Here is a 143,479-nt window from a genome sequence, read left to right as displayed (position 1 = left end):
GCCTCTCACGATGAAATGAGACTGCTTGATCTCTTTGCCACACAGAGTAAGAAGAACAACAATACTTTAATCAATCTTGATGTTTGCTTAGATTTCTACCATGTTTGGATAGTAGTTGCTTACATAGAATGGTTATTCAACTAGAATCTTGAAAGCTAAAACTTGAAAGTAAGGACATACTCTTTATTGCTTTTCAGCAAAAGGAAAACCAGAGCCTCACAAAACCTTGCATAGTCTAGCTAAAGTGGGCTACTTATACCCGTTGACGGTTAAGTCTTGCTGAGTATTAGAATGCTTAGCCTTGCTGTTGAAACCCTTTTTCAGGTATGAGTTTTGAGGATCAGATCGCTAGCTTGACCTATCCTTGCTCGTTGCCTCCTGGCTGGTCCGTAGAGTGGGATACGTCTGCGACCAGCAATGACTATGACGAGTGATACCATGCTTGGGCTAGCCTGGTGTCCGTTTGCGACGTGTTGTAGCCGTCGTGTTTTAACTTCCGCTGTTTTAAACTCTGAACTTATAGTTGTGGCTTGTATAACTGCTTTACTACGTTTGGTCTTGTATTAATGTTTTAGAACCAGCTTGTAATGACTTTTATGCCTGTGATGTAAAAATTGTGGTTGTAATATCTCTGGGCTCGCCTTCGTGCGAGGTATGCTTGTTCGATCCGAGAACTGGTGGTTGTATCGGGACGTTACCCGACAGACCAAGAATTGTTCCGTTTGAAGTGCGTTTGAGCTGATGTTGCCTTTATGATGATGGCCTGCGCACTTGAGCTAGGATAATTTAGGCGGTTCTGCCACAGCAACAGTATGCTTGAAAGATTTATTTTTACCAATAGGTGGTTCTACCTTTCGAACTGATTTGGTTCTCCCCTACTATTTCGAGTTCAGACTGATTGTGCCTTCTCCAGTTCTCTCTTCAGTGATTTACTAAAAGTTAGTTACATCACTTATTTATTTCCATTCTTGCATTGTAGTCCCTACAAACTGAATGTTTAGAACTCGATTTGCTTACCTGCTTCACTGAAATGCATATTAAAAAACTGGTTACTACATTTTCTCTTGAAGATTTCCATTTTTTTCACCTTCTCATTTTATTTACGTGCTTCTAAATATGATCAGGTAGCCCCCTGCCTCTCTCGAAGAAGGTTCTGTTTCTGACATTATCCAGAGTTTTATTTACAACAAATTTATTTATGGATGATTCCTGTTTTTGTAGGCTGCAAAGTAAACTGAATGATCATTCATACCAATGTAGCATCGCTAAGTAAAATATGCTCATCAGACTGTCTCCAACAGCGGATACCTAAATGCGAGACGCATTTGTTTGTTTGGGTCACACACAGGAAAAAAAAAGTCACCACCCAAACCTTCCGTTTCCAACAGCGGACCCAAAAGGAGAGCTCCGATCCCCGCCGAGTAGATGTCCGCGGGCCCACCTCGCCATCGTCGTCTACGGGCCCACCTCGCCGTCGTCGTCCACGGGCCCACCTCGCCGTCGTCGTCTGTGGGCGGCCTGGCAGTGCCGGCCGCGCCCCGCCGCGGCGGCTGCTCCTCGCCGCGGGAGCACCTCGCTGTTGTCGTCCGCGGGCCCGTCTGGCAGCGCCGGCCATGGAGGAGCTCGGCCCCGGCCCGGTCATGGAGGAGCTCGACCGCCTCTCAGCCGTCGCCTCGGGCCTCGTCGAGGCAGCGGAAGGGGAGCGGCTGTGCCGCTCGGAGCCAGCGGCGGAGGCCTGCGCGGGTCCTCGGCGGCGGGGCACCGTAGGAGGACGAGCCGGCGGCGGGGCACCATAGGAGGACGAGCCGGCAGCGCGGAGCCGCGCACCATCGCCCCACCGCGGGCCTGGACGTGTCCTCCTCCACCGCCGCCTCCGCCTAGTGCTGCACGTGTTCGATGGCGAGAGCCGGCTGGAGGCCGCGAGATTCAAGCGGCGGCGGTGGGCCAAGCTGCGGGCATGAACGCCGCCGCACTGTCCCTGCAGGCTGCGGACCGCCGTTGTCGTCGTCTGCCGTGCCCTGCCTCGCCGCCACTCCGGCCTACGCTAGCAGCTCCCCGCCTCGCTGTCGTCGGCCGAGCCCCGCCGCGGTCCCACCTGGCCACGGCAGTGGCTCCCCGCCGTGGGCCCGCCTCCCGCGCGGCTTCAATTTGGGTCGAGGAGAGAGAGAGAGACGCATAATTGCCTCTCCTCTCACCCGCGACGCAAAATGGGTAGTTCATTTAGGTGCTCTGTTGGAGAGCGATTTTGATACCCAAATTACTATTCAGGACCCAAATTTGGGTTTGGGTCACGTTGTTGGAGATAGCCTCAGTTGTCATACTTGGGTCGTGCAAAGCTCTAGCTTCTACATCTCTTTGTGCACCTTCAGCATCTGTATCCATACAGCCGTGACATGGTAGGTTTTCGTTAACTTTTATGCTGTTTGTTGTGGTTTTTTATAATCCTCAAAATATATGTGTTTAGAAGCTTGAACCTTGGTATGATAATTCAGCATTTGGAGAAAATTGGTTAGGGAGGTACCGATCTAAGGTTATATGCAGGTCATGATTTGTTTGATGTAGTATTATGGGTTCCTCCAATTCCCTATGCACCATGGAGAGGAAGAGCTGAGGGCGACTGGACGCTCCCCCAGCAACACATGACCCTGGAGAGAAGGAGCCGGACACAGGCCATGCATTTGGTGTTCGCTCCTTTTGGTCCATACGCAACAATCAGTCAATTGCCACGTTCTCCAACGTACCTCTCTTTCTTCTCTATACACATATGTAACCATCAACACATTAATCATTTTTTTCCATATTTTCAAATGGGCGCGGCGTAGCGCGCGGTTTACCTAGTGCACTACACACACCAACTCTACACACGCGCACCACACTCACTCCACGCGAAGATGAACAAACCTACAACTATACTCAGACCGAAGATCCCATCCTTGGAGAAATCACTGGAACCATCTATGGCTCCATAAACGACGGGCATGTTGTATTCCCATTGTTTTATATTTTTTTAATTTCTTAAGCTACATACAATAGATCAATGTTGCATCTAGATGAAATTTATTTCACCTCTCTCTTCATTAATTTTTTACCACATCATCAAAAACACTAACATGACACTCCATTTAATAAGAGAACACTCTCATTAAAGTTAGACATAACAATTGTTGAACTATATATACAGTTTTTTGAGGAAATAACTATCGATACACAGGTATACTCTTTTCACAATGTATGATCCTCCTATCTCTCTCTGCCCCCCAAAGCTAACTAGCTAAGGGTTAGATCTTACCCTAGGTCCATTTCCTACGCAAATAATAAACCAACTAAAATCAGAGTTTTAGAGAAAAAAAACAATTAAAAAACTTCTGAGGCATGAATAATGCTTCATCTGGTTCTTTGAAAAATGAACATCTGCCGTGTCGTTTCAAAAATTAGCATGACGTAGAGAAATCGCTGTGTTCGCTTGGCTGTGACTGATGGCTGGTACTGATTTGTTATAAGAGAACAGTACGGCTGACTGGCTAGTAGCTAGTGGCTGGTGCTGATTTAGTATGAGAGAACAATACTGCTGGCTGGTTGACTGACAAGGCAAGCGAACACAACATTAAAATCAGCGACAACGATGTGACAACAAACCTGAAGTAGCAGCTTCTGTCCGGGCTGGTTTATAAGACGGGTGCACTTATACCCAGAAAACTCATCATAAATACCGGGCGGGACCCCGATTAATACTGGCTCCCTGCCTTTAGTACCGGTCATGTATTTAATACCGTTTGGTAACACCTGCCGGTACTAAACTGTCTGCCACGTAGTAGTGCCCGGTGTAGCAGTTTAGTACCGGTTGCTATTACCAACTGGTACTAAGTTTTTTTTGTCTTTTGTTTGAATAGATATATATATTCTTTCCCTTTTTAATTTCAATAAATTTGTATTCGTATTTGAGTTCGTAGTATTCGTATCTAGCATCCGTATCTAGCATAGCAACAGCTATTACATTTATTATATTTATATACACTTCAAATATTATAATTACTTATAATAGTGATGCACTTGGGATTAAAAAATATTTACAACTAGCCATATATTGGACTGTGACATCCGGCCTAATTTGGATATGGTCCGATAGTGGCCCATGAATGTTGTGTGCATATGTTTAGTACTACATTGCCATTGGAGCAAAGGATGGAGCCAACTACAGTTGGAAATCTGTCAGCTACCCTTGGAAACTGTCCAAACCGACAGAAACATATGGCCCTGCTTGTGCTGCCCACATCAACAAATTTTCCATTTAACTAAATTTTCTGTGCCTCCCACTTTCAGTTTTCTCAAGTAGAGTGATGTACTAGATTTGTGCAAGCAGAGTAACAACGTTTTAACTTGAGAATAGCTTCCATGGCGTTTAAACTTTGGTGCACCGTGCTATAGCATGTGCCATGTGAGAATCCTTGAACCTCTCTAATACTTGCTATACCAGTCTTTACTGAATTCTATCTTCAGACAGCAGTGATGTGGAAATCTGGAATAGATTGGAGGAGAGTAAGAAGTGGTTCAGTCAAGAATCTGGCGTAGAGGTAGAGCTCCATGGTTGTGGGTAAAGAGGTATATAAAGAAAGGTTGTGTAAGAGAAAGAGGGCAGTGACCTGCCAGGGATTACTACCGCACACATGGACAATACGGAGGACAGAGGAGTAGACAGTAGCTAGTGAAGATTGAAGAAGGGCCCTCCCAGCACATGGGAACAGAGCAGAACATAAACATCATTGTACAGCGCTCTCCACCACCATAGTATGCTAGACAATGATGACGCACGGTAATTACATTCATCTTTTTTTTTTTGAGCATCAGGTGATTACATTCATCTGCGAAGCAGATGTACATGGTGTGCCCTGTCACTGACTGCGAAGGGGTTCAGAGCATCAGACCACTTAGCCGCGTCGTGGCCAGTAGGGTGCCAATTGGTAACTATTATTAGGTGACCCTCCAACCCTCTCTAGTTCAAAATTTTATACTAAATTTACAAAACAATATCTCAATTTGAAAAATTAGTACAAAATTTTGTTAGACCCGGGGCAGCGGGACTGTTTATAGGCATAGAGTATTCTAGAGTAAGGGATAAGATCATGGATGTACCATACCTCTTTTGTAACTACTCGAATAGGCATAGAACTATCTGCAGTACAAAAGAAACTACCCGATTGTGTTGTAGTAGGACTCCAACTGTACTTAGATAGGACTTTCTATTTAACCCTGTCCCCCCGGATATATAAGGGCGGGCAGGGTCCCCCTCCAAACAATCATCAACACCTAAGACAATACAAACCACCACACCGGACGTAAGGTATTACGCAACTCGCGGCCCGAACCTATCTAAATCTTTGTGTTCCTTGCATCATCGAGTTCCAAAGCCGTCGATCCCTACCTACAAACCTTACTACTAAGGGTATCCCTGAGCAGGCTTGGCGGTAAACACCGACAGCTGCGCGCGCCAGGTAGGAGATTCGACGAGTTCATCAGCAAATTCGATGGCCGGATCAAGCGACACCAACAAGGTGCCGGAAGGCACAACCCTCGTTTTCGGTTCCTGGGCTTGCATGGCTGACAGGTCGGGCGGCTTCTCCAGCCACCTTGTCACGCCCAATTTGCCCAAACCAAAAACCAGCTCCCAAACCGCTGACATCCGCGCATCCGCGGATCTCGACGGAAAAAGAGTTCCATCCGAACTCAACTCGGATAACTCAGAAATCGTGCCAACTCCAACCCGAACTGTCGGTTCGGTCAAGTTCGACACAAACTCTGATTCCGAAAAACCTCACTTTTTCAAAAACCCCTGGAAAATACTTGACTTATCTCAAGACGATCAAACGCCCTAAGGTCAAAAATTCTGATTTACTCGATGAAGTAAACCGAGTCTCACGATCAATTGAGGGCTGCATCAACCTCGCAGAAACTGCTCTTGGCACACCTAAATCACAGAACCCAGAAGTGTTGAACCCACCGCAGAAAAGGTCGGGCGATATACTCTCAGGGATCGATCGAGTGGATTCCAAGCTCATCGACTGTATCAAGTTAACTGAAAGCACCTTGCAAAACAAGGAGCAGCAAACGGGAGGAGGAATCTGCGGGGGATCTGGTGAGACAAACCCCCGGCTTGTTCGGATGGGACCGTCTATCTCCAGGATACATCAGAGCCCTTCACCGAAACCTGCCCACAATCGGACTCCGGAACCAGTCGAGTCCTTATTCGATCAGAATTTTGATCGCTTCATGAACGGCCTCAAAGACTTTGAGCCATTCAATGATCTCGAGGATCGGTCAGACAACATCGACTTATTCATGGACGCTATGTCCAACCCACCCGAGCATGCTAACGCTCTCTGGGAACTGGCCAAACTCAAAAAGGAAAAAGCCAAAGCTCTAAAACAATCCAGTAACTCAATTTTTGATAAACCCTGGATTAAGGAGCCTGAAGGGCTGACCCTACCCAATCATGGCTACACTGGATGAACGAGAATGCCCTCCATGTAGAGATGGGCATCCCACTTCTCGCTCACCCAAAGCACACATACTCTAAAATCGGTAGACTAACCGATTCCGAATCCGAGTACTCTTCCAACTCGGAGGACGAGCTGCATAACCTAATCCAGTACAGCAAGCAAGTCGAGTCCATCTCGGCTAAAAACTCCAAGTCCGATCAGGACTCTCTCTCTCTCTCTAACCTGGTCATATATGTGACGCCCCAAGGACGGACAGTGCGTCTAAGGAAGACACAAGATCCCAACACTTCTGGCTCGCAGCCAACAGATCTGCCTTACCAACAGAGCACCCCTCTAGACCCATCCTCAAGCAAACAAGACCAGGAAGTTCAAGATCTTTGCTGTGAAATCCTCATGGTTCGCATCTCCGAAGTTCTGAAACATGAGGGCGATCCCACGGAACGTCTCAACCTTGACGACTACAACTCCGACGATTTCGACGAGTACCTTTCCGACAATATGGAAACTACTCCTCCTACAATCACAGAAGCCCAGGCTACTACCAAGGAAGAGCTGCCTCTTCCTCCTCCAGCGGTGACCGTCCCTGTCCAACTGGAAGAGCACCATACAGCAGAAGATCTCTACGAGCGTCGTCGCCTGCTTAACCAAAAGAGGGCATTCAGGCACCAGCGCCTCGCTAACAGCCTACAGGAACAACAGGGCGACAACTATGACTACTCCAACTGCGACCTCCATAGAGTGATCAACGTTGGGCGTGACGCATGCAATGTCATCATCTCAAGGAGAAAGGAATGCGAGGAAGTCGAGGCTTACAGCCTTTCTTCCAACTACCGCATCCCACCAAAGGATTCCACACCCTTCAAGAAGCACAAGCTGGCAACCTTCAGTACACCGTACCAAGGAGAATTGTCCTAGAGGGGAAACAGGATCAATAAAGTACTGCTACGCAAGTGCTTCATCCACCCAAAGAGCTCTCACATGATCTTTCATTGTGACTCACTCCGCAAGGCCCTTGGAGCACCACTCCTCAAGGAGACCCTGCCACAAATCTAGTCGACCCTTACATCGACTAGTTTTATCTTCGAATAAAGTTTTATTCAGTCTTGTAAACCATTGCTCACGTCTAATGGGTAAGGGGTCGGTCTTGAGAGTCGGAGTCTGTCACTTTACAACTATTGTAATTTCGACAAGTCCAAATAAAAGTTGATTTCTTCCATGAATCGACTACTTCGCCTCCGCTCACTTGACCAAAACTCCATCTCGAAAGTCATGCTCAGCTTTAGAGCAGCTATCAAGTAGTTTTTATGGTTTACATTCGAGTACCCTTCTGACATTTACGTCTTGGGCAACCCGACAGGGTTTGTACCTAACAGTTCTGTCTTAAGGATTACTCCAGTCCTTGTTAAAGGACACCCTACTCGCTGGCTCGGGTAGGTTTTGGATATCCCTTCGACATTTACGTCTTGGGCAACCCGACGGGGTTCGTACCTAACAGTTCTGTCTTAAGGATTACTCCAGTCCTTGGTTAAAGGACACCCTACTCGCCTCGCTCGAGTAGGTTTTGGATATCCCTTCGATATTTACGCCTTGGGCAACCCGACGGGGTTCGTACCTAACAGTTCTGTCTTACGGATTACTCCAGTCCTTGGTTAAAAGGACACCTTACTCGCCTCACTCGAGTAAGTTTTGGATATCTTTCTGACATTTACGTCTTGGATAACCCGACAGGGTTCATACCTAACAGTTCTATCCTAAGGATTACTCCAGTCCTTGGTTAAAGGACACCCTACTCGCCGGCTCGAGTAGGTTTTGGATACTCCTTCGGCATTTTCGCCCTGGGCAACTCGACGGGGTTAGTACCTAACAGACTTGCCTTGGGGTTACTCCAGTCCTTAGGTAGGACACTTTACTCGCTCTGCTCGAGTAAGTTTTGGATATTTTTAGAATATTCACGTCTTGGTTAACTCAAAGGAGTTCAATCCTAACAGTCATATTCTAGAAATCAATCCAATCCATGTATAGGACATACTACTCGATATGATCAAGTAGTTTGGGGTATTTCCACAACAGTCGTACACTATCTGGGTGACCAAGCAAGGTCTATCCTAACTGGTTAACTACGAAAATCCCTCAAAGAGTACAAATAAGTTCTCGATACTCTAAAATATGGCGACACAAGTTTTCCGCTTGCTCAATCTACTATGGGAATCTCCGTTATAGAATCTTTTTGCCTCGAGTACTTGACGGGTGTTACTCGCTTGCTTGAGACACAAAAGGAAGCCCTGTTTTCCCTTAGCATCCTGAGTAGCTGTCGAGAGCTGCCTGTCATCCTATCTATCGAAGAATACCTTACAGCTCCTAAAATACTTGATAAGAGTCCCCCCCCGATTGGACGATAAAGTCCATGCAAGCTTTCTGCTAACAAAACATTTCCTTGAAAAAGGAAATCTGCTTTAAAGCTACAGCTTCTCATTAGTGCTTTTCCCACTTGGTTAATTCTGAGGGATTCAATCCTAACTGGTTGGCACTATAGTTCTGGTTCAGAACCATACAAACTCGATTCTATTCAAGACTACTTTTCCTTCTAAGACATTCATAGATACAACTCCTCGTATCTACTATTATAACTGAGTAGCCGCGATGCTGCCTACACACAGGATCGTCGAGTACAACTACTCAACACAGCAAGAGATTCCACAATCCTAACCATGAGTACTTAACGTTACACGAATATTTAATATTTGTTCAAACAATACTCTTGCCTCGCATAATAGCTCAGTTACAATAAAGATCAAGGAGAATCAGTCTTGGACAGGGACTCCACGATCTGATTAGCCACCACTGAAGTTTCTTCTACATACTGACAGAATTGATCATCCGTGCAGTCAGCCTTGGCTCCCTTCCCAAGCGCGTCCAGACAAGTGGTTGGCCAATAAGATTTCACCAGCCCAAGTACGTGACCTACGCACTGGCGGGTGATTGTAGAGACATACTTCTCGAAGGCCTCGGGTACTTTACGAAGCCTCCCCGCCAACGTGAGCGGTTCGTCTCCGTCCCGATCTGGGATTTCCATCGCCTCGGCTACCTCTTGAGCAGCATCCCTGACTTCCCGCAGCGCGACAAGTTCTCGCTGCATCGAATCTCGGGACTCGAATAGCTCCTTCAGCTGCCTCATGGCCCCTTCCAGATCCTGATCCGAGTCCGCCTTGATCTTCTTGAGCTTTTCAATCTCATCTGCGTTTTGGTACATAAGAATCTTTAGATTCAGTACCAAGCTTTCTTAAATCTTTAAAGATTCTGCACAAGATGTGTACTCGATTGAAAGAAAGACTTATAAACACCAAGCAGATCAACTAGTCGACTGCAATATATATGCTAAAGACTACTCTTTTTTGGATTGGGAGAGCTTCTTAAACTTCCCCTCGAGAGCTACCTTCTCAGACGAGAGCGTCTTAACCCTCTCTTTCAGGGCATTCAGCTCTGTCTTATCCTGGGACTGGCCACCCTCCCGTCCCAGTGCCTCCTGCAAAATAAAAAGATCGGTATACTACTCGATCTATGATAAAGTACTCGAATTATTCGACTACTTACCTCTAGCAGCTTGACAGCACGCTCTACCTTCTCACGCGGCAAGTCACTTCCCGATATAACCTGGGAAGTACTCGCCCGCACTTCAGCCACTGTCCTCTTGGGCACATCTTCAATCCTCCTTTCAATATTTCCTGTATTTTGGGAATCTAAAGGAAGAACACGCTACTTAATCACATTAAGAGCAATAAAAAGATACCTTTTCTCCAAGGTGCTACAAGCTTACCTGCTGGGATCTCCTCGGGCTGATTATCGTCGCCTCCCTCAGGAAGCTTCTTGCCTTCTTCCTCCTCTGGAAGCTTGCTGCTTCCGCCATCCTCTAGGATTTCCCCATTGCCCTTCTCGGAAATTGGCAATGGAGAATCCCGCAGCATGGAGTCGACCATGGCCTCTGCATCTAGAGCACTCATCTCGGGAGTGTTTGGGGGCCTCTCTACCTCCGATCGGGAGGCTGAGTTGCCCTCAGTCTCCACGTTTCCCTCCAGGACAGCATCGCTGCAAAGTCAAAGTAGTTAAAAACTACTAAGCAGATCCTATAGCTACAAGTTTTGAGAAACTTACGTAGGAGCTCTTCTCAGAGCAAGACCCTTGATGCCAAACTTTCACTACAAGAGTCAGCTTACTCGTTTCTCCGGCAATATTTATATCGTAACTACTCGCCGATGGAATAGCCCCGGTCCCACTTGATGGGTCCACTATGGTGGAAGGGACAGTCTGCCCCACCATAGCATCATCCCCAGATGCTGATATCCATGGCATTTTAGCCACCAGACTTGAGAAAGAAAAACACAAATCAGCAAACCAAAGACAGAAGTACTCGATTGTCAAACAACTAACTACTTACCTATCGCTAGTAGTTTGGGAGGAGCTGCGACGCTTCCTTGCCACGGATCGAGTACCCCTAGATTGCCCAGTTTGGGTATCAGTGCTTGGAGTAGGGCTGAGTTCCCTATCACTCCTCTCCCCAGCTTCCTCCTCATCTGCACAACCAAGACTATACATAAGTACTGTTTGTATGAAACTTTATATAAACATACTTAGATTTGGTTAACAGATGAAAAAGTTTGGAAGAACAAAAGAGGCGAATAAATCCCTGGCAGTGAAGGACTACTTTTAAAGTGCTCCACGTCCTCCTACAGAAAGCAAATCCTATCAGATTTATACTATGGTAAAGTACTCGACTACTGTATATCGACTACTCTTATCAAGTACCTGCTTCGGAGGACTCGCAGCAGAAAATGTATCAGGAACAACCGGGATTTTCTTTACATCCCTCAGCAGTCGTTGTACTCGACTAAATACTACATCATCTGAGATCTCTTCCTGTGAGTACCTTGACGAATCAGCTGTTCCTTAATACTGGAATCCAAGCGATTCCCGAGTCTGTAATGGCTGAATACTCCTCTTCATCCAGTCAAATACAACTGCTTCCCCAGTCAACATATTTTGCCTTAAAACGGCAATTCGATCGAGAAGTTCGGGGATCTGACTCTCATCAACTGGTTTTTTGTTCCATTCAGGCCATTGAATCGGAGGGCCTGGAGCAATTGGTGGGAAGTTTCCTAACTGGTTCTCGACATAGAACCACTTGGGCTTCCACGCGATTACTTTACTGCTAAGTTTATAAGAAATATACTCTCTATTCTTTCTTTGCCTAAGCTAGAGATCCGCACCTCCTTCTACATCTAAAACAAAGGAGTCGGGCTGCGGCTTCAAATAGAAAAGAAAGCAGAAGAGTTTGAAATGGGGATCGATGCCCAGAAACACTTCGCACAAGTGCACGAAGATAGAAATATGAACAAAAGAATTGGGGGTTAGATGATGCAGCTGGATCCTGTAGTAGCGCAGGAGCCCAGAAAAGAAAGAAGTGCAAGGAAACCCCAATCCTCGTTTCAAGTATGAGGTGAAAGCAACGATTTCCACCATATTTTCATACGGATGATCTCTCCCCAAGGCAGGACGCAATTGGATAACAGATTTGGGAACCAAAAGACCGTACGACACCAGAGCTTCAAGGTCAGATTGGGAACACTTACTTGTGTTCCAGCCTTCATCACGGGTTGGCTCTGCAGCCGCATCCTTCCCCTTGGTCGCCTTCTTGGGAGCCATCCGGAAATCAACGGATCGCTTCACGTGCATAAACTGGCGGAAACCCTAGGGCAAGAGTGGGGAGCAAAGGAGAGCAAGAATTTTAGATCTGAAGCTTGAGGGCGAAGACAAATCTAAAGCAGTAAAAATAAGTGGCGGCCGGTGGGGTAAAATCTAAGTTACCATTTCATTTTATAATGGTGGTGGCAACATGGTAAAAACACCCAACAGGCCAAGAGTACGTTGAAAATTGCGGGGGAAAAACGGGATTTTCTGAGACATTCCTTTTTTTTGAAGATTACATTCTGGAAAAAGAAAACACTCACATCCCTTGTCAACTACTTGACTTTCCTTTCCTTAAGTAGGATTACATTCTAGAACAAGAAAAAGTACTCGACACAGTACAACTACTCGATATTACAACTCGAGTACTTCTTCCTACTTAATTTTACAAATGACTCGGGTCTGCACGCACACTTCTTGGCTTTCTGAGAGGCTTGCTGCAGCTAGATCGGCCCGAGGCCGTGACAAAGTACAAACTTGTTATTCCTATTAAGGGAATAATGATACTCGTATCCTGGAAGAAAAGTTTCAAGAGTATGGAGGCAGATTACAGTAATCACCTCGCAAGTCCTCTTGTAGCATCTTCTAGAGAAACTTCTCCTTCTCCCAGAACACGTTGTGACAAGATTAAGTCTCCTTATCAGAGATGTCAGTTCTTGGGCACCCAGAAACAGGCAACCCCAAGGATGTGACACAAAAAGACTCAACCCAGCGACACCAAATCTGCCTCATTGGAAGATGCAAGGATATGATGTCCAAAATGGATCCGATGAGAGCATCGGGGATGCAGGATGAGGTAGCAGGGACTTCTCTTGTCACTCGCAAGTTCTCTTCTAGCATATTTTGCTGGAATGGGCTACACAAACTTCAGGAGGGCGAGAGCAAGAACACTAAGGATAAGCCATGGCTGCTACACTTTGGTGTTTCTGGCAACAGTCTCCCCCCCCCCCCACATTTTATAGGTACAAGGGGGCTTACTGAAGGAGGACCCGTGACTCGTTAGTGTATGTATTTATGGCAGCATTCATGGAGTGATTCACGGGTGCAGTTAAAGACGCAATAATGCAGATTCTCCAAACAGTAATGTCTCATGTTAGCACTGAATAAAGAGTTGTATATCCCGGGTTTTATTCCTAAAGTTATTTTGGGTGCAATCAGTGTGGTGCATCCAATTGCATTATTTTTCTAGGATTTTACCCGAAAAAGAGGTCTTTTTGGATTCCGGATCTGATGAATCCTGCAAATAATCTGAAGGATAAAATCTGATGCCACGTCTTAAATCCTTAATTCCAAATCTACGCTCGGGGGCTACTCGCAGCAAAAGGGATTTTGATTTAAGGCTTGGGGGCTGCGGGATATGTGCATCAGAGATTTATTTTCAATTTTTTTTGAAAAATAATGATGGAAAAAGACTGAAGTGGCCCTCAGCCTGATTCTGCAATTCAACCTAAGGCTCAGGGACTACTTCATATGGAGCGCGAGTACTTCGCGCACCATATATGATCAAGATTTCGGGACTTGAGCACCTCACAGCCTCGAAGCAAACGGAAGCACTTGGAGAACTACTCGACGTAACTGAAGAAAAGCCCAGAAGCAACCTGAAGGATGTTCTGACTACTTGAAGTACTCGAAGATGCTCGGCCAAGTACTCGACGACTGCAGAACTCGGCTACGAAGAGCTCGGGGGCTTGTCAGACCCGGGGCAGCGGGACTGCTTATAGGCATAGAGTATTCTAGAGTAAGGGATAGATCATGGATGTACTTACCTCTTTTGTAACTACTCGAATAGGCGTAGAACTAGCTGCAGTATAAATGAAACTAACCGATTGTGTTGTAATAGGACTCCAACTGTACTCAGATAGGACTTTCCATGTAACCATATCCCCCCAAATATATAAGGGCGGGCAGGGACCCCCTCCAAACAATCATCAGCACCTAAGACAATACAAACCACCACGCAGGACGTAGGGTATTACACAACTCGCGGCCCGAACCTGTCTAAATCTTTGTGTTCCTTGCACCATCAAATTCCAGAGCCGTCGATCCCTATCTATAAACCGTACTGCTAAGAGTATCCCAGAACAGGCTTGGCAATAAACACCGACAAATTTTGAACTAAAAAGGGTTCGAGGTGCACCTAATGGTCACCCATTTGCACCCCTAGTGCCCAGCATATTACTCTACCATTTCAGATGGAGAAGCCTTCGGCCTCCGATGCTAGGAATGCAATGTACGAAAGTACGAGCCGTGCCATCCTTATAGCACTCACTGGGACCGTACGAGATCACCAGAGATAAATGGATCTTCAACAACAGTTGATCCAATATTAGAGGACAATTGCAAGACATGCTTCAAAGCAGAATTTTCCCTAGTTATTCTTAGAGCTAAACCAAGTCTGATCTTGACCATGGAGGAGTGGCTTAATTCTCTGTAATCCCTTTGCTAGCTTCTCTTTCCAGTTTCAGTGTTTTATTAGTTCTCTGCTTGGTTTTCTTGCTGTCTTTCTAACACTCTTTTTCTCTCTTATTTTTTTAGTGAATGCTTTTATCCAGTAGGGGCGTGCCGCTCCTGCTCCCCCTAAAACAATGGGACCGTACGGGCAAAGGAACTGCAAGCTTCACGATCGCATCCTCCAGCCACGGCAGTGATTTGTACCATTACCAGCTTTGCGAGTGATTGCAATCTGGAATTCCCGGTGCCTCCTACTTCTATGTTTGAAGTTTGATCTCATCGTTAGGTAAATCTACAACAAATGGCTATCTGGACCACATGTAAACTGTATGTTCGATCTCTCAGTATATCATGGTGTGGGAAGAACCTTGATAAGTTTCTCACGACAGTGGCTATAGTAGGAAGCGGAGTGCAGGAAATCTTCTTCCGTGGCTGAGCTTGAGTGAGCGCATCAGCATGTGCGCAGGGCCATGGGTAGATAAAGAAAGATAATTCGAGTACCAGAGGTTACAATGTGTACTGTACGAGAAGCCACTTATTATTTTGATTATGTTGTATCATAAAATGTGTACATCAACTGGAGCAAAGCCATTTATTTTCTATGAATGTACTAACGCTAACTCCTAAGTCTCTAAAGGCAGTATGTAAAAAGTTGTCAACAAATCCAACGTAAACAAGCAACCGCGGCCTATAGATAAAGGGAACATATCCGGTGGAAACCACAACTTCGTGAAAATCCGTGCAAACCATGTCAAAAAAGTCATCTAAATTCACCAAAAAATCACACATGTAGATGATATGATGATACACAATTTTGTAAAATATCTTGTCCAAACTCGACTTTGTTTGTGAGATATAAAAATAACAAATTTCAAGCCAGAAAGTTGTCCAGATGATTTGTCAGAAATTTGTTTTTTTATATCTCAGAGACGAGTCGAATTTGGACAAGATATTTTACAAAATTGTGTATCATCATATCATCTACATGTGTGATTTTTTTGATGAATTTAGACGACTTTTTTACCATAGTTTGCACGGATTTTCATGAAGTTATGGTTTCCACCAGATATGTTCCCATAGATAAATGCTATACATAGTATGTGATAGATGTTAGGAACAGCTTCGATTTCAGTTTTATGTTCTCAGTTACGGCTCCGATCCCAACTAAACTAGCCCTAGCTGATCCAAAATTTCATGAGCAAGCAACTCCAGCAGACGATAGATCTCAAGGATGGTACAAGGTTTGGAAAGTGAAGCCTCCCAAAAGTTCAAAGGCTCGGTAGTGATCCATAATTCCACATATGCTGCATAAGAAACACACTTATTACGAAGTTTGTGGACACAAAGAAGAAATGGATTGTCATTTCTTTCTTGCTCTACTTGACTGAAGAAGGGCCAGAAATTTTTGGCATGCGTTTTGACATAGGAGTTAGGACGTGACATTTCCATAGTTGGTTCTAGCAACAAATAGATTTTGTATTTTTTTTAACTGCCTCCACTACTACAAAAACGATTTGTAGCACCGCCTCGAATTTTTTAGGTGCGGACAAAAATTTGACCCGTTGCTACAAATATCATTTTAGGAGCGGTTGAGGGGGTGACCCGCCCCTAAAAATATCAATTGTAGGGGCGGATGAGGCCACCATCCGCCCCAAAAAATGTATCCGCTTCTAAAAAATTGAATACCAGTGGCGGGCGAAACGAAAAGTACGGCACAGACCTCTATTTACTACTGGGTGCGGGCATCTTCTCTCTCCCTTATCTCTATAGCCTTCTCCTCTCTCCACACCGCACCCCTTCTCCACTCCCCTCCCTTCCCCAGTCTGCAGCACGGGTTCCCGATGGCGCGAGGCGGCACCGGCAAACGGCGCGGTGTTGAGCCAGTGCGGTGCCGGACCGGCCCCGCCTCCTCTCTCCCTCACCACGGTGCTAGGCCGAGTGCAGGCGGCGCCTGCTGGTCATGGCCATGCATGGGCGGCGCTCATTCCCAGCCCAGATACGGCCGGTGGCCATCTTCCCCAACACTCACACGACCAGATCCAGTGGCTGCGGCGGTTGCAGCGCGTGGCCATGGCCGCGGCGGCAAGCGGCAGCGGCAGCGGCCGCCCCGGCGTGGGCACGGGCGGCGTGCTGCAGCGGCCACTGTGGCGGTAGGCCCGGGCGGCGCGCAGCAGCGGCCACGGCGTCGCGGGATCGGGCGGCGCGCAGTAGCGGCCATGGCGGCGCAGCAGCGGCCGGGCGGCAGAAGGTAGCACGCCTATAGCAGACCCGCTGAAATTAAACCGGCTTAAGTGCGCTAACTATCATCCTAATAAATATCCCAGTTGCCACGCACTTAAAATGGTGTAATCTGACAGTCCGTTCGGTAGTTCTCGATTCACTACTGTACTCCAGGACCACAAATTGCACAGGAAGGCTCGCACGAAGACGAGCACAGATGATACAAGCGTACAGAAAATCTCAAATTAATTTACAACACTGGTTTTACATATAGGGTTCGAATACAAACGACAGAGTTCAAACGTAGCGGACACTTTAAAATAGAGTTCAGTTTGAAATACAATAACTACAAGCGACGATACAATGCGAGCTCCACATCTTGCCCACTGATGTGTTGCCCACCTGCCCGAGCTTCAAGGAGAAGACGGGACCCACTCAACAGTCCAACCAGCAGGAAGAGGATGACCAGTTCAAGACGCACAGATCTCCTCAAAGTCAGCGGGAACACAACCTGCTCATAAGAGTTACAACCAAACCCTGAGCATACTAATACTCGCAAGACCTACCCGGCTAGTGGTATATACTTAGCCGACTCCTAACATGTAAAGATTTTGGCCGGTGGTTTGTTTGGCTTGAAAGCTTCTAATGGTTGATCCTTACTTTCAAGATTTTAGTCAGGTTTATCGTATCATTTACCACTAGGTTTGCATGACTACCTCGAGCAAAACATGGTGTACATATTAATTCTTCAAGAACAACATAGCTAATAATTAACCTTCTGTTTCCATTCCAATACTTTACTACGATGTGACACAGTGACCAAGGCTCTCATATCCGCGAGTTACGGAGAATCGATCCGATTTAACCTTGCAAGGTGGACCAAACACACACGATGCATGCCCCATCGGGCCACACGTGTCAACTGTTCTCATCATTACCCAGGCATCTGAACCACGCCTGCCAAAACCCGGGTGAAGAGCCCCACACAGTGAACTCCCAGAGAACCCGAGGACGACTACGACACCCGCCAACATCCCACGCCCAGAGTAGCAGCACGTGATTCAAAGTGTTGTTGTAAATCAGGTCTACAGCTTACCGTTTTCGACTACCTCCTACTTCCGGCATGTGGTTAGTACTATTCAATCCTTCATCAACAATGCCAACAATGGTACGGTCCTTAATCGACAAAGACGGAGGCTCACTTTACATCCATTTCATATCCATAACCAACTTCATCTCCACCTGGTCTCCATTTTCTTCCTCTTTGATTCATTCCCAAGCACTTTTTCCAAATCACAAGACCTATATCTCGCGAGTGACAGGAAATCATTCGACTTCTAACGCATTCTTACTTGGAAAAGCATTTCTAACGGTGCCTATATACTAGTAGAGACTCATATGTACCTAGGGATCATGCAGCTATGGTTCCAATCAATTCCTAGAAACTTAATGCACAAATACTTAAGTAAGAACATTGCAAAATGTTAAAAGTAGGGTTATGCTCCGGGGCTTGCCTTGCAGGTCAGCGGGGTTAGCTACTTCTTCCGGAGCTTGCTCGCCTGCTTCCTCCTGCTGCTCTCCTGCGTGCGGCTCCTAGACCGGCTCGGCAACTAGCTCGTAGACTACGTCGTTTGCAGCATCTACATGAATGAAAGGATGCCATGCACTAGTTAGGACAATGATGCGATGAAGAAATGCATAAGTGCTCATGATGCGATGCAATGCAAAAAGGAACAAACAAGATGAAGAGTCCCCTCATGAGAGAAGACTTAAATGTGATATGATATCAGTCCCAGGAGGCTGATAACACATTTGTTACATCAGATGGTACATCACCGTACAACTCTACACGGTAATGAGCAGTGAAGTGCCACTATCGCGAGGATAACAACTAAAACCCACACAATGACATTAATTATGAAGAGGTCATCAGAGTCTTGCGCCATACGGAGCTTCCTGCGGGTGACCCTATCCACAGGCAAGGTTGGATGCAGGACAGAACCCCTACTCAACGTCTTCGGGAACGAAGTCTGGATCTTCCTCTATAAAAATTAGGAAAGGGGTGAGTACAAACGTACTCAGCAAGTCAAACCACACCCACGGAGGGGGTACAAACAGAATATAATACACAGGGTAAATCAAGGATAAGGTTAGGGTTTAGTTTGCAGAAAGCTAATTTTTATGCAGGTGTTCATTTGAAAGAAAAGGATTTTCAAAGCGACTTTCTCACACCGAGTAACACGTAGAGTTGATCCACACAGGATCCAAGTTTTAAATTTGCTACCGGACTCCTCATCTGCCGTAGCACATGGCACAACTGCCGGATACTTTTCCAAAACAACTCACGCCAACCCATCCATTCCCAGAAGAAACACTAGTTGTGTGACCAAACCATAACTCACCCAGTACCGCGGGCACGGCTATTCGAATAGATTTTTTTAACTCTGCAGAGGTGTGCAACTTTACCCACAAGCGGGGTACCACAGCACGATCACCTTAGTGTCGGTGCAGATCCTAACAAAGCCATTACTCACCTTAGCTAGACCTGACTAGCCACCACGGGATCCACCAAGGGGTCGTCGACCTATCACCGAGGTTTAACCGGGGCATAAGTCACACAGAGCTTATCCCTTCTCCTTAGTCACCCGTTTCTCTCAGCTCTCCTGATGGCTATCAGACTAACTAGTGGGGTTTATGCTAAGCCGTTGCCCATACAACGGTCGAGTGGTTTGCACGATAGTGGAGTTAGTCAAGATCACACACCAACTCAGTCCTTAATTGTGACAGGATGGATATCTCCCTTCCTTGCTCAACCACACAGGCACGAGCACACCATTTGGCAATTCACACAGAAGTGCCATCCGTCCCGCGTAAACTCATCTTTCGAAATTGTACATTTTTTCCTTCCCACACACACACATTTTCTCTTTATAAAATAAGTTTAATCTTGTTTAAGGTCATAAGCGTTCTAGCAGCGATTAACCTCCAAACAGATCACATTCAGACATTAATCTAGGTGGTCAAGAAATGGTTATAACAAATCAAGGGGTGGCTATCCAACCATATTTTTAGCAGACAAAATATATGCAGTTTTATAAAACAGGCCAATAGGTTGTGCTTATAAAAACTGGGACAAAACATGCATCAAAGGGCCGGATTGAACTTGCCGTTCCCAAAGCCTTCCGGGAAGTCCTGATCGAGGTACTGTCCTTCGGGTTCGGGGTCACGGAACTGGTCCTCATTCACTTGCTCGTAGTACTGTTCATCAACGGGTTCTCCCTCATTCACACCGTGATCTACGACGCACACAAACAAGCACACAATGAATAAAAAGAAATACAGATTTTATCGTTGAGCTCGAATCGGAAACAATTAAGATATGAGGATAGGAGTAATATTTTTGGGTAGTTTTCTAATGGCATGACCAAAAATTATATTAGGAAAGATGGGGTAAAGTTTCAGGTCGATCGGAGGATTTTTGGTGCATGAAATGATAGGTCGAAGAGGGGTTTAGGGGTTAAACCGGGATTAGGGGCCTATTTGTAATTATTTTTGAGAGGCAAGGGCTTGATTGGTATTTTAGAAAATATCCGGGCTATTCTAAAAATGGTCAGGGGTTTATTTAGGATTTGTTTATATAGTGGAGGGCTACTTTCCCTAAATAAATAAAAGTGGGAGGGCCTTTATACAAAAGTGACATAAGGGGGGTCTTTAGGAAATAGAGGGAAGGGCAGTGGGTTATGGGCAAGATTGCCCTTCTTCCACCTCCCCCCCCCCCCCCGCTGAGAAACAGGGGAGGGCCGGCGGCCTAGGAGCTCAACGGCACTAGGGAAGAGGGGGAAAAGGGAGAGGGAGGCACTGGGGATCGATTCCTGGCCGTAGCTCGGGCGGAGGTGGAGCGAAACAGCCTAGCCACGATGACCGGCGGGAGGCGGCGGCCCTGGGCCGGCGTCCTGGAGGCGCGGCGGCAGTCAAATAAGGGGTGGGGGAAAGCGAGAGGGGACCAAGGGGGTTCTATCCCCTACCTTGGCTCGGGCTGGGGTGCAACGAGGAGGGGGCTCCGCGGTGGCCGGCGTCCTGGAGGCGGGCGGCAATGGTGGTGGCAGCGGCGCTAGGGAGCTGGAGGGGCTAGCGGTGGCAGTGAGGTTCGTGGTGGTGGAGAGCTCGGCAGAGGGGGTTATTTATAGGCCGAGAGAGGCGATGGAGCGGTGGTGGCCGGTGGGGGGTCGGCGAGCTTGGCGGGGTGCCTTTAATGGCGTTCGGCGTCGCGGCGCGCGGCAGCGCGATTCGCGGCGGCGACGCAATGGCTTGGGCAGGGAGGGCGCACAAGGGAGGATGAGCACGTGGAGGGGTCGGCTGCTCGTCTCGGCATCGGGATGCGCGGCTCGAGCGGCGAGGCAGGGCGTTGTGCTCCGTAGTGCGGTGGTGCGAACGGCGAGACGGGCACAGGAAAGCGGTGCTGATCGACGGGCGGCGCGGCGAGCGGCGCGGCCACTTGGAACGCGTGCTGCGCTCGGGCTCGTGCACATGCGGCGCATGGATGCGACGGGATGAGTCGGCGGCGAGCGGCGCGGACTAGTGAAGCGCGTGCGCACGCGTGGGCAGGGTTGCGCGTCGAGGTGGCGAGGGGGGCTCGGCGTGCGCAACGGCGATGGGCCAGGCGAGCAGGGGCGCGCGCACGCGAATGTGGACGGGGGCGGGGAGTGGCTGGTGGAGGGCGCGCTCGGCACGTCGCGCATGCGGGAGAGCGCAGCAAAGGAGAGGGAGGAGAGAAAGGGAAGGAGAAAAAGAAAGAAAGAACAGGGACTGCGGCGAGATTCGCGGCGGCGACTGCGGCCGGACGCGCACGCGCGCCGGTCGGGCGTGACGCACGGGACGATGAAGAACAGGGAGATGGGACAGCGGTTGGATTCAGATGTCGGGTCTGGAAGATCGGGCATGTAACGATTTTGAATGGACTGAGCTCATCGATGAAAAGAGATTTTGAGAAAATTATTTTCAATACGTGAATTATCTTGGTAATTTTTTTCGGGACGTTACACAAGACTGACAGGCATCGACTGAGTAACCACCACAACTTAGATTACAACGGATAGATGTCAGTGCTGATGGGTGGTTTCAAGACTTCAAATTATTTTAGCCTGAAGTGTTTCCTTTAAAAGAAAGCTACTAGACTTGCTTAGGAGGATTGAACATAAACCTAGAGCAAAACAAGAAAGCTATAGACTTTAAATTAACTAACAAGCAAACTTGAGTAAGGTACCTAAAAACCAGCAACAAAATCTGGTCCTACAAGTTTAGCAGGAAAAACACAGGAACTTGCTTTTTGTGAGATTACACATGTATAAAAGAATTAACTAGCAACAAGAATAAAGGAAGAAGACCATAGGTAGGAACTAAACAAAAGAAAAAGAATAACTTGCCGACATGATATAACAACAAAATTTTACCAGATCAACATGATAAAGATAAAGTACGCCACATAAATTTTCCAGCATTTATTGATGACAGAAAGTATTTATTTTAGCCCTAGCAAGATAAACTAAACACAAATAGATCTACACAAAAGTGTACAGAAACAGGTCATGAAACATTTACTGTGGGTTACCCATGAAAAGATGAGGCTATTGCATGAATTTCATAATTTTTAGATCAACAGAACTGCATATATTAAATAAACAAGCTCAAGCACAAATTAAATTCTAGCAGGAGTAAAACTGACATTTAACATGCACGAGTATTTTTCCTCTGGAGGTCTGAATCTAAGTAAACTAACAAAATTTATTTTTGCATTTTTCTATGAATTTTACAAAGTTTCAGCCAATTTAGCAATTTTGGGAAACCCTAAACCCTAAACCAGGGGCTGACAGCCGGACCCCACCCGCCAGTGGGAGGCCACGGGCCAGCCCCCAGGCTCGCCAACACCATGGGCGGCGCGGCGGATAGGCAAGGCCGCGGCGGCGCGTACCCCGGCGGGGCCGGCACGCTGGAGCGGCCCGTGACGGAGTAGCGGCGGTCATGGCGGCCGCGACGGCGTTTCGCCGGCGGCGGCGCAAGAAGGGATGGGGAAAGGAGCTGAGAAGGAAGAGTAAGGCGCGGGGAAGCTCACCAGCGCGTGAATCGAACGGAGGATGGCCGGAGGTGTGGGCTAGGCGTGGGGGGGCGGAGCTCCGGCGAGGCTCCAATGGTGGCCGGCGGTCGGGAGGCCGATTCGCCGGGGAGCGGCTCAATCGAGCTCGTGGAGGGGCGGCGTGGGTGCGGGGTGAGGTGGCGGAGGTTGGGGCGCGAGGAATCAGGGCGGGGCGACAGGGTTTGGCCGGAGGGGCGCCGGCAGCGGGCTCTGCTCGGCCTGCTCAGCACGAGCCCGAGCAAGAAGAAGAGGAGGGAAAAAATGAGGTCGGGTGCTAGGACTGGATAAGGCGAGGTTGCGCGGAGGGGAGGCGCACCACGATGATCGACGCGTGGAGTCTGTGTCGCCGGCTACAGTCGCCGGCATGGGTGGCAGGTACGGCGAGGTAGAGGGGCAGGTAGCACAGTGAGGAGTTTCAAATGAATTTGATCCCAGTTTGATCAGCTATAACTCCAAATTCCATACATGAACTTGAAATTCGGTCAAAAGAAAAGTTGTAGAGGAAAATGAGATCTACAACTTTGATGTTGGGCAAAATCGATCGGAGCGCTAGATATGGCAGAAAATCAAGAACAAGAACTCAACTTAATATGAAATGCAGTAACCAAGCATGATTAAGGTTAATGATGATGCCTAGCAATAATTAGAGATTAAGCACATGATTAGCATGAGGATTAACACTGGGGTGTTACAATGCTCACGATGGGCTTGAGAAGCGCCCGCCGGCGAGGACCTCGGCCAGCGCGAGCTCCGTGGAGACCTTCTGGAATGACGCCGGCGAGAGCACCCAGCGGTGGCGGCCTGGATGCCCGGCGGCTGCTGTCCCGACATTTTTTTTATTTTTTTAATCGATTACTAGGGGTAGGTGATGGGGTGACCCGCCCCTCGAAATCGATTTCTAGGGGCGGACGATGGGGTGACCTGCCTCTAGAAATCGATTTCTAGGGACGGGTGATGGGGTCACCCGCTTCTGGAAATACATTTTCAGGGGCGGATAACGTACCGGCTCCTTCAAATTGCTATTTTTAGTAGCAAAAAGCAGGGGCGAGTGCGGGCGTCTGCCCCTAAAAATGCCATTTCACCCTCTCCAACAAATCTTTTATACAGTAGTGCTCTACAACAGGTTCTCGAGTAGGAGCCTGCACAAATGCATATACACATTTGATTCAGAAGCCCTCAGCCCTCGGGCATCCTACCAAGAAAAACATGTTTATTGAAGTAGCTTATTGCAATGACCATTAGCTAACTCCAAAACAAAAATATTTTAAAACCAAGGACACATTTTTTTCTTGTCTGGCTGTGCATGTTTGTACGCTGTGCTCGTTTAACTTGTCAGCCAACCAGCGAGCAGTATTGTTCTCTCATACTAAATCAGCACTAGCCACCAGCTACTAACCAGTCAGCAGTACTGTTCTCTTATAACAAATCAGCACCAGCCATCAGCCACAGCTAAGCGAACACAGTGCTCGTCGTAGGCCACGATTTCAGCATGGCCACGATTTCTTTTGCTCAATTGCACACTGGCCTGCCCCAGTGCAAAGTAGTAGACAATCATCGTTGATATGAACTTCTTTTATTATTTTTTCCAATAGTCTCACTCCTTGCACCACAGAGAGAAGCAGCAAGGCAGCACTATACTATACACTAACTACTTTACTTTTTTTAGATAATGGAAACGAGTTCCGGCCTCTACAAAGTGTACACAACCCAATGATTATGGTTCATAAGGCGCTAAGGCGACTTGTGGCGACCTACCACCCTCACACACAGGCGTATTAGGCGCGCGGTGAGGCGACGCCATAGACATATTATGAACATGGCATGACAACAAAACTTAGTTGCATATACATACCTTTTTTGGACTGATGTACCACCCATTCTCCCATTTCCAATTGCTCTTGCCACCCCTTCTCTTCTCCCATACAGCAAGCTACACAAAAAATGACCAATCAGCAAAATCAACAGCAAAATAAATAAGTGAAAAGGCTGCTGAATTCAACAAGACAGCAACATGAATGCATGAACATGACACTAAAATTATATAAACAGCAGCATAATTAGTTCAACACATCAGTCCACAAGCTTAGAGCTTTGTGGGCAGCAGCATACACCATACAGATCACAAAATAAGACAATAAGTAGTAGTACACAACAACAAAAGCATACACCATACAGATCACAGGCACGAGGAGGGAGGAGGGAGGAGCCTGCGGGCTAGCGACGAAGAGGGAGGAGCCTGCGGGCCGGCGGCCGGCGCAGCCTGAGGGCCGGCGGGCGGGGTCGCGCTCGCGCTGAGGACGGCGCAGAGGATTCGCGCTCGCGACACGGAAGGCGCGGAGGAGTCGCTCGCGACACCAGGTACGCTCGTTCCCCTTTCTTCTCTCGTTCTCTCTCTCCTCAAATGGCCAAATCGATGAACGGGCGGTCGATTTCTCTACTTGGCCATTGATTTCCCACCCCCCCCCCCAATCGATTTCCCGCCCGCCTCCTTTGTTTCCTTCCCGCCCCGATCTATTTCCCACGCGCGCTCATCTATGGCGGCCGCCACATCATAACAGGACGCCTACAGGACGCCTACCGACGCCTTGGGCCTAAGGCGGACGCCATACATGCCCAGGCAAGGCGTAGGGGACACCTTGTGCCCTGCGGGCGCCCGGACGCCTAGGCGACGCCTTACGAACCATGCCAATGATTATTACAAAACATAGCCGTCTATTGGCTAGCTGGGGAATGAACAAAGAGAAAATCATCTAAACCAATTCTAAGGTTATGCTTCCACCCATTATTGACAATCTCCAAGGCGACGACCTCCAATGCAAGACTCGCCCTTCGGAACATCACCTTTATCATATCTTTATGCTGCAATTGCGCCCATAAGCGCAACCAGTAGATCCCCTAAAAACAGCATGCATAAATGATGAATACTTGATTTTGTTAAAAGTAATATCATTACGGCATCTCCAAATAGCCCAACACAATGCAGCTGTCTCCACCAAAACAACACGCCTCTCGTTGTTAGCAAAATTTGAGAACCAATTTCCTAGCATATGGGTCTTCGTCTCGACATGCAGAGAGCCTTCGCCTTGAACTCAACAAACTGATCTTGGTCTTCCGTAACTTCCAGGTCTTCGTCTTTTGGCTACATAACTTCCACGGTCGGGTGATTATGCCATACTGCCACCATGAGCCTCGTGATTCCTGCCCCATTTCCTTCCGGTTCAAATTGTATGGAAACAGTGCACAAGTGAGGAGCCAAAGAAAGAATTGGACAAGCTTTGGAGTCTTGCCGCAGCCCATCTAGATCAATGTAGTTTTGTAAACCCCTGATGTCTCTCAAACCTGAACCAACCTGTGTCATACATGTCCTATGACTTCTTCTTTCCATCTGAGCAAACACACATGGCACGCACTGCATAGAAGGGTAAGTATGGTTTGGGAAGGCAGAATGATACATATAGATAGGCACAAGGAATCGTCAACTAATTGCTTGCTGAGGTGTATGAAGGCTAATCTGATGTGCTGAACATAATTACTCAATAGCGATGGATCAGCACCACCGCCTTAGGTGGGTGCTTTTACTGAAGTCACTGCTCAAGGTACGTCTGGACATGTGTACCAGACGCCAAAATATTGCCGCCCTTCTCTCTTAGCAGAATGACACTCGAGTCTCATACTCACAAAGCACAAGTTTCAAGTTTTTATCGCGGCCAGGCCGGCACGGAGGGGTGAGAGTGTGAGACACAATGTCCGAAGAGAACATGATAATATGAATATTTCATTACTTTCAAATAGTCTTTTTTTTTCTTTGCTTGGTGCAATGCAGGGCAGTGCTAAGCCTCAGCAAATCTTTGCGCTTGCATGATCTGTACTATCCCTAATGCTATTATTCTGGGTTTTGTTATGGTACTCCGAAATGACTATGAACCATTAATCTGGATAACTTTTATCACATATTACCTTCTAGGAGGTAATGGGAGAAAATATTACTATATATAATTTTAGAAAATATAAAATATATTAAGGAAAATATCTTCAATTGGATACGTTAGTTGTAACATGAATACATAATGGATGATGTATTCATGTTAATTAGATCTAAGGTGATAATTAGATCATATGGATAATTAGATCTAACGTGATGGACACTGGATGGAGCCTTACCTGAGTGTGATATTTTTCTTCTTCGTTTTTAGGAATGGCACATACGTGATTGGAGCCTTTGCATACTTAAATTTGTATTTCTCGACATGTAGTCAGTCGTTGATTCTTGTTTTGCAGAGGTACCATTAGTCGGTAAATATATTTATGTTTAAAGATTAACGGTTCGTCGGCGGCTGAAATTGCAGCATCGAACCATCAGTCGATAAATAGGCTAGTCTCAACTATAATACAATGATGATACAAGATAACAATAAAGAAATAAATTTATATTTTACAAAAAGTTAAACTAGTATTGATTTAGTATATTTTATTAAATAAGTAAATTATTATTTTTACGAAATAATTAAATTATTATTTTTATGAAATAATTTACCTCTTTATTTTCTGAAATGTATCTTTTCTTATTTATTGGAATTATTTTGCATGTGATTATGTGAACTATATGGGCTATAAAAATAATCTTTAAATTACAAAGAATCATACAAGTTTAGTTAACTAGCAAAATTAGTTAACTAACAAGCAACCAGAACCAGGCTTAGTAAAAGCCAACCATGTTATGATCCTACTGTAAGAACATGAAAATCAATTTGAAATAAGCATCTCGCTGGAAACATACACATGCAGAAAGAGATTTCTTTAGCAAGAACACAAAAGGAAAACCTATAACTAGCATCTAAACAAGAACAAACACTTAACTTGCAACCATAATTTAGCAACACAAATTAACTGGCATGATAAGAGATTGGTAAAGGGTGTAACAAAAATTTACCAACCTTTATTGATAACATAAAGTATTTATTTTGACTTTAACAAGACAAGCTGAACAATTAGAAATCTACAAACATGCATACAACTTATGGGCCTAGGAATTTACAATGAAGTAGACATGCAAATATAGGGCTACTACACAAATTTCATAATTTTTGGACTTCCAGAACTGCAAAGATTAAATAAACAAGATTAAACAAGCATTACTCATGATTAAATCATTACATCACAAAACAATTAACCAAAAAGCAGGTTTCATATTTTTCATTAGCACTACATGAGAAAACAAAACTAACCCAACTGGTTTTATATTTTTAGCATGCTCCTAACTCCAGTTATGCAATTAACAAGCTACAAACACATTTATCTTGCATAATTAAAACTGTACTGAAAAAGTTGTCAAACAACAAATTTTCTGGTTCTATCATATAGAGCATAAAAAGATGAAGCTAACAAAATTGTATTTTCACTTTTAGCATTTTTATAAAAATTTATATTGATTTTACAAGTTCGCTGTTTCTTTAAAACAAAAAGGAAATAAAGATTTGTGGATAGGCCCCTAGAAATATTAAAAGGCTTGCATCCAGGCCCTTGGCCCGAGTTAGGGGGAGGGCGGCGCTGGCCGGCCGGATTCCGGCGGCTCCAGTTGCCGGTGGCGAGGGAAAGTGGGGGAGGAGATAGAGGAGTTGGAGCTCTACCCATTGGTGGGCTTGGACGGGGTTGGGGGCGGCCGGACGGGGTCGACGGTGAGGTACAGGGGCTGACGGCGATGGGAACGGTGATGGCGGCCGTGGGTGGTGGGGAGAAGGTCGACAAGCTTCACGGAGCCATGGGGAAGGTCGCTTCGGGGTTGGTTTGGCTTGGGGGAGGCCTGAGGAGGGGTCTCCACTGCGAGCTAGGGGCGGCGGCAATGGAGCTGCAGGCTGCGGCGCTCTGGGCGCAGAGAAGCTCGGCTCACCTCTGGGAGGAGTGGAGAGGGAGAAAGGGAGGGAGAGAGAGCGCCTGAGCTCGAGGGAAGGGGGCCTGGGGTTTGAGGGGCGTGGGCGCGATGCAGGGGTGGTGCTTGGCCGGGGGATGGGATGGCGCGGTGGAGGTGCGGGAAGGGGGCGAGGAGGTCCGGCGAGGAAGATGAAGGCGTGGGGAGGCTCACCGTGGGCTCAAATCGGCGGGGAAGTGGCTAAAGGTGGGGGATCGACGTGCGGATTGAAGCTTGGAGCGGCCAACAATGGTGGCCGGCCGGAGCAGAGGCATATTCGGCCAGGGTAGCCTTCGGTCGAGCTTGGGGATGCTCAGAGTAGGTTGAGGGCAAGGCGAGGAGGCCTTGGGTGCGCGGAATCAGGGCGTGACGGCGAGGGGCGATCGGAATCGACGATGGACGGCGGTCGGCTCGGCTCCGGCCCGAGCTTGAAGAAGGGAGGGAAGGAAATGAGGAATGCTAAGGGTGTGTTTAGTTGGTGAAAAAGTTTGGGTTTTGGTACTGTAGCACATTTCGTTGTTATTTGACAAATAATGTCTAATTATAGACTAATTAGGCTTAAAAGATTCAGCTCGTAGTAATCAGTTAGACTTTATAATTAGTTATTTTTTCAACTGTATTTAATGCTCCATGCATGCGTCCAAAGATTCGATGTGACGGTTACTGTAGGAAGTTTTTTTTGAACTAAACGCCCCCTAAACGAGATGCTGGGGAGTGGATAAGGATGAGCGCGGCGTGGAGTGCGAGGATTGCCGTGCTGCCGACGACGCGTGGAAGGGAGGGGGGGCGCCGGACTGTGCTCAGCGGCATGGGTGTCAGCATAGCGAACAGGGGAGCATTGAGCACAGGCGCCTTCAAATGAAACTTAGCTTGATTTTTGACCGCGCCTAACTCAAAATTTCACATCAAACCTTGAATTTCGGCCAAAACAAAAGTTGGAGAGGAAGAAAAGGTCTACAAATTTGTTTTTGGGCAAAAGTTGATCTGAGCTACGGCGGCTGGAGAGATAAAGTGGGTCAAGGAAAGGTCAAGGCTTAATTTAGACTTAGCTCAAGAGAGGGATCCAAATAGGGAATTAGCTAGACCTTGGACTGCAATTCTGAACTAAACTAAGTTTTCAAATCATAGGTCAAACATGTAATTAGCAGAAATTGCGCAACATAATTAAACTTGAATGCATGTGATGACATGCAACTCAATATATAATTGTGCATGCACAATTAATGCTAATAAACCTTTTTATACTAATGATCATGCTTAAGCACAAGATTAGCGACTAAATAAAAGATTAACACCAGGGGTGTTACACTTATTAATCTAAACTAGATGATTTCTGAAATGTACTGAACTTTGAACAAAATCATATATGTGGAAATTAAAACCAGTGGTAACAATGAGAAACACAATCTGTAATTCTGTACTAGTACTAATGTACTCCTCTTCCAAAGAAGCCGCCCTTAATAGCCGTAGTCATATTTGTGTAGGTAGAAGACGTCTCGATGTGTCCGTGTGTCCGGCCCGAATGTCAAACATGTCTCCTCTCATAAGCATGACCTGTCCAAATAAAGCTGAATGTTCCACCCGGTCACCCTTGAGTAGCGAGTAGGCCATGTGTACACGACGTGTATATAGCGTGTACAGGACTACACGGTTTATAAGGTAGAAATAAAATCTATATATTTATGCAAGTGAAATTTGAAAAAACTATTATTTTATCAACCAAACATTACAAATTACCAAGCATAACTGTTAAAATGGCCAAATATGTAAGCATGTGCTCATGTTATCAATTGATCATTCTTATGTTACTTGACAAATGACAAATCACAATTTACAAATAACAAATATCATACCGTTTAAGAAATAAGGTATAGTTGATACTTCTCTATAGCTAAACATTGTAAACTTTCTACTCGTTGTGTAAAATCGTGTAGTTTCCGTTTTGTGTACACCATGTCGGCCATGTAGCCCTGTTTTTTTATCGTGTACACGGTTGGACCGTGTAATCACCATTTAGACCCTAAACTGCACGGTAGCTTCTTGTCGAGTAGCGTGAAACACTGAGATCAGTACATCCACCGCAGTTAGTTCATGCTCCCTTGACCCCCACGATGAGATCCACTTTGTTCTTGATCCGACAGGCTTCAGTGACAGGCACGACCATTCACGAAATTTTGCAGTTTAAGAAAGTCCATTGCCATGCTAGTGTCCACTGGGTCCATAATGCAATTCCGATGCCTCACAGGCCTAAATTAAGCTATGGATCGGATGTGCTTGTTCTCTAACCCAAGTTGATGAAAACGGGATTGCATCGAAGCCAAAAGGACGCCATAGGGGTAAGAGGAGGTTGGGCGTGTATATATAAGCCACAACCTCTACATTGAGGCTTTACGCCTTTACCATTCTCTAACAGATGAGTGGGTGAAAGTTATTAATCTGAAGTGCCAGAGATGGGCACAGAGCTGGAGAGACCTAGCTAACTAGTCTGACTTGCCCTTTTAATTTGATGTCCTGTCTTCGTCGGAGTCCAAACCGTGCTATGGGTATATTCTTCATTTTCAGGTCCTCAGGGTTATTATTACGAGTTAACTCATGTACACATCTATCCATCCTACACAGGCTGCTACTGTACCTAGTGTTTAGTTTTGTACTACACTACTAGTGTATGTTTGCATATTATTTTTTCATCACTCTATATATGGGCTCACTCTAGGCCCAGTTCTTGCATACATAGCACCAACACATATCATTTTTCGGAAATGTGCCCCAAATGCTTATATATCGATCATGCTCGTCTTATTTTTCAAAAAAATGAAATAACTCAATCCTTGCATTGTACCTCACGAACCACGTGTCCTGGAAAACAAACCTTGACTAAAGAACAACCCCACCAAGCTACAATGGGGTTAATGTGATTCGGTTGGCCTCTTAGCTAAGCTACAAGATAGTGCCAATCGCAGGCCTCTGCGACCGCAACTAACCAGGCACACACAACTAAGGTCTTAGTGTCTTACAATATTTTCAGCACAAGACTCACTACTAAAACACCGAGCCAGTTATGAGACTCTTTGCAGGCTGGATTAGTGATACGCTGCTAGCAGATTCACAAGATCTTAAGATGCATGGAGCCCCTGCTGCACTAAATGGTCAAAATGTAATCCTGGTGCCTTTCAAACCTAGATGAAGCTATGACAATATGGCATGCATACTTGAGATTGCTGCTCCCTAACAAAACTAAAAGGCATTCCATAGGAATTTAAGTATAACTGTGTGGAAGGGCAAGTGGATGTTGAAAGTGATCGAGTGCTCTAGCCTAAGAGGGGGAGGGGGTGAATTAGGCACTAATAAAAATTTAGACCTATGGCTCCAACTAGTTTGCACAAAACTTAAACTAAAACATGCTATCTAGATGTGCAACTAGGTTGTTCTAGTGTGAAACCCCTATCCCAAAAGAGTTTAGCAACCTATAGCATTTCCTATCAAGAAACTATTCTATGAAAATAAAGGCACACAAATTGCTAGTAGAAATGCGGAAGCTTGAAGAGCGGGGTAGGAGATAGCAAACTCTTGACGCGGGTGTTTATCCCGTGGTTCGGTTAGCCACAAAGGCACACCTACATCCACGTTGTTGTAGCACTCACTAAGAGTATTGCTACTCGGCCACCAAGTCTCTTCCGTGAACACAATCACGGTAACCTTGGCCCCGGGTTCCACTAAGGAGCTTCTCCACAAAGGATGGGTGTCTCCACGTCCCCCGCACAAAGATGTCGTCGCCGCTCCACACCAAGTCGTAGGGTCGATGATGTTGCCGGCGAGCTTCACGCTCCAAGGTGCCGGCACACCAAGCTCTTGTTTTGGTTCACTAATGAACCACAGCACAAAGGCTTGAAGCCTTGCAATCTCACTCACTAAGAACTAATCCTTTACACAACACTCTCAAAGTGTGCTAAGGGCTAAGGATATGATCTTGATGCTTTTGTATGGCTTGGAGATGTTCTTGGGTGTGTGTGGGATGTCCAGCAACCCCAGCAATCTTCAACTGGCCGGGGTGAGGCGTATATATAGGCCACCAAGTCTTGTAGCCGTTGCTCCAACGGTCAGCTGAAAAACTGCGTATCACCGGAAGAACCGATGCCTCTGGCAGGGGTAGCGTCGGTTCATCCGGTCACTCTAAGCCACGAAGTAGCCGTTGAACTTCTGACTGCAGCTACAGTGACCACCGGTTGAACCGATGCTTTGTTCCGATGCATCACCGGTTCATCCGGTGCTTAAGGATCTTTTCCTGACAGTTGACGTCATTACACCGACGGTATGCACCGATGCTTCACCGGTTCAACCGGTGCTGAAGACTTGGCTCTTGCGCGACTTGCATCGTCTCTGGAACATAGGACGCCCAATACACCGATGCCTCCTTTTTGACCCGTCGGTTCAACCGGTGCCTATAGGCTGACTTGGCTTTGATTCCTTTCTGCACCAAACTTCATAGCGTCGGTTCTTCCGACAAGCGTCGGATGCACCGATGCTTAGGCATCGGTTCTTCCGGTGCTCCTGATCCGAAGAGCTTTCAGGGCGCTGCCCTGAGACCCGCGAGGGGCGGCTCCCCCTTCGGGCCTTGCTACGCCTATCTTCTATTTCTCTTTATCATCACTTGAACCTAAAAGCCTGAGAATGGTCATCTTAACAATCATATTAGTCCAAGTGTTGTGTTGTCATTCGATCACCAAAATCACTCGAAATAGCATAAATGGTGCCATGTTCGTTTCAGATGTCAGTATATATAGAGGCACATGAGAATGAACACCGGACGAGGCTCTACTACAGACGGATATATGGATACCCTATGACACAAGTATGTATAGAGCTTGAACGTGACGATCCCGGATGAGAAGGCATCTTATAGTTAGTTACTTGAACAAGTTCATTAACCTATGCTCCCGCATGGGCTAATAATTTTGACAGTTATAGTGTTAGAATTTTTAGAATTTATCTTTTTTTATTTCTAGCTCATCTCGTGAGGATAATTAACATCAAGTCTCAAAAAGAATTATTCAATTTGTAATAGTAAGATTTTATCACTCCATATAGGATGAAAATGATCAAACTTGAAAGCATCTATCCCTTTATTTGGTTGGTCGTCAGGGGAACGAGCTAACCTACGGTGCTTCGGGCTTGATTGGTTTGTTACCCAAATTTTGGCATGCCAAAGTTTTGGCAAGCCAAAATATAGGCAAAAAAAACTTGCCAACATTTTGGTAAGCTAAATGTGAGATATTGGCAGCTCTTGGTATTAAACCAAGTGCTGGCCAAAAAAATTGACAACTTTTGCCTAGCCAAAATGTTGGGATGCCAAGAATTTGGCATCCAACCAATCAGGCTCTTCCTTCCTCAGACAGGTCTGCCTGCTAGGGGAGGAGGAGAAATTTGAAGGTTGGACCCCTTGAAGTGCAATTATTTCTTTTAGCTATCGTGTTTCATCGTTGTTGGACCTCATAAGTGCTTACAAAGGCATATGGTCTGCCAAATCAGGGCAGCTGCACTCTGTGCTCCTAGCTTGGAACAAGAGACGGTGGACCATCTTCTCCTGGTTGTCTTCACCAGAGGATGCTGCTTCAAATTTTCAAAAGCTTGAGGGAACTGATCTTCAAACTCTCATGCGGTCAGGCCAGAGACAGGACGAACTATTGGGTTGGTGGCTTAGGTGTCAGAAATTCAAAGGCAAGGAGAAAAGGCTACGACACATTGGTAATGCTCATTGCTCAAGGGGACGGGTGAAAGGTTTGGTCGGAAAATCAGAATGGAACAGAATTATGCTTTTTATTTTTTTTCTACTTTTGTTTTTCATCAGTCATGTAGTTTCTGCTGGATGGACCTGATGAACACCAATTGGGCTCCGAGTCAAAAGCTACAGATAAAGCCTACACATCCAAAGTGGCCACATGGAAGCGAAAACGTCGTCGTCTTTGGGTGAGGCACATGAAAACTTGAGGCTATCTTTGTAACAGAGTAGGTGAAACTTAATCCAAAGTGCCGAAGACTAATAAATAACGTTGAGGATTCTTCCATTCAACAAGACACTTGCGCCATAAAGTGTCGCTCACTCATTGATCAAATGCCTCGATGATCAAATTTTGCTCCCGATGCCTCCCAAATCTAGATGAACCTATGGCATATATAAGCGCGCTACGATTATTTTCTCCAACTCAAAGGAACACATGGACTGCATTGAGGTGCGAGGGTGAGGATCTATAGATGGCTGCGTATATATATTAGGCACATTATGGTCGAGAACGGGCTCTTGAGGCCTACCAATAATTGCTGAAGGCGTAGTGAAAATTAGACTCAAAGAGGAGTGGGTGGAAATTGAATGAAGACGAGAAAGGAAAAACCGATGACTTATAAATGGTCTAGTCACACTGATTCATATGAATTTCGTGGCAAATTAACATGTGAGTATATATGAGTTAACACGGGTTGCATAAATATACGCATATCCATCTTAGAAGAAGTTAAATAGTCTCTTTCTTTTCATGTACCTTCGATCATTCTTAATAGTAAATATTACTTACAGCTCATTATGTCTCATTAAGAAAAAAACATTAATTACTCATGTCTGGTGAAGCACTAAACTGCACTATTTTTAAAAAATAAAACTAATTTTTTACACTTATCAAATAAATGTAAAAATTTGAATAAATTCTTAGAATTACAATGAAAACATAAATTCTAAACCCTAACTATTTTTTACACAATTCAGTTCGAGGTGAACACGTCGTTCTATGCTATACGGGAAGCGCAACCAAGGTTCGCAGCTTTGTTTCAGGCTCACTTTCTCTAAAACCATCGAGAAGTAAAAAAATATTTGTTTCCAAAAATATCTATAGCGTTAACCTCGACCCTGCGGTAATGACACTACCATTCGGGACTGGCATCGATATCCGCGACAGTGTGGTACAAGGATGTGATGATGAAGGAGTACGGTCTTGGTTCAAATGGTGCCATCTTCACCTTGCTCAAAGGTGAGGATTTCTTCATTGGGACCAAGGCCATACTCCTTCATCATGTCCTTATACCGCACCGCGTGGTGGATATCGATGCTAGCCCCGAATAGCAGTGTCATCACCGCATGTTCAAGGTTAACGACATATACATGTTCCAACACAAAGAATTTTTAAACTTCTTGATGGATTAAATGTGAGCATGAATAAATACACCATTAGAGTGTCAAAATAATCCATTAATATTTATTCAATTATGAATTACAAATCTTAGTTTCACTTTTCAATAATTATTCAATTTGACATTTCACATACATATAAACATTCAAATTGCCAATTATCTATGGTATGCGTGTATAAAACCAAACTAACCATGCATGTCACTTCAAAATTTTTTTTGAAAAAATGACTATAAATTATCCACATTCAACCTATCCAATAAACCTTCTCTCAAATTCAAGACATCGGTTCTGTACATCTCAAATCAATTCTTAAATCAAAGAAATCATGCTCATTCTCACTATTTCTAAAAATCATAAATTTCTCTAACTATGGGCCATGAAATAAAGCATTAACACCATCCAAAGAATAGAGGATGAAGTTGCAAACCTTTGGCATACTTGGATGAGTGAAATTCCCACAAAACTTGAAAAAATGGCAGCACCTCCTCTCTAAAACACCATAAGGAGAAGAAAACCTGAGATAGGTCAAATGCTTGGCTCGGGTTCGGAGAGGAAGAAGGTGCTTATCTATAAGAGACCCATTAGTACCGGTTATAGAGCTCTCCATTTAGTACTGGCTGGAACCACCAGCCGATACTAAATATCCTCCGAGCCATTTAGTACGAGCCATTTAGTACCGGCTGTAGGCTCCAGCGGTACTAAGTTGGCATTAGTCGTTGCCAGCCGGCGTCGGTGGCGCAGTTTAGTGCCGGTTGGAGCCTCCAGCCGGTACTAAACATCTCTGAGGGGCACTGTGCGCACCACCCGATACTAAATTGAGGCCGGACTAAAGTGCGACCGGTACTAACGTGCATGAACGAATGTGCCGTTTTCTAGCCGTGACCACTTCTCTATTTCAAATGTGTAGAAGGAGCATTTAGCAGTTGTCATTCTCGTGTATCTACAGACGTGGCCCAAATGCCAAAGTGTGCCAAACCGCCCAAACGTATAGTTCTCTAGCATGCAGAAGAAGCATTGTGTTTCATATCATAGCAACACACCGATATGGTTGTTCCATTCAGTATTGACCGGCAACCCAACAACCCAACTGAACATTGAACAACGGCCAAGAGAGACCATACGTAGCAGAGCTAGGCAAGGTCGACGATTTACCTTTTGGATTAGAGTACTCTAATGATCATTTGCTACCCCCAAAGCCTCCAAACAAAAGATGAGTCGTAACTCGTAAGCACCAAAGTAGAAACTTTACCCGCTCACCAACTTCCACAACACATGTCGGTGTTACTGATAAGGCTTGAGAAGGTCATCTCTTCAACAGGACCACGCGTGACATATGTGCCTGCTTGCCTCCACAATAGTGGCCGCAAAATCATTCACAGACTTCCAACCACATGTCACCAAGTCCTGCGGCCAAAACATTCCTTTATCGCTTGGAAGCAGTCGGCCAGTCACCTATCATGTCAATGCCTTCCTCACGTACAGTTCGTTTCTGCTATCAAGAGATCCCATAATGTAAAGAATGCATTTCCTATGCCTCCCAGACCTAAGGTAAGCTATGGATATCTCCACACGCATTATGCTTGTCATTCTCTACTCGCCCATATATATGAGCCGCCCATAAATTTCTTTAATGTCATTTTATAACACTACTACAAAAACGATACATAGGAACGCTCCTAATTTTTTTAGGGGCGGATCAGAGTTTAAGTCGTTGCTAGAAATAGACCGAAGTTACTGTAGCAACCCACCGCTCCTAAAAATACATTTTTTAGGATAGATAACGGCGTCACCCGCTCCTATAAATATACCATTTCTAGAGGCGGGTATCATTTCTAGGGGCGGGTCGACCCATCACCCGCCCCTACAAATTTTGAATGCGGTGAGCGGACATTAAAGAAGCGGTGGAGTGGGAGTCTCGGCATTAAAGGACTATGCAGTGTCTCACCTGTGCACTCTCTCTCTTTCTCACCAACCCACTATCTCTCTCTCTCACCTTCTCACTCCTCTCTCTTCTTCAGAGGCGGCGCTAGGACGAGCGCGCAGCCCCAACCGTCACTACTAGAAAACAAGTCTTAGGTCCACCCCAAAAGTACTAGTATAGAGACGAACCGATACCTATGATAGTATAGGTACCGGTTCATCTCCATACCGGTACTTTTGGGGTGGATGGAATCTTTGAACGGGCCTTAGGCACCGGTTGGTATTATCAACCGGTACCTAAAGCTCTCCATAGGTGCCGGGTGGTAATTTTTATATTAGTACCAGGTGGTACCACCAACCGTTACCTATAGACGAGCCTTAAGTACCGGTTGGTGTTACCAACCGGTACCTTAGGAGCCTTAGGTACCGGTTGGTAACACCAATCGGTATCTTAGACTCATCCATGGATTACTTTAAAAGGAATATATCTTCTTCTCAATCAGAACAAATGTGTAGCTGAGATGGTAAAGGAGCAACGCACTAGGCTAGAGGTCACGAGTTCGAATCCCAACCAAAGAGAATATTTTGCGTGAATTTTGGAGGCTTAGGTACTGGTTATTTTACCTGGTACCAAAGGCTCGAGCTATTGGTACCACTTTCGGGGTACCAGATCAAAAAACCGGTACCAAAGGGCACATGTAACCGGTGCCCTTAGACATTTTTCTAGTAGTGCACCTGGCCAGCAAAGCCGGCCGCCTGGGGGGCGGCGCTGCGGCGGTCGGCAGCGGCGTGGGCGGCGGCACGGCCTCACGGTGGCGGCGGGTGGCCTCCGGCCCAAATCCGGGCGGCGGCACGGCCTCATGGCTGCGGCGGGCGGCCTCCGGCCCAGATCCGGGCGGCGGTTGGCCTCACGGCGGCGCATGCGGCGCGCGGCGGCCCGGCTCACGGTGGGCGTGGGTGTGGGCAGCGCAGCTTCGGCGGCGTGGGCGGCGGGGCGCCCGAAGCGGCATCGGCAGCCTTTTTTATTTTTTATTCGGTTTGTAGGGGCGGGTGATGCGGTGACCCGCCCCTAGAAATCGATTTCTAGGGACGGGTCACCCCATCAGCCGCCCCTAGATATCGATTTCTAGGGACGGGTATAACATCCGCCCCTGCAAATAGCTATTTCTAGCTGCAGAAAGCAGCAACGGGTGCGGTACCCGTTCTTAAAAATAGTTTTTTACCCGCCCCTAAAGTCTCTTTTTGCAGTAGTGTAAACTCTATTTGGTTGCGGGTAAGCAATGATTAAATTGATAGGTTCACTACTAGAAAACGGGCCTTAGGCACCGGCTGAGAAAGGCCAAAGGCACCGGTTTCCCAACCGGTGCCCCGCAACCGCGACCATTGGCCTCTACTTAAGACACCGGGTTTTTCAACCGGTGCCTTAGGCCTCCATTGGTACTGGTTGGAAATACCAGCCGGTACCAAAGAGGCTGCCATGCTGACGTAAGGTGGCAGCACCTTTGGTACAATACCAACCGGTACCAATGACCTTTTCTCTTTTTTCCCAAATCCAGTTTTTTTGTTCTATTTATTACTGTTTATTCTTTTATAATTGCTAAACGCACTCAAGCTCTACAGTACTCTACGTTCATTGGTTGTTCGTGTTCGTTTTCAGAGAATATTTGAAACTAACTAAAAGTGAAATGCGAGCATATAATTAAGCTAATTACATGAACTAATATATTTACAAATTTACAAACATCAAGGCATAATGTTTAAAAATATTTACAAATGTACAAGTCATGTTAGCCGTCCAACTACTAGTCCCCTCAGGATGTCGATGAAAGTCCTCTATCCATGTGACCGTCGTGGTAGAACTCGCCTCTAGGATCCAAGATCTCGTTCAAAATGAATCCGGCGAGCTGCTCGCACACGGCGTTGATCCGATCAGTAGAGTAACATTCATCCCCCATTTGAGACATCTATCATTTAGGAAAAAAACATTAACATTCTGTGCGTTAGTACAATTATGAAAATATACTAGTGAACGGTTTGGACGTACTCTCGTTTCTTCATCAGTAGCCTTCCCGCATGGAGTCATGATGTGCAAGTAGTCGCATACGTAGTACCCGCACCGGTATTCACTTATCAAATAGATAACTGCTTCTAAAAACCAATTGCTAAGTTATGGAGAAAAATAACTAACCCTTTTTGAAGAAAAAAAATCGCCTCCCCTCCCCTCACTCAGCTGCCATGAACAGTGAGTTCACGACAGCTTAGAAGGGGGAGGGATTGGGGTATTTATAGGCGTGGCTCAAAGGCACCGGTTGGTGCTCAACAACCGGTGCCAAACAAAAGGTATAGGCACCGGTTGATGTTACTAACCGGTGCCTTTGTTGTGGCCACGTGGCGGCACCGGTTGATGTTACTAACCGGTGCCTTTGTTGTGGGCACGTGGCGGCACCGGGCCATGGCAAAATCCGGTGCCATTGTCCACCCTTTAGGCACCGGTTGGTTCCATCAACCGGTACCTATTCCTCCATGTGCTTTTGGTACCGGTTGGTGGCACTAACCGGTTCCTATATTGAAGTTTTGGTACCGGGTGATGTTTTAACCTGGTACCAAACACCTTACCTTTGATCGCCGCTAGCCAAAGGTACCAGCTGCTTTTGCAGCCGGTACTGATGCGTGGCATCAGTACCGGTTGCAACAGCAGCTGGTACCTTTGGCCTGTTTTCTAGTAGTGGTTGTCTTGTTCAGGGGTGGTCGGCCGGTTTAGGGCTTGTTCGGTTAGACATGGATTCATTCCGGACTGAAAATGATAGAAACAATAAGAAATATAACAAAAAACTAGGATTCATTCTAGGTCAAACACTAATTGCAATAAAATAGACTTATGATAGCTACATTAAAAAGACCAAAAATCAATCCATGAGTCTAGAGGAATGGAATTAATCCCAGTCTCTTATTGTACCTATTATGAGTCTATTTTGTTGCAATTAGTTTTTTACCCGGAATGAATCCCGATCTCTTGTTATATTTCTTATCGTTTCTATCATTTACAGTCCGGAATGAATCCATGTCTAACCAAACAAGGCCTTAGATGGAAGCATGCATCATCTCCATCGCCTGAATCGATCAATTCGGAGGCATCAAATAGGAAACCAACCCCATTTATGTAGATTTGTAGAGTAACATCTTCAAGAGACTCTTTATATCTTTAGGAATAGAGATTTTATTTAAAAATTACTCTTTAACAGTCTCTTCAATTGGATATCTAAATATCGACCTATATTCTATTCTGGATTTCTCGCTAGCCAAAAATGGAGAGCGAGAATTGCTCTCTAGACTACGGACAACATGTAGAAAAGCCGTTGGGGAGTATAAAGGTATATATAGAAAATGAATTTTACTCAAACAACTCTCTAAATGATGATTTAAAGAGTAGATTTTAGAAAAGCTCTTTGAGATGCTAATAGCAATATCATCCTCCTGGAAGGAACATCAGCTAGCCCGGATCCGAGCCAAAAGCCTCGTGCATACCAAGCGAGAAAGAAGCAACAACCAAATGGCAGGCATGATAGGCAACTAGCAGCCCGCTTAATGAGGCTTTTGGTTTTTGGCTATATTTCATATCATATTATTTATTTATGGATTGTTTAAACATGATGATATTTATTTTAAAAAGAGCACCCAACAGACATCGTACTAAAAGGTAGTTGGAGCATTCTGTATATATCCTGCCTACAATGATTTATTGTTGGGTGTTGGCCAATCAGAATCAGATGTGTTGGATAATATTATTATAATAAGTCCATATAGTATCAGGTTGCATTATCCAAATGAGCTGTACATGTTTAGAGTCGGATTAATATATATAGTCCACACTATATCTATCGATCCTCAGGGCATCATGACTAAGATGAGCTGCGTCCTAACGACGAGACAATAATATACTTCCATGGTGACAAAAACAAAACCGGTGTTTTTTTTTTGTGCATTGCGGTGTAGAGGTTGGCTCAAGTACAACTTCCTCCTCCGATCATAAATAGCAAGTCAAACTTTTTCTAACATTAACCATATATAAATATCTAAATTTTGTATAGATTAAAAATAGTTTCATAAACTAACTGTTCTCTTTCAACATGATATACTTTTAGTTTATAGATAACTAGTCAATTTAAATATTTGATTCAAGACAAATATAGAAGATGGAATTAATATTTGCATCTTAGCCTAACTAAGACATTACTAAATATGGCTGGCGGGTTTCTTTTGTTGTTGGGAACTGTTGGTTCAGGACTCTTAGTTATTTTTCTTGTTGGTGTTCGTTCAAAAAAAATTCTTTTTGGTGACTTTCCAATTTTAACTAAAAATCCATCATCCACTTGCATTGAGAAAAATTGTGAAGAAAAGCAATAACCCTTGGCCGTTTAATAAAACCGCTTGAGAGAATGTTAAAATTTTTGCACTCTAGAGATCAGCTTTAATTTTGGACAGTTACTTAAACAATTGTCAATAATAATGACAACGTGCGATACCATATGGGACCTGATGCTGCAGGTAACCTATAATATAATTAAGCCGACGGGCTGTCTGGTTCAGGGTGTTGCGTCCCGGCGTACGACTGAGCAGGACTGGTGGGTGATGGATGCACCGTCACCACCAACACCTGACTGCGGCCGTGGGCATCGACTACGAAGCCAACCCCGTCATGCATCATGCGTGAAGGAGGAGCTCCAGTTGGACTCCGAGTTAAAAGGTACTTCTTCCTCCGTTATCTTTTAATAGATATATTTTAAAAACTCAAATGTTTATAAATGATAGCTATTTTTACTATTGCATGAGCTATGACAATAACCAATTCCAACTCCTACTAGGATGGTGTCCATAGAATTAATAAGGGTGTCATGTAAGCAATTTGGTAATATGACAATAGAATTAATGGAGAAAAAAATAGATATGGTTTCTCATGCAAGACGTCATATCTATACAAAAACCAAGAAAGGGAGAAGAGTGATAGGATGAGGCAAGGAGATAGAAGAGAGAGGATTGGATGAGGTTTATTTTCTTTATTTACCATAGAAACTATGCATTGCGGAGGTAGTGTATATAGGTAGTTTTTTACTCTCTTTTTTCCTTTAGACACCACTTATAGACAGTACGGGTTGGGGATGGCCATAGCAAAGTAACAAGAAGTTCCCAAATAAAACATTGGAGGACCAACAAAAATATTTACGTTATATTTATTATATGATAATTAAGGTTATTTTCCTTGATCATTGTGTCAAGGTGAAATATACTATCAAAACAGAATGAAGTAGAACGGATAAAACCTAAGGTCAGTTTGGGGGATTAGTTAACCGAGCCGGAAATGAGTTATGGTACCCAAACTTCTCTCTCATCCCACAAATGAAACTCTCATTCCTCTATCCTTACAATGACTCTACCATATATCATCAAATTTGCTGATGTGCGGCATAAAAATTTAAAGCTCATGGTACTCTTATAAAACTCCCTTTTAAATTAGCCTAACGACATGTACACCAAGAGAAAGAAGCGACAGCCAAATGCCCGCGCATGATTAGGCAATCAGCAGCCGGCGCTGATGGAGGTGGTTGGGGGCGCGTCGTTTGGCTGTGTTCATGTCACATTATCATGGCTTATGACAAAATAAATAATAGCTAGTACTAAGAGGCCGGGTGTGATTATTGTTGGAGCATCGTATCCTGTTCTCATGCATGTGTGATTTGGTAGGCAAAGTAGAGGTGTTGTGTCTGTTGGTTACCAAGTCCAAATACCATCCAAATGAGCTGTAGCTGTTGATGTTGGAAGTTCGTATTAGCAGTATGCTCATCGTGAAACTACAAAAAATAAGAAAAAAAAAGAAGCAGCGTGTTACAAATGACGAGCTGCGTCCGGACGAGCCAACGATAGATGGGACAGCATTTCCAGCCGTGACGGGAGGCACAGCAAGCCCTAGTTGCAAAATTCCAAATTCCAAATTCCAAAACTATCGAATCGAAAGAGAATCTTACATGCATAGAGTATTAAATTTAAATAAAATAAAAAATAAATTACATAATTTACTTGTAAATTACGAGACGAATCTAATGAGTCTAACTAGACTATGATTAATTAGTTTTAATAAATTCGTCTCGTAGTTTACAGACGTGTTTTGTAATTATTTTTATAATTAGTCTATGTTTAATATCTCAAATATAAAAAAATTCCATTTCAAAAAATTTATGGAGCAACTAAACAAGGGCAAGTAAGAAAGCGGTGGTCGAAGCGCAGGCGGTGCAGCGATTATTTGTTCGGTACGGCCGGTGCGCATTTTTGGGGCCCACAGGATCGGGACGCGCAGCTGCTCCAGTTAGGCCGTGTTTCGTGTTTAGTTGTTTAGGTGTAAAAATTTTGCAAAAAAATATTACTAATTTAAAGTATTAAATGAAGTTTATTTACAAAATTTTATATATATATGGGTTGTAAATCGCGAGACGAATTTAATTATAAATTAATTCATGATTATCGGATGGTTACTGTAGCATCACTGTTGCAAATCATGAATTACGTAGATACATTAGATTCGTGTCACGATTTACAGCCCATTCATACAAAAAAATTTGTAAATAAATTTCATTTCGTACTCCATGTATGTGTCAAAATATTTGATGTGATGTTTTTTTCGGATTTAACTGGTACAGATCTGTTGGCCTTATTGACTTTTATGGCGGCGGATCCGGTTGCACGCGCCCCGAGGGTCGAGGGCACATGCATGTGGCAGCCACTACGACTACAAGTGTAGTGTTGTGTTGTGTGCTCCTACTATGCCGCCGCGTGAACGACCGGAAGTTAAGCGCTGTGCTCACTTGTCAGTCGATCAGGGCGAATTGATTGCACGGGGATGATCCCGGATTTTACTGAGGCGGAGCACATGCATGTGGCAGCACGGGGATGCTATGCTATACTTCTAGTCTTTACGACAGTTGTTGCCGGCCAGTGGGCAGTTTCGACGAGAGAGAGTTTGTAGTAGTAGACTAGTAGTAGGGAGCATGGAGTACTTCGGAACGTGAGGGACCTAGAGCAGCCGCAGCGTGGCCTCAATACAATGCTTGGATTTTCTCTTTTCCTCTTGAACAAAAAAAGCACGATGCCCAGTCAGCCGAAAATGATTTTCTACTGCTGCCACGGTTGCTGCCTGCTGGGCACTGCTAGTGCGCTGCCAACAGGAAGAAAAGGCATGCATGTGAAAGAATGGAACTTGGCAATTGGCAGCCATTCTGGGCATGGAATCCAGTTGCACACTCTGCGGCTGCCCGGTCGCGGTCGGTGCAAAGCGGCCCCGGCCCAGAGGAAAAGCAGGGGCTGAAACTCCAGTGAGGACCGAGACTAGATTAGGCAAAGGTTGCTTGCTTCCATGTGGGCACCATCCAAGGCACGATTCACGCCTCCCCCTTTCTCACGAGGAAAAGGAATGGGGCAACAGCCCGGCCCCCACCGCCGCACTAGCACTCGAGGAGTGCCCGGCCCATCCACCAGTCGCCACCTGTGCTGCGGGGCCCGCTGGCGCGAGCAACGTTCCCTCCACTACTCTCCTGCAGCACGCTGCGCCACGTCACCACCACGCCCGGGCGAGAGAGACGAGACGGGACGTACGCGTCCGTGGATGGATTAATCAACCAATCAATGAACCAATAGCGGTTTGGTCAGTTCCACATGACCAGCACGCCTGCCGTAACCACCACCCGTCATCACCACGTTTAAGCGCGCCCGCCGATGCAATTAAGGCCTTGTTTAGTTCGTTTTACATGTAAACGTAAAAAAAATTTTGTGTGAGAATCTTGCCAATTTAAAGTATTAAATGAAGTTTATTTACAAATTTTTTTGCACAGATGAGTTGTAAATCGCGAGACGAATCTAACGATGCTAATTAATCCATGATTAATTAATAATTAGAGGATGGTTACTGTAGCACCACTATTGCAGTCATGAATTAAGTAGACTCGTTAGATTCGTCTCGCGATTTACAGCCCAGCCATGCAAAAAATTTTGTAAATAGACTTTATTTAGTATTTCAAATTAGCAAAATTTCTTCGCAAAATTTTGTATTTAAAATTTTTTTACGTTTACGGGGTGGGACCTGGCCTAAAGACCCGTTCCGTCGGTCGGTCTCCGTCGCCGGCTACCGGGGCGGACAGGCTACCCGACACGCAGGAGTAATACGGCGAGAGCGGCAGGGCGCGAGCGCAACGCCCCCGCCCGCCATCATTGCCCGGCGCCGCGGCTGCCCCCTTCCACACGCGTGCGCCGCGGCACAAATAATCACGCGCACCATTCACTCGCGCAGCCGCCGCGGCCGTCAGCTCTACTAGCTCGCAAGTCGCAACGGCAGCAACCAGGCACAGCAGCGCCGCCGCCCCGGAGGTGGGAGCTGAGAGGGACGCGGATCCGGCGCCGGCCATAGACCGGCAAGGAAGGAGGGAGGGGATGGAGCAGTACGAGGTGGTGGAGCAGATCGGCCGGGGCGCCTACGGCTCCGCCTACCTCGTCCTCCACAGGGCCGAGCGCAAGAGGTGATTTCCGTTTCTCTTTCTGCTCTGATTGATTTCCCGGCTCCCGGCTCTGCACTTGTCCAACCGATTCCTGGTTCCTCTCTCTCTCTCTCTCTCTCTCTCTCTCTCTCTCTCTCTCTCTCTCTCTCTCTCTCTCTCTCTCTGTGTTGTTGCCGCCGCCGCCGGTTGCCGCAGGTACGTGATGAAGAAGATTCGCCTCTCCAAGCAGAACGACAAGTTCCAGCGGACCGCCTATCAGGAGGTAAGATGGAAACCCTTCTCCGGTTGAGTTGAATAGGTCCCCATTCCGCTCGACCGCCAAGCAGAATCTGCACGCAGAGTCTGCACCGGAGGCGGCGCCGGCCATGCCCTCGCCTGCATATGCACCAAGGCAAGCAGCCAGCGGCTGCTCCTGGCTCCGGCTGTCCTGCAGTAACATGTAGAAAAAAAAGAACAATTATTGATCCATGATAAGGATCGGAACAAAAAAAAGTCGCTGTTTTTTCTCGAATTCGCGCCCGATTAAGTTCGTTCTTGGTTCGATGAAGCATGTGACGCGGGTACCTGCTCTGCTCTCGCTTCCTGCCGCAGATGTCCCTGATGGCAAGCCTCAGCAACCCGTACATCGTCGAGTACAAGGACGGATGGGTGGACGAGGTACACCTTCCGTGCTGAATTCAATTCCTTCCGCGGTTTCGCCCAATCCTGAAACTCGTCTCCATGCTCCACCGCGCCTGTGTCGCCACGATAGCGAACTCAACTGGGTTTGTTCGGTGGTTGCAGGGGACCTCCGTCTGCATCGTCACAAGCTACTGCGAAGGAGGGGACATGTAAGCGACCCCCCTAGCATTCTTTTTTTTCTTCTTCTTTTGGTAACTCCTCCGTTGCTGATAGGAATTACCATCCTTCTTGTCCTAACTTAGTACCGACATTGGGATTGCAGGGCAGAGAGGATCAAGAAGGCAAGAGGCGTCCTCTTCTCTGAAGAGGTAATAAAAGCTGTTACTGTAATTACATAACTAGATAAACTATTGGTGGAATTTACAGCTTCACCCAAAAGCAATGGAGATTGGTTCACGCCTTCACGGACTCAGGGTCCTAAACTTATTACCCCTGCCTTCTCTTGTGATGCTAGAGGGTCTGCCGGTGGTTCACACAATTGCTCCTCGCCCTTGACTACCTGCACTGTAACCGGGTGCTCCACCGCGATCTCAAGGTAGTAAAAAAAACAAATAAATTTACCATCGCTTGCAAGTTTTTAGATCTCAATTTGTTAGGTATGGAGAATCATCATATCGCCTAACATCTCACCTCCTCATGTCCTGCTGCCCTGCAGTGTTCCAACATTTTGTTGACAAGGGATAACAACATCAGACTCGGTAAGATGGGGGTAGTACGTATAACTTCTGAATTACTGAGCCTGTCTTTATCAGATGACAGTATAATTTTCCCTCTCTTTGACAGCTGACTTTGGGTTGGCCAAACTGCTCATGGAGGACCTTGCCTCATCGGTACTACTCACCCTCTTTCAAGCATTTTTTATGTGAATCAGTAAATGTAATGGCAAAACACATTTAAGGGTAGGAATTAGGACATTATACACAATTCTTCCACTAGTCATATACAGTTCGCACGCTGAAGGACAGCATATATCACTCCATGATTTTTGTCACTAGTATGTCATGTATGGTATTTGATATTCCAATCAAATTATTTAAAACAGATCTGGCAAATGGGTGGGATTGTTTCAGCATATTCCCACTAAAATATCCCAAGGACCAAGAACATGCTGAGTAATATTTTGATGAAAAGAGCTCTTGGCTTCACAGATTAAATTTTCAATGTATTCAATTTTTCAGGTCGTAGGAACCCCAAACTACATGTGTCCAGAAATACTAGCAGACATACCTTATGGATACAAATCTGACATATGGTCACTTGGTGAGCTCCCCATACTTCTCTTAAAAGTTAGCTTCTGGTCTTGTATTATGATGTATGCATGTCAGAAATAAACAGCTGTGGAAACCTTGCTTATCTTTTACAATTAGGTTGCTGTATGTTTGAGATTTTGGCACACCACCCTGCATTCAAAGCTACAGTAAGTGATGATACAATACTGCTAAAGGATAACTACTCCAATATTTGTACAGTCTGGGAAACTTATGAACCATTTCCCTTTGTATTTTGTGAAGGACATGGCAGCATTGGTTAACAAAATAAACAGATCTTCAATATCTCCAATGCCCCCAATATACTCATCAGCACTGTAAGTACCTAGTCTATGAGTGCCCGATTATAGATTATAAAAAAAAATCTACTGAACTTGAGCTTTTCTTTCTCAGGAAGCAGATAGTGAAGAGCATGCTAAGGAAAAATCCAGAACATAGGCCTACTGTAAGTCTAAAAAGTCAGTTAACTGTTTCAATCAAATGCACCGACACAAGACTAACATTCCCTGATAATCTTACAGGCTGGAGAACTATTGAGGCATCCACACCTGCAACCATATCTTGCCGAATCATGCAGCTGTTCACCGATCTATCTTCCAGTGAAGCCCACCAAAAGTAACCTGAGAGACAAGCAGTCAAGGAAGCCAAGCAATGGCAGAAAGCGAACTGTCAAAGCCAATGGATCCTATGGAACATTACAAATTGCAACAGAGCACACTGTGGAAGGAAGAGACAGCTCCACAAACTTTTCTGATGCATCAACCATTGGTACCCAAGAAGCCTTGATTTTGCAAATGCCGGGGGATCTAGGTGCCAGAAACAAAGAACCGGAGAGCAGCGATGTTTTATCACTTCAGCGTGCAGAAGAGAACTTGATGGCAACAACTGATCGACAGATTGATTCGCCCATGCATCTTAAAGCTATAAGAACCAGCAACATAAAAGATGAGGCCCCCGTCACTGCTTCAAATCAAAAACCTGATGAGGCGCCAATACCAAATGAGGAATTGACAATTGGAGTTGTGCAAGAAGAAAGGAAGGATGTGAAGCCACGCTCTTATCAAGTACCAAAGCCAGGCTCAGGTGACACAACTATGACAGAGGAATCATCACCAATCAGCACGCTAAAACTCGCGCATACAGAAAGCACGCCTGCTGAGTGGGATCATCTGAACATAGTTCAGCAGAGAGCCGATGCTCTGGAATCACTCCTAGAGCTTTGTGCAAAGCTCCTGGAGCAGGAGAGGCTTGAGGAGCTTGCAGGTGTTCTCCGACCATTCGGGGAAGGAGCCGTGTCATCTCGAGAGACAGCAATATGGCTCACGAAGAGTCTCATGTCGCCACCGAAGTTTGGAGAGTCCCCAACAAAACTTCTGTAACAGAGATAAATTTGAGGGTTTCATTTTCAAAACCGCGTGCTATTTCGAGAGTGTACATAGCTTCTCAAGAATCCATGATTTGTGATTAATGAGGCTTGAGTTTTTATGTAAAATCTTGATGTATATGGTTTGCATGGCACTGGGCATTTTATGCGCGTGCATACTATTTATCGGCTATTTATTATACAAAATAGCATGTGCTGCTTGTCTGCTTCAACAAACCTTAAGTATAAACTTTCATTACTCATACGAATTCCAAATCATTACTCAAATGTAGTTTTCATATAGCCTGCTAACAGGAATTACTAAATGTCTGAATGGAAACACAGAATCAGTTCTGAATTTGGCTGCAGCAAGGAACAGAGGCGGTTCTGAATTCTTATCGTTTCATTCTCATCTTGCAACGCTGAACGGCAACCAAACGGCCGGGTACACTTCCTCGTGATGTCACGTAGTAAACCCATACCCGCGGAGTTCCTGGCTGTCGGCAGACCAGTGGCTAGCAACGGTCCTCTGCAGATAGAGTGCGATCTTGCCTGTGTCATGCTTCTTGTCCATGGATCAACTCCCTTTCGTGGACGGGCTTGCCAGCCTTTTCTTCAGCAGCCCCGTGAAAGGAGCCCTTGCCGTCCTTGGAAGCAACAGCCAGCAGGCTCTGTACTTGTTTACCTTTGCAGGAGGGGGATCCGGGGAAACGCCTCGCTCACCTCTTCCGTTGAATCGTTGCACTGCGCCATGCTTCCAAGCTAGGCCAAGCTATCCTTTCCTTTCCTCTAAGGATTCTTCGTCCCAGCACGGCTCCAGCGCACGAGGTAGCTTCCAGCCCCGCTGCTGTACGACGGTCAGGAATGGATTGCTGAACTCTCACTCTGGAGAGGACATTCGGGAGTGAAATCGGCCGATGGGACGCTAGTTGTTGAAATGTTGAGCAAACGCGAGGGTGGTATCTATCAGCTCCACTCCGGAGGAGGAGAGGAGAGGAGACGATGCTCACGGCGCAGTCTGGACGGCGGCGGCAGACGAGCCGCTCCACCCAGCCGGCGAAGGCGCCTAGGTTGGGCAGGCTGGCGGTACTGTTGCTCCAGTTTGGGCCTTTGGTGATGTTTGCTCTGATGGAAGCCCGTGAAGTCCGGTGCCAGTCACTCATTCTGCTGATGTCACAATTTACACGACCATTGGCATCTAGGCTAAATCCTCATATGATTTTCTTTTTTTTTTCCCTCAGGCGTAGACCGAATCATCAGCGGAGGCAACTAGAAGAGAAGAGAGAGACCTGGTCGGCTACCCTACAGCGTTGAAATATCAACTCAAAGTAAGATTCAGATATCGACATTGCTTCTCTTAAAGGCTTAAAGCGACAAGCACGACAGAGAAGACAGTAGGTTTCAACCCAAAAAGCAGAGACTAGAGAGGTACTCAACCAAAGCCTCCTCTACTACCAGCCACACAAGCAAGCACTCGGTCCGTCAGCCAAAAAATATGACCCTACGCGATACCATCTCTAGTTCTCTACACATTGCTAGCGGATCCACCGTTCTATAGAATTTTTTTTAGAACGGAATCGGCAGGAGAGCTGTCTGTTGTATTAATAAGGAGAGAGTAAAGTCTAGAGGCTACAAAACTGGGAGAAAACTTTACAAAGAGAGCCCCTGCTCCAACTGTGTGTAAACAATTAGCAACAGTATCAATGGGGGGCCGGCGTGCATGTTGGCGGTGGCAGCAGCAAATCCAGGACAGCATCTATGTCGCCGGATATAGTAGCGGCGGGGACGAGCGGACGACGTGCGTGGCGACGCCGCGTCGCGGGCCGGGCTGGGCCGGGCCGGGCCGGGGGGAGCACGGGCGACGCCGACTCGATACGTGTACATGAACCGGTGCGCTTGGTGCCTCACTGCCTTGCGTATGCATGCTCTTATTAGTTATCTGGAGGGAGGAAAGTAAGGGATCCATGATCCATAAGGTGGTGGTGTGCGTAGCTTGATTAGCCACGAAGCAACATATAAAGCCGGATTGGGCTTTGCATTCTCCCATGCTGCATCTCGATCAATCTCATCAGTCATCTCCTCCTCCTCCTCCTCCTCCTCCTGGATAATAAGAGAATAATTCAGTCTCGTGCATGGATGAGGATAAGGCCTTGATTGATCATCATCATGGAGTGAGCACACAAAAGCAAATAAAAACTAATTAGTGGGTAGGCCCCGCCGAAATTGTAATTTGTTTTTTTATTTAGCTAGCATGGGGAATTGTATGTGACCATATAAAATTGTGAGCACACAAGCAAGCAAAAGCATCTTGATATTTTAATTAGTATATATGGTAAAATATTGTTTTGATGCAAGAGTATGCATGCCAAACCTTGCGTCGAAATTGCAGTTTTCCGTGGTGTTTTGTGGTGGCTCGTGTCGATGTTCCAATCCTACCGGACATAGTTCGTACGTGGAGGATCAGGTCGATGTCCCAATCTGACTAGGCGGAGTTTTCGTTGTGGCTCATGTCGATGTCCCAATCCGACCAATCAAAGTTGAGATAGTTCTGATTGATGTTCCAATCCAACTGGCCAAAGTTGAGAGAGTTCTAGTTGATGTCCCAATTCAACCGGCTGTTGTTCAGTTATAGGTGTTGTAACTGTAGTTGTTCGGTTTTCAGGCCCGATTTACCTATAAGAAGGATCTTTCAAAAAAATATTGCAGTTTTCTTCTAATTCGTTTCGGTCTGCTCTGTACTTATACCTATCTAGTTTGATTTATTGCTAGAGACCCTAGTGTGTGACTGAGAGCAAGGTAAATTTTAAAGGGAGATGCATGGATTATTGCGGTTTATTTGTGGGGATGGTGCACTAGACAGGATGCACATATTTTGACACAAAATTCTCTTTGAGCTGCAATATTATGCTCTGCATGTACGTCGGAGTACACGCACACGCTTTCAGCCGGGGCACCACCCCAAAGCTAGCTACCTCCTGAAAGCTTTCCCATCCTCCGGTCTGCATCAGTCTCTCGATAGGGAAGAAATTGTTCCATGGCCCCCACACCCCACAAAGCGAATAAGCATCGATGATCATGCGCGAACACACGAGATCAAAAACACAAAAGAGAAGAGGAAGAAAAACTAAAGCAGGACATGACCACAACTCCTCTCTCCCAACTGATGCATCAGGCGGATCAGCAAATCAGCCCAGGCCAAACTGCACCTGTGTGTTGCATGTATCCACAGCCACAAACGATCAAAAAAAAAAATCGATCAACCGGTTTTGGAATCAAGCTAAGGATAGATATCACGAACCCCGGTTGATAGTAACCTGCAACACATCCATGATTTACCAATTACCGTCCACTCAGAAGAACTGTCCAGTTCCACTTTAGTTTATATTTCTTGCATGGAATGTGGAGGAGAGGATCATTAGAATATGTTGTGTTATTGTGGTGTGGCTTTAGGTAGTGGGTCGCATAATTAGGCGTGTATGGGCCATCAAACCCCCTGCTAATGTAAGTTAGTGCATGGACACTTCATGCGTGCCCCACTGAGGAACTACACACACATTCTAGTAGGTTTCCATTTCTGACCAGAGATTTCTGGTTGGGGTTTAGTCTATTGCCAATTGCTCCATCATGTGTTCCATCTAAAGCATCCCCTTCCCCAGCTTGAAGGAATAATATTGTTTGGAAAGAAAAGAAAACCTAGCTTATTGCATCCCAGGGCAACATAAAAGAGTCAATGGGCACCCAAAGGTACTGAATGTTTGTCTTGTGTGTGGACTAGTGGTTGAGCATCAATGTTCCCCGGGCGCTGAAAAGTCGTCTCCTTTTTCCGTCCATGCTGCCAAAGGGTTTTCACCTTTTTGTGCATATTTAGTTTATTTTTTATTTATGTAATAAACTGAGGAATGGTAGGTAGCCAGCTATTTCTAGTAAATAGTGTTCTCCTTTATAGCCTTTAGGTCGGGCCACGCAAATGTGCTTGATATATATTTCCATAAAAAATCATTACTTCTCCCCAAGATTCGGAAAATTCAAAGCAGTAACTCAAACTCATGTTTTAGTTCCTTTGAAAAGTCCTAGGAAATATCACTAACCCTAAACTTATAAAACTAAGAATCCAGATGTGTCATCCCGATCCCTACATCCTGACAAGTTCGAGGAATGATCGTGTATTTACTCTACCTTTTTTGTTCTATCTACTTTAGAATAGCATTTCCGTTTAATATTCTACTTTTTCCACCTAGATAGTCTAAAGACACATAAACTACTAAATTGAAATTGCAGCGTAAACCACATATATATCTAATGTACTTCCCCAGTTCTAAACAATATAATAGATACAATTTTAGCCCCCAACAAACTGAACAAAGTGATAGTTCTTCTTGGTTTCTCAAACACAGAAGTCCAATTAACGTAACACAGTTATTGCACATGAAGATCTCAAAATGCATGACATCCATTTAGGAGAAAATATAAATGCAAAAAGTTCCTAAATCTTACTGAATAGCTGGGCGAGTAGACTCTATAAGTACGTCCAGCCATCACATTACATGTGCCATCACTTTAGAACCCCTGAACAAAACCAGGATAAATCATGCATGGATACTGCTAGGGACGGGGGTTCATAGGAGCAACAGCTCCTGCAGGAACATCATTTTTTTAATCCTAAAATGACAGTGTAAAGCACAAATTAGGCAAGATTTTTTTTACCTTGATAGTGGTTCACTAGTTTATGATAAACCTTGAGCAGATTGAGCTCAGAGAGAACCAAAGAGAAAAAGGGAATTAGAGACTTATCTGAAGAAGCAGAGAACAACCAAAACAGGGGGCGGAAAGCAGCTGGATATGCATGGCTAATCTTTTTTATGGGATAATCTTCTTTTATAGCGGTTGATTAATCTTTTATTCATTTACATAATGGGTCTTCGCTTGGCATGATTATCGCTTTCAACTTTCACGCGCGCGCACCTAACACGACTTGCAAAACAAGTAACAGCAGCCATCAGGCGACGACTTAATTAGATTTAGACGCGATCGACATGGACGTGATCGCTCGGAATAAGATGTTATTCTGATTCTGATCATGAGATCTTGATCGTGTAATGGATGGATGCAAACATTCTGCTGAACTTTAAGAAAACAGCATAATGAACCTATTAATTAATTTTTTTTCACAATGCAATAGTAGTGACAAAAACCGCTGTAAACATAACAAGCTGGCTCGACTCGACTTTTTGTTAGGTTAGGCTCGCAAGTGCCACAACCTACAGCGACGACATGTACATTACTGAAGGTCGTTCTAGTCTAGGATTAGGAACAGCACACAAAACACACAGGGGGTTGAATTATTCAGGCATATAAAGGCAGGCCCGTCACTACCAGAAAACAGAAATTTCGTGAGAGTGAGAAACCGTCACGAAAACTATGAATCCCGCCACGAAAATGTTTCGTGATGGGCGCCCGTCACGAAATAACCCTCACGAATCTAACGCCATGAAAATAGAGTTTTCGTGGGAGTGAACCGTCACGTATCATTTTCGTGGGGGTGAACCATCGCCATGAAAATGGGGTGTCGTCAGGTTTAGAAACACGACACGAAAATAATTCGTGGCGGTCCAAAACACACAGGAATATATATTTTCATGAGAGTGTATAGCCGCCACGAAATCTAATTTCGTGGGAGCACGAACCCGTCATGAAAATGAATGAACCACCACGAAATATATAACTTTCGTGAGAGCCCAGCACTGCCACGACAATGTGGTCACACTGTCATGAAACATCTTATTTTCATGACATTGAGAAACCGTCACGAAAATACTTTGATACCGTCATGAAAATTTGAATAATCACATCCTCCAAATCTGAATATAGCTCATATATTCAACAAACAGATGCAGGCTCATATATAATCATGATCAAGAGATAATTGAACAAAGATGAGTGGACATACATAAGAATGAGTCCCACTCATTTAACTAGCCTCATAAGGCAATAATGTCATACATATACATCAAGTTCTAGCTATCATTAGCGCCTAGCTATCATACAAAAGGGCACTGCATCAGTGCAAAGGCTCCCATAGTTTAGCCATCAATACCACAACAGCAAAAGGTTTGGTATGAACCAAAGTACTAGCCAAAGGCACATGTTACCAAAAGAAACCATGCCTAGCCAAAAGAGCCCAAAAGTTAGGAGTCAAGCGCTAGTTTCATTGTTGTCCATTCGATCAACTGCCATCAACCTCTTCGCTGCCACCATCATCTTCATCTGTGTCATCCAAGTCATCATCATCATCACGGCCATCTTCACGATCCATAATGTAGTCCTCATCTTCATCGCTATTCATTTCATTGCCGTTGCTTTGCATATCTTCCGTATTAGTCCTGGCATGTGATGATGCTGTAACCTGAAACACATACACATGTTGTTAAGCTTTTTCCATTGGAAAAAGCTGATCTAGCAACAATCATCTGATGTGTTTACCTGTTGATGACGGGCATCAATATTTGCTAGACGGGTTACCAAATCAGCAGGTATCTCCTTGCCAAAATCTGCATAAAACCTCTGCAATTGATAAAGTAGGTAGCTGATCAATATACATGCATAATATCAATACATTGTTATAAGCACAAGGGCAAATGTTACCATGATCATGTCACGGTTGACACTATTTTCCTCGGTGAGTATCTCATTTTTCTCCGTCAATTCAACATTGTTTTGCTTTAGATCCCGATTAATCTCCCTCAACTCCTTATTCATCTCCTTCAGCTCATCATTTTCATCCACCACAATTCGATAAGAAGCAGTATTGACTGGACGTAGATTATTGGATTTTGCAACTACTCTAACCTCTTCCTTATCCACTGCACCATCAGCTATTGGTACACGACCATGGGGCAAACCACCTTCCATGTGATACAAAGTGTGTGCATCTAAATCCTTTGAATTCTCAGCAAGCATTGCTCTTGCATTGTACTCATCCTAAAATGAAATACCAGTGTGCTAAGCATGACTAGAAAAAGTTCATATCAAAATGTTAAGCATGGCATACATACCAAGCGCTTTTGTGCTTTTTGGCTGGGGATTGGAGCACTTTTTCCAGTGCTATCCACATTTTTGAATCCAGATTTCATCACTGCATATGTGTTTAAAGTGCCAGCCTTCTCTGGACCAAATTTATGCTCCTACAAGACCATCATACTAATGTTACATGATGTTTGAAACTTAAGGTAATTAACTCTATGTAAAATCATGGCATTATTATTCATATCATGTCTCATTTAGTAACAGAAGCAAAACACAATCGAAAGCTCAAAAATATCATACCAGCAATTGTTGTGTTTCTGCCCATGGCCTTGAACCACCTCTATTCTGAGCAACGTCAGCAGATTTTAGGCGTGCTGCTCTCCTCTTTTCCTTGTACTTCTCACTGATCCAGTACTTGCATAAGGCTGCCCAACCTTCCCTGGTGCCCCAATCAGGTCTGCACTTTAAGTATTGTTCTTCTGTAAGTTCTATATCGCGTGCTTGATTATCATCACAGCCCTCATGCTTCTTTACAACATCCAAACGGGCTTGATAGATCAGATCAGATACTCTTTTCACAAGATATGTCTCCAAATTACGGATGGCTCTTCTTACATCAGCTCGAGTGGTTGTGAACAAACTCTACAAACATAAATATAAGAAAGGCAAAGTTAGGAGCTTCCTATCAAATAGAAGTGATAATGTACATACTGCTAGTTCAATTACCCAGAATTCCTGCTTTACTCGCCTGGCATATGTCAAACCAAGTTCATCCTTTTTGTAGAAGTAATCATGCCATGACAATGCCGCCCGTGTTTCAACAACCCTGCCTTCATCATCACAGATTTTGATCTCACCAGGATAAAGCCGTTTGATAATTACTCCAACTTGTGAGCCATACTTGTAGCCTTTAGGATTGTAATTGACATAGGTGAATTGTCTATAACAAAGGATATGACATATCAGTTCACAAATTTACAAAAAAGAATACAAATGGATGCCATGTAGAAGTAAGACACTACTACTATGCAGATATTGAATTGCATACTCACCGGTTTCCCACTGGCCTCAACATAACCTTCCCCTCATGTGGAGGCACTCTCATTTGTGTCCTATTCCTCTTCCCTCTCCCTCTTCCTTTTTTGGGAGGCTCCTCTCCATGGAGAATGTTGCCACCAACAGCAGCATTGGAGTCATCACCACCATCAATGCTCATCTGGGAGTCGGCAGCAGCATCATTGGTCTCTTGGGAGCTACCACCAGGGGCTGCACGTGTCCTCCCCGCAAGCCTTTTGTGTCGAAGACCATGCATATTCTGCATTATCAAAAAATAGTTAGCTCACTATACATTTCAGAAAATATCACATTTTTCAAAGAACTTTCAACTATATAGTAACAGAGAATTCTACTCCACATATAAGCTCACATATTTCCAATAAATGAGATGAAAACACATAAATTCCAGCTACAATTGTTCTGAGAATTCCATAAATAGAACACAATCTAATAATCATAAAAAATACAAATCTAATAATCATCTGGATCGTTGGGTGCATATTGAGGCAGATCATCTTGGTACTCTTCATCCCCCTCTAGATTATCCATTGCTTCATCTACAATTCCAGCATTCAGTTTGGACAGAAATTCCAAATCATCTGGATCTGTTATCTCATCAGAGCCATTCAAATTTATATTGTCAAGCTCAATCCCTAAGTCAATGACAAAAGATCCCGACAACCCATCCTCTTGATAGAATGACATTTCTACTGGCCCAACAGGAGTATCTGAATCATCGTTGATGTCACTTGGAGGGATATAGTTCTGGGGAGAGACATGATATGCAACCCACCAATCTCGTAGATCTGATTTGTCCATGCATGCATAAGGCAAATAATAAACCTGCTTAACTTGACTTGCCATGACAAATGGTTCAAACACAGAAAGTCTAGAAGAATGCTTAATCTCCACCAGCCCTAAATTTTCAGTACGCCTAGTTCCATTTGGTGTTGGATCAAACTAGCAACAATCAAACAAAACCATTTCCAGCTGCAAGCTTCCTTCCCATTTTATTTTTATGATATCCTTGATAACACCATAATACTCCAGCTCATTGTTGTCGTCATCTATGCAAGACACACAGACACCAGTATTTATTGTGGTTAACTTGGACCTGGTTCTCTCATACTCCTCTGAACAATATCTATACCCATTCACATCATAAGCACCATAACTAGTCACCATTTTACGAAAACCAAAAGAAATTTGACGTAAGGCATTATCAATGCTAGAAACCTTCAAGCACTGCAAGTTCACAATAAAACCCTATGTCAGTTTACAAGTATTCGGATTGTTTCACTAATTATATTTGACAATAGGAGTACTTAGTAGCATTACTTCTTCTTTGAACCAATCAAAGAAGTTAGGTCCATATTGTCCATGACTATTCTTCCACCCATTCAACCTTAAATCCCGGAGTTGGTCAGGCCTTGCTACAGTTCGGCTCTTCCAATGTTCCTTGTCAAATTTTCTAAGGGGATAAGATGAGTTAGCAAGTGCCAGCAAACTGGAAGGAAAATAGATTAGGGTCTCTAGATTGAATATGTGCATACTTGAAAAAAAAATCATCCATCTCTGGCATGTTTGTCAAAACATATAAAAAAGCCGCCTCATACTTATCCGCTGAGAGCTCATAAACACCACGAGGGCTCATGCAACGCCCAGAATATGGAAAGATTTCTAGGTTGCAAGAACTTTTGAAGGTAGAGGCAGCATCATCATATCGAGGAACCTTGTTCCTAACTGATCTAGCTTCAGGTCTAAAAAAGAGAGAGAGGTTATTCGTAGCCTCCTCTACTAATTCAGCCTCAACAATGCAGCCCTCAACACGAGCCTTATTACGTACTTTTCTTCTAAGCTTTTGGATTTCCCTAGATATGAACAGAATAAAGATTTCAGAAAATAATATAGTTATTTCAGGAAACTAAATACAGATTTCAGAAAACAGAATTATTGTTGCAGAAAACTAATTATATTATTTCAGTTTTTACCTCTCAAATGGATAGTTCCAACGGGATTGGACAGGACCTCCTAGTCGAGCCTCACGAGGAAGGTGAATGATTAGATGTTGCATAGGATTGAAGAAACCAGGAGGGAATATCTTCTCCAATTTGCAAACAAGAACAACAACTTGCTGCTCTAATGAATATATGGTGTCCTTGCTTAACTCTTTAGCGCACAATTGCCGATAGAAAAAGCTTAGCTCTGCCAAACATAGCCATACATTTTCTGGAAGGAAGCCACGAAATGCAACAGGGAGCAAGCGTTCCATGAAGATGTGGTAATCATGACTCTTTAGACCAAAGATCTTCTTTTGTAATAAGTTAACCCCTCTCCTAATATTGGCTGCATAGCCATCAGGAAATTTAAGTGTTTGAAACCATTTTAGAATTTTTGGCTTGTCATTTTTGTTTATGCAATATGGGGCCCGCGGCTTGTCTGATTTGCCATTGGCCTTCAGCTTTAAATGTAGTGATGGACGATGGCAAATTTCAGCCAAATCTTTCCTTGCTTTGGCATTGTCCTTAGTCTTATCAGTTACATCAAAGCATGTGTTCCATACAGCTTCAGCTAATTTTTTTTATTGTGCATCATATCAATGTTGTGTGGTAGCAGCAGTTTACAATAGTATGGAAGTTGCCAAAGCCAAGACATATGGGTCCAATTGTGCAATATTCCATAATTTTCTGTGTCACCTACAAATCTGATCATTTGGGCAAATATTTCCTCTCCTGTTAAATGTCTTGGAGCCTCCTCCAGAACCACTGTGTTCTTACGAAATGCATTAGCTTGAAATCTGAATTCATGGTCGCTAGGTAAGAACCGCCTATAGCAATCAAACCAGCAAGCCTTGCGACCATAATGAAGTGTAAATGCTAAACTATCACACAAACAAACTGGACATGCAAACCTACCATGTGTGCTCCATCCAAAAAAGTTACCATAAGCAGGAAAGTCGTGGACTGACCACATATAGGCTGCTCTCATATTAAAGTTTTTCTTCAGTGATGCATCAAAAGTTTCTACCCCTCCCCACAAACACATTAATTCATCAACTAATTGCTGCATTAAAATGCCCAATTTCTTTCCAGGATGTTCAGGACCTGGGACCACAAGGGCAAGGAATATATATTCTGATTTCATAAGTGTGCCTGGCGGGCGATTCAAAGGAGTGACAAACACTGGCCAACATGAGTAAGGAGCTGCAGCCAAACTGAATGGTGTAAAACCATCGGTTGCAAAAGCAAGCCGCACGTTTCTACGGTCATTACCAAAGTCTAGAAAGTCTCTATCAAATTGTTGCCACGCTTCTCCATCACAAGGGTGTACCATCTTACCAGTAGTGCATGGCTTGTGAGACTGCATTAGCTTAGCTGTGTTCTTATGTGTGTATAACCTTTGTAGTCTATTGGTGATAGGAAGATACCGCAACACTTTACGTGGCACTCGGTTGCTACCAACCTCATAACGAGAGGTACCACAAACATCACACTTCTCTTTACTTTCATTATCCTTGTAGTAAAGCATGCAATTGTTATAACAAACATCAATTTTGATATATGGCATACAAAGTCCCTCAAATAATTTTTTGGACTGGTAAAAGTCTTTGGGCAACTTAGATTCCGGCGGCAAAAGCTCATGGATTAATTCCAAGTTCGCTTCAAAGTGTGCAATTGACATGTTGTACTGAGATTTTAGAGCTAATAGACGTGCTATGGCAGAAAGAGATGAGTGTGTTGTTTTCTCATGAACTGACTATTCTGCACTCTCAACCATCCTATAAAAAGCTCGAGCATACGCTGCTGGCTCCTCATCAATTGGCGGTGGATGCTCACCAGCTAGGTCAACTAACATTTCATCCATGCAGTCAGTTTCACCAAATCCCTCACCATATCCACCTTCAATTGAACTATCAATAAGTCCCTCACCATGTGATGTCCATATTTTATAATCTTCCTTAAACCCAAATCTGCACAAGTGCATCTCTACTGTAAACCTTTTATTCCTAACACAATTCCGACACCTAGCACAAGGACACTTAATGGTTTCATCTTCAACTATATTAGGCACAGAGAAGGCATGATCCAAAAATCTGTTGGTATTTTCAATCCAGTCATTTGAGGGAGCTTGCATACGAGACCAACCAGTGTACATCCACTCACGATCTTCCATTGTTTGGTTCTGATTTAAAAAGATAGAATATTTAGAATCTCAACAATCTAACCCCAAAGATCAACTTAGTAGTGCTATAGTGGTTGGCTACAAACTAATCGAATACACATTCAATTTTCACAACGCATATTCACTAGTAGAGCTCGACATGTACTGATTTCTGAAGAAAAAGCAACAAAAATTACCTCAGTTCGATTGGAGAAAGCAGATCTGCTACGGTGTGGCGGGATTCTCCGAGGGTCGCTGCAAAAGGAGTCACGTTATCAACTCCGGCGTTGACGTGCACCAGCAGTAGGGGGCGGCACCAGCACGAGATTCAGCGGGAGCAAGAGCAGATCCGGTGGCAGAACGCGGCTTTGGTCGCGCCGGCAGGAAGGGGGGGCGCCGGTCTCTTACCGCACACGAGCACTAGCGGGAGGGAGGGGGAGGGGCGCGAGCGTGGGGCAGCGGCGGTCTCGCGCTCGTGCGAGGGTGGGTCACGGGTAGGGGGCGAGCGGTCGGGGGGAGGCAGCAGGTTTCTGGACTTGGCTGTGGCGGCGGCTTCAGGGGAGAGGTTTGATTGCCATGGGTAAAGTTAGGGTTTGTACCGTGGATGACAGTGGGCCCTTGCCGCTGGGTGAGCGCGTGTATGTGAAAAAAAGAGCGCGAAAATCTCACGCATGAAAATGGTTTTGGCGCTCAAACTTTTTTGTGAGGGGAATAGCTTTATTTTCATGAGGGTTTACACAATAACATCACGAAATCAGTTATTTTTTCGTGGCGGTGCTTGGAACACCTTCATGAAAATAAAAAATTTCATGACGGTTTCTTAGTGCCTCCCACGAAAATACATTAGCGTTATCAAATTTCAACATTCTGCAGCAACCGGAACCATCAGATCGGGAATGGATGGTCAAAATTAGTTGGGCCATTTAGGACTGAAATGGGCTTTGTTTTGTCAATGTTTTTATTTTTCTCTTCTTTTATTTATTGCACCATTATGAAGTAACACATAAAAATAATAATATTATACATACCAATATATTTTTTACCTATAATAAACAATCTGTACGTTGTTATGTAGCAGTTTCAGTAATTATTTAGTGGATCTGCTATTTTCTTTCATTTAAGTGACTTTGTGTCCTTATCCAAAAGTAATCTCAAGTTTAACTACGTGAACTTCCAATAAGATTTGAAAAATTCTATAAAAATTATATTTAGACTAATATATTCCATTACATCTCATGTCTTAGAGATAGATCAAAAATACATTTATCTTCTATGAATAGTTCAAACTTCTATATCCAAATCACCACATAATAATTAAAATAATATCTAAATTTGGTCATAAAATTCTACAAATTAACGTGACAATATATTTTCCACCCATAATGTTGCCATAAAGGTTTCATAAGATTTTACAAAAATTGGAGTATGCATTGTTCATATATAGGACACATTTCTTTTAAGGTTTCATACACTTGAACTTAAATGATATAGTTTTCACATCTTGGAACATTTTAAAACTCATATGCTCCTCAAATTTTGGCACGAACTTATGTTTATCTTAGTATTAGAAAATATGAAGTTACATTAGCAATTACTATGCCATAAAATGTTTTTTCTATTTTTTAATTAGTTAGAAGAAAAAAGAAGCTACATAAAAAATTTGGGGAATAACAATTCTATACAAACAAAATCTATTGAATGAAAGAGCTTGATTTTAGAAAAAATTTAAAAAAAGAATCATCAAATTTGGATTCTCTATGATAGAGAAATACTATATACAAGTTTTAATTCTAGATTAAAAAGAGAAAGACCAACCATTTATGTGTTCCTCATCTCAATCAGTTAACTTTTTCCGTGAGGGGGGTAGCTTATTTTCGTGAGTGTCTACAAGATAACATCACGAAAATAGTACACTCTTGTGACGGTATATGGCACACCTTCACGAAATTAGTACATTTCGTGAAGGTGTATGGAACGCCTCCACGAAAATATTTTTTCATGGCGGGTTTTGGCGCACCTTCACGAAAATACCTCACCGTCATGATATTTCCATTTTCTGGTAGTGCGTGTTGGCCCGGTCCGCGTCTGATGATGAACCCGGGTGAAAGAAACAAGCACCAGCGCACCACCACCCAGTCCACACTACCGGAAACAACACGTATGCCGAGTGCTAGACACATTTCCGAGTGCATAATATCGAGCACTCGACAGAGTTTACATTTGCCGAGTGCTTCACAAAAATCTCTCGGCAAAAACCTGACACTCGGCAAAATTAATGTTTGCCGAGTGCCGTTCATCTGACACTCGGCAAAATCAATCTTTGCCGAGTGCCTCAAAAAATACACTCGGCAAACATCCTCATGTGCCCCGCACGCGCCCGTTACCGTGGGGTGGCGTTCAGGCCATTATTGTTTGTTGAGTGCCTGACAGTAAACACTCGGCAAACAATGTCACGTGCACCGCACACGACTGTTACCACGACCGTTACTCCGTTACCCCGACTGGTACGAGTTACCACGTCCGTTACAATTACTAGTTGCCGAGTGCGAGGTGTAGGACACTCAGCAAAATATATTTTGCCGAGTGCCGTCCATGGGACACTCGGCAACGTTCCGTCAATGCCAAGTGCATTATGCTGGCACTCGGCATCCAGCCACCTTTGCCGAGTGTCTTTTTTGGCTCTCGGCAAAATTAGAGAAAAACATTTTCATTTGCCCTCCAAACTTTTTTCTCTGTTATTATAGTATGTGATGGACATCATATATAATTTTGGTAAATTATAATTGAAGTTTACCATATTTACATTATTTATTTCATTAAAAGAGTATTTTGTGGATAATTCAAATTTGAACTACAAAATGTAGTGCAATTCATGGATAATTAATGGAAAAGGTATATTCATGTTATTGAGTCCAATTTGATGTGTTATCCAAGAATTCCAAGGAAAATTCGACCATCTTATTCAGGAGATATGGCAATGTATTTGTGGCCGAATAGATTTTAAATTCTATAAAACTCAAACGTAGTCCAAAAATTTTGAAATTTATCTTGCAATCATGATATCATATGTGGAGGCTGTGAAAAAAAATTGAGGACATTTCACAAAAGTTATCACATATGTTAGTTATAAGATGAAGTATCTCGTAAAAGGTTCAAGAGAGCTGTAAATGGTACAGTTAAGATTTTGAGTCCAAGTGACAATCAAATTGATTTTTGACTTCAAACTTTTTGTGTAGGCAATGGTCATGATGGAATGATGTATGTTTAATTTTCATTATTTTTTGTGGCTATTTGATAATATTAGATTTTTTCGCTGCATCTGTGTATGTAATATCAATATGAACTTATACTGCATGAAATAATGGAATTTTTTCGCTAAAGCATGTTACATTTTTTATATATGCAATAGACATCATAAATTAATTACTGTTAAATTTTGGGTATTTAAATTGTTTCGTAATTTTTAATTTATTTTGTCAAATGTAGAGAATCAGTCCATATAAATGGAAATATAGCTAATAGTGATTGAAATAATATATTATTTTTCGTTAAAGCATGAAATAAGAATTGTTTCATGAAATATAAATTTTGAAATGAAATGTCGAATTTCATTCAAAGGAATATGTGAAAACAAAACTTGTATTCAAAGGAGTTGAATTAAAACAAATAATGACTCGGCGAAGTTTGGGTCTTTGCCGAGTGCCACGCGTCTGGCACTCGGCAAAGTTTTCGACCCCGTCCCGTTCGGCCGTCCCATTCATCCCGTTCGCCCGTTCCGTTCGCCAGTTTGCCTGATCGTCCGTCCCGTTTCAACTTTTTTTGCCGAATGCGGCTTGGCACACGGCAAAGGTTTGCCGAGTGCCCGAGAAAAAGGCACTCGGCAAAGCCGGCTTCGCCGGTAGAAGAAAGACCGTGTGCGCTTCGCCGAGTGCTACACTCGGCAAAGAAGTTGCCGAGTGTTTTTCGGCCTTTGCCGAGTGTCGGCAAAGTACGCGAGTCCGGTAGTGCCAGCAAGAATCCCCCATCCCACTACCGAGTAGTTCGTGAATCGTGACAGCTTAGCTTAACCTTTCCTTTAGCCAGGCTAGTGCTCCCCTCTCCCCACCACCACTATCATCATCATCATCTCCCTGCTGCCGCTCCTGCCCTCCTGGCTAATCACGCACGCTTAATCCCTCCGTCCCATGCCTCTCCGTCCTCTTCTCTTCCATATATACACATCCCAAGGATGCTGGTTGCTTCCATGCACTAATAATAACCTACCTGATCGAGCAATCTCGTGTGTAGCCAGCTGCATCGATCGTTCCCTTATATATACTATCTGTGAGGCTCTGCCCTGGTCGATGATGGCGTGGCCGAGGGAAGGAAGAAGAAGCAGCCCGCACAAGGAAGCAAGCATGGGAGGTGCCATGGACATGGCGCGAGCCGCGTGACCCAACAAACCTAGCTAGGGAGGGAGGGAGATCAGAAGCATCCGTGCACGCAAGGATGTGCTGAGAGGGCAGAGAGAGAAAAACTGCTTAAGGAGGATCGGAGCTAGCTAGGGAGCAGAAAGATCGATCGAGGAGGTCTCGAGAAGGTTCTTGATCGGCTTCTTGCTTGCTGCTCCCGATCGCCGGAGGACATCATCATGTGGAGCCTGGTGCGGCAGGGCCTGCGGTGGGGGCGCCGGCGGCGGACGGCGCTGGTGGTCGACGAGAGCGCGCTCGGCGGCGACGACGGTGCCGCCACCGCCGCCGCCCCGGCCGCGGGCGGCGCGGCGGTGGCGCCGCCGACGCTGGGCGGCGCGCTGGCGAGGGCGCTGCTGACGATGGCGTGCGCCATCCGCTTCGACGGCGAGGACGGCGGCGCCACGGACGAGGCGTGGGCGGCCAGCGGGTGGCGCCCGCGCGCCGACGAGGTCAGCCACCTCATGGTGCGCGAGAGCATGTGCTACGCCATCTACGCGTAGCCGTGTATTTGCGTGGTACTAGCGTACGTACGTAGGATTCTACGTCCGTATATACATACGTACAGCGTATCCACGCATGTAACATTGGTAGTGGTAGGTGTTAAGCATATGTACTTAGGTTGAGTTGGTGCCTAGAGGTGTAGAGAGTACTGTATCTCGTATTCTTGTATGTATATATGTACGCGCGCGGTGGTCACTACTAGTAGTCTACTAGTAGCATATAAAGTTAAAGGTTCCATGGTAACTACTGCTTAGGGTTGTGATACTGATGCGCCTATGCGAATTTGTCCCCAGGATAGAAATCACCAAAAATTGGATGTCAATTTGCCACCCATTGGCCTTCTACCCTTCTCCTTGTCACACCCTTTTTTTCGCGAACGTGCCTGAGCACGTATTTCATTAAGAAGAAAGCAATACGACCATTACAAATTTTAATAAACAGAGGCTATTAAGACGGACACAAAATACCACCAAGAAAGTGGTGGACGACCAAGCAATAACAACAGAGGAGGAGACAGACCCGAACTCCAGAAACCTAGCCAAAACCACATAACTAAACCTGCTAAAGGAAACTACACCACCCAAGATGTGAAGGTCGACGACGCAAACAAGGTGGCAAAGCATCCACTTGACTAACCGACAACGGCGGCAAAGCATCCGCCAGAAATGAATTTCAACCAACGACGACGGCCGCAAAGCATCCGCCAGAGCAGTACAGCGGCAAAGTATCCGCTTACGGAGAGAGGCGGCAAAGCATCCGCCAACCGACGACCAGCACAAACTTGGCGATGTAGAGGAAACTAAGCGAAGGCAGGCGCAGACGTGGATCCTCTCCGAAAAGAGCATGCAACCACCACCGACAAGAGCTTCCAAGACAACGCCTCCAGGGAGGGAGCGACGCAGAAAAGCGCCGCCGTCGTCCGACCAACATGGTCTAGGTTTTCACCTGGAAAGCTCGCCGAAGAGGAGAGTATAGGGTTAAAGAGTGACGCCTTCAACAAGGTAAGCAACGCCCTCGGACGTCGCCGTCACTAGCCTGTAAGCGGACCAAGGCTTTCGCCTTCACCCCAAACCCAACCCAGAGTCGATGGCAGCAGGAGGCCACTGCCCCTGGCCGTCGCCCACCGGCCGGCCACCAGCCCTGACGAGAGCACCCGCACAGGGCGAACAATGGCGCAGCCAGGGGCACGGCCAGGAGCACCCACAGGCAATGGCACGGCCAGGGGCCCCCGACCACCCGAGGCAGCAGCGAGAGGCGGCCCGGCTAGGGAGCCCCCAGCCTCCCAAGGCGGCGGCGGCGACGAGGCCAAGGGTCCCCGGCCACCCGAGGAGGCGGCGGCGTGGCCAAGACCCCAAAGGCGGCGGCACGCAGCGAGTCCACCCGAACCGATGGCGGCCCCCGAGCCGGCGGCGGCGGAGCGCCTGGGACCGGCCAAGGGAGGCCCGGATCCGGCGGGGAGGGGGCGGATCCAGCCCCAGTGGTGGCGGCAGCGCCCCCCCCCCCCCCCCCCCCGAGTCGGCGAAGGAGGCACGCCCGGATCCGGCCCCTGTGATCGGCGATGGCGAGGAACGGCGAGGTTGAAGTGCGGGAGGAGGAAGGAGGCGGGGAAGAGAGAAGAAGAGGTGGGCGTGACGCGGGCGGAGCCGACTTTGGCTCGGCCATGCGCCGCCGCCGCCGCCCAGACAGCTGCCGGCGGCGCCGCCGGAGGCGGCCGGGACGGACCGGCGGGTGGTGGCGCGGGGTGCCCCCCCCCCCCGAGTCGCCACAGAGAGCGACGCGGGGGGAGGGGGGCTCCTTGTCACACGCTTGTTCCCTTTTCGTGGTGTTGGCCTTTGGAGTCTTTGAAGGTAGAAGCAGTTTCTCAATATGGTCCAAAAATGTTGTGCTGCTTTGACAGATCTTTTGATGCGTGAAGATGACAGACATGATCCATGATAACCTACCGGATGTCGCAATTCAGAAAACTTCCCTTGTTTCATTTGTAATTTCAGCTAAACAAAATACTAGTTTTAAAGTTTCGCACCAAAAGGTAGGTTATCGGCCAAAATGTTATTGCCTTTGCAAAAATAACGCTCGATTACTTCTGGCCCCTATAACAGGCCTGTACAATTTATCTGGTAACTACAGTTATGAGCAAAGATAAATTGTCAAAAGTATGTGAAATGTTGTGATAAGGAAGCAAAGAATTGAATTTTGAAAACGAAAAGAAATGTTCTAGCTTTTTGAAATACACTGTACTTGGGAGCCATGTCAACATGTGCCAGCAGATGGTAGAAGGTTCATGAGCCTTGACTTTGGCAGCAGGGTTGTTTTAAAAAAAAAAAAAGACTTTGGCAGCAGGGTTGCTCATCGTGCATTCCCCGTTCAGCAGATCGGACCTGACGGTGACCGTGCAGAGAGGAAAATGAACGGCTGTGCCAGAAGATCTGTTGGAGATCACTTGAGGCTTAGAGAGAGAACCCCTAGTATGAACAGATCTGTTGGTGGCTTCTGTCAGTTCTGTGGCGAGAGCATCATCATCGGATCATGCTGAAATGTTGTGACGGAACCGCCAAATTAAAACTCTAATTAAGTGTAATGGCCGTCATTTGAACACATCGGGCTCATTAGCTTAACGGCTTAATTTGATGATCCTTTCTCAACCCACGTCCCGATCGAAACATCACCGATAGTCCCACGCGAAGGTGGGCGCAGATGGTACAAACACGACACGTATTTGAAAATACAACAACTATACATAATACTTTACTTTAAGTTTTACAAACCATGTGTGAATAAATATATAATTTACAACTTTGCATTACTGAAATTCGGGTTCATCTAGAGGAAAGAGGGACTACAACTAACAAAAGTGTGCCCTAGGGAGATCCCTAGCTAAACGTCTGGCTCCACAACCTCCCATCCCTCTGCATCCCGGCGGATGAACTTGGCGCAGCAGGGACAGAAGTCTACATCTGCGTGCCCTGAAATAATTGTGGCAACAAACCCTGAGTATACTAATACTCAGCAAGGCTTACCCGACCAGTGGGTATAACTTAGTCCACATATCTAGACATGCAAGGCTTTTGGCTGGTGGTTATTTTGCAGAAAACAGCAACTAAAGTTATTCCTCACTTTCCTTATTTTAGCCCAGGTTCTATATAGATTAACATAGTCTAATATTTGCATAACCAAACTAGAGCATACATAGTGGAACAATAAGTAGTAATTCATATGTTCATCAATATGGGTATAACTATAATTCCATCTCAACACTACGCTGCGACGCAGTGACCAAGGTGCTCATATCCGAGAGCGACTGACGGCGAATCGATCCGATTTAACCTTGCAAGGTGGACCTAACCAACACGGCACGTATTTGCCCCGTCAGACTATACATGACAACCATTCCCCTCCCCGCCTCGAACTACAGGAACCAGCCCAACGACATATGGTCAACGTGAGACCACCAAAAGTAAACATATGCATCCCAATTCTCCGCGACTACTCGACTCGCCCCAGGAGTTGGGTGCGGGTTCATGTACTTTCAAAGCAAGGCAGTACTCGGCTTACCGGTTTCGACTACCTCCTATTCCCAGTATGCGGTTAGTACAGTTCAAACATGATCAGCAGGGCCAACAACGGCTCGGTCCTTAACCGACATAGGCGGAACTACACCTCTCCCGCCCGGTCTCAGATTCTATTCTTTCTTTCATTTCAAGACTTCCACCCAAAAATTAGTAACTCATATCTGAAATATAAAACTATCCTATATCTCGCGAGTAACCAAGAATTACTCGTCTTCTACCGAACCCTATCTAGCATAGCATTGCTAACGTCCTATACTTGCTAGTACAACTCAAGGACAACTAGGGTTCATGCAACTAGGGTTTCAAACAACTCCTACACGTAATGCATAAGTAATAAATACACATATATATATAGATGTCATAATTTAAATTAATAGGATGTGCACCGGGGCTTGCCTTGCGCCTGTTGCTCAACACTAGGTCAACCGGGCCTTGGGCCGGGTGCTCACACCTCTCCTCCTGGGCTTGCGTCGTCTGCTCTTGTGGTGCCGCGATCACCTCAAAGACGGCGCCCTCAGCTGCGGATGCTACACGTATGCATATGAAATAAATGAGTGCAGCTCTATGATGTAACTAATTTATTTTAACTAGGAAAACCCTGCGGACTGTCCGCGCCCAAGTGGCGGACCGTCCGCCGCACTATTCGACCGACCCTCCAAAGACAACAACGTCTCTGGAACAATTTCTAATTCTACCTGCGGACTGTCCGGCCCCCCTTGGCGGACCGTCCGCAGTTCACGTGGCCAATCCACCAGAGACGGCAATGTCTCTGGACAAAGTCCTAGACACTACTGCGGACTGTCCGCGCCCAAGTGGCGGACCGTCCGCAGTTCAATTCTGCGAACACCACCAGAGACATCGTCTCTGGAACAAATTCAAGCTTCAACGGCGGACCATCTGCTCCCCCATAGCGGACTGTCCGCAGGCAAAATCTGCTAAACTACCCGAGACAACATCATCTCTGGACGAAACCTAATCTGACCGGCGGACCGTCCGTGATGCATGACTTCTGACCCTCGCCCTAGGCGGCAGCAATTGCGGCGGCGACGGCGGCGGCCGTTCACCGGCGCCGGCGACACACCACGGAAAGGGAAAAAGACCGGAAAGCACGAGGAACTCACCACGAACCCATTCTCGCAGTCGGTTCGAGTGGAGGACGACCGGAGAGGCGGATCGATGATGGAGCAAGCTTCAAGCACCCCCAATGGCAACCGGCGGTGGCGGGGGCTGATTCCGACCGCGAGGAGCCGGTCTAGAGGTTTGGGAAGGTGGAGGGGGTGCCAAGAAAAGTTCCCGCGCGGGGAATCGAGGCTTGGTGGTCGGAGGAGGGAGATCGAGGGAAGGGGGCGACGTCGAGGCGAGCGGCCGAGCTCCGTTCATTTCGGGACGGAGTGAGTAGAGGGAGGAGGAAGATATGATAGGCGGGTCCCATAATGAGGTAAATATATGGGCGTCACATCGAGCGGACCGTCCGCCGGCCCAGCGCGGACCGTACGCGAGGCGGTTGTTACAAATGTCAATAGGCATGAGTCATGCCGCAGGACATTGAGGTTCTGAAGAACAAACATGCCGCTCAGAAATCTTTACTGATGCGACAATGCTTGTGGGTCTATCTCCATGAAGCGCATTCCTGATTCGCCAACATCGGCCGGCCCAGCAGATCTTCAATGCAAGTGCCATTTCTCCATATCTTGATGAATCTAGATTCGAGCTAATGATAATGCTTGCTTGATTACCTAGTGCTGCTTTTAGAACCTAAGCTGCAGGCAGAAAGTTCAGAGAAGAATGTTGATGGTGGTGGGGATCAGACCGGTGGCCAGCTCAACACGGACAGTGTCTTCTTCCTCTGCTACATGCGTATCACTAGCTGCTGCCTGATTTGGCTGTGCCTGTGCAGGTAGGGCAGGGGCATGCACCATCCAATATTCATGTGTGGTTGGTCGACAATAGCCTGTGAGTTGGTGGTAAGCCTTTCGATCACAGGACGCAGGCGGCTTTCAGATAAGGACTAATGGACCTCGCCTTCATGCCATGTCTCCTCCTTTCAGGCTTCAGATAAGGATAAATGGAGGAAGTCATTACGACTAGTCAACGCCAGAGCTACCTCCATTTGTCGGCATCATCATTGCACAAGTAGTCAGCACCGGAGGTACCTCCATTTGTCGGCGTCATCATTGCACAAGTCAGCACGGCGAGTGCAATTGGTTTGTTGTTTCTGGGGTTGAGATGGATGAGCTGGTGGGGACGAACGAAGGTGGCCAGCAATGGCGATTAGTACCCATATCCCAGGACACCATGGGAGCAGCTTGCCACCGCTTGAAAGCCATTTGGTGCAAAGGTCAACACTTAATAGGAGGATCACTACAGGAAAGCTTGGGCTTTTATTTGTTATGGATGGTGCATGCATTTTGTCGCTTCTGATGGAGGAGGATGGCCCTGTTTTGCCTCTCAAGTTCAGAAAAATTGACTTCTGTTTGTCTCACGCAATGGACTGCGTGACCATTGTTCAGTTCAGGTTCAGGTAGTATACTTGCTATACACAGTTTGTAGTATTTCATTCTTCAGATAGTTTATAGGGCAAATGATACTGACAACAGATCGAACTGAGTGTGTTTGCAGACGGAGGAGCTACAGTTTGATGCAATGACTGGGCTGTAGCCTCTTGGAGGTCAAGGCCGGGATGTTTTTTTTTCCATCATCTTAAAAAAAAACTGACACCTTCTAGTTCAGTGAACTTCACCTGATTTCATGGATCACCATTGCTACTTCATCTTTGCCTCATCTTCAGTAAAGTGTCCTCATTTCCTTCATTCCTTGCAATCTATACCATGGTCTCTGGTTACACGCCGCAAGGCAAGACTATGGTAGATACTTCACCATGTACTAGTACTACACACTGGCAGTGGCATTTTGATCATCCATCTGCAGAGTAAGGTGACAAGTTATTTCAGAAGAATGCTAGCAGAACATTCTGATGAACTCTGTCAAACATGCTGAAAAAGGCTAAGCAACAAACACCAGCAATCTACCGCGACAAAACTGCATCACTAGCTCTCTCTTTTTTTCAGCAAATACTTGCATCACTAACTTACGCGCACGCAACGTCACCAAAGAATTGGAAACCATATCCCGAATCCCGGGCGAGATTCAGTACGCGCACAGCACCAGCAGAGCTAGTGCGCCACGAGAACGAAGGGCGCGGAAAAAGGAAGGAAAAGAGAGAGAGGCACTCGCACCACGGCGCCGCCGCCCCGCTGATGCTGCTGCTGCTGCATGCCCGATCTGAGCGTCTCCAGGACACGTTTTTCACCTGTCAGGGCCTCGACCAGCCCTTGCGATGCGATCAGGAAGAAAAGAAACAAAGATAATAAATAAATAAACGGGCGTGAGACGGATCGCACTTTCAGAATTCTGCAACGGCGATGGCGGATTACCGTTGGTGTAGTCCCGGCAGTCGTGCTCCCCGACGACCAGGCCAGTCGGCCACCGCTCGCTGAACCTGTCGGCGGCGCCCACGGCGTCCCCCTCGCAGCAGTGCCCGACGAGCCAGCACCGCCGGTCCGGGACCCTCCGCAGCGTTCTTCTCCGGACCACGCCTGAACATCAACATCCATGGCAGGCAAATAACATCACCGTTCTTGGATTTGCGAGCTTTTCGTCTCCCTGCACGAATCGACCGAGAAGGCCGGAGCTTTCACCGGGTATCTCGCTCCGCGACAGCACCGCTAGCGCGGCGCCGACATCCTCCGGGTCCCGCGGCTGGAAAATCGAAGACTAGTGTAACTTCTCGTTATTTTTACGGAATATTATATATTCTAAAAATATGATTTTTTTAAAAAAATTGTGTGATTGTGTCATTAGTTAGAATAATATAAAGTTGTCTTCTAATTCTCTCTAAATTCCTAGAAAATAAAAGCTTTCTAATATAAGGATCATATTGTTAGAGTGATATATTTGGATTTCATCTGAGTTATCGAATCTACCTTGTTTAAAATTATTTGTTGGAATTTATACAAATTGTTTTTAAGCTTGTTTGAAAATGTGTGGATTTCAAGTTTGAATTGAGCCATTCAAACTTTGAAATCAAATGCTAATATCTAACTCTAAACCCCTAACCCCTAACCCCTAACAGGCCTAAACCTATCTAACCAAGCCCACCTAACCCTGGCCGGCCCAACCCACCTAAACCTACCCCGGCGTGCTAACCTGACCCGCTAACACCCAGCCCAACCATCCAACACAGCCCAGCTTCAAACCCACCTAAAGCCTGACATCGGCCCGACCACCCAGCCTGCAAAGCCGCCTGCCGGCCCGATCCGCTCACCCGCCCGCACGGCCCGCGCACGAGCTCCACGGCCCAACCTGCGCACGCGAGCGCCCATGCACGCGGATGCGTCGAGTAGCCCGCTCCGCACCGCCGGCCTGCTTCGCCAGCCCGGCCTGCTGCCAGCGCCTCTCCCCTTCACCCCTCTCTCACTCGCTGGCAAGCCGGCCCCGCGCATCAGCCTCACACTTTCCCTCCCCTGTTCTTCTTCCCCAACCACTCCCGCACTCACCCGACGCCGCTGAAAAGGCCTCCTGCCTCGTCCCGTTTTGCTTGCGCGCCAAGCCCCGCCGCGGCACCCCTTGATGCTGCCACGTACCCCCGCGCCGCGGCCCATCCCATCTGCGCCGCTCCCTCGGCATCCGGGCCCGCCATGAGCCCCCAACCCTAGCCGCGCCGCCTATAAAGCCTGCCTTGGCCGCCACAGGAACCCTAGCTCGGGGAAATTTCCTCCCCTGTTCCGCCGCCACCAGAAGAGGAGAAGGATAAGGGAAGCAGAGGAGGGCCAAGGGGAGAAGAAGAGGAAGAAGAAACAGAAGAGGAGGACCCGCTGCCGCCAAGGACGCCGCTGCCGGAGCTCTGTCGCGCCTGCGCCCCGAACGGCTACATCGACGCACCTGCGCGGCCTGCTCTGCTCCGACTCGCCGCGGCCTCACCTCGCCACGGCATCGAGCTCGTCTTCTCCAAGCCCGACGGGTGAGCCGCCGCCACGCTGAGCTTCCCTGAACCCCGCTAGCCGGCCCTAGGACCTCCATCCCCTTTTGTGTGCGCGTTGCAGGGACCCTTCGCCGCTGTCGTAGCCGCAAACCTGCCGCCACTCTACCCCTGCGCCGCCGTGCCGAGCATGCTCGCCATGGCCACGTCGCGGTTCTGGAAGCTAGAAACCCGCGCGTGTGCGCGCCACCCGACCCTCAGCTAGCTTAGGACCGAGCCCCTGACCTGAGCACACGCCGCACACATGAAACTGCTGTGCCGCTCGTCGTTCGCCGCCGTCGTGGCCACGCCATGCGTGCGTCGCGCGCGAACGCGCGCACTGGTGTAGCCGGCCTTTTCCCAGCTCGCCACCTCATATCCCCTCACCCTTGGCCCTGGACCACTCCTCGAGTCCACCGTCGAGCCTCGCCAGCTTCACCGTCCTTGCCACCCCATGACCTCGCCGGCTTCGCCTTGGCCCCGCTATGCAAACATGGCCACGCCTTGCGTGCGCTGCGCACATGCACGCCGGCCGCGGCTTCACATGCGCGACCCCTGGCCATGCCCTTTTCTCGCGAGGCACCGAGCTCCGTCTGAGCGTGCTCGCCGCCTCGAAGCCGAGCCTTGCCCCGCTCTACTCCACGTTGGCCTGCCCTTCCTTGTCACCGTTTCCCTCGACTTTGCCTTGCCCTGCCTCGCGCACCGGCCGCTGTTGTTTGGCCCCGCCGCCGACAGCCTGTTCGCTCGCCGAACCGCTTTGCTGTGACCACGAACACCGTCTCACCCTGACCCCCTGCGCTGGCCTTGCCCGCGCGCGCATCACCAAAGCCGCCGCGTCGCGTCTCAGCTTCCCGAGCGCCCGCATGGGCACACGCCTCGCCTTGGTCCCAACCGTCCTCGCCGCGCCACCGCGCCATCACAAGCCGTCCCCAGTCCTCGCCCGAGCCCGTGTCCGGCCCGCCTTGCCTCGCCGGAGCGGAGATGCCGCCCTCATTCCGTGGCCATGCCACCGCTGCCGAGCTTTGGCTCGCTGAGATGCTCACCGTCGCCGCCGAGGAGAGGCCGCAGCAGATCCCGTCGCCCTGTCAGAGAGAGGAGGAGAAGAAAAGATGGGAGGAGAAGAAAAGAAGAAGGAAGGAGGAGACGGGCCGTCGTCGCACCGCCGGCCCAGTCCGCCAAGCCGACGCCGAGTCAACCTGCCAAGCCGCCAGTGAGCCGAGCCGGCCCACGAGCCACACACCAAGCCGGCCCGCTGAGCCGCGAATCCAGCAGCCCGTCTAGCCGAGCCAAGCCAATCCGAGAAGATGGGCCGAGCCGAGCCAACCCGTTCACCATCCGACCCAACAACCCTGTTTTCCTTTTCTTTTCTTTATCCCAAACCTGACGTGTGGGACCCACCTGTAAGTGACACTCGGTGACTGACACGTGGGACCCAGCTGACCCGTTGACCCGTTGACTTGGTCAACATTAACCAAGTCAACGCTGACGTCATAATGACGTCAGCAGAGTCTGACCTCGTGCTGACGTCAGCAGGACACGTGGCACTCTCTGGTGCTGCCACGTGTCATGCTGTGTGTTTTTCTTTTTCCGAAAACCCTTTATTAATTTCAAAAATTGTTTTATGCTTCAGAAATTTATAATAAATCAACCTGAGCTCTGAAAATTATGAAACTAGTTTCATAATTCTTCTAAAATTATGATCTACGCGTTAGAGTAGGTTTTGTTGTGATTTGGATCTTATTTGAGTAGTTTTGTATATTTTTGCACTTTGGTCCCTATAGTAATTCGTAATTACAATTAGATCCTACTGCTGAAGAGAAGACCGACGACCAGGACTACCAGGAGGCCTAAGAGTTCTACGAGGAGCACTCAGGTTCACGCCCATCTATGACTGAATTCCTATTAGGCATTGCTTGCTAGAATTGCTACTGCATTACTTGTGTGTGAGTGAGATAAGCCTGTATGGTCTACTTATACCGTATTCCTTGCATCCCTATACCTTGATTGATTCTTGGATGCTTTGGCTACTATGAGAGTGTTTGGGTATGGGAATGCCATGATATGATAGTCTTGCATGCTTGAGACCCATTTTGTGAGGAGCCAGAGATAGGACTTTTAGCAGGGGCAAGCTACTGACCGGGAATGTGTATTGGGCACATTCTGGGGAGCACCTATGGCGGGTGCGGGAAGAGAAGGAGGGGCGATACCTGTTATGGGTACCCAAGGAGAGGCTAGACTTGTTATGGGTGCCTTTGGCGGACAACTGCGGTGGACTGCGGTGAGTGATTGCCCCGGCTTCTTATGGACATATGTGGTATCTGAGTTTTGTAGGACTTTTCGTACGCGCCACTTACCCACTGTGATGGTGGATCCGGTCCGAGCTAGCTATGCGCGTCACCAGACCTGTCAGGAGTAAGGTAGTGCGGGGGAGGCCCGATGCTAGAGGAGCATGGGCGCTTGGTGGAACGTCGGATGGCAGGGGGAGAGCCACACAACTCCAGGGCGCCCCAACCACGAAGGGGTTGCATCCCAACCTGGGGGGACAGGAATGGTGCCGTAGCGGTTAGTCTTGTTTCGGTGCTTCGGAGACAGTTGGAGTAGCTTGCCGGCTGGATTCGGGGCGAGTGGGTACATGTGTACAACCCCTGTAGGGTGAAATCTATACATATAGCCGCGTACTCGGACATGTATATTTTTCTACACTTCTGTTACTTCATTTAGAGTAGTAAACCCAGCTTTCTACCTCCCTCTAGTCCACTTCCCCCTGTGGAGTCAGCTGAGGTGCAGGGAGAGGAAGTTCCTCCACCGACCTGGGATGGGTGAGAGACATGATTATGGATATGTGTAGATATTTATATACTTGTGCTTGCATAGGAAACCTCAGCCTATCCTTGGCTACTTTTTATATCTTTGCATCCACTTAAAGCTTGCATACAGATGGTGACGTGAACCTATCCCGTCATTGGGGATAGTTTGGCAAGATGTAGGATCCGATCAGGAGTTCGACATCAACAACGACGGATGGTACGATTGAAGCTTAGAAGCCCGTGCTACGCTCAAGTGCTGCCTGTGGAGTTGAAGTTCGAGATGAAGGATGGCCTGAAGACCAGCTACCGCTTCCGTTTTCTGTTTGTTCCATTTAGCCCAATGGGTTTGTAATAAATTCGTACTGCAGATCCTACGGATTTTATAATAATTAAATCCATGTTTGAACCTGTTTTAAGTGAGTATGAACTGATTTACTGTTGTAAGCATCTAGGCCCTCAAGGTATGTTTCGGTGATTAATGACAACCATTATTGTGACTAATGAGTTTGTGCAGCTTAATAGATCATTATCGCTCATTTGGTCATATGTCAAAAGAGGCCCCTCAATTTCGGTTATTCTAAAAGGCGATCTCGGTTTTCAACTTATATATGTCAAGGCTAAGGATCTTTCTAGTCCTAAGTGTCACAAGGTTGAGAAGGACACTTAGGTTAGTATAGGTTTTATAGTTTTGTAGTGATCGCACTATTAAGAGGGATTAAGGCTTAGTAACTTGAGCATGGACATGGTCATTTGAAAATGGATGCACACTATGGTCACTCAGGTTTCTAGAAGTTCAAATAAGTGGTTCTCAAACTATATCTCAAGAATATTTGGATTTCATTCAAGACTCAAATCAGAAAAGACAAAATCAGAAAAAGTCTATACACCGGTTTAACCGACGCTCTCAATTTTCTATACGTCGGTTAAACGAAGTCAGCAGAGTCTGGACAAATTCAATACACCGGTTAAACCGACGTGTTTGAAATTATCGTCGGTGCATTAGTCCAGAGTTGGTTTTTCCAGGGTATTTCAAGTTCTATACACCGGTTAAACCGACGCTGTTTAAATCAAGACGTCGGTGCAATTGACCAGTGAGATGGTTTTTCAGAGGAATTCAAAAGTTGTACTCACCGGTTAAACCGACGATAGGTTTGAGTTAACGTTGGTGCAGTTGTCCAGAGACTTGGTTTTTCAGTGGATCAGTGGACAACTACACTCACCGGTTAAACCGATGGTACGTCGGTCAATCTGCCCAAGTTGTAACGGCTAGTTTTCAGAAGAGGCAGTTTACATTCACTGGTTAAACCGACGATGACAAATGGAGGGACGTCGGATTAACCGGCGCTACGCAGTTTTCTGGCAGCTTTTCTCCAACGGCTCTATTTGTGTGAGCTGCCTATATATACCCCTCCAATGGGTCATTTCGCCCACTCTTGACACCAGGCAACATCCATACACTCATACTATAGTCAAGAGCCACATTGAGCTTCATCATTCACATACTTGTGCATTCAATCAATCAAGAAGCAAGATTAAAGACTTGAGTAGAGAAAAGCTAGTGTGCATACGTTCTTGATAATCGGTTCTTGCTCAAGTGAAGGCCTTAGCTTGTTACTCTTGGTGATTGGCATCACCTAGGCGATCTTGGTGATCGGGGTGTTTCTCGCGAAGCTTGCCAAGGATTGTGGGAGCCCGGAGAAGAAGATTGTACGTGGCTTGAGCTCCACCACGCCGGGATGGTGAACGGAGACTCTTAGTGAGCGCCCAAGTCTCGGTGACATGGGAGGTGACAAGACTCTTAGTGAGTGTCACAACGTGGACTAGGGGTGTGTGCCAACACATCGACACCACAGGAAAAAATCCGGTCGTCTCTTGTCCACTCTCTTTATTCAAGCATTTTCTTTCATGCAATTTACTCATGTGCTTGACTTAGAGATCATAACTTAGCTCTACCTTGCTAGGCTTTACTTTGTTTTTATCTCTCTTAGCTTGTGTAGGTAGCTTAGTTATCCGGTTGGTGAATTGGTGCCCTACTAGTATTGCATAGGCTAAGGTTGCTTTACCTTGTTTTAGAAATTGAAAAAGGCCCAATTCACCCCCCCCTCTTGGTCCATCGATCCTTACAATTGGTATCAGAGCCTCGTTGCTCATTTGGATCATTAGGCTTCACCGCCTAGAGCTATGGCCAAGATGGGTGGTTCGCCGCCTCACTTCGAGGGCAAGAACTTTGCTTATTGAAAAGTTCGCATGGCCGCATACCTTGATGCGATTGCCCCCGAAGTGTGGTTGGCCACTAAGACCGGGTTCACCGGAACTCCCACCACCGAACAATTAAAATGGAATGCCAAGGCTAGAAATGCAATTTTCGAGGCCATAAGTGAGGAAGTCTTTGCTAGAGTTAATGGCATGGACTTAGCAAGTGATATTTGGAAGGAACTCATTGAAATTCATGAAGGCTCCACTAAAGTTCGTGAGCAAAAATATCACTTGTTTAGAGCTAAGTATGATTCATTTAAAATGCTAGCTCATGAAAATTGCAATGATATGTACTCTCGCTTGAATGTCATTGTCAAGGACATTAATGCTCTTGAAGTTTCCAAAATTGACAGTGGCTCCATCAACCGCAAGATTCTCATGCTCCTTCCGAAGCCCAAGTACAACATTATCAATGCTATGCTTCAAAAGGAGAATCTTGATACAATGGAAGTGGGAGAGCTTGTGGGCGAAATTCGCGCTCATGAAATGAGTATCCTTGGTATGACCGAAGAGCCAACAACAAGCAAATCAATTGCTCTCAAAACCAAGGCCAACAAGCACCGCAATCTCAAGATGGTCAAGCAAGAATCTAGCTCAAGCAATGAAGAAGAAGATCACCATGAAAGCTCATCCGATAATGAAGAAGATGGGGAACTTGCTCTCATGATGAGAAAGTTCACACGCTTGAGCGATAAGATAAACAAGAAGGGTTACAACTTTGACCCCAAAAGAAGGATGTTCCGGTATAAGGAAGATGTCAAGTACAAAACTTGCTATAATTGTGGAGAAAAAGGACACATCTCTCCCGATTGCCCCAAGCCGGACAAAAGAAAGAAGGACAACAAAGGCAAACATCGCCATGATTCAAGCGATGATGAAGAAGATGAGAAGAAGAACAAGAACAAGAAGCTTGGAAAGAAGAAGAGCCATGACAAGAAGACCAAGCTCTTCCCAAAGAAGAAAGGGCACACCAAGAGAAGCTTCTTGGTGGAAAAATAAGAATGGGTGACCGATGTCTCATCAAGCGAAGATTCAAGTGATGAAGAAGATATAGTCACCATCGCCCTCACAAATGAAGAACCATCACTACCTCCACCTCCAATGTGCCTCATGGCAAAAGGTAACACCAAGGTATGTGAGGTAGATAGTGAAGATGAAAGTGATGAAGAGCTTGATCCTTATGAATTCACTAATCTCATTAATGAGTACACATCCGTCATCAAGAGGGAAAAGGGCAAAGTCAAGATTCTTGAGAGCACTCATGCCAAGTTAGAGCTTGCCCACTCCGACTTGCTTGGCAAGTACAATGACTTGCTCAAAAAGCACAATGAGTCACTTGTACTTGCTAAGCAAGTTGAAGAGAGCCACAAAAAGCTTAAACAAGAGCATAGGGAGTTGGCTCACAAATATCAAGAACTTGAATTTGCCTATGAAGCAATTGACCCAAGTCTTGAGAACTTTGCTCATGAAACTATTGAGAAGGTCAATGCTTCTACTTCATGTGATGACCTACTCATTAATGCAAATGCCACTAATGCTTTGCCCAAGCTTGTACCTTCTAGGGAAAAGGAATTGATGGATCAAGTGGCAAGCCTCAAGAGTAGTGTGGAGAAGCTCTCAAGAGGAGAATACATCCACAAGGAAATTCTCTTCAACAATGCACGTGACTATGGCAAGAGAGGTATTGGTTCATTTCCGGAGCCAAATCAAGGCACTACTCCTTCTCCGGAGATCAAGATAAGCTTCATCAAGGAAGTTGGTTCATATTGCCAACATTGCCAAGTCACCGGGCACCACACTAGGGAGTGCACCTTACCATCACGTCCTCTTCCCACTTTACCTAAGAATTACTCATCAATGTTTCAAAATAACCATTTTCTCTTGAGTAAAGTGAAGGCCAAATTTATTGGCAAAATTGCTAAGGAGTCAAAGAAGAAGCTCCCCAAGCAATTTTGGGTCCCAAAAGCTCTTGTCACACATGTGCAAGGCCCAAAGCTTGTTTGGGTTCCTAAAACTCAAAAGTGAATTCTCATGTGTGTAGGTGAACTACAAAGCCGGTGGAAAACATTGGGTACTAAATAGCGGTTGCTCTCAACATATGACCGGCAATGATAGCATGTTCACCTCCCTTGAAGACCCCGGCGATCATGAACATGTCACCTATGGTGATAACTCAAGGGGAAAAGTTTTAGGTTTGGGTAGAATAGCTATCTCTAAAGATTTATCCATTTCTAATGTCTTGTTTGTAGAAGCACTTAGTTTTAATCTTATTTCTATTGCTCAATTGTGTGATCTTGGACTAACGTGTACCTTTGACAAGAATGGTGTTGTAGTAACTCTTGAAGAAGACAAGTCAATGGTATTCACGGGGTTTAGGCATGGCAACATCTATTTAGTGGACTTCTCTTCAAAGCAAACAAGTACCATGACATGCCTCTTCACCAAGTCTTCTCTTGGGTGGCTTTGGCATAGAAGAATTGCTCATATTGGCATGAGCAACCTCAAGAAAGCCCACAAGAGAGGGATGATCACCGGCTTGAAGGATGTCACGTTTGACAAGAACAAGCTATGTAAAGCATGTCAAGCCGGGAAGCAAGTTGCAACACATCATCCCATCAAGACGATGTTGTCTACCTCCAAGCCGCTCGAGCTACTTCACATGGATCTCTTTGGTCCAACTATATACAAGAGCATTGGTGGTAACCTCTATTGCCTAGTAATTGTTGATGATTTTTCACGTTACACTTGGGTTATGTTTCTAGGTGATAAGGGTGAAACTCCGGAAATCTTCAAGACCTTTGCAAGAAGAGCTCAAAGGGAGTACAACTCCCCAATTGTGAAGATCCGGAGTGACAACGGCACCGAGTTCAAGAACATGAAGATTGAAGAATGGTGCGATGAAGAGGGCATCAAGCATGAGTTTTCCGCCACCTACACGCCTCAACAAAATGGAGTGGTGGAAAGAAAGAACAAGACACTCATCACCCTAGCTAGAGCAATGTTGGATGATTATGGCACGTCCGAGAAGTTTTGGGCGGAAGCAATCAACACGGCGTGTCATGCATCCAACCGAGTATATCCTCACCGACTCCTCAAGAAAACTCCATATGAGCTCATCACCGGGAAGAAACCAAATATATCATACTTTCGAGTCTTTGGTTGCAAATGCTTCATCTACAAGAAGAAAAGGCTCGGTAAGTTTGAAAGTAGATGTGATGAAGGTTTCTTTCTTGGTTATGCATCAAACTCCAAAGCATATAGAGTATTCAATCAAACCTCCGGGTTAGTTGAAGAAACATGTGATGTGGAGTTTGATGAATCTAATGTCTCCCAAGAGGAGGTTGTTGGCTATGAAAATGTAGGTGATGAGGAGATTGATGAAGCTTTGAAGAAGATGTCCATTGGGAATATCAAGCCGAAAGAGGTGCATGAAGGCAATGATCAAGGGGGAGGACCTTCCTCATCTACACCAAGCACCTCCACGGCGCCCCAAATAGATGAAGATCAAGAAAAAGATGATACACAACCTCAAGAAGATGTGCCAACGCCAACACCCCAAGTTCAAGAACAAGAAGAGCAAAGTGTTCCACCACAAGCACAAGTCACCCATGATCCACCCCAACAAGCATCCACGCAAGTACTGCTAGTGAAGCATGGTCGCATCTCCAAGGATCATCCAATTGGTCAAATCATTGGTAGTCCATCAAAGGGAGTAAGAACTCGCTCTAAAAATGCTTCATTTTGCGAATATCACTCGTTTGTTTCTTGTATTGAACCCACTAGCATAGAGGAAGCGCTTGAGGACTCGGATTGGGTGATGGCCATGCAAGATGAGTTGAACAACTTCACCCGCAATGAAGTTTGGGTCCTCAAAGCTCCTCCGAAAGACAAGAACATCATCGGCACCAAGTGGGTCTTTCGAAACAAGCAAGATGAACATGGGGTGGTGATACGCAACAAAGCAAGACTTGTGGCAAAAGGGTTCTCTCAAGTCGAAGGTTTGGATTTTGGTGAAACTTTTGCTCCGGTCGCAAGACTTGAAGCTATCCATATCCTTCTTGCTTACTCTTCACATCATAACATTAAATTATATCAAATGGATGTGAAAAGTGCATTCTTAAATGGCGTTATTAACGAACTTGTTTATGTTGAGCAACCTCCCGGGTTTGAAGATCCGAGGAATCCTAACCATGTTTATAGGTTGCACAAGGCACTCTATGGGCTCAAACAAGCTCCAAGGGCTTGGTATGAGAGGCTTCGTGACTTCCTAATCATGCAAGGCTTCAAGATCGGGAGGGTGGACACCACGTTGTTCACAAAAGACGTCAACGGGGATCTTTTCATTTGTCAAATTTATGTTGACGATATTATCTTTGGCTCAACTAATGATTTACTAAGCCATGAGTTTGCTACCATGATGTCTAGGGAATTCGAGATGTCCATGATTGGCGAATTGACCTTCTTCCTTGGTTTTCAAGTCAAAAAAATGAAGGAAGGGACATTCATCCATCAAGAAAAGTATACTAAAGATATCTTGAAGAAGTTCAAGATGGATGAGTGCAAGCCAATCAAGACACCCATGGCAACCAATGGGCATCTCGACTTGGATGTGGACGGTAAACCGGTTGATCAATCCCTCTATCATTCTATGATAGGGTCTTTGCTTTACCTTACCGCATCTAGGCCCGATATAATGTTTAGTGTGTGCTTGTGTGCCCGCTTTCAAGCTAACCCAAAGGAGTCACACCTTTCGGCTGTGAATAGGATCCTTCGGTATCTCAAGCACACTCCTAGCATAGGCTTGTGGTACCCCAAAGGCGCTAGTTTAGATCTCTTGGGATACTCGGATTCGGATTTTGCCGGAAGCCGTGTGGATCGCAAGAGTACCTCCGGGGGTTGCCACTTGCTTGGGCGTTCTCTAGTTTCTTGGTCGAGTAAGAAGCAAAATTCCGTGGCTTTGTCCACCGCGGAAGCGGAATATATAGCGGCCGGTGCATGTTGTGCCCAAATCCTATATATGAAGCAAACCCTTTTGGACTTTGGTGTGAAACTAGATAGGATCCCACTCCTTTGTGACAATGAAAGTGCCATAAAAATTGCCAAGAATCCGGTTCAACACTCTCGCACAAAGTACATTGATATTCGCCATCACTTCTTGCGCGATCACGAAGCCAAAGGAGACATATCTCTTCAAGGTGTGAGATCCGAGGAGCAATTGGCGGATATCTTCACAAAACCTTTAGACGAGAGTACCTTTGTTAGGCTAAGGAATGAGCTTAATGTGTTAGATGCGGCAAACGTCATGTAAGTTGCTATGTCATATAGAAAAATGCATACATATAGGACACTTGTCTAACCATGGTAAGATAGTGATGAGCAAGGGTTTAGCTAGAGGTGGTGGTCCACTTGTTTTCCTCTAGGCTTGTAGAAAGGCTCATCATGAAGAAGCTTCCCGTGGGTTCAAACTTGACAAGTAGATCTTAATTTCTTGTTATGCATTTCTTGTCATATAGATGTGCACTTCATGTTTACTTGACTTTCGCATGTGGTTGTAGCTTGCATTATCATTGCATGCGTAAGGGTCACAAAGGAGATCACTTGATGAAAATGAGACTTGTTTTCATATACAAGATCTTAATTCATGAAAAGTGAAAAGAGCAAAGTGTTAGGTGCGTTATTGCCTAGTGAGCAATGTCATGATGAGTTTGAAGCTTTCTATCTTCAATATTCCTATGACATGGCTCATACATTTCATTTGGCGCTTTGTCTCTCTTGCGGCTTTTCCTTGTGTTTGAAAAGAAATTTATTTAAGCAAGTGTGCTATCCTATTTATTTTGAGGGGTAAAGTCGCCTATGCAAGTCCATTAACTTGAGTTTATTTAAATCTTATAAGTTTATTGGACTTAGCATAGAAGAGTGAGCTGAGTGTGGGGTTTTTGGCTTCACCGGTTAAACCGACGTTCAAAGGATCTATACCCATCGGATTAACCGGTGTTACTAAAGTTTGTCTCAGCTCAGTCAAGTTTCAGGCGTTCAACCGACGTATTGAAAAGTCAGAGCATTGGATCAACCGGTGATCATAAATGCAGATCAGACCTAGCAATCAACCGGCGTTTTGATCAATCAACCGACGAGTTCACTTTTGACAGCATCGGTTCAACCGGCGTTCAGTTTCAGATCTGGGGAAGTCTCGGTTGAACTGCACCGACGCAATCAACCGGCGCTCAAACCCTAGGCGTCGGATCGACCGGCGTTAAGAAAAATCGCGGGCCCACCTGTCATATATGTCTCTTGCCCGCGCTGCCAGCCCCTGTTTCTTTCACCTCTCACGCCGAGCCGCCGCCGCCCGACTCGTTCGCCTCCGCGCCGCCACCTCTCGCCGCCGCTCGCCTGCACACAGCGCCGCCGTTCCAAGCCGCCGCCGCGCACCCTCGCGCTCGCCCAACGCCGCCCGTGCGCACCTGCACCGTTCTGCGCCGCCTGCGCTCGCCGCCGCCGCCGCTTGCTTTTCTCCCCAGCGCCGCCCGCACGAGCCTCCATCGCCAAAGCGCCGCCGTGCTCCACGCCGCAGCCCCACGACGTAGCCGCAGCCCCACGCCGCAGCCGCACCCGCAGCATCTTCTCGCCAGGCGCTCGCCAGGTGCTCGACGATTTGCCTGAGCTGCTTCTTTCGCGCCGCGTTCGTGTTCCGCACACCGTCAGTCGAGATGGGTCGCGAGAAGAGGAAGGGGAAGGAAGTTGTGGTCGAGAAGCCCGCTCGCAAGCGGACTCGTGCAGAGAAGGAGGCCGAGAGGGCCGAGATGGTGGCCAAGGCCGCCGAGGAGCAGGCATCAGGCCGTGCTCGTCCGTTCCAGATCAGGGAGGACCCCAGAGGCAGAGGCAGAGGCAGAGGCAGGGGCATGGGCAGAGTGAGAGGTGCCAGGGCCACCAGAGCCGCGACGGCAGCAGCAGCAGAGTCAGATCAGTCAGATACAGCTGCAGATTCAGATTCAGAGGCAGAGCAGTCTGAGCAGTCTCAGGGGCAGAGCACACAGGAGTCACCGACTCTACGACGGTCTGGCCGCACTCGGCAGACATCCCCAGCAGCAGAGACTTCACCAGCGACCGAGCGTCGCACTGGACCGAGGACGCGAGGAGGTCACCAGCCACAGGAGCCTCGCAGGTCCGCAGCTGCAGCAGCAGCAGCTCGTAGAGCCGAGGCCCTAGAGGCCGAGCGCGCAGTGTTCCGTATGGACACTGTTATGCGTCTGGAGCCAGGTGTGCTTGAAGCGTCCCCTCATAAGAGAAGACTTAAATGTGATACAAAACATCAGTCCCAGGAGGCTGATGCCACATTTATTACATCAGATGGTTCAAAACCTTACAAACCTTGGCGGACACTCGATACAGATGATAATAATAATTAACCAGGCTACGACATAACACCAGACCGCGAACCACATAGGGTCTACTACGGGCTCAGAGTACTGCGACAGCGGAGGCATCCCAACAGGGCCGGTTCCACAGGCAAGGTTGGGTGTAGAACGTTAACCCTCCTCGGCGTCGTCTGGTATGAAGTCCGGGTCTTCTTCTGTAAAAAGTAAGAGTGGGGTGAGTACAAACGTACTCAGCAAGTCCAACCACACCCACGGAGGGGTTATAACAGAATAATATGCATAGGTAAATCAAGGATAAGGTTACGGTTTAATTTGCAGAAAAACGACATTTTATGCAGGGGTTTATTTTACGAAAAACCTTTTAGAAATCAGTTTTTGCAGTAACACAGAGTTCAGGTTTTAAAACTGCTACCGGACTCCCCGTCCGTCGTAGCACACGGCACAACTGCCGGAACCAATTCCAAAACAACTCACACCAGCCCATCCCAAAGAAACCCTAGTTATGTGACCACACCATAACTCGCCCAATACCGTGGGCACGGACTATTCGAATAGATTCTTAACTCTGCAGAGGTGTGCAACTTTACCCACAAGTAGGATACCACAACTCGAACACCGTCGTGTCGGTGTAGATCCCAACATAGCCATTACCCACCATAGCTAAGCCTGACTAGCCATCACGGGATGCACCAAGGGGTCATCGACCATTCACTTAGGTATAACCGGGCATAAGTCACTCTGGGCTTATCCCTTCTCCTTAGTCACCCATTGCTCTCAGCTCTCCTGATGGCTATCACACCAACTAGTGGGATTTATGCTACGCCGTTGCCCATACAACGGTCGAGTGGTTTGCACGATAGTGGAGTTAGGTGAGATGACACACCAACTCGGTCCTTAGACGCGACAAGATGGATATCTCCCTTCTTTGCCCAGCCACACAGGCATAAGCACACCAATCGGCAAATCACACAGAAATGCCGTCCATCTCGCCCATACTCATCTTTCGAAAATCCACATTTTATCCCTTCCCACACGCACACATTTTCTTTATAAATCAAATAGTATTATGAGTAAAGTCCTAAGCATTCTAATATCGATTAACGTCCAAACAAAATCAGACATTAATCTAGGTGGTCAAGGAATGGTCATCACAAATCAAGGGGTGGCTATCCAACCGTGTTTTCATGCAAGTAAAACATATGCAATTTTATAAAGCAGGCCATTGGGTTGTATTTATAAAAACTAGGACAGAAACATGCATCAAAGGATGGGATTGAACTTGCCGTCTTCAAAGCCTTCGGGGAAGTCCTGTCCTTCGGGCTCGGGGTCGCGGAACTGGTCCTCGTTCTCCTGCTCACAGTACGTCTCGTTGACGGGCTCTCCTTCGTTCACTCCGTGGTCTACAGCGCACACAAACAAGCGCACAATCAATACACAGAAAAAAAATAAAGATTTATCGTCGAGCTCGAATCGAAAACACATAAGATATAGAGTTCGGAGTAATATTTTTGGGTAGATTCCTAATGGCATGGTCAAAATTAGGTTATGAGAGGCGTGGTAAAGTTTTAGGTTGATCCGAGGTCGTTTGGCGCATGAAATGATTGGTTAAAGAGGCGGTTAGGGGCTAACCGGAATTCAGGGATGTGTTTGTAATTATTTGTGGGAGGGAAAGGACTTGATTATGATTTATGGAAATATCTGAACTGTACAAAAAAAAAATAGGTACAATGGTTTGTATATGATTTTATAGGAATGTAGGAAAAAGAATCAATGGAATTGGAGTTTGGATGGAGGAGATATGGTTTGTATTTGGTGGCTTCTAATTAAATTCCGAAAATTGGAATTTATAGAAATGGAGTGCGTGAGTTTTTGGGTGTGTGGGCGTGAGCATTTGGGCTGGGAGGCCCAGCATCCGGGGCCTTAACCCACAATCGACCAAGCCCACACGTGCTCACGAGGCAACAGAGGAACATAACAGGTCGCGTTCTTCTCCCTGGCCACGACGCCATGGCAGCATGCCCGAGCTCCCTGAGCTCCACGGGAACGGCGCTACCGGCCTCCATTCTCAAAGCCGAGGGCATGGGGAGGTAGAGGAGGACGAGGAGGTTCTATTTTGGTAGGTCCGGGCATGGGAGATGGAGGTGGGCTACGGCGGCCGCGGCGGCCATGGTCATGGCGACTGGGAGCTCGTGGAGAGCTCAGCGCAGGCAGAAATAGGGAGGGGCGTGGATTGGCGCTGGTCGAGGATGGTCGGGAGGTGCTCACCTCGAAGGGAATCGGACTAAGATGATCTGGGCGAGGAGATCGACGGAGTGGCTCTGCTTTTGGGGAAAAACAGAGGAGCGAGTGAATTGGAGCGGCGGCGGCGCTGGCTACTCCGGTGGCGGTGTTAGTGAGCTCGGGGAGGGTGGCACGGGGTGGTGAAGCGGCGTCGGGGTGCCTTTTATAGGCGAGCTAGGTCAGTTGAGGGGAGGGCGCGCCGGCGAGCGGCGACACGGGCGCTGTGCAGCACTGGCGGCGCGTCAACGGCGGGGCGCGCTTGCGTGCGGGCGACGAGGTGATGCGACGCCTCGGCGCAGGCGTCAACCGTCGCAGGCGGCGCTGTGCGGAGGTCGCCGGTGCTGTGGGCGAGTACGGGCGAGCGGGACCGGCGGCGTGGTTCGGTCGGCGCCGCGGCGTGGCGTGGGCGCGCGCACGGCTCGGGTCGCGGGGTTGCCTTGTAACGCGCGGGAACAGGGAGTAGGGAGGTGGTGGTGTGAGCACTCACGGGCGGAGGCGTGGCTCGTCTCCGCGGCCGGTGTTGTGGTGAGCCCCGGGCCTGCGTGTGCGCGGGCGTTCGCGTGGGCACGCCCCGGGGGCGGTGTGCGCGGTGAGCAGCGGGCGGCCGGGGCGCGGGACTGCCCCTGCGGGCGCGTGCGGAGCAGAGCGACCGGGAGCGGGGAGGGGCAGTGCGGCCGGGCGGCGCACGGGAGCAGAGAGGGAGGGGGCCGAGCGCACGGGGTAGGAGGAAGGAGAGAGAAAAGAAAAGAGAAAAAGAAAATGGGAAAAAGAAAAGAAAAAGAGAGAGAGGAAGGGCAGGATTCGCGCCGACGCGATGCGCCCCGGCCTGCCACGCGCGACGGTCGCGTGCGTCGAGTGCAGGCGGGATTCGCGGCGTGGTCTACGGCTGGTCGGCCACGCGCGCGTCGCGCGCAGAGGAGGATGGGACAACGGATGTTCGGGACAGAGAAATAATCTCGGGATTTGGGGTTTAGGGATTTAGAAGGATCTCGAGCTCAACGACGAAACACAACTTTAGCGCATGATTTATTTTAGTCAATTTTCAGGATGTTACAAACCTACCCCACTTAAAATGAATCTCGTCCTCGAGATTCGACTGGTTCCTAAATAGGTGGGGAAATTCCTTCTTCAGAGCGTCTTCGCGTTCCCACGTAGCTTCTTTTACTCCGTGTCTGCTCCACTGAACTCTGCAAATCCGTACTTCGGAGTTTCTGGTCCTTCTAGTGACGGTGTCTAGAATCTTGACCGGTACTTCTTGATACCGCAAGTCTGGCTGTAGATCTATTGTTTCAACCGGCACATGCTCTGCCTCGGGTACCCTCAAACACCTTCTTAATTGCGAGACATGAAAGACGGGGTGGATGTCCGACATTTCCTCCGGTAGCTCTAGGCGATATGCTACTGTCCCAACTTTCTTTAGAACTTGGTATGGTCCAATGTATCGGGGAGCCAACTTTCCTTGTACCTGGAATCTTCGGGTCCCTCGAATGGGTGATACCTTGAGATACACAAAATCTCCTGGGTTGAAACTTATTTCCCGTCTTTTCTTGTCGGCGTAGCTCTTCTGTCGGGACTGGGCCGCTTTTATCTTTTCTCGAATCTCGGCGACTCTTTCTTCGGCTTCTTTTATGAGTGTGGGGCCGACTAGGGCACGTTCTCCAACTTCTGACCACATCAGAGGGGTTCTGCATTTTCTTCCATAGAGAGCTTCAAACGGTGACATGCCCAAGCTTGCTTGGTACCCGTTGTTGTATGAGAACTCGGCGTAGGGTAGACTCTGCTCCCAATCCTTGCCATAAGTGAGGACACATGCTCTCAGCATATCCTCCATGATCTGATTCACCCTTTCTGTCTGACCATCCGTCTGTGGGTGATAAGCGGAACTAAAGTCTAGCTTGGTGCCCATGGCTTTATGCAAGCTCTTCCAAAATCTAGAGGTGAACTGGGTCCCTCTATCTGAAACGATTCGGCTGGGCACACCATGCAATTTCACTATGTTCTCTATAGAGCTTAGCTAGCTTCTCCCCGTCATAGTTGGTCCGTACGGGTATGAAGTGAGCTGATTTAGTAAGGCGATCCACTATTACCCATATGGAGTCATGTCCTTTCTGGGTTCTGGGCAAGCCCACCACAAAGTCCATTCCTACTTCATCCCATTTCCACACCGGGATGGGTAGGGGTTGCAGTAATCCTGCCGGCTTCTGGTGTTCAGCTTTGATTCTCTGGCAAGTATCACAACGGGCGACAAATCGTGCAATATCTGCCTTCATCCCATTCCACCAATACTTCTGTTTTATGTCCATGTACATTTTGGTGGATCCTGGGTGAATTGAGTAGGCCGAGTTATGGGCTTTCATCCATGATCATCTGCCTGAAATCTCCTTTCTGGGGCACACAAATTCTGTCTTTATACCACAACGTTCCCTTATTATCAACTCGAAAGTCTGGGGCCTTATTTTCTCCGGTTTGCCTCCGGATTTCCATCAGTCCCTTGTCTGATTTTTGGACTTTCCTGATTCTTTCTTCTAGAGTGGACTGAACGTTCAGCACTTGGCTGGAACCTCGAGGGACAATGTGCACATTTAATTGTGCCATTTCCTCTCGTAAATGGTCATTCTTGGGCCCGTAGGATTTCCGACTTAGGGCATCGGCTACTACATTGGCTTTACCTGGGTGATAATGAATTTCCAAATTATAATCTTTGACTAATTCTAGCCATCTTCTTTGCCTCAAGTTCAAGTCCGGCTGGGTGAAGATATACTTCAGACTTTTATGGTCGGTGAAGATTTCACACTTATTTCCAATCAAATAATGCCTCCAGATCTTAAGTGCGTGCACTACGGCTGCAAGCTCCAAATCATGAGTCGGGTAATTTTGCTCATGAGTCCTGAGCTGACGGGAAGCATATGCAACGACTTTCCCATCTTGCATCAGCACACAACCCAATCCTTGTCGGGACGCATCACAATAGATGACAAAATCCCGATGAATATCCGGCAGGGTTAGCACTGGGGCTGTCGTCAATCTTCGCTTCAACTCCTGGAAGCTCCTTTCGCACGACTCCGTCCAGGTGAACTTCTTTTCTTTCTTGAGCAGCTCTGTCATGGGCCGGGCTATTTTAGAAAACCCTTCAATGAATCTCCGATAATACCCAGCTAATCCAAGAAAACTCCTGATCTCACTCACATTGGTCGGCGGCTGCCAGTTGGATACTGCTTCGACCTTCTCGGGGTCTACTGCCACTCCTTCTGCGGTCAAAATATGACCAAGGAAGGCTACTTTCTCCAGCCAAAATTCACACTTGCTGAATTTGGCGTATAGCCTATGCACTCTCAGTTTTTCCAAAACTACCCTCAGGTGCTGCTCGTGCTCCTGAATACTCTTCGAGTAAATAAGTATGTCGTCAATGAAGATTACGACAAACTTATCTAGCTCGTCCATAAAAACTTTATTCATGATGTTCATGAAATAGGCCGGTGCATTTGTCAGTCCGAAAGACATCACTGTGAACTCAAACTGTCCGTATCGGGTGACAAAGGCTGTCTTCGGGATGTCGCTTTCCCTAATCTTGAGCTGAAAATATCCGGACCTTAGGTCAATCTTGGAAAAGTACTTGGCTCCTTTTAACTGATCAAAGAGATCATCGATCCTGGGAAGGGGGTACTTATTTTTGATAGTGACTTCGTTTAGTGCCCGGTAGTCTACACACAACCTCATACTTCCGTCCTTCTTCTTGACGAACAGAACCGGGGCTCCCCAAGGTGACGAACTTGGCCTGATAAAGCCAATCCGTTGTAGTTCCTCTAGTTGTTTCTTTAATTCTGCCAACTCGGAGGCTGCCATCCTATACGGTCTCTTGGCTATGGGGGGCGGTTCCAGGGACAAGATCAATGACAAATTCTACGTCCCTATCTGGTGGCATACCGGGAAGCTCTTCGGGAAAGACATCGGGGTACTCATTCACTACTGGGACTTCCTCCAAGGACATGGCTTCCATGCTAAACACCATCGGGTTTGCTCCACTTTCCCGGGTATGGCAGGTCACTCGGACTCCTTCTGGGTTTGTTAGGTGTACTACCTTGTCCGTACAACCTATGAGGCCATTATGTTTGCTTAGCCAGTCCATTCCAAGGATCACATCTATCCCTTCTGACTTAAGCACTACTAGGTCTGCTAAAAACTCTACCCCACTTAAATTGATCCTTACCCGTAGACAACCCAGTTGACACCTGATGTCTCCTCCGGGCGTCCGGGTTAATAGGGGTGTTTTTAGTAGTACCGTAGGTATTTTATGTTTCTCCACAAAGCTCGAGGATATGAATGAGTGTGATGCTCCAGAATCAAACAGTACTGTTGCAAGAGTTGAGCTGACTAGGTACTCACCGAGTACTACGCCCTGGGCTCCTTGAGCTTCCTGTGCGTCGATGTGGTTGACACGGGCTCGTCCAAAAGACTGCTGGGATTGCCTCTGCTGGTTGTTGTTGTTGTTGGTGTTGCCACGGAGGGGTACTCGGTTGGCTCCGGTCAGCACTGGCTTGGGTCCGTTCACGGTGTTGGAGAAAGCTGATGTAGCTGGCTTGTTTTTTGCATAGGGGCAGTCGGCGATGAAGTGTCCCGTCTCTCGACAGTTGAAACAGGCTCTCACGTTGCTGTAGTTGTTGGTGACCTGGCTCGCATTATTCTGTGAGGCCCTCATGGTGTTCTGGCTTCTGGGCTGTGTGTTAGGGGCCCGTGGTCCTGTCACTTGAGACTGAGTTTTGTACTGCATTGGGGCTTGGGACCTTGGTGCGTTGTAGCTGAGACTTCTGGTCTTCTGAAAACGATCCTGCTGGCGGGACTTACTCTCCAGAAACTTGCGCTTGTTCTCTTTCCTTTCATCAATCTTAGCCTTCTCGGTGAGGATTGCCTTGTTCATCAAGGTGTTGAAATCAGGATAGATCCGAGGAGTGAGCAGGGTCCTAAGTTCTGGGTTTAGCCCCTTCTTGAACATGTCCTGCTTCTTCTCGTCGTCGTTCACTTCATCTGGCGCATATCGAGACAGCTCCAAAACTGGTGAGTATATTCTTCCACCGACATACTCCCCTGCTGAAGTGCGCGGAACTCATCTGCCTTGCACTTCATGGTGGCCGAGGGGATGTGATAACGGCGGAACTCCCTCACGAATTCATTCCAGGTGATGGTGGAGGCATCTCTGGCAGCAGCGCAGTAATTCTCCCACCAGGCTAAGGCAGTCCCGGTGAGTTGATGTGCAGCCAGAAGAACTTTATCTCGATCCTGGCACCCAAATGGCTCGAGCTTCCTCTGGATCACGCGGAGCCAGTCATCTGCATCCAAGGGGTTGCTGGATCCGGCAAAAGTGGGTGGCTTGGCCCTCAGAAAAGCTGTCAGCTTGTCATTAAAGGTCTGCTCTCGTGGCTGCCTGTTCACTAGAGCATTGGCCAATGTCTCCAGTATGAGAGTCTGGTTATGGATTACTTGTGCCAGGTCCACGAAAGGTGGTGGTGGTGGTGGCAGCTGTGCACCATGATTTTCTCCTCTACCCTGACTCACTTCTTGTTCTTCCTGAGGATGGTTTTGCCCGTCAGGGTGTACTCCTGCATCAGCGGCTGCAGGGTCCCTGACTCGGGAGGCCCTTGTGATGCTCCGGGAAACCATCTGCAGAACGAGCGGATTGGGACTAAGATTAGGTGATGTTTAAGTTGGTTAAGTCGTAATTTTGAAAAGGCAGTATCTATTTACTGCCGGCAAGCACACAATCAACAAGCAATCATCACAAACAACAAGCACAAGCAACTTTATTACAGCAAGGGTGGTACAACAAGGGGCAAGGCCAAACGCGTACTACACAACCGGGTACACAACTACAAAAGAAAAGGGGCACAGATCTTCGTCGGACCACACGGCTTCATCCCTTGACGGTCGCTAACACTTTAGGCTGACTCATCGGCTTGAGTGGGTTCCTCCCTCGGAAAGGAACACACGACCTCCGGGGAAATGAGTGGTCCCGGTTCGCCATCCTCTAGACCTCCGTTTTCCCGGGGTTGCATTGTGGCTTCTCTTGCGGCGGCGGCCGTAGACCTCCCAGGGTTCTCGGGTGGGGCTAGTGGGTTTCCATCGAGCGGTCCCCATCCTAAGACGGGCGTTCCGAGCAGAACATGGTCTTCCCCTATTGCCGGGACTGGGGTTCCACTACTAGTCCATTCTTGCATACGCCGGTCTCGGGCTTGCCTGAGGCTCTCCTGAGCAACTGCTTCACTGCTGACCGCTGCTGCGGCTCTTGCCTCGGCTTGGACTGCTCGGATCTGCTGCAGTCTCACCGCGAGCTCTGCTTGCTCGGCTCGATGGGTCTGTTCCCTCAGCAAGTTGGCCTGTTCGTCAAAGAGCTGATCCAAGGAGGCTAGGTAGGTAGCTACTTGGTACAAGAGGACTTCTTCATGGCGGCGCCGTTCCAGGCTTCTCATTCGAGCTTCCCAAACTGGTGTCCTGATGGCTGGTGGGAAGAACCTCATTGGTGTGGGGGTGAGGTGTCCTTCGAAAATCCGGCACAGATAACGAAGTGCTTTCCTGATGGCTAGGGGATAGGTGTCCTGGTGCCTAAACCCTGCAGCAGTCACTCGCCATGACAGGATGTCGGGGTAGCGGTCACTTCTGGCGACGACTAGGATCACCCTGCAGCGGAGAGTGCCATGATGCTCGTACTCTCTGCTGTAGTACCTTGGGCGTTCCGTGACGCCAAGGCTTTCCAGCGCGTTGATCAAGAGACTGGGGAAGCCAGGTGCAGCTTGGCAGTTGCCCTGGGTCCATCCTTCCTCAGCCATCTGAAAACAAAGATATGGTGAAAAACTTGCACAATTATTTGAGGTACACAAAGGGGTAGATTATTTTTATTTATGGCGTCATGGGGGGTACAACTTCATGAGTACATGATTATTATTAGAGCAAAGGTTCTAGCTTGGAGACAACTCCTATCATGGAGACTCTTCCTCGATCCTAAGAGGGCGCTTCTTCAGTGGGAGATACTGATCCATCATGTCATCCTCGGTCTGAGTTCCTTTATCCCAGTGGGTCTCTTCAGGTTCTTCTTCTTCAGTTTGAGTTCCAACATCCCAATGGGTTTCCATGGGCTCTTCCTCTTCGGCCTGAATGCCTACATCCCATTGAGCCTCTTCGGGTTCTTCTTCTGCGTCATCTTCTATCCATCCGCCTATTCCCCAGCGAGCCTCGTACCTCCGCATACGAGCTTGGAGAGCGGCTAGCGAGTCCTCGACACGTGTGGCTCTTGCCCGCTGTTCTTCCAGTTCTTCCTCTTTTTCATCCATTTGGACTTGGAGGGCGGCTAGGCAATACTCGGCATGGAAAGTCCTCGACCGTTGTTCCTCCATCTCCTGGGTTGCTTTTTCTGCTCTGTGGACCTGCTGTTTCAGTTGTGCTGCTTGCTCGCGATAGAGCTCATCCAGGCCGGTGAGATAGATGGATAGGTGAGAGACCGTGTCTTCCAGGTCTTCTTCTTCTCTTCCAAGTCCTCTCATCCTGGCAATCCATGTGTGTCCTCTTCCTTCAGTCGGCGGGAAAAATCCCATAGGAGTACGCTGGAGGTGATGCCTGTAGATCACACGCAGACGCCGCAGGGCTTTGCGGGCGGCTTTCCGATAGGTGTCCGGGAAACGGAATCCAGTGGTGGAGATGAACCAGGGGTCCACATCAGGGTAGCGGGTGCTCCTTGCTATGAAGATCATCAGGTCACACCGAAGAGTGCCCTTGGAGTCGTACTCCCGGTAAAGAAACTCCGGCGGATCCACAACTCCAACGCGTTCCAGGCTGAGTATCAACAACTTAGGAAGGCCGGGCTCTGCGAAACAGATTCCGCCGATCCATCCATCGTCAGCCATCTGGAACAGGGCAAGAACCCAAGGTAAGTATTTGTGTGAGGAAGGGATTAAGGATAGAAAAGTCCTAAGGTCAAAGGTCCTGAAAACGGGTTTCGCTCCTAGGGTCACGTCCTACGGCCAACCTACGGCTCTGATACCACCTGAAGCGTCCCCTCATAAGAGAAGACTTAAATGTGATACAAAACATCAGTCCCAGGAGGCTGATGCCACATTTATTACATCAGATGGTTCAAAACCTTACAAACCTTGGCGGACACTCGATACAGATGATAATAATAATTAACCAGGCTACGACATAACACCAGACCGCGAACCACATAGGGTCTACTACGGGCTCAGAGTACTGCGACAGCGGAGGCATCCCAACAGGGCCGGTTCCACAGGCAAGGTTGGGTATAGAACGTTAACCCTACTCGGCGTCGTCTGGTACGAAGTCCGGGTCTTCTTCTGTAAAAAGTAAGAGTGGGGTGAGTACAAACGTACTCAGCAAGTCCAACCACACCCACGGAGGGGTTATAACAGAATAATATGCATAGGTAAATCAAGGATAAGGTTACGGTTTAATTTGCAGAAAAACGACATTTTATGCAGGGGTTTATTTTACGAAAAACCTTTTAGAAATCAGTTTTTGCAGTAACACAGAGTTCAGGTTTTAAAACTGCTACCGGACTCCCCGTCCGTCGTAGCACACGGCACAACTGCCGGAACCAATTCCAAAATAACTCACACCAGCCCATCCCAAAGAAACCCTAGTTATGTGACCACACCATAACTCGCCCAATACCGTGGGCACGGACTATTCGAATAGATTCTTAACTCTGCAGAGGTGTGCAACTTTACCCACAAGTAGGATACCACAACTCGAACACCGTCGTGTCGGTGTAGATCCCAACATAGCCATTACCCACCATAGCTAAGCCTGACTAGCCATCACGGGATGCACCAAGGGGTCATCGACCATTCACTTAGGTATAACCGGGCATAAGTCACTCTGGGCTTATCCCTTCTCCTTAGTCACCCGTTGCTCTCAGCTCTCCTGATGGCTATCACACCAACTAGTGGGATTTATGCTACGCCGTTGCCCATACAACGGTCGAGTGGTTTGCACGATAGTGGAGTTAGGTGAGATGACACACCAACTCGGTCCTTAGACGCGACAAGATGGATATCTCCCTTCTTTGCCCAGCCACACAGGCATAAGCACACCAATCGGCAAATCACACAGAAATGCCGTCCATCTCGCCCATACTCATCTTTCGAAAATCCACATTTTATCCCTTCCCACACGCACACATTTTCTTTATAAATCAAATAGTATTATGAGTAAAGTCCTAAGCATTCTAATATCGATTAACGTCCAAACAAAATCAGACATTAATCTAGGTGGTCAAGGAATGGTCATCACAAATCAAGGGGTGGCTATCCAACCGTGTTTTCATGCAAGTAAAACATATGCAATTTTATAAAGCAGGCCATCGGGTTGTATTTATAAAAACTAGGACAGAAACATGCATCAAAGGATGGGATTGAACTTGCCATCTTCAAAGCCTTCGGGGAAGTCCTGTCCTTCGGGCTCGGGGTCGCGGAACTGGTCCTCGTTCTCCTGCTCACAGTACGTCTCGTTGACGGGCTCTCCTTCGTTCACTCCGTGGTCTACAGCGCACACAAACAAGCGCACAATCAATACACAGAAAAAAAATAAAGATTTATCATCGAGCTCGAATCGAAAACACATAAGATATAGAGTTCGGAGTAATATTTTTGGGTAGATTCCTAATGGCATGGTCAAAATTAGGTTATGAGAGGCGTGGTAAAGTTTTAGGTTGATCCGAGGTCGTTTGGCGCATGAAATGATTGGTTAAAGAGGCGGTTAGGGGCTAACCGGGATTCAGGGATGTGTTTGTAATTATTTGTGGGAGGGAAAGGACTTGATTATGATTTATGGAAATATCTGAACTGTACAAAAAAAAATAGGTACAATGGTTTGTATATGATTTTATAGGAATGTAGGAAAAAGAATCAATGGAATTGGAGTTTGGATGGAGGAGATATGGTTTGTATTTGGTGGCTTCTAATTAAATTCCGAAAATTGGAATTTATAGAAATGGAGTGCGTGAGTTTTTGGGTGTGTGGGCGTGAGCATTTGGGCTGGGAGGCCCAGCATCCGGGGCCTTAACCCACAATCGACCAAGCCCACACGTGCTCACGAGGCAACAGAGGAACATAACAGGTCGCATTCTTCTCCCTGGCCACGACGCCATGGCAGCATGCCCGAGCTCCCTGAGCTCCACGGGAACGGCGCTACCGGCCTCCATTCTCAAAGCCGAGGGCATGGGGAGGTAGAGGAGGACGAGGAGGTTCTATTTTGGTAGGTCCGGGCATGGGAGATGGAGGTGGGCTACGGCGGCCGCGGCGGCCATGGTCATGGCGACTGGGAGCTCGTGGAGAGCTCAGCGCAGGCAGAAATAGGGAGGGGCGTGGATTGGCGCTGGTCGAGGATGGTCGGGAGGTGCTCACCTCGAAGGGAATCGGACTAAGATGATCTGGGCGAGGAGATCGACGGAGTGGCTCTGCTTTTGGGGAAAAACAGAGGAGCGAGTGAATTGGAGCGGCGGCGGCGCTGGCTACTCCGGTGGCGGTGTTAGTGAGCTCGGGGAGGGTGGCACGGGGTGGTGAAGCGGCGTCGGGGTGCCTTTTATAGGCGAGCTAGGTCGGTTGAGGGGAGGGCGCGCCGGCGAGCGGCGACACGGGCGCTGTGCAGCACTGGCGGCGCGTCAACGGCGGGGCGCGCTTGCGTGCGGGCGACGAGGTGATGCGACGCCTCGGCGCAGGCGTCAACCGTCGCAGGCGGCGCTGTGCGGAGGTCGCCGGTGCTGTGGGCGAGTACGGGCGAGTGGGACCGGCGGCGTGGTTCGGTCGGCGCCGCGGCGTGGCGTGGGCGCGCGCACGGCTCGGGTCGCGGGGTTGCCTTGTAACGCGCGGGAACAGGGAGTAGGGAGGTGGTGGTGTGAGCACTCACGGGCGGAGGCGTGGCTCGTCTCCGCGGCCGGTGTTGTGGTGAGCCCCGGGCCTGCGTGTGCGCGGGCGTTCGCGTGGGCATGCCCCGGGGGCGGTGTGCGCGGTGAGCAGCGGGCGGCCGGGGCGCGGGACTGCCCCTGCGGGCGCGTGCGGAGCAGAGCGACCGGGAGCGGGGAGGGGCAGTGCGGCCGGGCGGCGCACGGGAGCAGAGAGGGAGGGGGCCGAGCGCACGGGGTAGGAGGAAGGAGAGAGAAAAGAAAAGAGAAAAAGAAAATGGGAAAAAGAAAAGAAAAAGAGAGAGAGGAAGAGCAGGATTCGCGCCGACGCGATGCGCCCCGGCCTGCCACGCGCGACGGTCGCGTGCGTCGAGTGCAGGCGGGATTCGCGGCGTGGTCTACGGCTGGTCGGCCACGCGCGCGTCGCGCGCAGAGGAGGATGGGACAACGGATGTTCGGGACAGAGAAATAATCTCGGGATTTGGGGTTTAGGGATTTAGAAGGATCTCGAGCTCAACGACGAAACACAACTTTAGCGCATGATTTATTTTAGTCAATTTTCGGGATGTTACAGTGCTGCTCCAGAACTTGACCAAGGCCAATGCGGCGAAGGTCAAGAGGCTCAGGTGGAGTGTTCAGGAGGAGGACTGGTTCCCCGTGACCCGTGACAGTCGAGTCGACCGTAGGTTCTGGACGCTTCTTCAGGCCAGTTTCTACGAGACCTACCAGAGGCGGGGTCACAGGATCTTCCCGCACAGAGTGCTTGACTGGGTGTCTCTGAGGACAGCCGCAGGGGGAGCAGATGTCAGAGAGCACTTCGCTCACTTCAGGGGCCTGCCCAGGTTACTCCAGATTGAGCAGAACAGGTATATCGAGGACTGGGTCAGAGTCTTCTATGCCACGGCCTGGATTGCTCCCGAGCGTCGAGCAGTACACTTTGTTTATGGAGGCCAGGTCTTTGGTTTGTCGAGAGCGACGATAGCAGGGATTCTCGGAGTTGACTTAGTTGACGTCTCCCTGCATGAGATGGTTTACGGAGATGCAGATCCACCGCGCAGAGCGATGATTGGCGGGATTGCACTTTCTCATGAGGCGATCTCTCAGTATTTCCGCCAGCCGTTCCCAACCTCCTACGCCAGAGTTCCCAGCCCGCTGACCCCAGAGGCATACGCAGTACACATGGCACTCCGGAGGACTTTGCTATCGAGGAGTGGCTACCCAGAGGGGTTTACAGGACTGCAGCAGCTCCTGCTTCTACACATCCTCACTCACGAGCCGTTTGACATAGTTGACTTTATTCTGGCTGAGATAGAGGATGTGATCATAGACGGGATGGGTGTGGTGCGACAGTTTCCCTTTGCACACTGGATCAGCTATATATGTTCTATGATTGTGTCAGCAGAGTCACCCATCAGCGCTCCCTACCGTCACGACGAGGCTCCCCGGTTCCCAGTTTACCGACCGACAGCTCCACAGGACCGGAGGAGGGGCAGACAGGCAGAGAGAGCTGCCATGGCGCAGTTGTCACCAGAGGCACAGGCCCGTGTGGCACAGGAGGACGAGGCACTGCTTGCCGCCGAGGCACAGCTTCCCGGAGGAGACGATGAGATACACTGGTCTGAGCTTGAGTCAGACTCCTCCGAGGACGTAGAGTACTTCCCTGCAGCAGCCCCAGCTAGTCACGACCACGAGGCAGGGGGGTCTAGAGAGCCAGCTCCAGAGTCACCAGCACCTGCTACAGTCTCTGAGTCTCAGGTGTCTCAGCCGTCCGAGCTCACCGCACTTCTACAGCAGCTCGTGACTCAGCAGAGAGAGGACAGGCTTGCACAGGAGGAGGCCAGGAGAGCCCATGAGGCTCAGCTTGCTGCTATTCAGAGAGAGGCAGCCCGAGAGCGTGCAGCGACAGAGGAGCATTTTGTCGGCCTCATTGACAGAGTTTCACAGAGGACAGACGCTCAGTTCCAGCAGATGCAGCAGGGCATGATGGCGATGTTCGGGATGATCTCCCAGCTTTACTCTCACACCAGACTCGCCCCACAGCAGCAGCAGCCCGGACTTCAGGGTGTAGGAGCACCTCAGCTTGCCGTCACACCAGCTCCTCCTCCTCCAGCCCCTACTGCAGCCCCAGCTACTACAGCGACACCGGAGACCACGTTCTCGATGTCAGCACTATTTGGGTCTGCCGGTCGTCCGCTCTTTTCACCACTGCCGGCGACCACACTCTTTCAGGACTCACCGTCAGCGGTTCAGTCGGTCGCCCTCCCTTCCTCACTTCAGGCAGCACCTTCAGGGGGAGGAGCAGTAGAGGAGTCCCTGCTTCCACAGTCGACGCAGCCGGCAGCCTCAGCAGTCACCTCTTCAGATATTGATACTTCTTCTGCTGACCCGGTTACGACTTCTACGGACCCTCTACCAGGCAGTGCCAGCACGAGAGCCTCCACGACAGTTACTCCCCCAGTGAGCTCAGACCCAGACCAGCAGCTTCCGTCTGTCACTGAGGGTGAGAGTTCTCCGTCCGACGACGACGATCCGGACCGCTTCGTCGCCGTACCACGACAGCACGACCCGTAGCTCGCCTTTTGGTGCTTTGATGCCAAAGGGGGAGAGGTGTTAGGGGGAGCACCAGAGTTAGGGGGAGGGTAGAGCTAGAGAGAGCTCGTAGTTATCATGACTTTGATTCTTTGTATCACATTTGGTGTTAATTCATGGATATGTACATTTGTCGCTTGAGTATGCCGTTCTTTGAGACATATCTATGGATTTCGTTTGAGCCGTTGAGCTCTTTGGTCCTGCTTTCGAGTTTGCTTGTGTTTATCCTGCTTTATCTTTCTCGCTCTCTCATTATTTATGTTTGTGTTGTCATCAATCACCAAAAAGGGGGAGATTGTAAGCATCTAGGCCCTCAAGGTATGTTTCGGTGATTAATGACAACCATTATTGTGACTAATGAGTTTGTGCAGCTTAATAGATCATTATCGCTCATTTGGTCATATGTCAAAAGAGGCCCCTCAATTTCGGTTATTCTAAAAGGCGATCTCGGTTTTCAACTTATATATGTCAAGGCTAAGGATCTTTCTAGTCCTAAGTGTCACAAGGTTGAGAAGGACACTTAGGTTAGTATAGGTTTTATAGTTTTGTAGTGATCGCACTATTAAGAGGGATTAAGGCTTAGTAACTTGAGCATGGACATGGTCATTTGAAAATGGATGCACACTATGGTCACTCAGGTTTCTAGAAGTTCAAATAAGTGGTTCTCAAACTATATCTCAAGAATATTTGGATTTCATTCAAGACTCAAATCAGAAAAGACAAAATCAGAAAAAGTCTATACACCGGTTTAACCGACGCTCTCAATTTTCTATACGTCGGTTAAACGAAGTCAGCAGAGTCTGGACAAATTCAATACACCGGTTAAACCGACGTGTTTGAAATTAACGTCGGTGCATTAGTCCAGAGTTGGTTTTTCCAGGGTATTTCAAGTTCTATACACCGGTTAAACCGACGCTGTTTAAATCAAGACGTCGGTGCAATTGACCAGTGAGATGGTTTTTCAGAGGAATTCAAAAGTTGTACTCACCGGTTAAACCGACGATAGGTTTGAGTTAACGTCGGTGCAGTTGTCCAGAGACTTGGTTTTTCAGTGGATCAGTGGACAACTACACTCACCGGTTAAACCGATGGTACGTCGGTCAATCTGCCCAAGTTGTAACGGCTAGTTTTCAGAAGAGGCAGTTTACATTCACCGGTTAAACCGACGATGACAAATGGAGGGACGTCGGATTAACCGGCGCTACGCAGTTTTCTGGCAGCTTTTCTCCAACGGCTCTATTTGTGTGAGCTGCCTATATATACCCCTCCAATGGGTCATTTCGCCCACTCTTGACACCAGGCAACATCCATACACTCATACTATAGTCAAGAGCCACATTGAGCTTCATCATTCACATACTTGTGCATTCAATCAATCAAGAAGTAAGATTAAGGACTTGAGTAGAGAAAAGCTAGTGTGCATCCGTTCTTGGTGATCGGTTCTTGCTCAAGTGAAGGCCTTAGCTTGTTACTCTTGGTGATTGGCATCACCTAGGCGATCTTGGTGATCGGGGTGTTTTTCGCGGAGCTTGCCAAGGATTGTGGGAGCCCGGAGAAGAAGATTGCATGTGGCTTGAGCTCCACCACGCCGGGATGGTGAACGGAGACTCTTAGTGAGCGCCCAAGTCTCGGTGACATGGGAGGTGACAAGACTCTTAGTGAGTGTCACAACGTGGACTAGTGGTGTGTGCCAACACATCGACACCACGGGAAAAAATCCGGTCGTCTCTTGTCCACTCTCTTTATTCAAGCATTTTCTTTCATGCAATTTACTCATGTGCTTGACTTAGAGATCATAACTTAGCTCTACCTTGCTAGGCTTTACTTTGTTTTTATCTCTCTTAGCTTGTGTAGGTAGCTTAGTTATCCGGTTGGTGAATTGGTGCCCTACTAGTATTGCATAGGCTAAGGTTGCTTTACCTTGTTTTAGAAATTGAAAAAGGCCCAATTCACCCCCTCTCTTGGTCCATCGATCCTTACAACTGTCTGAAATGAGTTCTGTATGTGATAGCTATTGATCCAAAGACTATTACGACGACACAGGGATTCGAGTTCTTTTTTTGAAAACCCGGATCGTTTCAACCAGCGCCTGCGTCCGGGCGGGTCGGGCCGGAGGACCACCATGAAGTGCTGCAGGTCCCACAGGCCCAGCGAGTAGCCCACCGACACCAGCAGCTGGCCGGGGCCCTTGGGCGCCCGCAGCGGCACCGCCGCCACGTACACGGCCGTGGCCGTCGCCGGCGTCGAGGCGGCAGGCGCCATGGGCGGCGGGCACGGCGGCTGGCTGCGGCAACCGTGGCCACTCGCGCAACCCACGGTATGCAGTGAACGCAGCATCGCTCGCGTCCCGATGGAGGGTGATGGTGATGTCCAGCCGTTGGATGCGGATTGACGGTTGCTAGGTAACTCATGCTGTCGTGCATCTTAACAAACAAATACTCGTTGCACAACCTAGAATTGAGGCATCACTGCCTGCTCCAGACCAAATTTCCTATGAGCATTTCATAGTCCAATTTATTTACATCTATACAAATTGAAGATAAGAACGACTGAATAAATCATGATGATTGCTCAGTTCTGGATCCCTTCAATTGGGGCAAGAATTGCGGAATTGGAAACGGATTTCCACAAATGTGTTTGGCTAACTTTCCGTAGAATCAAAATCAGAGTTTCCATCTGAAATTCCAAGTTGTCTGATCTCTACTAGGCTCTGATTCCACCCCCACGCCCCGTCATTCGTGTGGAATTTCCCGTGTTCTCGTGCCTCGACGGATTTCTCGCCACTGCTGTTCCCGCACACGACGCCGGCCTTCTCGAACCAGATGATGAGGCCCTCCCCTTCCCTCAGATGATCTCGTGTCTTGCTTGCCGGCGACTCCGCCATCATCAGCGTCCGCCTTTCTCGCCATGCGCAATTTTGATGTGCGATGCTGTGCGCCTGCTCCATCACATGCTGTGAGATCTCATACCTGCTAGTTCGTGCTAATCTAAATCATTTCGTTTGGATTTTACATTGCAGTCTATTGCGATCTGGTTCCAAAGGAGCTTCCGATTGATTTTCTTCCATCACACACGGTGGACACGGAGAGTTCAGATTTATTTCTTATAATTCCAAGTGTTACCAAACAGGAATACTTGAAACTTAAATTCAATTACTGCTGATTTTGATTCACTGACGAATGGAAACAGAATCCAGATTTTTCCAATTCTTAGTATCGAAACGGGACCTAAGTGAAATGTGAATCATAACAATGAGAATTCAAAGGGCAGGCAGGGAAAAAGGTGACCTGAACACCGAACAATGTATCACCACACATATGTACCAAAATGTTGCTACGAGCAGCACACACAAGTGCCACCGTCGAGGTATCAAGCTGAACATCCACATCCCCCAAATTCCGCAAAACAAAACAAAAAAAGAATTGCTACATAGAAGTGGTGGAAAGAATAGCTATTAGCAACTCGATATGAATTCATTCGAGCTCTAACGCCCCATGCCGCATGTGCAGGACTATCTTCAAATCAGGAGAGAAGCACATAGCATCAGCAATGTGATGAGGATGGAGACATCGGTCTTCACTCTGAGGCCAGCATGGGAAGGCGTCGAAGCTGTGGTGGCGTTGCTGACCGGAGGTAGGGGTGGTTCTGCAACGTCAGAGTCTGTCAAGAGCGGCATTGGGGCTGCCGCTGGCGGCTGAGCACCTGGGTCCATGACTGAAAGGATGCCCCCTGGCTGCGCAGGCCGCATAAAGTCCGGTGCATTCTTTCCCATGCAAGAGTTCGCTGCAGAAATTAAAATTCAATGCACGAGGTTAGCAACAAATTCAGTGACAATTACATGGATCTGAAATGCTAAGGATAAGGTAATACATGAAAATGTAATCAAGAACATACATTTGTATCTGTGAGCAGTCCCAGGGAAATCTGTGATGACTCCATCAACTTTAGCACCTTGCACATAACCATTGATCTGTGCGGTGGCGTCTGAGAAAAAGTCATATGGTTGAGAAACGAACTCATTCATGAGCAGATAAACATAAACTGGGAGGCCAGAAGATTGAAGGGATGTAGCGAGATTATTGGTCTGGTTTGTCAAGAATTGATTGGTCGTTGGGAAAATGGATTTGGTGCTGACAGAAACAGCACTAGCAAACTTCTTGATGTCTGCAAGGGAGGAAGGCGCAGCATCTCTGACATCTTCCTCGATCATGTAGACAAGGTCATACTTGGTTTCCTGCTTGAACTTCACTAGAACTGAGCTGTTCGTTGACTGGATCATAACTTTCTGGGTAGTCTGTTTGCTGTAACCAGAGTCATCAAGGGCTTTGATCACTGCATCTACCACACCAAATCCAAGCTTCTCTGCCATGAATGCAGCACGCTGCAAAAAACGAAAAGGGAATAAAACTTTGGATGAAGTGCTGAAAGGGGACTGATCTTTGTGTCATCACTGGAGTTATGGAACTGTAAAGCCAAGCCATTTAAAAGCCAGCACCACGATTTAGCTAAATGTCACTCAAATTAGGTTCATACTAGCTATAACCCAGCATGTGTTATTAAATTCTTACCTCTACAGTGATCATGATTCCAGACAAATCCTTATCTTTTGCAAAGGCCAAAAAGTCTGATAGTCTCATAAACTTCCCGGCATTCTTGTTTCTTGGATTTCTATATAGTTGGAACTTGCTCAGTGGGTTTGATATCATGGCTGTAAATACGAAAATGTCAATCTCAAAACAAATGCACAACAATTGTAGAAAGATCACAGATGGGCCTTTGGTAGCTCACTAGGTAATCAGTTGTAGAACAAGAAACAAAAAAGAGGTCAGATAGACTTACGACTCAGGTTCTTCGAAATATCATCCCAAGTGAGGTTGAAAGTAAAGACTCCAGGAACAGGCTTAAGATCTGTTATGGTAACTGCTGGCGAGGCAAATTGTGATTTTGCAACAGTAGTAACATCCATCAGGTCAATGGAACTCATGCAAATTGGTATGCCATCTTTGGTCACTTGAACAGGACAGTCAATGACATCCGCACCATCAGCAACTGCCTTTTGGTAAGCTAGGTCAGTGCAGTCTGGGTAGTCACCACTGGCACCATTGTGAGAGATTACTAGAGGTTTAGCTGCAACATCAATGTGAAAGCTGAAGTTCAGTAACATTATTAAATGGGTTAAGTTAAACATATCTGACAAAGGAAGCAAGCATACCATGATGTATCTTGCTGTTGTTAAGGTTACTAAAGCAACCTGCACGGATAAAAAAGGAATCAAGACTAGAGAAAGCCATGATCCATACTACTTCTTCCAACTTGTTTGAAGATGCTTGGGAAAGTTGAAAAGTGGACCACTATTATAATCAAACTATTCTAAATGAAATATCAAGCTGACAAATACGCCAGGTTGATTACATGAAGTGGCCAGCAAATATTTCCTTATTGCATCATAAAGAAAGGATTAAAGGGAACTCACCGACTGCCTCTGAAGGGGTAATAGGGAAATCAGACAATACACCATCAACAGAGAAGGCACCATTATCAACGAAGGAAAGGTATTCTGCCAATGGATCATAGCTGTAGTTGTAGCTGATAGCAAAGTCATTTGCAAAACCAGCAGCATAGACTTCTAGCCCTGCTTTATGAGCATCATCAACGACTGAAGTATAGGACAGCAAATAATTATCTGGTGTGACAGGCCAGATATACTTTTTAGGGACAAGTATTCCAGAAGCAAAAGTCTTGACAAATGTTAGATTTTTCAACATTGAACCATATGTCTGGTTTGTAGATGGCTCAATAGAGCGTTCATCAAGAAATCGGAACACAAGCTTTGTCTTCTTGCTAACTCTTCCAGATATGCTGGTGAGGAAGTTCACTTCAGGTGATGAGATGTAGTCAACGATGTATTGTTTTGTTAGAGATAGGATATAGCTTCTCATGTTGAGCTTAAACTGGCTGTAGAAACTGTCAAGCTGCAATGTGCAGAAAACAAATGTTTAGGTGAGAGAAATCCTAATTTGTAGTTCAATGCAAGTGGTTAAGTTTGAATCCTACCTGCACATTTAACCAAACAGCAGGGATCTTAAATTGGGACAAAGCAGCTTCAACAGGAACTATTGGCAATAAACCATCAAAGTAATACGGACGGGACAAGATTGATTGCTTCACTGTAAATAACAAACTGAGTTAGACAAGCAAGACAGGTTCATTGGTAAAGTAACAGTATAAGATTATATGCACAGACATCTGAATGTTTTTCTTCCAATGTACACAGAAGAAAAAAAGAGCTATTAGTCTATTACACTTCAGAAGATCTAAATGCTCAAGACATTAGCGAAGTACAAGTTTGTGATTGTACTTACAGGTTACATTTTGCAGATCAGCGCTTGTAAAGTCCACAGAGAACCATCCTGCTGTAGACACACCATTAACATTGTAGGTCTTCTTCCCCTGTGGGAAATGATCGGATATTGTGGTACAGTTATCCATATTTATATTTGGAAGGCAGATGCCAGTTCCATCCTTGGTCAGCCAAACATCGCACGAGATAGCTGTGTCAGGAGAGCTAGCAAATCCAACAAACTGATAAGCAAGACCACTGGAATCTGGAAAAAGGCCTGAGAACCCGCCCTTGGCAATAATTGCTGGAGCCTTGCCTGAAACAATGAGATGATTGTTAGTGTTAGGCTTGAGGAACGCACTGCCACAGCAGGTAAGAGAAAGCCCAAATTACCAGACGGCCAACACGCATGACCCTCTCAGATTACCGGCCATTATCTCTGTTAAGAGTGAAATCAAGCTCGAATCCATATCCATCGAAGTGAATAAGTGATCCACTCTTCTCGCAACAAACAATCCCTATGGGCCACAAGCAACCAACCGAATGAATAGTAAAATGCCTACAGCTAGTTATTTCACACGTATTGGTATTTCTCACTTAAAGAGTGAAAATGATTGCTTTCATAGGCTTTTGTACTCGAGCATGGTTATGTAAGATAATCCCGAAGAGGTTGCTAACGTATTCTAACCAAATGTCATTCAGCTGGAAAGGCTACCGTGGAAATTTTCTAGAAAGTAAAAGGTAAGCATCATGGCCGGCCCCAAGCTTCCAATCAGAAATCTAGTTCCCCAAAGAGCACTGATGACCAGCAAAACTATTTTAAGAAAATAGAAGCTTGAGCTCCAATAGAAAAAAAATGCGCATCCAACCTGTTCTCGTCCTAAAGATCCAGCCCAAACAGCATGACAAAACCAAATTTGCAGTTTCCAAGAAAAAAACTGATCTTTATGCGACGAGTAGCAGCAAATCGGCCCAGATCGACAGATCACATACGCACATGCTGCGGAACTTGCAAGAAAGGACGTGAGGCGCAGCGAATCGAGCTTACCACTCAGGGTCTTCCAGGTGGAGCCCTTCTGCGCGGCGGCGGAGCCGAGCGAGAGCAGGAGGAGGAGCAGGGCAGAGCCAAGGACGGAGCAGGCGCGGCTGCTCCTCCCCATTGCGAACCGCCAGCTACGGGACCACCGCCAGCAGCGTCGGCAGCAGCAGCAGCAACTCCAGAACCTCCGGCTCCAAGAACGCCCGGCCCCCGGGGAAGAAGGGGAGGAGCAGGGGGAAGTGGGGGCGGGGAGACGAACCAGGCAGGGAGGAAGAGCAATGCGCGTCCGGCGGCCGCGTTGGATTTTTAAGACCGGGAGAGAGACAGAGAAATGGAGACGGGGGCGCGATGCGATGATGCTGCTGAGCTGTGTCCCGTGTGTGATGGGGGAGGAGAAGGTGGCATCAGGGTCAGGGGAGCCTGGGAGAGGGGAAGGTGGTCAGAGAATCGTCTGTGAGCTGCTCCCGAGTCGGTCCCAACCATTCCCCAAAAAAAAACGATGTTTGTGTTATTTTTTTAGTTTTCTTCTTTGAAATCGTATGTTTTCCCCATTTTTTAAGTTTGACGTTTTCCCGGTGATGTTTGTGATGTGCACGATTTGAGAAATCTGAGCTTGCGTAGTTCCGAAGGGGGAGGGGGGGTAGAAAGGTAAATGATGGTATGTACATCTAGTTTTGATGGATGCGACTGCATAGGCCAACAAATAAATTTGTTCGAAGAAAGTGCTGACTCGCTTGAGCTTGTTGAGACCATGTATCGACTTTCAAGAAAGGAAATGCCTCCTTTCAAAAAAAAGACAGGAAATACCCTTAAATTTTGAATCTTTTCCTAAATTCATGTGTCCGAAACTAAAGCTTATATTTCTTCTATGTAAAGTTCTGAGTGACAAATAGTTTGGCATAATTTTTAACTATACGTACTCGTAAAAATGCAAAAACACCGTCGTAGACAACTAGACATAAAGCAGGTCTAGTTAAAGCCTACTTAGTTCTGGCATATATACACCATAAATCATGGTATGATGTGCTCGCGGAAAAATCACAGTATAATGAGTAATATTTTCTGAATTATATTCAGATATCCTGTATTTACTTAATAATAATTTTTCTTCTATTTTTCAAAACAATATGCATCTCATCTCATATTATGAAAGTTGCACAGTATTATGAAGAAGTGAAAAAAAAAACACTTCTTTCAATGAAGAAGTTGCCAAAGTTGGATGAGAATAATGTTTGTTTGGGACGATTGGCAGCTAAGGTAAGATGGTATGCGGAAAAGATCACATTACCAGCATGGTGTTCGAAAGTACAAACCCATGTTTCGAAATCATGGGGGAGTGGCGATTTGTCAGTTTAGAGTAGTTGCCACCTTGCTAAGCATCAAACTATCAGAGATGTGCTTGGGAATACATGTCCAAAAATCTATTTTTTTTTTCAGAAAAAATCCATGTCCAAATTTCTAGTCACAGCCTTTGACTCCCAGTGAAACAGCTGGTGGTGAACTATCGACCAGGGTGTGGGGGACGCGAGGCCGGCTCGTGCAGGGGGCCCGTGCCTGTGCCGATTTATGGTTCTTCCGAGGGCAATAAAAGATGGCATGTGACCCGGACCGGATCGTATCATCATCATACCTCATGCTCATCATAGGCTGTGGCCCGTGGCCGCGGGGGTCATGTCCCGCCCCGCCCCGTCCCGTCTCCGCCGTAACATACGCGTTCCCAGCCGCGATCCGCTGCTCCGTCTCCGCGCCCCTCTGTCTGTCTCCTGGGCCCCGCGCGCCTGCTGCCAAACGGGACGGCGCGCACGTGGACTCGTGCGGTCTCGTGGAGGCACAGCCGCGTCGTGCTCTGCTCTGGGCTGCTGCGCCGCCGCCCGGCAGCGCGGTCCGCCGCGCCGTGGATGGTGCTGGATGGCTCGGCGACGGCGAGCCGGGCCTGGGATCCCGCCGGGAGCCCTGAGCCCGTGCCCTGTGCTCGCGCGCATCAGCTCAGCCAACGGGCGGTTGACCGGTACTCCTGGAAATGGATCATCATCCAAAATCCAACTAACGATATCCAACTGATATCACGCTATCCTCCAATCCAGTCCAGATAGATTGTCCTCATCATCCAATCCTGTCCAATCCAATCTAAATTACATAACTATCCATCCAACAAATCCAATTTATGCCTTAACGAGATGAGCACTGTCATAAGCGCTTGCAGGCTCTGCGGCGGTGCGCTTGCGCGGACGTCGACGACGTTCACGGAGAAGAGCACGCTCGCGACGAGGTTGATCACGCTGCCATACACGGCTTCCCGCTTCCTTAACGTCCGCCTCCACGTACGCCGGCGTGGCCGCGGAGGTAGGCCACTACGATTCGCACCTTCTACTCCCAGACAGCTAGCGCGTGTCGCCGCATGGCACCAGTCCGCAAGGTCTTCCAGAGCGGGTTGCAGCTGGCTAGCCAGATCATGGACCGGTCGCAGAAGCCGAGCGCATGCTTGGAATCGAGGACGGCGTGTGCGGCGACGGCGAGCTGCCGGTTGTGCGCGCTTGGAGTCGGGGACGGCGTGCGCGGAAAGGCGCCAGTCGTGCGCACCCCACACTGGAGTCGAGGACGGCGTGCGCGGAGAGCCGCCGGTCGTGCGCGCCCGCGTGCTTGGAGTCGAGGACTGCGTGCGCGGCGAGTAGCCGGTCGTGCGCGCCTGTGACTGTGAGAGGGCCTTCCGAGCGGGATCCGGGGAGGCGACAACCATTCCGTCCTCGACGTTAGTGCCTCACGTTCATCGGCTGCCTTCGTTAGTCCAATAAGATTTGAATTATCCTATACTTTTTATCCAACATAATCCAATCCTATCACACCCAACTCAAATGAATGTCCATATGCAACTAGATCCAAATCCAATAAAGTCCAAGTGCCAAAATCCAATTGGATTTGGATTATGCCCAATCCATTCCCAGGAGTATTGACCGGTGTAACGGGAACGACGCGACCCGCCTACCGACGGGGTTAATTTAATGACGGCGATTAGATTATTTTTCCTGCGCCTGCTGCCTCAGGAGCTAGGGCGCGGTTAGAGTTAAGTAGGAGTACGACTGAGTACTCGTTAACAATAATGCCGGCAGCAGCTGCCTTGAACGGCGCTGTCACGTACTCACGTTGGCCCAAACTGCTCCGTGATTTTTATTCCGGGCGCACGTGCAGGCTACCGCCAGGCGCCCAGGACAAGAAAAAACTGCCCATCATCTCCGGCTACCCGGCTACACTACACCCCCACAGGATAAGGGCGGCAGCACAGCAGCGTGCCCGGCGTTTTCCTGTTTCTCCCCTAGCGCGACAGGGGGTTTGGATCTGGTTGGTTACAAACGTGCAGTTGGAGGCCCGGAGTGCGTCCTGGTCTCGACTGGTTCGTTTTTTTTTTTCCCGGGATCCGATGCTAGGCTGAGCAGCGGGGCACACGAGCCACGGCGATTCAAGATAATAGTCTATGAGCAGTGAGGCACGTGAGTCGTGACCTCTGAAATAAACAAAAAAAGAGAGAGATGAAAGATTGGGTTCGTGCCAATTACATTTCGATATTTACCCTTGCTTTTTTTTGGCGAGGACCATTGTTTTCTAATATTTAGACTCGTGCTATCAGCGTGTGGAGCTTGTTACTTCCATAGTTCCATTCCACACCAACGCGAATCAAGCAAATCAAGGAGTTTTTTTTAAGCAAATCAAGGAGGTTTTTAGCTGGGTGTCCATTTGGCGCGGCAGAGTGCCTCTGGTAGAGTCGCTCGCGCTTCGTTGAAGATCTTGTGTGACCATCCCCAACGCGGTGCAAAGCTTATATGAATTCGGTTGCCAGGTGGCGTCGCAAATCTGCAGCTGCCGTACGAACCTCGACTGCCATTTCGAAAAAATAATAGTAATACGGTGCCACAGCGACCGTATTTGTTGAATTTTCCCGTTGCGGACAGAAAATACACTAGGAGATGTCGTTTCTTTATTTCTGCGGCGAGCCGGCGAGCGGTGAAGGTAAGAGTTGTTAGATTGATCTCCTACTAAATAAGCCCAACGATCTTTTAGGCCCTTGATCTGCGCCTTGATCGAGGGCGTCCAACCCTTAATGGTTGGTGGGCCCCTGCTGTACAGCGCTAGATTAAAAGGGGGTGAAGGGCCGGGCACACGGCACGAGGTTCGCCGCGCCGCTAGCACCCTCACCCACATCCCCAAAACCCTAACCGATCTAGAGGGAGCGCTGGAGCAACGGGAAGCCCCACCTTCATCGTTTTCATCACCGCCAGCTCCATCCCGCCGTCGCTGCCATCGTCCTCGACACCGTCGCGCCGGCAACGACCTCGCTGCATCACTCGTCGCTGCCTTTGAGCGGATCTCCATCAACGAACCCGAGATGGCCGGCTCAAGCTCTTCTGCAGGCGCTGAAGGTCCTCTACCCCTCCCTCTCTCTTTCTCTCTGTGTGTACTTGTGTAGATCTAGGTACTTCTTATACTCAGATCAATAAAAGATAGAGAAATCCTCACTGATCCGTGCACTAGTGTGATCCTAAAGCTAACAATGGTATCAGTCGTCGAGTAGGGGAAAGCATGATTCAAAGACGAATCGAAAGAAATCAAGAACAGAAACTGAAAATCGGCCATGGATCGAAAAAGTGGCAAACCCTAACCCTAGCCAAAGAACATAGACGGCGAGGCTTACCTAGGCTCTGGTCGCCAGCATATCAAGGGCACCCGCGACGCCGGTACGCCGGCGCACGGGATGGACCCGCTCCGCCGCTCGTCGGCGAGCAGCACAGAGCCGGACTCCGCGCGTGCGGGTACTCCGGAAAGGGCTCCACCGCCAACCCGCTCGACGACGGCGCGCTCCCGCACGGGAGAGCGCGCGCGCCGGCGAAGGGGGTGACGGCGGCGCCGGTCGCTCCCTCTTCCGCCCAGAGAGCCGCCGCCGTGCGCGTGGAGAGAGAAGGGGGAGGGAGAAATGCCGCTAGGGTTCAGGGGGAGCCGGCGTCGCCCGGTTTTGGTCGCGCGAGGCGTGCTGGCGGCTGTCGGATTCAGATCCGACGGTCAGGGGCGACGCGGCGGCGAACGGGCTGAATACGGCCCAAGAGGGGCGCCGCGTTGGGCTGTTTTGGTGGCCTGCCCGTTGGCTGTCGGGCCGAAGGCCCGAGCTCCGTGCGCGCCGAGTGGATCGGGCCGAATTCTCGCCCGGGCCGCTTGAACAGTGAAAGTTTTAATTGGTTTTTTCTATTTTTTCAGAAGCTTTTTCAATAGTTTTTTGTATGAATTTGTTTATAGTTTGATCTCTATTCAATTTTACACCAACGTGTACATTGTTTAGAGATAAAAGTCCATAGTATTGCTTCTGAAAATAGAATTTTACATGTTTCCGCTGCAAAGTTTATATTGTTGCTCTCTAATTTAATTCGAACCAACGAGACAATTAAATTTCAGAGCATGTTTAAAGAGTTTTCTTGAGAAGTGAATTATGATATTGTTATTCTCTGACCAACGTTGTTAATAGCAGTATTATAATTTTTGGTACAGTTTTTGTGCATTTATTTCTATTTCTGCCCAACGGTGATATAGATTTAATTGCATAAATAGTTGTATGTTCTATTTTAACCAACGTTGGAATTATTACATGCAATTGTTGTTATTATATTCTCACTATTTTTTAAAATTTTCAGCGGGGATGAACTTGATGTGATTCATCAATCACATCCCAACTCTAAAAGGAGACAACTATGGCGAATGGATCAAGAAGGTTGATCTTGCTTTCGTCTGTGGAGAGGTGGATGAAATAATCACCACTCCAAAGCCCACTGAGCCACCGGCTCCAGTGAGAGGAGAATCTGATACTGATGCTGAGTGGCAGGAAAAGCAAAGGGACTATGCTACTTTAAAGATGGTTTATGATCTCCAAAAGATAAAGTGGAATAACGCCAACAAGACATGTGTGGCAGTTATAAAGAACACAATTGATCCTAACATTTTGGGTTCAATTGGAGAGTGTGATTCAGCTGCAGAATAACTTGCAAAGATAAAGAATCAGTTTACTGGTTCTTCAAAGACTTATGCCACACAGATCATAGAGCAGTTGGTCACAAAGAGGTACTATGGCAATGCCGGTACAATAAGAGATCATATCATGGGGATGTGTGCTTTGAACTCCAAGCTCAAACCAATGGACTTGGACCTCAAAGAAGAGTTTATGGTGCACTTGGTATTCGCTTCTCTGCCAAAAGAGTTTGCAACATTCGTTGTAAACTATAACTCATAGCCAGAGAAGCGGAACATGGAAAATGCAATTGCCATGTGTGCACAAGAGGAAGATAGACTCAAGAAACAAAATGGTGGGTCTGTCAATTTTGTGCATAATAACAAGAAAAGGTCTTTCCATGCTGCTTCTTCTTCTAAAGCCAAAGACAAAGCCCCTATGCCACAGATGTATCAGCAACAGAAGCGTCCTCCAGCTCAAGATGAGTGCTTCCACTGTTATGACAAGGGGCATCGTAAAGCAGATTATCCCGCCTACTTAAAGATGATAATGGCAAAGAATGGTGAGAATGTAATTTCATTTGTTAATGAATCCCTGTATATACAGTTTTCTAAATCTACTTGGTGGATTGATTCTGGTGCAACTGTGCATGTTGCAAATTCTTTACAGGGATTCCGTTCAACAAGGACTACGCTAAGAAGCGAAAGACAAATTAAAGTCGTGAACGGAGTACAAGCAGATGTGGAAGCTGTTGGCGATGTCTCCCTCGAGCTAGTTAATGGTTTCATGCTTGTATTAAAAGATGTTTTATTTGTTCCTTCGCTTCAAAGAAACTTGATCAGTGTATCACTCTTAGACACAGATGGTTTTGGTTGTCATTTTGCGAATGGCAAATGTGAACTATGGTTTGATAATAATTGTATTGGTGATGCTTTCCTTTACAATGATCTTTATTTATTATCTATGCGTGATAAAGTGCATTCTATATGTAATGTGAATGTGCATGAATCCTTGTCAGAGAAAGAAACAAAGAAAAGAAAGAGAACTCAAGATACTTCATCGAAATTATGGCACTGTCGTTTAGGCCATATATCGAGGGAGAGAATTGAAAGATTAGTAAAGAGTGAAATTCTTCCACAGTTAGAGTTCTCTGATCTTGAACAATGCGTTGAATGCATTAAAGGAAAATTTGTAAAGAAAATAAAAAAGGGTGCCACACGAAGTGCAGGAACATTAGAAATAATTCACACTGATATATGTGGACCGTTTCCTGTGAAAAGTGTGGATGGCTATGATTCGTTCATAACATTCACAAACGATTACTCCCGCTATGGTTACATTTATCTAATTAAAGAAAGATCTGAAGCATTAGATAAATTTAAAATATTCAAAGCTGAGGTTGAAAATCAGCTTGACAAAAGAATTAAAATAGTAAGATCAGACCGTGGAGGGGAGTACTACGGTCGACATACCCCTTATGGACAAGTTCCTGGACCTTTTGCGAGGTTTTTACAGGAAAATGGTATAGTTGCCCAATACTCTACACCGGGGGAGCCTCAGCAAAATGGAGTAGCTGAAAGGCGCAACCGTACACTAATGGATATGGTGCACAGTATGATGAGTTATTCCACATTGCCATTGAGTCTGTGGATGCAGGCGTTAAAAACCGTCATCCATATTCTCAACATAGTGCCAAGCAAATCGGTGCCCAAAATGTCGTATGAGCTATGGACAGGAAGAGAACCCTCACTGACTCACCTATGGGTCTGGGGGAGCCCAGCTGAGGCTAAAGTGTTTAATCCAAATATTGGAAAACTGGATCCCAAAACTGTAAGCTGCCATTTTATAGGCTATCCTGAAAAGTCGAAAGGTTTTCGTTTCTACTGTCCAGACAGACATACAAAGTTCGTAGAAACGAGACATGCTATCTTTCTATAAAATGAAATGATCAGGAGGAGCATGGTATCTAGAGAAATTGACCTTGAGGAGAAGCGGGTGTATGTGCCTACTCCTATGATTCAAGAGCCATTTTTCTCACTACCTGTTGATGCTGCACCAAAAGTTCCTGAAATAGTGACGTCAGTACCTTCTTCGGTTGTTGCTGCGCCAACTATTCCAGATACTACGGTGACAACACCTGTCACAACTCCACCCATACCAACAGTGAGCGAAGGTTTGGAACCTGTCATCCAGGAACCGCCTGAACCCGCGGTTGGACATGAGGAGGAGGAGCTACAGCCCCCTATGGAAAATGTGCCAGAAATTGAGCACAAAATGTGCCACAAGCAGTGGCACTTAGAAGGTCACAAAGAGAAAGAAAGTCGGACATTTCTAGCGACTATGAAGTTTATAATACAGAAGAGGTTCATATGGAGGGTGATCCCACTTCATATGAAGAAGCCATGAGAAGTGTTCACTCATCTAAATGACTGGAAGATATGAAGGATGAGATGAAATCAATGAGTTCCAATAGTGTTTGGGACTTAGAAGAAATTCCTAAAGGAGCCAAAACAGTAGGCTGTAAATGGGTCTACAAGATAAAACATGACTCCAAAGTGAATGTAGAAAGGTTCAAAGCACGACTCGTGGCAAAAAGGCTTTACGCAAAGGGAAGGGATAGACTATAACGAAACTTTTTCTCCGGTTTCATGTAAAGATTCCTTCAGGGTTGTAATGGCATTGGTGGCACATTATGACTTAGAATTACATCAGATGGTTGTAAAGACGGCGTTTCTTAACGGGGATCTGTATGAAAATGTTTACATGGCTCAACCGAAAGGTTTTGTCGTGAAAGGAAAAGAACATATGGGATGTCGCTTGAAGAAATCCATTTATGGATTAAAGCAAGCCTCTAGGCAGTGGTATTTAAAGTTTGATGAAACCATAAGAAAATTTGGATTTAAAGAAAATGAGGAGGACAATTGCATTTATGCAAAGTTCAGAAATGGAAAATTTATTTTTCTGATTCTATATGTGGATGACATTCTACTTGCTAGTAGCGATGTTGGTCTGCTACTGGAGACAAAGAAATTCTTGTCCTCAAACTTTGATATGAAAGATCTCGGTGAAGCTTCATTTGTTTTGAGAATTGAAATTCACCGAGATAGAACAAAGGGGGTATTAGGACTATCACAAAAAGCATACTTAGAAAAGACTCTAAAGAGATACAGTATGCATATGTGCAAGCCTTCACCTGCTCCAATAGTCAAGGGCGATAGATTTGGGAAATTTTAAAGTCCCAGGAACCAGTATGAGATCGATCAAATGAAAGCGGTTCCATATGCTTCAGCTGTCAGAAGTTTACAGTATGCTCAAGTTTGTACACGCCCTGACTTAGCATTTGTTACCGGGATCCTTGGCAGATATCAAAGTAATCCAGGACAGGCACACTGGATCATGGTAAAGAAAGCATTACGTTATGTGCAAGGCACAAAAAGCCTCATGCTAACATACAGAAAATCCGATTCCCTAGAGATAGAAGGGTACTCAGATGCGGATTTTGTGGGGGACATTGATGACCGAAAGTCCATGTCCGGTTATGTGTTCACACTCGCAGGGGGAGCTATATCGTGGAAAAGCTCCGAACAAAGCGTCACTGCATCATCAACGATGTACGCTGAATTTGTGGCATGTTATGAGGCCTCGGGGCAGGTTGAATGGTTAAGGAAATTTATACCCAGTTTAAGAGTGGTAGACAGCATTCAAAGGCCACTCAGAATGTACTGCGACAATGAACCAGCAGTGTTTTATGCTCACAACAATAAGTCAAGTGGTGCTGCCAAACACATTGACATAAAGTTTTATGTTGTGAAGGAGAAAATCCAGAATCACTCTATTACACTCGATCATATAAGTACAAAGAAAATGCTTGCGGATCCGCTCACTGAAGTCTTACCACCCAATGTGTTCATGGAACACATAGCCGGCATGGGTTTAAAGGAAAGCCTGTGATTTCTGGAGAATAAAAGGGCCCAAAAGATAAAGAACTTGTTTCAAAACAGCGATGTGTGTGGTAGCTGTTGAGTCTATCAGTCTTGGACTGTAACGATAAATCATGCTCTATTAACTAATCTGTGATGGAACAACTAAAGGAAAGAGTTTTCAAGTTAAAGTATAAAGTTAAAATACAAAGTGAGATCAAGGGGGAGAATGTCAGGTTGATCTCCTACTAAATAAGCCCTTGATCTGCGCCTTGATCGGGGGCGTCCAACCCTTAATGGTTGGTGGGCCCCCGCTGTACAGCGCTAGATTAAAAGGGGGTGAGGGGCCGGGCACACGGCACGAGGTTCGCCGCGCCGCTAGCACCCTCACCCACATCCCCAAAACCTTAACCGATCTAGAGGGAGCGCTGGAGCAGCGGGAAGCCCCACCTTCATCGTTTTCATCACCGCCAGCTCCGTCCCGCCGTCGCTGCCATCGTCCTCGACACCGTCGCGCCGGCAACGACCTCGCTGCATCACTCGTCGCCGCCTTTGAGCGGATCTCCATCAACGACCCCGAAATGGCCAGCTCAAGCTCTTCTGCAGACGCTGAAGGTCCTCTACCCCTCCCTCTCTCTTTCTCTCTGTGTGTACTTGTGTAGATCTAGGTACTTATTATACTCAGATCAATAAAAAAGAGAGAAATCCTCACTGATCCGTGTGCTAGTGTGATCCTAAAGCTAACAAGAGTACGACGAGGGACCAGCTGGAGAAAGTGGGTTCTTGATCAGGAGGGGGTGGATGTGAAAAGCGTGTCCACGGGGAACAAACTCTCTCCAAGACCGCCCTGGAAAAGCAGCAAAAAGGGCGGGTTTTCTAGAACTAGAATCCACAGAAAGGAGCTACCGCCTTTTTTTTTCCCACTGGTGTATTACGCAGGAAATTTTGTATTTGGGTTCCGAAAAGGTGTATACGGAGGGGACTGTAGAGAAGAAAATGCCGTACAGCTCATGCCAGGTGGCCCAGCAAGGCAGGCTACGCCACGCCGTCACCGGGGGAAGAGAGGAGGGCCCGCGCTCCCCACATGACGCCCATGTTGTGGGCCCGATCCTCCTCCTCTACGTGCATGCCGCTACCCGTGGTGGGCCCCTCTGACCGCCGGGCCGGCCGGCATCCGTCCCGCTGTGGGGCCGCCCATCATCGTGCTCGCTTGTTCGATTCTTGTTTTCTCTTCCACACCCAGCGGTGGCGCCGCGTAGCAGTTCCAGTCCTGCCTGCGCGCGCGGCCTCTCGAGTCCTCGGCCCTCGGGTGACGGGTGGGAAGACGCGGCGCGGCGCAGGGCCACCGCGTCAGTGACAACGGAGAGGTGGACGCGGCCCCAGCGTGGCCGGGGCCGAGCGCGTGCTCCCCGCCTCCCGCTGGACTTCGGCCGGGCCACGACGGCACGACAGCAACTCCTCGCCGGGCTGGCTCCCACTCGCGTCGGGACCAGAATTTTATTTCCCAACCGGAAACCGGTTACACCGCCCTCCGGTACCGGTTTACCGGACCGGTTAGGCCGGTAACCGGTGGAAACCGGTTGAATTCAAATTCAAATTCAAATAAATTCAAATTTTCCCGTGCAACCGGTTCCGACCGGTTTACCGGCCGGTTTGACCGGTTTACTGGCCGATTTTACCGGTTTACCGGTCGGTTTGACCGGTTTGAAATTCAAACGCTCTCGTGCAACCGGTTTACCGGCCGGTTTTACCGGTTTACCGACCGGTTTGACCGGTTTACCGGCCGGTTTGACCGGTTTGATCGGTGGGCCTTCATGGGCCGGCCCATTTTTTTCTTTTTCTTTTTTGATTTAACTTTAAATTCTCACAAACTATACTAAATGAATGAATTTTTGAGAAAATTTGACACCATTAGATTCATCACACCTTGAAGTATTTTTAGGAATTTTTTGGGAATTTTTCATTTTTTGAATTCAAATTTAAAATTTGAATTTTGGCCGGTTGGGTACCGGCCAGAACCGGAACCGGACCGGACCGGTTTGACCGGTAACCAGTCAAACCGGACCGGTTCCCACCGGTTAGGTTAACCTTGGTCGCGACTGACGCGCGCCCGACGGCGATGGTTCGGGCTGCGTGCTTTTCTAGCCAGCCGCCGCCCAAGGCCCGGCCGTCCATCCCGTGCAAAAACGCGAACCTTTTGAAGGGATCAAATCAAAGCGCACCAAACCGCCGCAAACTCTCTTGTTTTTTTTCTTTATACAACGGGAAAAAAAAACAAGATGGAGAATGCGCACAAGTGCACCGAGACAAAGCAGTCTTTTTCCTGGCCTGGACGCATGTTCGCGTTCAGTGGCGGAGGACGGTTGAAAGTTAAGGTATGGCAAGAAAAAAGAAAAAAAATAAAACACATAAAATTAGCAGAAACTCAGGGTATGAAGAGAATAAAATACATAAAATGAGTATAAAAAAGGAGGAAATGAGTATAAAAAAAGGAGGAAATGCGCACAGGATGGGGAATTGACCCCGCGACCTCGTGTTTGGAGAGGCACAGCCGCACCATTGCACCTCACATGCTTTCAAGTTTGAAGGAAAGTTACACAGATTTTGATAACTGAGGTATGGCTGCTGCCATACCTCGCCACATGAGGTCCTCCGCCACTGTTCGCGTTGACCAAATACTAGAAACAGCCGTGACGTGTGTGCGACTGTGCGTTTGGCTTGTTTCTGGTGGTGTAGTTGTTTTCGTGCTGGACGGTTGAATTTGAATCAGCCAATGGTTAGCACGCGATCGGACGGGCGGCAGTCTGCAGCTGCCCAAGCCCAACGTACGCCGCCCCTGGATTCTGTCAAATTAAACTCCGACCGATACTGGCTCAAGCAAGGGGAGGAAAATGGAACTAATTAACTAGGGATTACGAGTCCAGGAGCTAGACAACGATTGATGGATGGACAATTTAAATTTTAATCAGACAACCTGGCGATTCAGCCGCCCAATAATCGACGACGGTCGGACAAGCTAATAAACCAGCTCATCATCACCCGCAAAAAAAAAAAAGCTCATCATCGCCATGTGTTATGGAAAATCAGGAACCCACATCCGCAGGCGTTCTGGTGGGCCCTGTTGTCCACTCGTCAAATCTTCCTAGTCTAGACTCAACTTCGCTCGCTTATGGAAAGGCATGCAAGTGGACCGAGTTTTCGGGACCGAAAGAACAGTACCGTACGCCACCCAACATTGTACGACAACCACAGCAAGTCAGCAACAGTAAAACAAGTTATTGAGCACCACTAGGTTATCAATGTGTCCTTCCGGACAGGACTGTTAACGGAAGACAAACTACCAGCAAGAGCAGGAGTCCAAAGTTGCGTTTTCGTGCTATTGAGTGAGCATATATAGTGATGCCTTTAGATGGCCTCTTTGACAAACATGAAAAATTGGATTTTGGTACTGTTCAATCATGTGCATAGTGATAAACTGATAATGGATCATATATAAAATGTGCTACCACTACCTAGAAATAAATTCAAGCTTGAGTTTCGTCTAAAGCTAATCAAGAGCGTGATTTTCGATCAAGGATAGCCTGATAACACACAATTGTCGAGGTTGTGATTCTTGTCTTTTTATACCAACAAAGAAGCTATGCAACTTTTGCTCTTTAATTGTTACTCGCCGAAATTCATTTGGAGGGCGCTTCAATGTTTGGTCTCAAACTCTCCTCCGACAAGGATACTCTACTCACTTATTTGGAGATTGGCTAACTATAATGGGATATATTCAACAATCAACACCACACACTACTCCGAAGCTGACGGTCGAGATGATAAATCCACAGCTGCCGCAGAACCTTCCGGTTGTTTAGCTGCACCGGAATTATTCATGGGCCGACAAGGCGAGACATCAAACTCTCTCGGTGGCCATATTCTCTAAGGCCCATTACCTCATGGTCGTGTCAAAAGAAAAGGCCCATGGACAAGAAAACGAAAGCCCATGTTCACCAGCTACGCATCCACGCCAGCAAGCAAAGCATCATGGATGAGCAAAAGAACTCAATTGTTCATTTATAAAAATAACTAGTCACGATGCATGCACATTTGTGCTATATATAGAACAATTTGTTCACATATAGAGCCATTTGTTTCGTTTGTAGACTAATTTATTATCGATGTTGACTCTTTTGCACATCCTTTTCAATCTTTTCTGTGCCATCAAACAACAAGGTGTCCCAATTATTTGAAGTATTAAAATATGATCCAATGAATATGTTTGTAGAAAAAATTATTCAAATATAGTCAAGTGTGAATTTATTTTGAAGATCTTGTCATAAAAATATTATGGTGCAATTGAAATTTAATTGTAATGACCAGTTTGCGATTTATCAAACTTTCAGTGTTGAACCTACTTGCATGCAGGATGGTGTCATCAATTTTATCATATTTGTATGCATGCACATAATTCTCTCTCATGCAAACTAATGGTTGTGTGGCAAGATGTGGTTGGACTGGGTGTAGGGGTCACAAGCTATCTTTTCCCTCTTGAGGTGACGATTCGAAAATTTGCCACCCATCGTCCGTCATGACAAATGTTAGAGAAAGACAGCTTCTATTTTGGGGGAGGCGAGGCGTTCGTTGCGGGCAAAACAAGGGAGAAATTTTAACTCCTTTTCTTCGCATGGTTGCCAGCAATCCAACCACCCGTATGCTTCTCCACAATTCTTGGACTTGCTTGGAAGCAATCTTGTGTGTGGAGGAGGAGTGATTTGAGCGTTCGGTCTAGGGAGACACGAAAGAAGAGGGAAAGAAAAAATTTGTGATTCCTATCGTTCTCCCCAGAAGGTTGGTGATGATTCATTATTCTATTGCTGTTTGGGTGTTGGAATTTCAATTCTTATCCACTCGTTGTTTTGATCTTTCTTTGTCTGTTTGGATGTATTTAGAGCATCATAATGGAAGGTTGATGGCAACTTGTCCTTGGTATTGTTTGTTATTGGCCTTAGGGATTTGAGGTATTGGTGTAAAAAAGAAACTCACACGAGAAAGACAGTTGATTCTGGACGTAATGTCTACCTTTGTTGGTGTTCTTGTCTCCGATCCGGGGTTGCAAAGCCAATTCACCCAAGTTCAGCTCCGAACCCTCAAAACAAAAGTAAGCAACCAGTCAATTCAATTTCATATCAAGAATCTGATGGTAAGTGCTTGTAATCATATTGACACTTCTTATCTGTTGCCGTAATAGTTTATCGATGCAAAGAAACCAGATGCAGATCATGTAACAATAAAAGATTTGCCTCCAGTGATGGAGAAACTCCGGGGCATCCATGAGATTTTGTCTGAAGAAGAGATTAGCAAATTTTTGAATGAGACCTATCCTGATATGAACCAACCTATAGAATTTGAGCCATTCCTTAAGGTACAATGAGGATCATTTTGGAATATCAACCGGTGATTTTCAGTTTCCATTCACCTTGCAAATAAGTTTTTTTACAAGTATATTTTCAAAATTTTGTTAGGAATACTTAAATCTTCAAGCAAAGGGGACCAGCAAAAATGGAGGCAAAAAGAAATTGAAGGGTTCTGTGTCATTTTTGAAATCTTCCACCACTACCCTCTTACACGTCATTAATGAGTCTGAAAAAACTTCTTATGTCAATCATATCAACAATTTTCTGGGGGAGGATTCTTTCCTCATGAATTTCTTGCCATTGGATCCTACATCGAATGAGTTATTTAACCTTGTTCGGGATGGTGTGCTACTTTGGTGAGTGTGTTCTTAGTATGGCTGCTCCATTATATTTTCTTATTAATTCATTTCTTCTTTTTAACTTTTGTTAACAACACGCTAAGATGTTTCTCCCATGCCTTATAATGAATCAGTAAGTTGATCAATGTTGCTGTTCCGGGCACAATCGATGAGAGAGCAATCAATACAAAGAAGGAACCTAATCCATGGGAGAGAAATGAAAACCATACTCTTTGTCTCAATTCTGCAAAGGCCATTGGTTGCACTGTCGTTAACATTGGAACACAAGATTTGATTGAAGCTAGAGTATGTTTTTTTGCTGATGTGCGCTAATTATGATTTTGTTCCCCCTTATTTTCCCATCTAACTTGTAAATGATAAGGATACATACTATGTATGTCTTGATATACACTGTTGGTCACTACAAAATTTTCAAAATTTAAAGTTCGAAGAGCATCCTTTGTTGATAATATTAGAAAAAGTTTTATGTTAACAAAATCTTGATTGAGGGTAACCATTTTCACTTTGGTAGTCAATTTGTTATTACTCAATCAATATGCATCATTTGGTGAACTAAAATATGTTATGCTTCTTTGCAGCCTCATCTTGTTCTTGGTCTGTTATCCCAAATCATAAAGGTGCGTATGCCATAACAAACACTACTATATCAATTTGTAACTACTAAGGAAGTCTTCAGTTGTGTACCGTTGGTGATTGCTAGTAAATACAATGGCTCACAATGTATTTCATCCTTATATCAGATACAACTATTGGCCGATCTGAATCTCAAGAAAACACCTCAGTTGGCAGAGATTGTGGCTGGTGATAGTGGCAAGGTTTGTATAAATTTTTATGCATGCATATTCAGAACTAATTATTTGCATGCGAAAGAGTTGAATCATGTTTACCCTCAAGATCTCTGCCAACATATGGATTTGTGATTGTCTCAAGATTTGTCTAATTGGTGTTTCCTCAATGCTACGTAGGAGGCAGAAGAGCTTGTCACCTTAGCGCCAGATAAGATGTTGCTGAAATGGATGAACTTCCATCTCAAAAAAGCAGGGTATAAAAAAATTGTAACAAATTTCTCTACCGATGTTAAGGTATGTATAGTACACCTGAACATTATGCATTGTCATATACATTAGCATGATTTAGTCCTGAAAATATACAACATGTAGAGAACAATTACATATTAACCATATGTTTCGATAGTCCTAATTACAAATGGTGAAAATGATTGTGGGTAATTTTGTTGGTCACTATCTTATGGGTAGTCTATATGCAGGATGGTGAAGCATATGCTTACCTTCTCAGTACCCTTGCACCAGAGCATAGCTCAAAAACCATGATAGAAACTTCAGATCCCAAGGAAAGGGCAAAGAAGGTACTTGAAACTGCAGAAAAGCTCGATTGTACAAGATATGTGACGTCAAAAGATATTGTTGAAGGCTCAGCAAATCTTAACTTGGCATTTGTGGCTCAAATATTCCAGAACAGGTAACCAGAGTGAAGTGTCCTCTTCTATCTATATCATCCTTTAGGTTGGCAATAATGGTCAACAATTCAAGTGTAGCATATACTTGTTATTACTCTAGCTATTTTCACGATGAATGGATTATAACGATTCAAATAGCATGTTGCATGGAAAACCTTCGATTTTTTTTAAAATATGATAGTATACTTGCTTTTGGATGCATTATCTTCCTAGACGTTCGTGTTCCTTTTTATAATATCTACACTTTCTCAACATTTTGGTGATAGATAAAATTAAATGGACAACATTTATTAAAAATATATATTAGTGCAACCATGAATGGGTATTTATCAGTCACGTATGAAAGGATTGTCAACTGTATAATATTTCCAAGCACTCAAAATTTATTCATACTTTCATTTCTAGGAAAGTTGTATAGTACTATGAATTGATGACTGCCATTAAACTAGATTATCATTTCAAAGTGCAAATATAGGAAAGTCAATTGAAATACATATTGTCTCCACTGTTTTAGTCTTTTATTCAATTTTTTATACACTAGTATGGATCTTCATGGACTGAGAAACCACCCTTACCATGCATTGAATATTGAATCTTTATTTCTCTAAAAAAAGCATGACTCTAAATTTTCTGAATAAACTATGATTGGCAAACCTCTTTACTTATGCATATTGTCTGGGATGAATACAAATATTTTACAGAAATGGTCTATCAACCAACACTGTTGCTCCTGTTGAAGATACTCCTGATGATGTCGAGGCATCCAGGGAGGAGAGAGCATTTCGCCTATGGATTAACAGCCTTGGAATTGCAACTTATGTGAACAATTTGTTTGAGGATGTTAGGACTGGGTAAGCCCTTTATTTAAGACAATTTTAAATTCTTAGCATATATTTTTCTATCTTACAAAGTTCATTTGCAGATGGGTCTTGCTAGAGGTCCTTGACAAAATTTCTCCAGGGTCAGTTAATTGGAAGCATGCATCTAAACCGCCAATTATTATGCCATTTAGAAAGGTGGAGAACTGCAACCAGGTTATCAAAATTGGGAAGGAGTTAAATTTTTCTCTGGTAAATGTAGCAGGAAATGACATTGTGCAAGGAAATAAGAAACTAATTCTAGGTAAATACATGCACATATATATACACACACAAACACCCTTTTTATATCTTATTGAAGTTGTTGATTTTGCACTCCACACCATTTTCTTTTTAAGTTTTGCTCATTTGTTACCTATCTTGGATAGACTTGTTTCTTAATTACACTACCAAAGTTTACGGTGTGCTGTGGTAACATATACTTGCCAATAAAAGAAAAGAAAAATATAAAGAAAGGAAGAGAAGACATATACATATAGGAGATGGCTTATGGCTTGATTTTGTAAGGATATTAATTATTTTTAGCTGCTATTTCTTTCAAGAAGAAAAATGATTCAAGTTCCTAAATGGTTATTTTCTTGTACTAATATTTCATTGAAAATCTTCTTATTCCTAGCTTTTCTGTGGCAACTCATGAGGACCAGTATCCTACAATTGCTAAAGAACCTGAGATCCCACTCTAAAGAGAAAGAAATCACAGATGCTGACATCCTCATATGGGCTAACAATAAGGTCAAGGAATCAGGCAAAACTTCCCACATTGAAAGCTTCAAGGTTCATCAAACAAGATTTCTTATCTGTTTATCTAAATTGAGCTATTGTATCAGTGCTTAGCCTGAAGCACTTGTCTTGATTCTCTAGGACAAGAGCATAGCTGATGGTGTATTCTTCCTTAAGCTCTTAAGTGCTGTGCAGAGCAGGGTTGTTGACTGGAGCTTGGTGAAGAAAGGGGAGGATGGTGCGTACCTCTGCTCCTATACATACTTATCCCATATCGATTCAAATATCATACAAACTTTTGTTTAGCATGAAGAGTATTGTGCCATTTGCTTTTATGGTTACAGACGAGGAGAAGAAGATGAATGCAACATATATCATCAGTGTTGCTAGGAAGATAGGGTGCACTGTCTTCTTGTTGCCAGAAGACATAATGGAGGTAAGACGAGAATGTCAGTTTTCCTTGTACATAAACTCATATGTTCATAAAATTACAACTTATTTTATTTGCAGGAAGATGTGCAAAAAGTGATACCCAATTCACCTTCTTGAATAGATTCTATAGATTGACACTAGGCATACCGTGCAACTTGCACTAATGTCTGCCCTTCCTGTTTGCTGCGGCAGGTGAACCCGAAGATGACCCTCACCCTCACTGCAAGCATCATGTACTGGAGCCTGCAGAAGCATGGGCCTTACCAAAGCCCTGGATCACAGGATACTCTTCCAGAGGAGGAAGGGGAAGGGGAGGAGGAGGAAGAAGAAGAAGAAGAGGAGGAGGAGGATTTCGAAGGAGGCATTGAAGATGGCATCTCCAATTTGACCACTTGATTAGAAACAACGTCACAGCCAACCACCACAACGGGCCAAGTTTGCTTGGTGAAATCGCCGGCGCACATATCATTCCTACTGACAGTTTTGGAAAACCCTGGTCAGTCACGACTATCCAAACTGAAAGGGGGAAAAACAATCAAAACAACAGCTGCAGAGGAGAAAGTTTTGGGTAAATATAGTTTGAATTCATTCTTTGCATGCCAGATAGCAGCAAGTCAATTTTTGTTAGCAAGTAATTAAGACTGTGCACCGGTCGCACAGCCTAATGTTGTACGCCAAGTGTATAAGCAAATGTGAGAATAATACCAAAATATTTTGCAAGACTGGAACAACATGAAAAATCATCTTGTGTGAAAGGTAATTTTGCTGGGCCATGGAATTGGGCCTCGTGAGGCGGAGTCTGCTTCTAGGCCGGGCTGGGGTCATTCTCGTTGTGTCACGCGGTTTGGTTGGAATGGCCCGGCCCCGACTTGTCCTGCGGCCTGCCGAATTAGTGGCCATGTTTGGTTTCCCACGCTAAGAAGTGTTAGGAAACTTTGACCGCTAATTACAGTGTCAAATAAAGTCAGTTTACAAAACTAACTTCAGAACCCTTGCGCTAGGAACCCTAAAGAATCTAATGAGGCCTTTGACCGCGTGATTAGAGGATTATTACTATAGCATCACTGTAGCCAATCATCGATTAATTACCATTATTAGATTCGTCACAAAAAATTACGTCAATTCCTAAAAAGATTTTGCAAATAGATTTCATTTAGCCCGCCATGCAGGAGAGATTTTCTCCTAGAATAGTCTAGAATAGGCAAACCAAACAAGGCGAGTGGCAGCTCCAAAATTGAGTTGACATTGCCAGCATTTGACTCTGCAGCGAATGCAATGCGAGCTGCTTCATTGATGGATCAGTGGATATACGTGGCCAAATTTCTGGAGCTGACAAGCTAGCTAGATCGGCTCACCTCGTCAAGATAATATGTCTCTCGCTCTCTGTCAGTGTATTGGCTGCAGGAAATTAAAGGACACGTCGCTGCAGACGGTATGGTCGCATGGGCACTCAGAGAGACACAAGCCAAACCCAACTTGTGCCGTTGTGCGCTGCACTGGATAACACTGTTTGTATTATTTTGTGTGTGGCCCTTGGAAGTTGGAAATATTCAAATATGTCCTAAAAAATTTACTAGCAAGTAGCCCATGCTTTGATATGGTAGCAGCTGAGTCCTGTGTGTGGTTTGGCCCTAAAAAATGAACCCCGTAGAAGTCACTAGCTAGCCCATGCATTGATTGTTGTATAGACTTGTAGCAACTTCGTCGCGTTTGGTTCGTGTCCATGCACCGCCACTTGGTTTTGCTAAAACAGCTGGTAGCTATAGTAGTTTGTTAATCACATGGTTTTGCTAAAAGTATGCAAGCCGTAGTGGTGGCAAGGACCAAGGAGCGCCCAGCAAAAACTGAGATGAACATACTCCTCTAAGAAACTAGGATGCGTCTAATAATAATCTATGTAGTAGCAAGTTTGGAACCAAATTAACAAACCCTTACACTTAACAATAGCGTCTAACTTGCGAAAGTGCATGTAGCCTAGTGGTTACAAGAATCTCGATAGCACCGTCAGATCCTAAGTTCGACTCGGATTTAATGGTGCTGTGCTTTTAGTGGTAGGCGCGTTCCTGTCAACAGCGAAGTGTCTGTGGTGTCTTCATCGATCTTAAGGATTTACTAGCTCAGTCTTCGAAGATGCTCATAGGGCTAGAGTTTGCTTACGCGCATTCATAGAAGTTAGTGAGTGTTTAATAAGTTGTTCTATGTAATCTAAAAAGATAATAGTGTCTAACTTGTGCCCAATAAAGTGGTGCCACAACTTAGAATTGCCTAAAGAGAACCATAGCTTTCTATAACTTTGGTGCAATTAAAACATGCATGGAATCTCCTCCTAAGGAAAGATTAGCATGATTAATAAACTTCTGCTGGAACCACATGTCCAAACATACACAAAAATTGTGCTAACAATATAATACGTTTTAGCATCCAACCGGACAACCTCTTAGAGAGACTAGTGGGCACTAATCTCTGACAGTCAAGCAAAGGTTCCCTAAGATTGCGGTTTACACTTCATCTATATATGAGGTAATATGACTTGGATAGATCTGGGCATGATCTTGATCAATTCGGTGTACTTTTGCATCCGCATTATTCTCGATCGACATCCCCGCCAACTACTATCTAGGCAACTTCGCGCTCCCTCAAGTCTTGTTACACTGCTAGAAAAACTGTCATTTGTACCGATTAGAAATCCCATATTAGTATCGGGTAGCTGACCGGTACCGCTTGGCCGGTACTAAATGACGTGCCATTTAGTACCGGCCAAGCTGTCTGGTACTAAAGGGTTTCTTAGTACTGTTCGGTGTTACCGACCGGTACTAAAAGCCTTTATGTCCAAACGCAGCACCTTTTTCTTTCACGCATCTTTTTCGTTTTCGTTTTCATTCTCATTTTTTTCTTTTTCCTTTCCCACCACACCGGTCATCACAATCAAAAAATCACATCACAATCACAAATATGACAATCACAATCACAAGAATACATTTCACTATCACAAGAATACATCTCACAATCACAAATTTTAGAAAAAATGCATCTCACAATCACAAATTTCAGAAGAATACATTTCAAAATCACACATTTTAGAAGAATACTGGAGGAGGCAGAGAAGGAGGCAGCCCCGCGCGCCGCCGGGAGGCCGGCCTGGCCCCACGCGCCGCCAGGAGGCCGGCGTGGCAATGCGCGCTGCCGCACGCCGCCTGGCCCCACGCGCCACCGCGCCATGCGCGCCGCCGGGATGCCGCCTGCGGCCTGCCTGACACTACTACAAAAACAATTTGTAGGGACTCCTCGATTTTTTTAGGGACGAACCAAAATTTCACCCGTTCCTACAAATGGCGGTCGGTTACTGTAGCAACAGACCCGCCCCTAAAAATACCATTTGTAGGGCGGGTCACCCCCTCACCCGCCCCTAAAAATAGACTATTTTTAGGGGCGGGTGACCCTTCCCTACAAATGACATTTTTAGGGGCGGGTGAGGGGGTTTCCCGCCCCTACAAATGGTATTTTTAGGGGCGGTGCAACGTCCCGGAAAATCCACCCAGTTAAATCACGCGCTAAATATAATTTTCGAAGTCTTTCATCGTTGAGCTCAAAAATCTTCTACCCTGAACCCTAATTCCCGGAATACTTTCTCTGTCCCGCCACCCGATTTCCAATCCCCGACCCATTTCTCTGTGGCCCTCGTTCCGCGCGCGCACGCGACCGCGGCGAGTGGCCGACCGGGGCCGCAATCGCCGCCGGAGCACGATCGCTCTCTCTCTCTCTCTCTCTTTCTCTTCCTCTCTTTTTCTTTTTCTTTTCTTTTCCCTTTTTCCATTTTCTTTTTTTCCTTTCTTTTCCTTTCTCCTCCTCACTTCCTTCTCTCCCACCTTCCCTCTCCTCCCGCACGCTCCCGAGCGCCGCTCGGCCATCGCACGCCCGGCCCCGGCTCCCCGACCTCGCCCTCCCGCGCGCAGCCGCAGCAGCTCGCCGCCGCTCACTCCCCGCGCGTGGTACGCGCCTGCGCCCCACGCGCCCACGCGTGCGCACGCGCGCACGCACGCCCACGCTCGCTGCGCCGCGCTCGCCGCAACGCCGGCTCGCCCCCGCGCGCGTCCGTGCCACGCCGCCCGCCCGCGCGCACACGCCTGCTCGTCCCGCTCCCAGCTGCCTCCACGCGCGTGCCCGACTTCGCCGCCGACCGCTCCTGTGCGCGCCCACGCGCACCACGCGCGGCACTGCTCGCCGCGCCACCCGCCGGCGAGCGCAGCAATCGCCACCAGCTACGCGCCATGCCGACCACCAGCTGCACGCCACTGCCCGACACGTCCCATCCCTTCTCGCCGCTAGCGCCGCTCCGAACGCCATTAATGGCTGCGAGCTGCCCCGCCGGCCACCCGACGCGCTCAGCCCTCCCCACCACCTTTCCTCGGCTATAAAGAGGCCCCTGAGCTCCACAACCACCACCACAAGCCACGCGCGCCCCTGTGCCCCTCCTCTCCGGCCTTACTGCGCCGCCACCCAGAGCCGTCGTGGCTGCCGTCGCCCGCCCTCGTCGCCCCATCTTCTCGCCACGCCCCAGCTCGAGCCAAGGTAGGGATAGGACCCTCTTGGCCCCCTCTCACTTTCCCCCTTCCCATTGGCCGCCACTGAGGTCCGCAGCGGCGCCACCACGGCCGCCGCCGCTCACCGCCGCCCACCCTCGTGGTCGGGCCGCCTCGGACCACCCCGGCCCAAGCCATGGCCGGGATCGGATCCTCTCTCCTCCCTCTCTCTTTTCCCTCACTCCAGAGCCGCCCTCGCGCCCCGAGCCGCCGGCCCAGGCCGCCGCCGGCGAGCCGCCCCTCCCTCCCCTGTTCTTCGGTCGGGAGGAAAGAGAGGAGGGAAAATATGCCCAAAAACCCCTCCCCACTATTCTATTTGTTTAAGAACCCATCCACCCTTTGGCCTTTTGCAAATTAAGCCCTATCCTTTATTATATTTAAAAATAAACCCTCCACTATATAAACTTATTTATAAATAAAACCCTACCCTTTTCCAGAATAACCCAAACATTCCCCAGAATTCTAATCAGGTCCTTTCACTATTTACAAACAGGTCCCTGACTCCTTGTTTAACCCCTAAACCTCTCTGTAACCTATCATTTCATGTGCCAAACAATCTCCGATCGACTTGAAACTTTACCACGCCATTCCTATTATAGTTTTGGCCATGCCATTAGGAAACCGTCCAGAAATATTACTCCTATCTTCATATCGTAATTGTTTCCGATTCGAGCTCAACGATAAAACTTTTATTTCTTTTTCTTGATTATGTGTTTGTTTGTACGCGTCGTAGATCACGGTGTGAACGAGGGAGAACCCATCGACGAGCAGTACTGCGAGCAAGCGAACGAGGACCAGTTCCGCGACCCTGAACTCGAAGGACAATGCCTCGGTCAGGACTTTCCGGAAGGTTTTGAAGACGGCAAGTTCAATCTCATCCTTTGATGCATATTTTGACCTAGTTTTTATAAACACAACCTATTGGCCTGTTTTATAAAATTGCATATGTTTTGCCTGCTGAAAACATGGTTGGATAGCCACCCCTTGATTTGTTATAACCATTCCTTGACCACCTTGATTAATGTCTGAATGTGATTTGTTTGGACGTTAATCGCTGCTAGAACGCTTAGGACCTTATACACAATACAACTTGTTATATAAAGAAAATGTGTGCGTGTGTGGGAAGGGAGAAATGTGGAATTTCGAAAGATGAGTTTAGACGGGATGGATGGCATTTCTGTGTGATTTGCCGATTGGTGTGCTCGTGCCTGTGTGGCAGAGCAGGGAAGGGAGATATCCATCTTGTCACCACTAAGGACTGAGTTAGTGTGTCGTCTCACCTAACTCCACTATCGTGCAAACCACTCGACCGTTGTATGGGCAACGGCTTAGCATAAACCCCACTAGTTAGTCTGATAGCCATCAGGAGAGCTGAGAGCAACAGGGTGATCAAGGAGAAGGGATTAGCTCTGTGTGACTTATGCCCTGGTTAAAACCTCTGTGATAGGTCAATGACCCCTTGGTGGATCCCGTGATGGCTAGTCAGGTCTAGCTAAGGTGGGTAATGGCTTTGTTGGGATCTGCACCGACATTAAGGTGATCGAGTTGCGGTACCCCGCTTGTGGATAAAGTTGCACACCTCTGCAGAGTTAAAATCTATTCGAATAGCCGTGCCCATGGTACTAGACGAGTTACGGTGTGGTCACACAACTAGTGTTTCTTTTGGGATAGGTTAGCGTGAGTTGTTCTTGGAAAAGTGTCCGGCAGTCGTGCCGTGTGCTACGGCAGATGAGGAGTCCGGTAGCCGCTTAAAACTTGGATCAAGTGTGGGTCAACATTACGTTTTACTCAGTACAAGAAAAACTTGCTTTGAAAATCCTTTATTTCAAATGAACCCCTGCATAAAAATTAGCTTTCCGCAAAATGAACCCTTGCCTTATCCTTGGTTTATCCTGTGTATTATATTCTGCTTATATTCCCTCCGTGGGTGTGGTTGAACTTGCTGAGTATGTTTGTGCTCACCCCATTCTTAATTTTTACAGGGGAAGACCCAGGCTTCGTTCATGAAGACGTCGAGTAGAGGTTCCGTCCTGCACCCAACCTTGCCTGTGGATAGGGTCACCCGCAGGAAGTTCCGTATGGCGCAAGACTTTGATGACCCCCTTTTCATAGTTAATATTGTAGTGTGGGTGTTGGTTGTTATCCTCGCGATAATGACGCTTCACTGCCCACTTCCGCATAGAGTTGTACGATGATGTACCATCTGATGTAATAAAAGTGTTATCAGCCTTCTGGGACTGATATTGTATCACTTTTAAGTCTTCTCTTATGAGGGGATGCTTCAGGTGGTATCAGAGCCGTAGGTTGGCCGTTGGACGTGACCCTAGGAGCGAAACCCATCTTCAGGCCCTTTTCACATTAGGATTTTTCCTTACGCAATCCTTTTTCCACACAAACACTCACCATTGGTTCTTGCCCTGTTCCAGATGGCTGACAATGGATGGAGTTGCGGAATCTGCCACGCAGAGTCCGGCCTTCCTAAGTTATTGATACTCAGCATGGAACGCGTCGGAGTGGTGGACCCACCAGAGTACGTCTACCGGGAGTACGACTCCAGGGGCACTCTTCAGTGCGACATGATGATCTTCGTGGGAATGAGCACCCGCTACCCTGACGTGGACCCTTGGTTCATCTCCACCACTGGCTTTCGCTTCCCTGACACCTACCGAAAAGCCGCCCGTAAAGCCCTGCGACGTCTGCGTGTGATCTACAAGCATCATCTTCAGCGGACTCCTATGGGATTTTTCCCGCCTACTGAAGGAAGAGGACGCACATGGATTGCCTGGATGAGAGGACTTGGGAGAGAAGAAGAGGACTTAGAAGATACGGTCTCCCACCTATCCATCTACCTCACCGGCCTGGATGAACTTTACCGCGAACAAGCAGCACAATTGAAGCAACAAATCCACAGGGCAGAAAAGGCAACCAAAGAACTGGAGGAACAACGGACAAGAGCTGCACGCGCCGAGTATTCCCTAGCCGCTCTCCAAGCCCAAATGCAAGAATACGAGGCTCGCAGAGGAATAGGTGGGTGGATAGAGGAAGAAGAAGAACCCAAAGAAACCCATTGGGATAAAGGTACTCAGACCGAAGATGATGTGATGGATCAGTGTCTTCCACCAGAGAAGTGCCCTATCCGGATCGAGGAAGAGTCCCCATGATAGGAGTAGCACTCCAAGCTAGAACCCTTTCCTAATAATCATGTACCCATAGACCTTGTACCATCTCCATGTTGTAATAATAAGTACCATCTGTCCCCTTCGTACCCAAATACTTGTGCAAAAATTGTTTACCCTATCTTTGTTTTCAGATGGCTGAGGAAGGATGGACCCAGGGCAATTGCCAAGCTGCACCTGGCTTCCCCAGCCTCTTGATCAATGCCCTGGAAAGCCTTGGTGTTACGGAACGCCCAAGGTACTACAGAAGAGAATACGAGCACCATGGTACCCTTCGGTGTAGGGTGATCCTGGTCATCGCCAGAAGTGACCGCTACCCCGACATTCAGCCGTGGCGAGTGACCGCTACAGGGTTTAGGCACCAAGACACCTATCACTTGGCCGTCAGAAAGGCGCTCCGTTACCTGTGCCGGATTTTTGAAAGACACCTCGCTCCCACACCAATGAGGTTCTTTTCGCCAGCCATCAGGACCCCCGTTTGGGAAGCACGCATGAGGAGTCTGGAACGGCGCCGCCATGAAGAAGACATCCTGTACCAAGTGGCTACTTACCTAGCCTCCTTGGATCAGCTCTTTGACGAGCAAGCCAACATTCTGAGGGAGCAGACCCATCGAGCCGAGCAAGCAGAGCTCGCGGTGAGACTGCAACAGATACGAGCAGCCCAAGCCGAGGCAAGAGCCGCAGCCGCGGTCAGCAGTGAAGCAGTTGCTCAGGAGAGCCTCAGGCAAGCCCGAGACCGGCGTATGCAAGAATGGACTAGAAGTGGAACACCAGTTCCAGCAATTGGGGAAGACCATATTCTACTCAGGACGCCCGTCATAGGATGGGGACCACTCGTGATAACCCCACAAGCCCCACCCGAGAACCCTGAAAGGTCTACTGCCGCCAATGAAGGAGAAGCTACTACGCAACCCTTGGCAAATGGAAACCTAGAGGACGGCGAGCAAGGACCACTCGCACACTCCGCCCCTGAAGAAGGCTCGCCCCGCGAGTAGAATGTCCGATGCCATCCTAGTGTTGTACTCTCCCGGCCCCTTTGGCTTAAGTTGTACCCTTAAGTGTGACCCTGTACCCGAACGTGTAGTACTTGTTTTAGTCTTGTCCTCGTGTTGTACCCTCCCTTGCAGTAATAAAGTCGTTTGTGCTTACTGTTTGATTGTTTGTGTGCTTGTTGTTAGTTGTGTTCTTCCGGCAGAAGGAAGATTCTGCCATTTCAAAGATACGAATTAAACAACTTAAACATCACTTAATCCTAATCCCAATCTCACACAGACTCTACCCAATCTACAGATGGCTTCCCGAAGCGGTACGAGGGCCTCCCGCAACCGGACCCCTGCAGCTGCTGATGCAGGAGTACAACCTAATGGGCAGAACCCTCCTCAGGAAGAACAGGAACTGAGCCAGAACCGAGGAGAAAATCAAGAAGGGCCACTGCCACCACCACCACCCCTCAGGGACCTGGCCCAGATAATACACAACCAAACCCTCATACTGGAAGCACTGGCCAATGCCCTCGTCAACAAGCGGCCACGAGAGCAAACCATGAACGACAAGCTGACAGCTTTTCTGAGGACCAAGCCGCCCACCTTCGCCGGATCCAGCAACCCCTTGGATGCGGACGACTGGCTGCGTGTGATCCAGAGAAAGCTCGAACCATTCGAATGCCAGGATCGAGACAAAGTCCTTTTGGCAGCCCACCAACTCACCGGGACTGCCTTAACCTGGTGGGAGAATTACTGTGCAGCTGCCAAAGACGCCTCCACGATCACTTGGAAGGAGTTTGTGAAGGAATTCCGCCGCTATCATATCCCCTCAGCCACCATGAAGCACAAGGCGGATGAGTTCCGAGCACTGCAGCAAGGAAGCATGTCAGTGGAAGAATACACCCACCAGTTCATGGAGCTGACCCGATATGCACCAGAGGAAGTGAACGATGACGAAAAGAAGCAGGACATGTTCAAGAAGGGATTGAACCCAGAACTCCGGACCCTGCTTACCCCTTAGATCTACCCGGACTTCAACACTCTGATGAACAAGGTCATTCTTATAGAAAGGGCCAAAACTGAAGAAAGGAAGGATAACAAGCGTAAGTTTCTGGAAAGCAAGGCCCACCAGCAGGATCGCTTTCAGAAACCAAGAAGCTTTAGCTAAACTGCACCAAGATCTCAGGCCCCAATGCAGTATAGGACCCAGCCTCAGGTAACAGGCCCACAGGCCCCTAACACACAGTTCAGGAGCCAGAACACCATGAAGGCCCCGCAGAGCAATGCCAGTCAAGTCACCACCAACAACAGCAATGCTAAGGCCTGTTTCAACTGCCGCGAGACAGGGCATTTCATTGATAACTGCCCATATGCCAAGAACAAGCCTGCTACATCAGCCTTCTCCAACACAGTGAATGGACCAAGGCCAGTTCTGTCAGGTGCCAACCGAGTGCCCATCCGCAACAACAACAACACCAACAATAACAGTCAGCAGATGAGGCAGCCCCAGTAGTCATTTGGATGAGCCCGCGTCAACTACATCAACGCGCAGGAGGCTCAAGGAGCTCAGGGCGTAGTGCTCGGTGAGTACCTAGTCAGCTCAGCTCTTGCAACAATACTATTTGATTCTGGAGCATCACACTCGTTCATATCATCAAGTTTTGTGGAAAAGCACAATATACCTATAGTACTACTAAAAACACCCCTATTAACCCGGACGCCTGGAGGTGACATCAAGTGTCAACTAGGTTGTCTACGGGTAAGGATCAATTTAAGTGGGGTAGAATTTCTAGCAGACCTAGTAGTACTTAAGTCTAAGGGAATAGACGTGATCCTTGGAATGGACTGGTTAAGCCGACACAATGGTCTCATAGGTTGTAATGACAAATTGGTACACCTAACGAACCCAGAAGGAGTACGAGTAACCTGCCATACCCAGGAAAGTGGATCTAACCCAATGGTGTTTAGCATGGAAGCCAAGTCCTTGGAAGAAGTCCCGGTAGTAAACGAATACCCTGATGTTTTCCATGAAGAACTTCCTGGAATGCCACCAGATAGGGATATAGAGTTTTTCATCGACCTTGTCCCTGGAACCGCCCCTATAGCCAAGAGACCCTATAGGATGGCAGCTTCTGAATTGGCGGAATTAAAGAAGCAGCTGGAAGAACTACAACGAATTGGCTTCATCAGACCAAGCTCGTCGCCTTGGGGAGCCCCAATCCTATTTGTCAAAAAGAAGGATGGGAGTATGAGGCTGTGTGTAGATTACCGGGCGTTAAACGAAGTTACCATCAAGAATAAGTACCCCCTCCCCAGGATTGATGACCTTTTTTATCAGCTAAAAGGAGCCAAATACTTCTCCAAGATTGATCTGAGGTCAGGATATTTTCAGCTCAAGATTAGGGAAAACGACATCCCAAAGATAGCTTTTGTCACCCGTTACGGGCAGTTTGAGTTCACTGTGATGTCTTTTGGACTAACTAATGCACCTGCTTATTTCATGAACCTCATGAACAAGGTTTTTATGGACGAGTTAGATAAGTTTGTCGTAGTCTTTATCGACGACATACTTATTTACTCGAAGAGTGTCCAGGAGCACGAGCAACATCTGAGGGTAGTTTTGGAGAAGTTGAGAGCAAACAAACTCTATGCAAAATTCAGCAAGTGTGAATTTTGGTTAGAGAAAGTGGCTTTTCTTGGACATATTCTGACCGCAGAAGGAGTAGTAGTCGACCCTGAGAAAGTTGAAGCGGTTTCCAATTGGCAGCAACCAACTAATGTTAGTGAAATCAGAAGTTTTCTTGGATTAGCTGGGTATTATCGAAGATTTATTGAGGGATTCTCCAAGATAGCCTGGCCCATGACAGAACTACTTAAGAAGGAAAAGAAGTTCGTCTAGACAGAATCCTGCGAAAAGAGTTTTCAGGAGTTAAAGCAAAGGTTGACAACTGCTCCAGTACTGACCCTACCGGACATTCATCGGGATTTTGTCATTTATTGTGATGCGTCCCGACAAGGATTAGGGTGTGTACTGATGCAAGACGAGAAAGTTTTTGCATACGCTTCTAGCCAACTCAGGCCTCATGAGCAGAATTATCCAAACTATGATTTGGAATTTGTAGTCGTAGTGCATGCCCTTAAGATTTGGAGACATTATTTGATTGGAAATAAGTGTGAGATTTACACCGACCATAAGAATTTGAAGTATATCTTCACCCAGCTGGATTTGAACTTAAGGCAAAGAAGATGGTTGGAATTGGTTAAGGATTATAATTTGGAAATCCATTACCACCCCGGCAAAGCGAACGTAGTGGCCGATGCCTTAAGCCGGAAATCCTACGGACCCAAGGATGATCATTTGCGAGAAGAAATGGCACGATTGAATGTGCACATTGTCCCTCGAGGCTCCAGCCACGTGCTGAACGTCCAATCCATACTAGAAGACAGAATCAGAAAGACTCAAGGTTCGGATAAGGATTTAATGAAGATCCGCAAACATACTGGAGAAAATAAAGCACCGGATTTTCGAGTAGATGATAAGGGAACCTTGTGGTATAAGGATAGAATTTGTATACCCAAAGAAGGGGGCTTCCGGCAAGTGATCATGGACGAGGCTCATAACTCAGCATATTCCATTCACCCAGGATCCACCAAAATGTATCTGGATTTAAGACAAAAATACGTGTCAGAGGATCAAGGCCGAACATCAGAAGCCAGTAGAATTGTTGCAACCCCTACCCATCCCGGTTTAGAAATGGGATGAGATAGGAATAGACTTTGTAGTGGGTTTGCTCAGAACACAGAAATGACATGACTCCATATGGGTAATAGTGGACCGGCTCACTAAAACGGCTCATTTCATCCCCGTACGGACCAACTACGGTGGAGAAAAGCTAGCCAAGCTTTATGTGGAAAATATAGTAAAGTTACATGGTGTGCCTAGCAGAATTGTTTCAGATAGAGAGACCCAATTCACCTCTAGGTTTTGGAAAAGTTTGCATAAAGTCATGGGAACCAAATTGGATTTTAGCTTCGCCTATCACCCACAAACGGATGGCCAAACGGAAAGAGTAAATCAGGTAATGGAGGATATGTTGCGAGCATGTGTCCTCACCTATGGCAAGGATTGGGAACAAAGTTTACCCTATGCAGAATTCTCATATAACAACAGTTACCAGGCAAGTCTAGGAATGTCGCCATTCGAAGCTCTCTATGGAAGAAAATGCAGAACTCCCCTGATGTGGTCAGAAGTTGGAGAACATGCCCTAGTTGGACCCGCACTCATAAAGGAAGCAGAAGAAAGAGTGGACAAGATTAGA

The 143,479-nt window shown here is 46.8% G+C and overlaps 6 protein-coding genes and 2 long non-coding RNA genes across 11 annotated transcripts in view; 4 read left to right on the top strand and 4 right to left on the bottom strand.

The window, feature by feature from the left end:
* LOC120656259 overlaps positions 1-1,347 on the top strand; it is a 4,863-nt gene extending 3,516 nt beyond the window's left edge. Inside the window, exon 2 of the long non-coding RNA XR_005667853.1 lies at positions 894-1,347. This is a non-coding gene — a long non-coding RNA (uncharacterized LOC120656259). The remainder of the gene's footprint in view (positions 1-893) is intronic.
* Positions 1,348-46,264: 44,917 nt separating this feature from the next.
* Positions 46,265-50,122, top strand: LOC120656257 (serine/threonine-protein kinase Nek6-like). Of its 4 annotated transcripts, none has more exons than XM_039934293.1 (13): positions 46,265-46,594; positions 46,769-46,835; positions 47,165-47,230; positions 47,357-47,403; positions 47,517-47,562; positions 47,709-47,789; positions 47,910-47,952; positions 48,038-48,084; positions 48,433-48,514; positions 48,622-48,671; positions 48,766-48,839; positions 48,916-48,967; positions 49,044-50,122. In XM_039934293.1, exons 1-13 carry the CDS (start codon positions 46,509-46,511, stop codon positions 49,899-49,901), a joined length of 1,599 nt encoding a protein of 532 aa, XP_039790227.1. In that variant the 5' UTR covers positions 46,265-46,508; the 3' UTR covers positions 49,902-50,122. The 4 variants fall into 4 exon arrangements, with proteins under 4 accessions (XP_039790227.1, XP_039790229.1, XP_039790228.1 ...); XM_039934295.1 differs by having other exon boundaries at positions 46,266-46,594; positions 47,325-47,403; XM_039934294.1 differs by lacking the exon at positions 46,769-46,835 and having other exon boundaries at positions 46,272-46,594.
* A 5,986-nt stretch (positions 50,123-56,108) lies between these two features.
* Positions 56,109-57,083, bottom strand: LOC120653602 (CRM-domain containing factor CFM3, chloroplastic/mitochondrial-like). Its single transcript, XM_039931310.1, has 3 exons — positions 56,528-57,083; positions 56,366-56,446; positions 56,109-56,288 (listed from the first exon to the last, which is right to left on the bottom strand). Exons 1-3 carry the CDS (start codon positions 56,840-56,842, stop codon positions 56,109-56,111), a joined length of 576 nt encoding a protein of 191 aa, XP_039787244.1. The 5' UTR covers positions 56,843-57,083.
* A 9,075-nt stretch (positions 57,084-66,158) lies between these two features.
* LOC120656256 lies at positions 66,159-67,332 on the top strand. Its single transcript, XM_039934292.1, has one exon. The coding sequence runs from the start codon at positions 66,756-66,758 to the stop codon at positions 67,074-67,076; it is 321 nt and encodes a 106-aa protein (XP_039790226.1). The 5' UTR covers positions 66,159-66,755; the 3' UTR covers positions 67,077-67,332.
* Positions 67,333-73,008: 5,676 nt separating this feature from the next.
* LOC120656255 lies at positions 73,009-73,988 on the bottom strand. The gene is made up of 2 exons (XR_005667852.1): positions 73,883-73,988; positions 73,009-73,568 (listed from the first exon to the last, which is right to left on the bottom strand). It is a non-coding gene; the product is annotated as an uncharacterized LOC120656255 (long non-coding RNA).
* Positions 73,989-74,039: 51 nt separating this feature from the next.
* LOC120653601 lies at positions 74,040-106,187 on the bottom strand (the record flags this gene model as incomplete). The annotated part of the gene is given in 4 exon segments (XM_039931308.1): positions 74,040-74,242; positions 74,345-74,405; positions 74,723-74,747; positions 105,964-106,187. Coding segments are annotated over 4 exon segments (462 nt in total), but the record flags the coding sequence as incomplete, so codon positions are not given.
* Positions 106,188-107,096: 909 nt separating this feature from the next.
* LOC120656254 (glycerophosphodiester phosphodiesterase GDPDL3-like) lies at positions 107,097-111,656 on the bottom strand. Its single transcript, XM_039934291.1, has 9 exons — positions 111,263-111,656; positions 110,237-110,530; positions 109,929-110,041; positions 109,348-109,846; positions 109,087-109,125; positions 108,714-109,001; positions 108,443-108,582; positions 107,769-108,255; positions 107,097-107,657 (listed from the first exon to the last, which is right to left on the bottom strand). Exons 1-9 carry the CDS (start codon positions 111,372-111,374, stop codon positions 107,392-107,394), a joined length of 2,238 nt encoding a protein of 745 aa, XP_039790225.1. The 5' UTR covers positions 111,375-111,656; the 3' UTR covers positions 107,097-107,391.
* Positions 111,657-126,212: 14,556 nt separating this feature from the next.
* On the top strand, positions 126,213-130,817 carry LOC120656253 (fimbrin-5-like). The gene is made up of 14 exons (XM_039934290.1): positions 126,213-126,299; positions 126,390-126,563; positions 126,664-126,911; positions 127,028-127,199; positions 127,493-127,531; positions 127,655-127,729; positions 127,880-127,996; positions 128,182-128,393; positions 129,093-129,242; positions 129,314-129,513; positions 129,886-130,043; positions 130,131-130,227; positions 130,334-130,425; positions 130,614-130,817. The coding sequence occupies exons 1-14, from the start codon at positions 126,213-126,215 to the stop codon at positions 130,815-130,817; spliced, it is 2,025 nt and encodes a 674-aa protein (XP_039790224.1).
* Positions 130,818-143,479: the final 12,662 nt, after the last annotated feature.

Source organism: Panicum virgatum, chromosome 1N (assembly GCF_016808335.1).
Source record: "Panicum virgatum strain AP13 chromosome 1N, P.virgatum_v5, whole genome shotgun sequence".
Taxonomy (NCBI): Eukaryota; Viridiplantae; Streptophyta; class Magnoliopsida; order Poales; family Poaceae; genus Panicum; species Panicum virgatum.
The sequence above is the reverse complement of the archived record's forward strand: the minus strand, read 5'-3'. Positions and strand labels throughout refer to the sequence as shown.

Coding starts and splice junctions, on each gene's coding strand:
- LOC120656257 (XM_039934293.1), top strand. CDS start 46,509: ATGGAGCAGTACGAGGTGGTGGAGCAGATCGGCCGGGGCGCCTACGGC. Junction 47,953..48,037: donor GGATAACAACATCAGACTCG/GTAAGATGGGGG, acceptor TCTCTTTGACAG/CTGACTTTGGGTTGGCCAAA. Junction 48,840..48,915: donor CCAATATACTCATCAGCACT/GTAAGTACCTAG, acceptor TTTCTTTCTCAG/GAAGCAGATAGTGAAGAGCA.
- LOC120653602 (XM_039931310.1), bottom strand. CDS start 56,842: ATGCTTGCTGAGAATTCAAAGGATTTAGATGCACACACTTTGTATCAC. Junction 56,447..56,527: donor TCAACCGTGACATGATCATG/GTAACATTTGCC, acceptor TATCAATTGCAG/AGGTTTTATGCAGATTTTGG. Junction 56,289..56,365: donor TTGATGCCCGTCATCAACAG/GTAAACACATCA, acceptor TATGTGTTTCAG/GTTACAGCATCATCACATGC.
- LOC120656256 (XM_039934292.1), top strand. CDS start 66,756: ATGTGGAGCCTGGTGCGGCAGGGCCTGCGGTGGGGGCGCCGGCGGCGG.
- LOC120656254 (XM_039934291.1), bottom strand. CDS start 111,374: ATGGGGAGGAGCAGCCGCGCCTGCTCCGTCCTTGGCTCTGCCCTGCTC. Junction 110,531..111,262: donor CACCTGGAAGACCCTGAGTG/GTAAGCTCGATT, acceptor TCATTGTTTCAG/GCAAGGCTCCAGCAATTATT. Junction 107,658..107,768: donor GACTGCTCACAGATACAAAT/GTATGTTCTTGA, acceptor TAATTTCTGCAG/CGAACTCTTGCATGGGAAAG.
- LOC120656253 (XM_039934290.1), top strand. CDS start 126,213: ATGTCTACCTTTGTTGGTGTTCTTGTCTCCGATCCGGGGTTGCAAAGC. Junction 127,200..127,492: donor AAGATTTGATTGAAGCTAGA/GTATGTTTTTTT, acceptor GCTTCTTTGCAG/CCTCATCTTGTTCTTGGTCT. Junction 128,394..129,092: donor GCTCAAATATTCCAGAACAG/GTAACCAGAGTG, acceptor AATATTTTACAG/AAATGGTCTATCAACCAACA.